General features: G+C 38.9%; 1 protein-coding gene and 1 long non-coding RNA gene across 2 annotated transcripts; one reads left to right on the plus strand and one right to left on the minus strand.

The window, feature by feature from the left end:
* Nucleotides 1-12,125: 12,125 nt before the first annotated feature.
* LOC117410967 (heparan sulfate glucosamine 3-O-sulfotransferase 5-like) lies at nucleotides 12,126-89,550 on the minus strand. The gene is made up of 3 exons (XM_034017944.3): nucleotides 89,032-89,550; nucleotides 16,210-16,351; nucleotides 12,126-14,839 (listed from the first exon to the last, which is right to left on the minus strand). The coding sequence occupies exons 2-3, from the start codon at nucleotides 16,314-16,316 to the stop codon at nucleotides 13,909-13,911; spliced, it is 1,038 nt and encodes a 345-aa protein (XP_033873835.3). The 5' UTR covers nucleotides 16,317-16,351; nucleotides 89,032-89,550; the 3' UTR covers nucleotides 12,126-13,908.
* A 39,094-nt stretch (nucleotides 89,551-128,644) lies between these two features.
* LOC131737395 (uncharacterized) lies at nucleotides 128,645-134,260 on the plus strand. Its single transcript, XR_009329007.1, has 3 exons — nucleotides 128,645-128,792; nucleotides 133,536-133,609; nucleotides 134,115-134,260. It is a non-coding gene; the product is annotated as an uncharacterized LOC131737395 (long non-coding RNA).
* Nucleotides 134,261-144,179: the final 9,919 nt, after the last annotated feature.

Genomic DNA, 144,179 nt, shown 5'->3' on the forward strand with positions numbered 1-144,179 from the left:
AAAACATTCTGGAGAGTGTAACCTTGCTACTCATTTTCATGATGCTTTAACCCTAACAATATTCTCAAAAATTAAATTATGTTTTAATTAATTAATCTGCAAATGCAATGCTTCTTGGATTTCACCTTCTGCAGAGAAAAGGTCCACATCAATAATGTATGCTAAATAATGTTAATATACCAGATTCCAAGCAATTGGAGAAGCAGGTTTCCAGATGTGCAGAAATGAAAGTGTGATGCACAAATTTGACAAACGTCAGGGCAGACAAACACATAGCCCCAGAATCGAATACTTTAAAAAAATTGTATGCTCCCATAATTAACAGTTGGAGAAACTGTTCCCTTTGAATTTGGAGATGACCACCAACCAATACTTTTGGGATATGCCTGCCATAGGTAGATATTCACTGAGCAATTTATGTCAGAGCTGTCGCGGAGCTCACTTCCTCTTTTGCCTCTTACCTACTGTAAGGTACGATTCTGTGTCACTAACCTAATCTTTACAGCCTGCTTCGCCTTGCGTCACAGGCTGTCTTTGGTATGCGAGTGACTTTCAACCTACACCTGCCGTTGAATGACTCAGGTGGGCATAGCGCCTCGGTGCACACGGTGCTCGGTGCACACAATATTCTGTGCACTCAGTGCACACTGTACTCGGTGCACTCGGCGCACACAGTGCTTGGTACGCTCGGTGCGCAAGGTGCTTAGGTGCTCCCGTGCCTTGCACTCCTTGCAAGACGCTGTGCAGCGCCCAGGGTTTATACCCCAGCTAGCATGTCCTGGTTTCATGCTTGCATGTCCTGCAGGGCGAACATGCCCCGGGAGGATGGCCATACATTGTGTGCGCGATGCTTGGGTGTACAGCACGCCACTTCAGGCCTAGGGGACGAGACATTTTGCAAAATCTGTACGGCTTTTCAGCCCCGGGTGCTTTGCAAAAGGCTTGCCAGGGCCACGTGGACAGAATGTCCACCCCCTGTGACTGACCTGTCAGAGGTCCTAGGGGACCTAGGGGACCTTCCCTCCTCCAACTGTCCCAGAGCCCCTCACAGGGTATTCCCTGCATACAGGCTCAGCCACCACTCCCCATCTCCACAGACGGCGAAGCGGGTCAAACGCTCGAGGCAGGCGAGGGACATAATGGACCAGTACCAGCCCCTGTCTTCCCAGGGGAGCTCAGAGTGAGCTGGAATCGCCTGCACGGATGGCAGAGCAGGAGGATGCGCTCTCGATAGCGGCCTCCTGGGACAAGGACTCCTTCCCCACTGAGATGGAGGAAGGAGAGGAGCCTGCACTCTCTACCGAGGCAGAGCCCAGCTCTGAGGCTGCCTCAGAGGCTAGTGCACCCCTGTTTTCGAGCTCCATGTCAGCCCTGATGGGATGTGCTGCAAACTTCTTGCAGGTCCCTTGCTCGACAGCGACAGCGCCATGCCGGTCCGTGTTCAGGATGCAGACTGCGGCTTCCCACCCTCAGCCCTTCCCAGCATTCCAGGATTTGATGGAGGAGGTACGCTCCTCCTGGGATCGTCTGGCCTCAGTGGCGAGTTTGCTGAAGCCAACGGCCCCACTCGCTTCCTTGGAATGCACGGAGAAGCTGGGCTCGATGGGCTTTCCCCCAGTGGCCTCTACCATTGCAGCCTTGGTCAATACAGCGAGTATCCTGACCACCTGTATGCATGGCATACTACGAGAAGCCCCACTCCCTGAGCCGGTGGCTTCTGAGTTACGCCTCCTTTCAGGCACGCTGCTGCAGATCTCTGGCCTTCAAGGGCAAGCCCTAGGCCAGAGCCTGGCAAGCCTGGTGGTGGCTCACAGATAGCTATGGCTGTCACAGGCAAGGGTCCCCAATGCAGATAAGACGGCGCTGTTGGATGCGCCAATATCCCCGGGGCATACCTTTGGGCTAGCAGTAGAGGAGAACGTGAGGCGTCTTGGAAAGTGGCCGCACTATTCCCTCCCCATGCTGCGGCGCTGGGCAGGTCGAGCCACTGGCAATCTCCCCAGGCATGCATGATAATCCGGACGGTCCCAGGTCCCCATGGCTCCGCTGGGTGACCTGAGGCACCCTCCCGCAAGGAAAAGGAAAAGCAGGGCGTGGTGCACCCATGCAGCAGTGCTCCAGAAGGCAGTTCCAGGGCCGTCGCCCTAGGCAGCCACCTCAGCAGTCCCAGCAGGGGCCCTGAAGGTTTGCGGCCTCAGGCACCTCGGACTCCTGGGTGCTCGCCACCATACACACCGGTTATGCACTGCAGTTCCGCGCAGGACCTCCTCCCTTTTGAGGGATCACGGTTAAATCCGTGAATGACCCACTCCAGGTTCTGGCCCTAAGCCATGTAGTAGAGAAACAACTTCTCAAACAAGCAGCAGTGTGGAGTAGTGGTTAGGGCTCTGGACTCTTGACCGGAGGGTTGTGGGTTCAATCCCTGGTAGGGGACACTGCTGCTGTACCCTTGAGCAAGGTACTTTACCTAGATTCTCCAGTAAAAACCCAACTGTATAAATGGGTAACTGTATGTAAAAATAATGTGATATTTTGTAACAATTATAAGTCGCCCTAGATAAGGGCGTCTGCTAAGAAATAAATAATAATAATAATAATAATGTGCGGGGTCGCCGGTTTGCGCCCAACCTTAGAAGCCATCCATCTTGTAGAACGAACCTCTCGAGAAGTGCATGGATGCAATCTTAGCTCCCTTGCGGTTGCAAGGGATTAGGGTGCTGAATTACCTGGACGACTGGTTGATCTGTTCTCAATCGCAGGTCGACATGTGGGGCATGTTGTCTGTGTCCTCCTTTGTAAAAACCTGTGAAAAGTAATCATTTAATATATTCGCTATTTTTTTTCTTCATCTATGATTTTGCCATTTGTGTCTCTTAGACATTTAACCTCCTCTTTGAATGTTCTCTTGCTGTTATAATATTGGAAAAATATTTTGGAATTGGTTTTAGCCCCCTTAGCAATATTGATTTCTATCTCTCTCTTGGCCTTTCTAACTTCCTTTTTGACTTGTGTTTGCAGAGTACTCTTTCTATGTACTTTTTTTTTGGTATGTGTTTTTGGTCCCTTTTAAATGCTCTGAAAAGTGCCTTTTTTCGCTGAATATATATATATATATATATATATATATATATATATATATATATATATATATATATATATATATATACAGACGTGCTCAAATTTGTTAGTACCCCTCCACAAAAAACGAAGAATGCACAATTTTCTCTGAAATAACTTGAAACTGACAAAAGTAATTGGCATCCACCATTGTTTATTCCATATTTAATAGAAATCAGACTTTGCTTTTGATTTTTTATTCAACATAATATTGTAAATAATAAAACAAATGAAAATGGCATGGACAAAAAAGATGGGACCGCTAACCTAATATTTTGTTGCACAACCTTTAGAGGCAATCACTGCAATCAAACATTTTCTGTAGCTCTCAATGAGACTTCTGCACCTGTTAACAGGTAGTTTGGCCCACTCTTCCTGAGCAAACTGCTCCAGCTGTCTCAGGTTTGATGGGTGCCTTCTCCAGACTGCAAGTTTCAGCTCTTTCCATAGATGTTCGATAGGATTCAGATCAGGACTCATAGAAGGCCACTTCAGAATAGTCCAATGTTTTGTTCTTATCCATTCTTGGGTGCTTTTAGCTGTGTGTTTTGGGTCATTATCCTGTTGGAGGACCCATGACCTGCGACTGATACAGAGCTTTCTGACACTGGTCAGTACGTTTCGCTCCAGAATGCCTTGATAGTCTTGAGATTTCATTGTGCCCTGCACAGATTCAAGGCACCCTGTGCCAGGCGCAGCAAAGCAGCCCCAAAAGATAACTGAGCCTCCTCCATGTTTCACTGTAGGTATGGTGTTCTTTTCTTTGAAAGCTTCATTTTTTCGTCTGTGAACATAGAGCTGATGTGACTTGCCAAAAAGCTCCAGTTTTGACTCATCTGTCCAAAGGACATTCTCCCAGAAGGATTGTGGCTTGTCAATATGCATTTTAGCAAATTCCAGTCTGGCTTTTTTATGTTTTTCTTTCAAAAGTGGAGTCCTCCTGGGTCTTCTTCCATGGAGCCCACTTTCGCTCAAAAAGCGACGGATGGTGTGATCAGAAACTGACGTACCTTCACCTTGGAGTTCAGCTTGTATCTCTTTGGCAGTTATCCTTGGTTCTTTTTTTACCATTCGCACTATCCTTCTGTTCAATCTGGGGTCGATTTTCCTCTTGCGGCCACGCCCAGGGAGGTTGGCTACAGTTCCATGGACCTTAAACTTCTTAATAATATTTGCAACTGTTGTCACAGGAACATCAAGCTGCTTGGAGATGGTCTTGTAGCCTTTACCTTTACCATGCTTGTCTATTATTTTCTTTCTGATCTCAGACAACTCTCTCCTTTGCTTTCTCTGGTCCATGTTCAGTGTGGTGCACACAATGATACCAAACAGCACAGTGACATATATATATATATATATATATATATATATATATATATATATATATATATATATATATATATATATATTTGCTGAATATTATTTTATTTTTTTCGCTGAATTTTTTTTTTTTTTAATCTCTATGAGCTGTTCACCTCCCCAGAGTGGTGAACTGGGCGGTGGAACCTCCTCTCAAGGGAAGGTCCTCACCCGTCAGAATGGCGACTCCACCCTCAGGTGGTGCAGTGCATTTGGGATCGCTTCAGGGAAGCCCGTGGATCTCTTTGCCTTGGCAGAGATGACTCAGTAGAATCTGTTTTTTGAACCTTTGCCAGCTGCTGCGGGGCCATCCCTGGGAGATCCCACTGCTCATGGATCTCCTCAGTCAGGCGCAAGGCACCCTCTGGCACCCAGAACCGGGCAGACTCCAGCTGTGGGTCTGGCCTCTCAACGGGACCATCTGTCCATCTTAGGGCTCTCAGATGCGGTCGTTAGTACACGGCAGAACGCTAGGGCTTCCTCCACAAGAGCACTATATGCTTACAAGTGGAAGTATTTTCAAAAATGGTGTATGGCCAGAGGTCATCTACTGCCCCATAGCAATTATTTTACAGCTTCTACAACCTCTGCTAGAGGTGGGCAGGTCCCCCTCCACGCTGAAAGTGTCCCTGGCAGCTATATCTGCATGCCACGTCCCTATAGACTCAGTATCCCCGGGAGCCCATATTCTGGTGACCTGTTTTCTAAAGGGTGCTCAGCAGCTGCATCCCCCATCCTACCCGAGTGGAGTCTAGACGTTATTGGAGGCCCTCACTAAGGCCCTGTTTGAGCCTATACATTCCATACAGTTAAAATATCTCTCTATGAAGACAGCTTTTTATTGGCCATCACCTCCGCTAAGTGGGTCAGTGAGCTGCAGACTTTGTCTGTGCACAGTTCCTGTATAATTGGGATTATGGAAACAGGCTATCGTTGCGCACGAACCCTGCATTCCTACCTAAGGTGATTACGGCTTTCCACTTGAACCAATCAGTGGAACTAGAGGCCTTCCATCCCCCTCCCTTTGATTCGGAGGAGGATAGGAAACTGAATTCCCTCTGCCCTCAGTCTGACCAGCTCTTCATTTGTTATGGTGAAAGGACCCTGGGTCGATTGTGGATTGTGGACACAGTATCGACTGCATATAACGGGCCTATCCCCACCTGGGAGAGTGGCCCGCACTCTATCAGAGGTGTAGCTACGACTTAATGTGATAGATCCCTCTACGCCTTCATTAGGCACAAGGGTCCTTGAGGTTGTACCCACACACCACCAACACTAGTTGGCGGTAGCGAGGCGTCCCTCATATGCTGTCTGCTCGCACTCCCTCACGATGGCTTTGGTATACTTTTCCCAAAAGTATTGGTTGGTGGTCGTCTTCGAATTGAAAGGGAACGATAGGTGACGGATGTAACCCCGGTTCCCTGAAAGAGAAGACGACCACCAAACCTTGTGAGGTCGCATCACTCACATTCGCGGGTTCGATGCAAAAGAGGAAGTGACTACCAATTCCCTTGGCAGGCGGGACCAAGGATGTCACTCCATGGAGGGCCTATCGGCAGCTCTGACATAAAATGCTCAGTGAATACCTACTTATGGCAGGCATATCCCAAAAGTATTGTTTGTTGGTTGTCTTCTCTTTCTAGATATATGTGTTGGGGTTGGATTCCCCAGGTAATTTGAGACTACCATACTCCTTTGGTCAAACTCCAGGAATGATGGTCTTAAATAATTTCACACCCTGAATCTCACAACGTTCCACTGTATCCATGCCACCGAGGATAATAATCAATTAAACAAATACATAGATTCCAGCAGAAAGGACCATAGTCCAACCTCCAGTGTGCTGTAAGTTGGGAACATATGAGGTGTTGAGCTGATTAACCTCACTGTCCAAGGAGCTCAGTTTCCACAGCCCAATGCTGCAGTTCTTCAGTGCATGCTCATGCATGCTCAGATGGGTTCTTGTTGAGTACGGTGCTTGCAATCAGAAACCTGTGTGGAGAATTGGAAGTAACTTGTGATGCTTATGTGTCAAAATAAATTAGGTCATTTTGGATTGCTATTCAGTTTCTTATAATAATTTTTGAGTTTACAGAAACATATAACTCAATAAAAAATATTGATGATAAATAGTTAAGTCTTCTTTATAGTTTGGTAAAAACTGATTTCATTTTGGTTAATGAACTCTATGTAGTCTAGATATTACAATACTAAGCAACCCTAAGATAACAACATTAAGGAGGCTGTGTGGTCCAGTGGTTAAAGAAAAGGGCTTGTAATCAGGAGGTCCTTGGTTCAAATCCCACCTCAGCCATTGACATAGTGTGACCCTGAGCAAGTCACTTAACCCCCTTGTGCTCCGTCTTTCGGGTGAGACGTAGTTGTAAGTGACTCTGCAGCTGATGCATAGTTCACACACCCTAGTCTCTGTAAGTCACCTTGGATAAAGGCGTCTGCTAAATAAACAAATAATAACATTAAACCAACTTCAGTTACAGCGCATTGGTTTGCATCTGCAACTGGATTTCATAGATGACATTTAGATACTGCAGAGGTTTCAAAAAAGGGATTGTCTATACCATCTTCATTTCTGAATGTCTTACCTGTTTAATATCCTATTATTTGTTCTCTATCATTCCCTATTGTTGTTTTTGCTTCCATTATTATTTACCATGCCTGCAATGTCAACAAATATGACCTTCTTCGACCACTTCTAAAATATGACAGTTTGAAGTGAGTTGGTTTAAGAAATGACTCATGCCCTTCCAGAGTCTGTGAAGTTCATTGCGGTATTAGCTTTATATATTGTAGTACTGGATCATTTTAAATTATCGTCTGATGGGCATCAATCAGTCTGGCACCTGCGGAAACATTTAACTTAAGGGTTTGTTTTATATGCAGGAAAACAGATCCATTTACTGCATCCCCTTTTCCCAGTGCCAGGCCGTCCTTGTAGAGTTTAGAATCACTGTCTGTTTATCAGACTGCTTGCTTTTCATACTGCATCTGGGAAACTGTTGGCCTCCATGTGGCACTTTGACCCCTGCTGATGCCATCGATACTTATGAGATCTTGGCCATCAGTAGTAATACTGCTGCTAATTGTCAGATGAAACCTTAGATTGCTGCATATTTAACCGCAGCAGCCTTTACTGCAGGTGCCATCTATCAGCTTCTTAAGACTTGTTGACACTACAAAGTGGATTTTTCATTTACTCTGTGATTGAGAGGACCAACTGGGTGCTCAGAATTCAATTCAGATACCCCAGCTGGTCAAAACATTAGAGAGGGTACAGTAAGTAAAATAAGAAATTATCTTATTTGTAATGTATGCAAATGTATGTGGTCTCGTGTCATGTGATCCATTAGACCTATAAAAGATGTGTTACAGTTGAGTGCAACTGTTTAGCAGCACTAATAAGTAAGCAGAAGGATCTAAGTTAATTCACAAGGTTGCTTGTGCAACTATTCTGTCCCTTAAAGCAGTGGCTGCATTGACCAATGTGTCTATCAAGACTGTCTCCCAAATCACAGAAGCCTTTTACACTGGACAAGCCAAACAACTTGTGTTTCCAAATCAACAATGCACACATTGTGGGCAAATTAAGGATCATCTTTAATTGTGGTTGCATTGATAATTGTCGTCAGACCATGCCGTAAGCAGCAGAGCCTTTAATTGAGGTTAATCTAGTGTTTTGATATGCTGTTGGTCCAAGATGGTTCACTTTATGTTATACCTTCTGTATATTTTTAAGGAAAATCTAGCCATTTTATTTCCCGGGAAGGCCAAATTCAGTGTACCTGAATGCTGCTGCTGAAAAAGTCCACCCCACAATGCTGAATGTCTACCCTCACAATCAGTGCACATTTCAAGATGATAATAAATCAACCATGCACAGGGTTGGTACTGGTAATGACAGGTTTGAGATGCATGAGACAAACTTAAATTCCATGACCAGAAGGACTTATGAAGAATAACAATATAAGCCAGGAGTAGAAGACATTTGAAATGGAGACACCGTTTTACAGTGAGGCGGTTATTTTCAAAGGAATGTCATGCTGCTTACCATTGAGCAAGTGCGTTTTGAGTAATCTTTCTATTTTCAAAGGACAGATGATTTTCTGTGTAAATATATGCTACATTCTGATCACATGATCACCTGATCACATGACCAAAAATATATCCAACTATTGCCCCAGTGACGCTGCTTATGGTCAGTAGTTTTATTTTTACAAGCTCCCTCAAAATCACGCTGAGTGTCCTTCCTCTCTTACACACAGCAAAGCAAAATGGTGGACAACAGAAAATGAATGACAGAATATACTGCAAAACAAAGATGCTGCAAAAAGTAAAATCAGCATAAAGACTTTGCTTTCAGTGTTATCTGACTTCCTAAAAGAAATTCAACAATGTAAATAAATACAAACATTTATTAAATATTCTTCTACCTAAAACTGAGCTAAGAAAAAATAGTCCCATATACAGTTAATTAAAAAAAAGTAAAACCAAAAATGCAGTAATTAAAAAAAGCAATGCATAGATGTTGAATTGAACATTGCCGTTGAAAAAAGCAATGCATAGATGTTGAATTGAACACTGTCATTGAAAAAAGCAATGTATAGATGTTGAATTGAACATTGCCGTTGAAAAAAGAAATGTATAGATGTTGAATTGAACACTGTCATTGAAAAAAGCAATGTATAGATGTTGAATTGAACACTGTCATTGAAAAAAGCAATGCATAGATGTTGAATTGAACAGTGCCATTCAAAAAAAGCAATGTATAGATGTTGAATTGAACACTGTCATTGAAAAAAAGCAATGCATAGATGTTGAATTGAACACTGTCATTGAAAAAAGCAATGTATAGATGTTGAATTGAACACTGCCATTGAAAAAAAGCAATGTATAGATGTTGAATTGAACACTGCCATTGAAAAAAAGCAATGTATAGATGTTGAATTGAACACTGCCATTGAAAAAAAGCAATGTATAGATGTTGAATTGAACACTGTCATTGAAAAAAGCAATGTATAGATGTTGAATTGAACACTGTCATTGAAAAAAGCAATGTATAGATGTTGAATTGAACATTGTCATTGAAAAAAGCAATGTATAGATGTTGAATTGAACAGTGCCATTCAAAAACAGCAATGCATAGATGTTGAATTGAACATTGTCATTGAAAGTGCAGTTTTTCTGTCTTTGATTCGTTATACTTCTTGTAATTCTTGGTTTGTTCATCACATTTTAAAGTAAAATATTACTGCCCATTTTCATCATGACACAGCATAAATGAGTCTGTGACAGTATCAGGTGACAGTGGTGTTTTGTTGTTGTTGTTTTTTTAATCATCCTTTGTTATCCAGGGTAGTGACAGGAGGTATCCATACCAGATTAGCTCTACCGCTTCACAGTGGCGAGAAAGACGTTTGCATTATGAATACCCGGTCACTTATCAAACTAACTTTGTGGTTTATGGCTGAACAATGTGGAGATCTACTGGGTCTGTGTTAAGAAACCATTTAGGAGGCTGTGTGGTCCAGTGGTTAAAGAAAAGGGCTTGTAACCAGGAGGTCCCCGGTTTAAATCCCACCTCAGCCACTGACTCATTGTGTGACCCTGATCAAGTCACTTAACCCCCTTGTGCTCCGTCTTTCAGGTGAGACGTAGTTGTAAGTGACTCTGCAGCTGATGCATAGTTCACACACCTTAGTCTCTGTAAGTCGCCTTGGATAAAGGCGTCTGCTAAATAAACTAATAATAATAATATAACAATGCAGGGCACAGCAGAAGAGATGATACCATCAAGATGCTTTTTGTAAATACACAGATCACACAGCTGTGCAAGTGATGCAACCGACCGAAGGAGGAGTTCAGACGGCAACAAAACACCCCTTTAACCACAAGAGGCACTTTTAAGAGCCACCCAAGCCTTTTTTTAAAAAAGCTGAAAGTTTAAGATATTTTTTTTAAACTCTGCATTTTCACAATGGGATAGGGACACGCTGCAGTTCTGAGAGAAGGGGCAAAACAATCCCAATGGCAAGTGTTGAATTCATTTGAATGCTTACTTTTTTTTTCACTACTTAAATTAGAGTCAATGGTGTAATAGGGCAGCAGTGTGGAGTAGTGGTTAGGGCTCTGGACTCTTGACCGGAGGATTGTGGGTTCAATTCCCAGTGGGGACACTGCTGCTGTACCCTTGAGCAAGGTACTTTACCTAGATTGCTCCAGTAAAAACCCAACTGTATAAATGGGTAATTGTATGTAAAAATAATGTGATATCTTGTAACAATTGTAAGTCGCCCTGGATAAGGGCGTCTGCTAATACATAAATAATAATAATAATATAACACCCCCATGTGACGCGTTTTGACCAATCAGGATAGAGCATTTAAAAGACCTATTGATCTGATGGCCCCCAAACAGGGCGAAACATGTCTGTGAATGTAGAAACCTTTTGACGACTTTCATGTGATTTGATTGGCTCTTGTGGTATCAATGAGGGATTTTTTAAAATCCATTCCCATATTAAATACCACAATAAATGACTTTTCTTTTCACAATAAATTGACAGTAATGTACAATTTACAAAATAAAATGTCTTTGTGTGAAACTGATATTTACAAGCATTTCCAATATGCACAATAAGATTTTTCTTTCATCTTTTTCTTGCTCTGTAGCTGAGCAGGTGTGAAAGCAATTTTAAATTCAGAATAACTATTATCATGATATGAACGACTATGTTAAAACAAAAGAGCAGAATTGACAGAGAAACTTTGGAACAGCATTATTTTTCCTTGCATGACAAAAACTCCAGAAAATAACATTCTTGGACAGGGTGCTTGTACAACAAGTGCATAGGCACTTGAATGGAATAAAATCACTTTAACACCAGCAGCAAAGAAATGAGCAGGAATGTTTCTTTTGTCTGTGCCAAATAACACTATAAATCTCTAATGCTACACTTTTATAGATTTAAAGAGACAGTACACTCCTTTAACATCAATGGTCGAGTTTACAATGACTGTGGGAATGGGTGCATGGGTGTGTGTGTGAGTTTGGTGGCTGGTGGCCATCTTGGTGAAGGAGGCTGGAACCAAGATGGCCACCCTTTGCACAGCCACATGATATTTGAATGGAAAAGTGTGGAATGTGGCTAGGTGGTGATTGGATGATTGATTCAAACAATTAATCAAATACAATGACACCAACCTGCTATGTTGTAAACGGAAAATGATATCATATCGTTCGCAAACAGTGTCCCAGATTTTCTGTTGTAAATGAGCCAACATCTGAAATTTCAAGCTATTTACAAAAATGAACTGCCGTACTACTAGCAGCAGAAAGGCCCCTTTTTGGGCAACCACATTAGAGATGCAATGGGCTAGTTTTCTCACTGCTTTAAGTTGCAGCGTCCCACATTTATTCATATACTGATAATAACATTTACAATGAAAAACTTATAGAGCTGATATATATATATATATATATATATATATATATATATATATATATATATATATATATATATATACAGTACTTAATATATTTATATATATTAACATGGGTTTATAAATTTAAAAAAACGTATGGGGCACTGCACGTTTTTCCTTAGAAACCAGAAGGTCTTGAAATGAAGCAAAAAAAGAAGCAGTTTTGGTAAATACATTTATAATTAACATTGATGATAAATGTGTGGGTGCGCGTTAGTTTCCGTTTCCATATCCTTGAAATGACTAATTTTCACAGACATGAAGAATATTTACACCACATTATACATACAATTTAGTTCACAAATAAGTGTTGAAACAAACACACATACAGTACACACTCTTGCAAAAGTCTCTATAATTTATTTTATCAGTAATGGACTTTTTCTGTCTTTGATATAAACCAAATTACTTATCAATAAGTATATCAATGTATATTTACATTGATATATGTAAATATATCAATGTAAATTATAGTGCTTTATAAAGATCTTTATAAAGCACTATAATGCAAGTTTATTGGCATGTTAATGCTTTAAAAATACAGCCTATATTTTTTTAATAAAAGGGGTCAACGTCTCTTTAAACAGCTGCCCATAGACTTATTTATGAAAGCTTGAATGGAGCTAAAACACAGCTAAATGGAGCTCAAACTAAATCAAGTTGTTTTTTTTTGGTTCGCTTTGGAAATGTGTTGCTGTAACATGTCAAAAACTTCCATATGACTTCCTGGTGGTGCTCTGAATGCCAGTTACCAACAAAACAAACTGTAGTTGCAATAGCTGGCCATAATACACAGTGTTTCTGCACATGCTGGAAAAAACCAGTAAAAATGCTTTAGCAACCAACCCCAGTGTCATTTCCACACAATGTAGTATGATTTACAGGGGATGCATGAATATTATTTATGAGGCCATGTGTTAATTGGTGTTAATACCCATCGTTGATTGCTCCTAATGACTGGTAGCGTTTCAGGGATTTTATAAATAGTATAGTGTATACAGTTCCTTGTGTGTAATAGAAAGTATATGGAAATAAAAGAGACATAATACTATAAAATACTATAAAAGAAAAAAATTAAGGATTAAGATAAAATAATATAAATAGAAGAATGTAGATGAATGGAAAATAAATCAGGTTTTTTAAAACATCTGTATTGTTCCCAGTATTGTGTCATGCCCCCCCCCCCCCCCCCCCGATGGAACTCATATGTCAACCATCAAACAAATGGTTTTAAAAATAACAGCTGTGAATTACTATTTAACATGGCTTTTTCTTTAAAAAAAACAAACCCATAAAAACAAAATAAAACAGAAAACTGTAAAATTGTTATACAGACCCATATTTAAAAAAAAAAAACAACAACAAAAAACAAAGCAGCTTGCCTTGAAGCAAAAGCGTGTTTGATTTTCTCTATTTTAGTACAAAGACAATGTTTCAAATGTTATGGCGGTTATCTCTTTTATGCAAATGACTTTAAGTTTGTGCAGATCAGACAAAATTATTGTTTTTAAAAGGGTAATTGTGCAATGTAATATGAGCAGCATTTCTATCTTCTGCTACAAATTGTTAATTTTGAAAATCTGGGCTGATTTTTTTTTTTAATGTTTCTTTTACAAAATAAACACTTAATTTTAATTATATTCATGTACAGACACAAACGGAAATCTACAAATCTGTCATTTAAAACAGTAAATATGTGTTATATGGTTAGAATGGTCACCTAAAATAAAGTGTTAATGAACTTAGACCTTTAAACTGCCAATATATTTCATATATAAATAAATAAAACAAACGTTGATTCCATTTCATATTTGGTCGCATCATAATTTGCTTGTCTTTATTTTATAATAGAAGTGCTTTTTTGTAGTTTGTAACAGACATTTTTTTAAAAGGTCTGTTAGTTTAACGTAGATGTTGTAAACATTTAGCTTCATGGCCAGTTAAATGTTCTTCCAATGATCTGGTAAAACTTCTGATTAAAAGGGTGAAAAAACTTGCGCAGTTTGGTAACAACAGAGGGATCCACGTCTGGGTGTATTCGCCCTTTGCTACCTGCCAGGCACTTGTTAAAGACAATGTTAAATCGCAAGCAGTAAAACCCTCTGGTGGCATTGAAGTACAAGTTAAACTGACTAATCCTTGGAGGGAGATTTAAGAATTGTTCCACAAGCTGAAGCTCTGGCAAGGGATCCGTTATGAGCCGGTCTCCATCCACGATATGAAACTGTTCGACGGGAAAGTATTTGAGCCACTTCTCTAAATGTTTTGTGTAAATGCTGGTGCGCACGGCCTTGTACTTCGTGTTGACCTCACAGGTGTTGGGGTCGATTGCTAACTTCTCAAATTTGTAGTAGGTCTTATTCTTCCTTTCCTTACCTTCCAGCACTTGAGTGTAATCAGAAACGGCTCTGGTCGTGGGCTCCCTCACGATAAGTAGCAGTTTGATGGACGAGTTCATTTTAAAGATTCGTTCTGGGACTTCCTCAGTGATGAAGTAGGCAGGGCTTTTCTCTATGGTGATTTGATGCGGGTGAGAAAAGGGCATCTTCCCTCTATACCATTCGATGCCCTTGGCGTAGTTGGGGTCGTTATCAAAGAAGTGGACCTCCTGGGAGGCTTTGACCATGGCTGGGTGCAGGTTCAGCATCTCCAGCAGGGCTCTGGTGCCCCCTTTCCGCACTCCAATGATGATCGCTTGTGGGAGCTGCTGGACCAGGTTGTGAAGTCGAATCTGTTCTGTCGTGGCGTTGCCTTTCCTAAGCTCGTGCAGCAGGCCACGCTTGAACTGTAGGGTGCGCAGGGGGATTTGCTCAGGGAGGTTGGAGCCTGATCGACCTTCTATGGGGCAAATAGGCTGGGGCCTGTCAAGCAAAAGGAAATAAATAAGTGAAAGAACTGGAAAGCATGCTTCTTCAGTCATTGTTAGAGAGCTTGGACTCAGATTCCAAATTTATTTCACCATCCCTCTGTCTCTCTCTTTGAAAACTGATAGAACTGAGCTGTGTTTTTACACAATTCTACCTGATTAACTTTTGAGTTACCCATAACTACAGTATTAAACACTCAATATTTGCTGAATTTATGATTACTAAAAGAAACAAATATTCAATGAGAAATGTTTTGACTGGAAGCCGTCTTCAAGAAACATTGTCGAGGCATTTGTCATTCAATATTAGTTTCTTTTGGTATCCATTTTTTTTTAGCTAAACAGAGGTTATCTTGAGGGTGCAGGGTGTTTTTTGGCAAGATGACTGTTGCATGTCCTTGAGACAAATTACTAAATATGCATTTAGTTCTCATCAAGCTGAAAGTCAAGGTCTATAGATCGGCTGTGAACCATCAGGACTGAGGTTGAGCAACTCATTATCACCATGTGTAGACACAATGTTTAAGAATAGGAATTAATTGAGGCTATTTTATTCCCACAAAAGTATACCAGGGAGTGCCAAGGGAAGGTTCTTGGAGCAGGACCTCCTTTATAGCGGGAGCAGCGCCCGGCCGCTGTGTTGGTCAGCTTTTGTTATTTTAGCTGTGTTTTCTCCACTGTGTTCTGTTTTGTATTTTTGCATTTATTATTTCTGTTACACTTTGTTTGTGTACTTTGGCCGCGTGCTACACCACTGTTGGTATAACCACGTGGTTTCAACAACCCCATCCCAGGTCTTATCACTGCTGGTACCCTAGCGGCGGTACCTAGTAATTACATCAATAAATAACTGTAAATTGTAAATAAAACCAGGATGTCTGGGCCATCATTTCGACTGCAATTTCTCCACCTTTCTCTCTCTGTCTTTTGCAGCAGATTCCCACACCCCTGTTACAAATGCTTTATAATTGATATGCCCTTAAATGTAGTATTTCTTTATGATACAATTTAGATGCCCAAGAACAGAAATATCTAGTTAAAACATTTCCTTACAGTAGTGCAGTATTTCTATAACAGCTGTTGCTTTCAGAATTCAATGTGGATGCTTTGATGCGCATTCAATTCAGTTTCTATTTGAGGTGCAGTGATGCCTTCAGAACAGAGACCATTCCTCAAGGTCTGTGACTCATCCAGGTTCTCGCTCTACACTGGTGGGTTTGGAAGAGTGAAAACCAGGCCCAGACCCAACAGCACTTCAGATGTATTTTGCACCTGTACTGTATTGGAATCGCTTCCATGTTAAACAGACTGTAAAGGAGAGGTCATTTACAAACATGTCAATCTGAATAAAAGATTTGTACTGACCTATCCAAGCTCCCAACTCTGGTAGCTAGATACAGGAGACTTCCAATAGCAAGGCTGCCTAGCACAAAGAGCTTCTGTCTCAGCAACACCTGCTGTTTGAATAGCATGGCCCTCCATCAATCTTCAGGACTGCGTCTTCAGCCTGCAGGGAGCAGAGCACATAAACCACTGATCACCAAGTGGGAAAGACAGGCTAATGTTTATTAACAGACAGTCAATCAATTCCTACAAGTGATTAAGCCACACTTGCAAAATCTTTTAAGGCACTCTCTTGCTATTAACCAAGATGCTTTTAGTAAGCTCGGTGATTTAATGTAATGAAATATATGGCAACTAGTCCCACACGAGTCCTGTTGATATAAATGTAGTTTTCCCCCCTATTGCTATAAATCTACAGTGTAATATACTGTTTCTGTTTTACATCAACCTAATACACAGTGAACATAATATGATCCACGTCTCTGCAAACAAACAAAACAGATTGTTCTAGTAGAGCCTGTAGAATTAACCAAATACAGTAACCCTTGGTGCTTTTAGAAGATCTTTCTGTTTTATTTAGGGTCAGGTGTTTGAGCTGCTAAAGTTGGTAACACCGCAAGATTCCCCAATTAACCTGTGGGGTTAATATTTAAATGGCAGAGATATATTCCAGCTCTACAATGCAATCAAAGGGGTTATTGTTATTTAAGGGTAAAACCATGTGATGAGATGACACATTGGCAATACTGTAGCTATAAACACTAGGAGTGTGCTGATACTCGTCTTCCCCTTTAAGAAGTATTTATTGGCAGGTATTAAATAAATCAATTAATTACTGCCATATGGCAGCATGACAGGAAAATGTCAGCAACCCGGATCAGAGGAAAATGTGGAAGGTAATTGCCATTGAGTGGTGCTCAATTGTAAATGTGAGGGAAGGACAGATTTTCTTGCTTTGAAACCAACACATTAATAAATGGATTAATTTAATACCAGATGAAAAGAGTAAAAGATAAAACCTGAAATACAGATTCCCTCATCATATGCAAGTTAAAAATAGGCCTATAGTGTATAGTTAGAATGAATAATTCTATATATCACAAAATCAAAGCTTAAGTCTGTATAATGTATATGCCAAAATGTATATGCCAAAATGCACACTCATCTAGAGCTGCAAATGAAGTATTTTGATTTGTGGTGAGTCTACGCAAACAAAGGAGGTGATGTCTTGGAAATGTTACATTTTTATTCCATTTGCATTGACATATTCAATAGTGTGATGAAATGTGTTTTAACTACTGTAGCTAAAGAGATACAAAAAAAACCCATAAATACCACTCCAGCACTTTATTCCATTAAGGCACAGATTTATTTGATTAATTGGAAGGATGTGCCACGATACATATTATTGGTATGTTTTTCTGATCTGTTTTATTGTGATCGTTTGAACGTCATGAATTACATTAAAGCATCATGAACATTTCATTCAACTGCGTGTACCCTCTATAACCAGCAGGGGGCGTTAGATCACTATTTATCCACAGTGTGATCCCCCTTGCCAATGAATGACATGCATGATTAAATGTATATATGAACCAGGATAGGATAAAGGGCTATTTGAAGTTTTTTTTTCTTCTTTCTGCTAGTATGCAAAGAGAACACTAGGGCATTCCTGCTCTCATTAGTGTCACATTATAAACAAACATGCAAAAGAATAACTTATTTCTTAAGTTAAAATTAGTGTGTTTAGTGGAGAAAAGTCACTTTTTGTTTTTGTTGTTTAAAAATGTCAGTTCTGATTCTTGCTTAACCAGTCAGAGGCCTCAGCTCACCCAACCATTTTACCAAGGACCCTATTCTCAAAGCAATTTACTGCTATGTTCTGAGACGAGAAAAACACCTGTTTATTTAACAAAACAAGGAACAACCAGCTTAATATAAGGTCTCTTAAATGAGCGCTAAACAGTGCTATGCAAATATTTAAAATACACTACACAGCAGATACACTTCTTCACACAACCTATTTATCGTGACACAAGTTGTTTATTTTTCATACAGTAAAATGTACATGGATTATTGTTTAAAAATTACAGACCAGAGTAATTGTGAAAATTAAATACACCAGCATTTTTTTCCAATAATATTTCCCTGCATACAAACAAGAACACCTTCTCAATACACTCTGTTCTACAAAGCCTCATGCAGGCTCATTTAAAATGTGTATAAATCACATTTTTCAACGTATGCAGTTATCAAACAGAAGCAATGTTGTCTTAAGAAATGCAATACTAATGCAATTACTACTTTATCACTTAGAATTCACAGAAATAAACATTTTCTCCCTAGGCCTGTACCTTATTTTGTGGACTGTCGGTTTGAATTGAAATGATTTTCATTATTTTGTAGTGCCTGTGACAGGTCAGGGATTTATAGACCTCACAACCCGAAGTGTCTATCAATTTATAGACCATCACAGGCCAGCTTAGCAGCTAATAAGACATCTGAAATACTACAACCGCTTTGTACTTCTAACTTACTGCAGCTCTCAAACCGCTGCTTTCCCTTATTCCTTCCAATCGTGAGGGTTCTAGACAACAGCTTTCCATAAACGTTGATATAATATGCATGTAATAAGGTGTGCTGTTGTCATACAGTTTACTGAATCACTGTGTACTGAAGCCTGCAATAAACGGAGCAGGCATTGTTCTAGGAGGGATGGGAGACTGAGAGGGAAGGTGTTGGTTTGGGATTTTGTTAGGCTCATCGGTATTTCTACACTTCAGGTTTAGTAACTCAGCAAACAGACTGCAATATGGGTGAGTAAGCCCTTGGGAGTGATGTACTATATAAGCAACTCAACACTACTGAGAAAACACATTTTGTATTGCTTTTCAGGAATGTGCTGTTTACTATATATATATATATATATATATATATATATATATATATATATATATATATATATATATATGGTTTTCTATGTGACCTAACAATATAATAATGTCATATCAAACAGACGTTTCTTTAAACTGTTTTCTTTAAACTCACAAACCAGCTCTAATATGGACCTCTTTGCAGTTTGATTGTTATTGTCTTTAGTAATGTTTGTGATGCTTAGTGAAGCAGATCAATAACTCGCCCCTGGGGAGAAGCACTGGCAGTATCAATATATAGATAAGGATGGCTGTATTTATATCAGCCAAGATCTGATCATTAAAAAAGGCTCAATAGGGTTCAATACCTCAGCTAATGAAGGTGTCAGTACTTGATTACACAGACCTGTATGTCTTTAATTAGAGTACCATTTCACCTCTAATGATGAAGGTCTGAACAGTGTAAGCCATCAGCGCTCAAGAATGATTGCACACTAGTGTTCCTTAAAAACACTTTCCTATGAAGTGCAGTGTTGAGACTGGAAGTGTAAATTCCTTGTGACTAGGTATATACATTACTATATTTCAAACCAGTTTTGACAGCTTATTTCAAAGTAATTCAAAAAATAATACCATCCGTATTTGTCTCGGGACTCCATTCTGCTTTTGGGGACTTGATGTATTTACGATATGTTGTAATTGCTTCGTGCATTTTTAAATGTTACACAGTATATCGAATCTGCCAGAAAACTGGTTACAAACACACAAGCACATCATTGTTTTTTCTATCTATTCAGATGATGACATAAGTCACACCAGACATGTAAACAAACATTTGCATTTAGGTAAAGACAGATATATAGAAAAGTCATAATAACTCAAATAGTGAAACAACAGAACCCAGAGCTTCTTAGAATGATTGAAAACAAAAAGACAAGACAAGGTGAACAGACTAACAAAATGACATTTAAAATGAACACGTGCGTTTGCCCTGAAACAATGAGACATTCTGACAAAGCTTTAACATGATACAGTTAGATAACGATAGCATGATATTAAGAAACTGCTGTTAAAAAAAAAACAAAAACATATCAATATCAAACTGTTAACATAATCAAAATAGACTTAAATGAGTTTAAAGCTTAGTGAATGTCAGGAGTCTAGAGCAGACAGCCAGGTCCCAAGTTATACAGTGGCTTTGACTGCACACTGAAGATTCTCACTGAATGTCATTAAATTCTTGGCAGTCTGCATGGCAGAAATCTAAATTTTGAGGCAAAATGAATAAAAAATATTGAACCCTGTTGTTCTGCAGTGGTAATAATTAGCTAAAATTTAGCACTTGTGGGAGGTTTTGCTTATTAAACTGTTATCACTATTTTTGCAGACAGCACCATTATCCTATCAGGGCTACCATTAGGCATTAGGGTTAAATTGGCAGTACTGTAAATGCCCTCGTCATTCCTACAAAATGTATACATTTTGGAGAACCACTGCACATCCAAATACTGGCTGGCTCATTAAAATAATTTTCATATAAGCAATATATAAACTAATAAGCTAAGTTTGTTCTTCTTATTTGCAGATTTGTCATGCTTTCAGTTCACATGGCTGCACCCTTTGTTGAAGAAAAAGCTAAAAATAAATGACCTTGACCAAGTCGGAACTTAAAAAAGAAAACTGTTCTTTAATTAATGAGTCTATCAAACAGATGCTTTGTTCTTGTTCTACTCCGTTGTTGCTAATTATTCCCTGTCAGTCTTTCTCTTTCTTTATTCAGTAAACATTACTCTTAAAACAATACTACATGAATACTTCCCCACTTCTTCGGATTACCCTTAACAGTAAAACCATAATATCAAGAATGTACAGAGACGTGTGACTTGTCCATATTGCAGCTGAAACTTTAGCATCACTCAAGAACAAGCAGATGCCACTCTGACAGAAATACTGTACATGGTCTGGTACGATGAGTATGAGTATCCATGTTTTCTATGTTTTTAGTTTTCAGCATAAGTTACTATAAAGAGCTTTTGGTACTGTAGAATGGTACCAGTGGGAACATATCAATGCTCTCACAATGATATTAACCAATACATAATGGCAAGCCACAGTCTCATGGAACCATATCAGTACCAGTGTACTACCTATTCAGAGCCACTGTGAATTACTTTTCCTAATGCACTGCGTTGCACTGGTAATTCTGTTGTTTGCTGCAAGGCAATTATATTGACAGTTTATAACGATATCCCACTGGTATTTTTCAAAAGGGATTACTGATTATTCTCTAGCTTATTAGAATGTTTGCACACTTAACATAAAAAAAAAAAAAAAACTTTGTATGTTTTTTTGCATTTATTATTTTGGATCTCAATCTATTTAACCTATAAAAGAACCAATTACTGAGTTATGTGCTTCTATTGAATGTACACAGACCCCTAGAATTCTGAATTGCTTTTATCTCCTGCATAATTCAGGTTTTATAGTGTGCTTTAGAACAATCGTGTTAACATGTTTGTCACTTAGGGGAAATGTACAAAGCCTTTATCTCCAAAGTGTAATTAGCACCATTGCCTTTTTCCAGAGAAATATGGTAATGTTACACAAAACTACTTAAAGAGGCCTTGAAATTAATTCAGCATTTCTAGTTTCTACGCGTGTGCTACAAAAGGTTTTGTGAATTTCCCCCTATGTTTCTTTTTCAACACAGTTACAATTTTAAAAAAATGCAATGGGTTTGTTCTGAACACTGACTTTGAAGAATCAGTCCTGTCAGAGAAAAAAATAACTTGTCTTGTTATCCAAAACCACATCATCTGAGTGCCCTGAGCAAAAAAAAAAAGTGTCTGAATAATTCAGCACTATTCAGTTTATTATTATTGATCTGCACTGTTTTACTTGGGTCTCTGCTTTGAGCCAATTACTCATATGAGTTCTTCACTTTAGCCCGTCTGTCTTGTGATATTATACATACATTATTTATTGCATCTTCTGCTCTGCCATTGTGTTGGACTGTCCTCTGGTACCAGCATGTCTGTAGCAGAGCCTTATTCATTTGTGCATTAGTGGACCTCATGCTTTAGAGAAATCACTTTAAATTGAATTTTTCCTTCATGTAGCAATACCATTAAATGGATTGATGTTTTATAGTACTTAACACTGAATCAGACTTCGATTAGAATGTTATGTACAGTCTTTTATTTAGTATAGCCTCTACTCTTTATTCAAACCACTGTAAAGGGGGTCTTTATAATAAAACTTGTACATGCAATATGATAATGGGTTTAATACCTTGTATTATTATTATTATTATTATTATTATTATTTTTAATGGCTAAATTTAAATTATTATAAATAGTGGTATGACCATTTCAATGTATTTTAATGGTGTTTGTAATAAAAACAGCCACTATCACTTCTCTGTATAGCGGTAAGTGCTTTTTTTTCACAGTCAGAAAACTGTTCCCAGTTCACAGTATGGTAACGTGATAATTTGATTATTTTGATAGTGTTTACATGCATTCCAATCCAACACTTCTAATCTGCTTGAATCCAACTACAGAAGGTAGCTAAATTGGCTTTGGTTATACTCAAGGGATAGCAGCATAATCCTTTCTTCCCCTACCTGAAGTTGGTTCCTAGCCTACTCACTAATGAAAGGAAATTGCGTTGTCTTCTTTACAGTCAACAGCTTTCCAGAAACAGTCCAGCCTTTCTATAGTATTTTTTATTACTTCAGTCAGAATGCAACCTGTATAGTGTCAGTCACTTTATACCAAAGGTTCCAAGAAAAATAAAAAATAAGGTCAGGTCCTGAAGCTTTTATTACTATTTTCACATATACTGTCTTTTATAAACACAATTTAAAACATGCCCTCTCCTATATAAAACATACCCAGTAATGGAATTGTTTTGTTATTGAATTTTTTTTTTCTTTACGAACATCTAAACAAAAATACTCCTACAGCAAAAGAAACCTGCATGCACACAGTATATATTTATAAATGATAATATTGTATTCCTTATTGATAGCCTTGCCATAGCAATATAAAGCATCCTGACTCTCTGACTCTCTCCAAACACAGAATACTGTATTTATTGTATGGATTTACCTTCCAATAATTCATTTGCCAGAGAGGTAAATTGGTAGGTTAGGTTGAGGTGGACTAAGACGGAGCAGAGGATCTAGAATCCAGTCACTTATTCACCAGCCACAAACACGCATTGTTTTTTAAAAACTTGACTTATTGGTCACATGTTTCTGGAAATTCCCAGGCAGGCTACAATTGGCTGTAGCTGTCCTGGCATTCATTCTCTAGCTACTGCATGCAGTATAATCACAAATGACTATTGAGATGCCGGGAACCAATGAAGTACAAGAAGCTTGATAACATGTGAACTCAAGCTGTGCAGAAAATTGCTATGTGTGTCTTTACGTATTAAATTCAAATATCATGCATAATTCCTATTTTTTCAATGTGTAAAACACCCAGTATGCAGCTTATCTGGAGCGCTGGTAATTTGATAAGTGGTATTTAAGACGTAGATGTAATTACATAAGCAAAAGGTGTAGTAACATGGTAAAGGATATCAAAATGTTTTACAGTATGTGAAATAACTTATTGTGTTCTGAAGATACATGTAAAAATCTAAGTGTGACAGAGATGTATTGAAAAAATATAGATACATAGATATATAACATACCCTGAGATACTGGGGAACAAAAATAACAACTCTATTGTGGATGAATCAAACATTTATTTCTAGTAACTGTTTTTATTATGTGCTCATATTGGGCAGAATTATAATTTTGCTACAGAAGTAGAAGAAAAACTAGAGGAAGAAAAATAGTTGTTCTTCTAATTTCACATTGACACCAGCAGAATCAATGTTCTTTGTTACATCACAATGCTGTACACACTTTATACTTGGCAGTGAAACAGGCCATATTTTATTATGGAATGACACAGGTCTGTCTCAGTATAATCAGCCATATGCATTGCAGAGTCATTGCTCACTATCATTTTCCAGACTTGACTAATCAAGAGTCTGACTGTCTGGAACCTCTACCAGCTAGACATAAATACTAGATATAAAACGCATCTTAACATTTGTTTTCTTAGTGTGTTTTTTATTTTTTTTAGTATAATGACTATTTCTGCTGTATTCTTCAAAGTACATGTGCCAAACAAACCATTGCATTTTATGCAGTGAGAAGTTAAATCATATACAGGAAATATTAGTGTGCATAATCAGCTAAAACAACAAAAACAGCCGATAGCCGATTGTGTCATTTTACTTTATATTGGTGCTGATTCCGATATGCTACTGATTATCGGTACACCCCTAATATATATGCTATTTGTGTTGTGCTTGGAAATTATGGCCTGTGATTGGTTAAAACCTCATCATAGGTGCAAAAATAGATTTAACTATTTCCCACACATCCTTACACCACCAGGCAATAGTTTCAATCTGTCGTGTGATTGGTTCACAACACTGTCAGTCCCGCCCCTTTTCAAAGGAACGCCCTCCACCTCCTAAACAACAAGATAAAATGGCTGAATGAAAAAACTGCTGAACGGCGATTCTGCGACCTAACAGAAAATGAATTATAAAACATACTACAAAAGTAAAAAAAAAAAATTGCAATATAAACTTCAAAAACATTTATTTTTGTTATTTAGTTATTTACTTACGCTATATCATCTATATTTAAACAAAATACTGTAAAGCCATAAATATTTGCAACCAAAATATTTGGTGAATCACACCCATAAAACCTATTTTGTCCCAGAAATGTTGGCGACCTGTTGCACTGGTAGTTGTATGTTTATTTTATTATAGATTCTCATTTTTTGAAGTAGTGTTTTATAGGTGGTAAGTTAGAAAATAAATCCTTTTATGTTTAATTGTTCATTTAAATACAGCGTTTCGGCTGTGCAGATGTTTGACATGAAGTGCTTGAATAAAACTTTTGAGTTGTATCCGATAGCTTGTCTTTCATTTTTATATTGAGGTTGTTTAAAATGTAACCATCATAATGACTGCCTGCTGCGGTTTAAGTATGAGTATAACCGTGGTGGTTCTAGTGTTAAATCTTTGTTTCATTATTAAAACTCTTCCATACCTAGGGTTGCCACCCGTTCTGGTTTTGCCTGGATTGTTCTCTTTTTGAGGTAGCTGTCCTGGGAAATCTGTAAGACTTCCCGGGACATTAAATGTCAAAGTATATGATTTATTGATTTATTTATTTATTTTTGTACGAAATGATTCTGGTGTCCCGGTTTTTTGTAAGTCAGAGGTGGGAACCCTATCCATACCCTGGTACTGAGTCTGTCTCCTCCCTCCTCTGACGTCACCCGCAATATATATACACACACACCACATATATATATATATATATATATATATATATATATATATATATATATATATATATATATATATATATATATATCACAGGTGTTGGTGTCCAATATAAATCTGCTCTATATCGAGGGCTGCGCTATAGCGAGAGACCCACAGAAAAACAAATAGGCTAACAAATACTGTACAACCACTCCCTCGTTTTATCGGGGGCGTCAGGGTCCAGTATAAATCCTCTGCGCAACCTGCTTTTTCTCATTTTTCTTATAAAAAACAGCACACCGTTTTAATTCGTACTGCAGAGGGTAATTGCTTCTCATCAACTTCAGTCTCCAATTAATTTCATGAGTCTTCCTCTCCTTTCTCAAATGCACAAACCCGCTGCATTGAAATAATCCATTCCCAACATAGGAGGCTTGTTGCTAGGGAGCTGACGTCACTGCCTTGTGACTTTTGCTATTGCATTGCTGCCACAAGTGAACACCTCGTTGGCTAAAATAAAAACCGCTTCAGCAAGTAGATATTTAATTTGCTTTGTGTTATTGTGCAATATGTGTGTATATGATAACAGTACGATATTAATGCTTTGTTTTTAATTGTTTTGTATATTGTTGTTTGTGATGTGCAGTATGAAATAAAACAAGCAGTAATTCAGTAAGTGAGTGTGTATAATTGCAGCTAAGGCACACACAGTCAGACAGTAAAAATGGGGAGCCAACTCCAGGCCTGCGATATATCCGAATCTGCAGTATAGTGAGGGGCGATATAACGAGGGGGGTGAGTGTGTGTGTGTGTGTGTGTGTGTGTGTGTGTGTGTGTGTGTGTGTGTGTGTGTGTGTGTGTGTATAGATAGATAGATAGATAGATAGATAGATAGATAGATAGATAGATAGATAGATAGATAGATAGATAGATACTGTATATTATCATTTAAAAAATAATCTTCATAAATGACCCCCATGCAAGACCTAAACGTGATTGTATTGATGAAATACCCTTAATTTAAAGTAATTATTTTCGAACAGTACATTTTCTAACTGCACACTGTAATAGTGCATAGGCTCATTAACTATTATGAGATCTGCTGTGGTCCCTTAAATATAGCACAAGGCCTCGGAAGTCATACCATGCGGTTGTCATGTGACTATAAACAGTGTGTCTATCTCACACTACTTACAAGATGTCATCAAACTGCAACAAAAAAAGGAGTAAACAATTTAATATAAACGCCCCCTTTATAAATACAAAGACCTTATGTAGAAAAACACATTGCTTGGAAATGAACAGTGAATAGCTGCCTATATTACAATGTCTTGACAAATAAAGAGAGGTAAAAGACATGTATGCATGCAAATAATACATCATTAAAACTGAATCAACAAAAAGTCATGCTAGAACCTAGAATATGTAAAACTACCTTCTATGATTTACCATGAAAATCCTATTTTCCATTGAAATGCATACATGCAGTGAATAGGTTGTTTTGAGCAGTCATGGGTTGCCTCCATTGCAGGGTTGATTTATTTTTAGTCTGTTAATAGGCTTTCTGTCAGTTTCGATGGTAGGAAAATTGTGCTGTATATGGTTGGAAAAACAATCACCATAACCCATATCAGAGAGATCACAACCAATTGTTTGAGCGCAGCACACTTATCATGCTAAATAACCCATTTTCCAAAGAATTGTATGAAAGCCTGGAAGACCCCCAGAAGTCCACATAGCATTTAGACACACTAGGATACCAATAAAACCAATGTCAAGCTACTGTTTCCAAACCATTTCCCTACAACGAGGCTCTTGATATCACTGCATCCCTATGATGGCAGCTTTTAACAACCCCTAATTAACAGCTCCTCTTGGCTTTGGAAAACAGCCCCTGGTAATGGCTTCTGCCATAATGACACTGCTGACAGCAAAAATTAGCCCTTTCTGTTAAAGTGATTTTTAAGGAAACGTTTTCAAGATGTTTTTTGCTAAACCTGTCCTTTTAAAAAAAAAAAAAAAAGCAAAAAAAAAAATATATATATTTTTAACTATATTACAACTAGACCACTTTGGCTCCCAGTACAACAAGAGTTAAAGTGTCACTGAGTAAACAATGCTGCTAAATAATTAAATGGAAAGCCACATTTTCCAGGAGGACATGCTCATTACCTGTATGGGTGCCTAATTGCACAAGAGCCTCTCCCCAGCTCTCTTCATCGACTCTCCAATTCCAACAGGGATTGGCAGCGTTTAACAATGGAGCAACGAGAGCTCCCATATCCAATTAAAGTTTTCTTTGAGGATTAATAAGTCGTATTCCATCAGCCGTGCAAACCCCCCTCCACCCCTGCCCCCAGGCACTAACCTCCACGTTGTCGCTCTAATCTTACAACACGCTTCCCAGAGATCAGAGCTGATCAGAGTTAATTGTTCCATTAGTGCTAATGAGCAGGCAGTCGTAGGTCTGACAAGCAGCACTATTCCCTTGTGATACCTCAAATCCTTTTTATATTTACATGTAATTAATCCATACTATCATGCAATATCTGATTTTTTCTTCTTCACCTTTAAAGACTGAGGATGAACATTTTCAGTAGTACTTTTTGTAGCTGCACATGTATTTTCACGTGTACTTTTCTTAGTTTGAGCTACATGTCAATGTTTATTCAAGAATGCAATATTCCTGGCCAGTTTCTCCCCCAAGTTTATTGTCTACTCCATGGAATCAAGAGGAAACACCTGCTGGAGAGTCATCACTGGAGCAGCTGTGGTACCCCAACAGCTGGGCTTGTTAGCGTGTGCCCTTGGCTCAGCGGTTGTGCTGATGTCTTAACCAGCGCGAGAGAAGGGTTTGGTTTTTAACCCCCCTCCTCCCTTTGGGGCAGCCATCACCCCCATCGCAGCTGAGCTCTGGAAACCTGCCACATTCTCATCATGAGTTAAAGAGCACTGCTGGGATACACTGTCTGAAAATCAGAGCACAGGTCAACTAAACCATGGAAGATTTGTTCACCGAGACAACATGTTGACTTCTGTATGTAAACAGTAACAGTAAACTATATTTTTTAATATCCATGTTCTTTCTTAAAATCCTTCAGAAATGCTGTTTTTGTATGGGTTTTTTTTTTCAATTGTATCCCTCTGTGACAGGATGGCTCGCAGTGGTGAGGTGTGGTGACGTCACGGACCAGGAAGTAACTGAAACCAAAACAATGGATGGGTGGGTGAAGCTGAATGCAACTGCATTCAGCGTATTTAATAAATAAACAAACAAAAGATTTAAACAAAAACAGAAAACAGAAACCAAAGGGCACGAGGGCCAAACAAATAAACAGACAAACAAGTAAGTGTCATGCTGGCTAATCCAGCACGTTTTAGCAATTGTATTGTCTCCTTGCTCTCTCCTCTCTCCGCTCTCTGTACTCTCCTCTGTACACTCAACCCCCGCAAAACGGACAGCTGCAGCTTCTTATACTCTGGCCGAGGGGTTAACTAGTTGTTAATTATCTTATTACCTTGGCCAGAGTCTGCACGCGTTTGGTAAGGATGCATGACTGTCAGCTACTTAAATAATCATTAGCTGATCAGTCATGCATCCTCACTGGGTTTTTAAATATAAATAATAAAAAGCAATAAGACGCTGCGCTTTTATCCGCGCCGCAAACAAAAATACAAATAATAATACATAGGGGCGGGACACTCCGCCACACATGCCCCCCCTTGTGCGCAGCACACATGGCCGGCCACCTCCCCCCTTATTCCCTAAAGTCCCGGCTAGCAGTCCCGGCGCAGGAACAGGGGCAGCAACGGGCCAAAGGTGGCGGCCACGGTGGGATGTCCTCCTCTCACCCAAACAGCCGTAGCGTTCCGATGGCCCATGAACAGGCTGACTCCTCTGGCCAAAAAAATTTTGGGGGTGGTCTCCAGACCTGCCCCCCCTTCTTCATGGCCGGCAGCTCCCCTCCGTGGGGCTCCGGCCACCCTTTCTCCTGCAGCGAAATTGCTGCGGGGGGAGCTGGTCTTCTGACCTCCCCCCTGTCTTCGTGGCTGGCAGCTGCCCTTTATGGGGCTCCAGCCACAGTATTTCCTGCCGCGAAAGTGCGGCTGGGGGAGCTGATCTCCTGACCTCCCCCCCCTTTTCCGTGGCCGGCAGCTCCCCTTCATGGGGCTCCAGCCACAGTATTTCCTGCCGCATGGCAGGACTGGTAGCAACCCCAGGCAAAACAGGACCCTCGGGAGGCGATGGCAGCAGCTGCAGACCCTTGGCAGGCAACGGCAGCAGCAGCGGACCCTCGGGAGGCGACGGCAGCAGCAGCGGACCCTCGGGAGCCGACGGCAGCAGCAGCGGACCCTCGGGAGGCAACGGCAGCAGCAGCAGACCCTCGGGAGGCGACGGCAGCAGCAGCGGACCCTCGGGAGGCGAACTCGGGAGGGGAGCTCCTGGCCATGGAGGCGGCAGCGGGAGCTCCACTTCTCCCTTGTTCCCTGTAACTGGTGGCTCTCAGGCGATGCGGAGCAACAGGCAGCTCCAGGCGATGCGAAACAGGCCTTCTTGGGCGAAGCGAGGCAGGCATCCTTGGGCGAAGCGAGGCAGGTATCCTTGGGCAAAGCGAGGCAGGCATCCTTGGGCAAAGCGAGGCAGGCATCCTTGGGCGAAGCGAGGCAGGCATCCTTGGGCGAAGCGAGGCAGACATCCTTGGGCGGTGCAAAGCAGGCATCCTTGGGCGGTGCGAGGCAGGGCAGGAGCAGTCCTTCCCATGATGGTGGATGTGGAACCAACAGGCACTCACCCTCTGCTGGTGGAGGTGGCGGAGGCAGAGGCAGCTCCTGCTGCTCTGCTCCTGGTGGTGGAGGCAGAGGCAGCAGGCATTCTTTCTCTGCTGCTGGAGGCCTGGGCGCTGGATGCACGGGCTCCCCCCCTCCGGGCGCTGGATGCATGGGCTCCCCCCCTCCGGGCGCTGGATGCACGGGCTCCCCCCCTCCGGGCGCTGGATGCACAGGCTCCCCCCCTCCGGGCGCTGGATGCACGGGCTCCCCCCCTCCGGGCGCTGGATGCACGGGCTCCCCCCCTCCGGGCGCTGGATGCACGGGCTCCCCCCTCCGGGCGCTGGATGCACGGGCTCCCCCCCTCCGGGCGCTGGATGCACGGGCTCCCCCTCTCCGGGCGCTGGATGCACGGGCTCCCCCCCTCCGGGCGCTGGATGCACGGGCTCCCCCCCTCCGGGCGCTGGATGCACGGGCTCCCCCCCTCCGGGCGCTGGATGCACGGGCTCCCCCCTCCGGGCGCTGGATGCACGGGCTCCCCCCCTCCGGGCGCTGGATGCACGGGCTCCCCCCCTCCGGGCGCTGGATGCACGGGCTCCACCCCTCCGGGCGCTGGATGCACGGGCTCCCCCCCTCCGGGCGCTGGATGCACGGGCTCCCCCCCTCCGGGCGCTGGATGCTCGCGCTCCCCCCCTCTGGGCGCTCGATGCTCGCACTCCCCCTTCTGGGCGCTGGATGCTTGCGCTCCCCCCTTCTGGGCGCTGGATGCTTGCGCTCCCCCCTTCTGGGCACTGGATGCTCGCACTCCCCCCTTCTGGGTGCTGGATGCTCGCACTCCCCCTCTTTGTATTGCATGGGGCATATGGCCAACGTGTGCCCATATGCCCCACAGCCAGGGCACAACTCCGCCACGAGGTTCACAATATAAACCTACCAGCCATTATCATCCTCCTGCTGTTGCTGCGGTTGCTGTTGCTGTTGCAGCTTACCTCTCTCCCTTCTCTTCCTGCTCCTTCCCCCTGCCTTCCTCTCCTGGGCCGGTTTCTCCTCCTCGTCCTGGAAGGGGCAGATTGCTACGGTATGCCCGTACACCCCTCAAGCAAGGCACCAGCCTTGGTCTTCCAGACCACTGAGGAGGTCCTCCAGTTCCCCGCAGCCGTTTCTCCAGCCTTCCATTTTATTTATATTATTTTATTTATTTTTTTTAATTTTTTTCCCAAAAACACAAAAAAACACTTTTTGAAAAAAACAAAAAAAAAACGTCCTTTTCCTGGTCCGGCTCCTGGAGGAGTTGTTTGTCCCACGCAGGACACCATATGTGACAGGATGGCTCGCAGTGGTGAGGTGTGGTGACGTCACGGACCAGGAAGTAACTGAAACCAAAACAATGGATGGGCGGGTGAAGCTGAATGCATCTGCATTCAGCGTATTTAATAAATAAACAAACAAAAGATTTAAACAAAACAGAAAACAGAAACCAAAGGGCATGAGGGCCAAACAAATAAACAGACAAACAAGTAAGTGTCGTGCTGGCTAATCCAGCACGTTTTAGCAATTGTATTGTCTCCTTGCTCTCTCCTCTCTCCGCTCGCCGTACTCTCCTCTGTACACTCAACCCCCGCAGAACGGACAGTTGCAGCTTCTTATACTCTGGCCGAGGGGTTAACTAGTTGTTAATTATCTTATTACCCCTCGGCCAGAGTCTGCACACGTTTGGTAAGGATGCATAAATAATCAGTAGCTGATCAGTCATGCATCCTCACGGGGTTTTTAAATATAAATAATAAAAAGCAATAACAAAAGACGCGGCGCTTTTATCCGCGCCGCAAACAAAAATACAAATAATAATACATAGGGGCGGGACACTCCGCCACACCCTCTTTTATAATTGTTGAATCCCCAATTTGGATGTCTTCCTCCTCGTTGGTAGCGACCTATCCATCCGGAGGACTGAAGATCAACAAACAAGCTCAGTTCCCTGTCAAGTCAATCACCTCCTTTCACCTGCTGAACCTAAGCAATGGATGTTACCAAGGGAGTGCCATGGACAATGCAGCACTATGCTGATATACAACCAAGATCTGCAACAAAAGCTCAAGTCATTGTTGTCAAAAGTCAATACAACAGACAGACATAAGCCTATTATTACCTGACAAATATAATAAAATTAAAAAAAAAACAGCAGGCACATTGCAGGGTGAGTGATACAGAAAACACACAGAAAAAAAGCTAAGAAAATGTTGTTATCCCATTCTCCACAGGGGCAAACTATTCACAACTACAGAAACCTACAACTCACCACATTTTACTCCAGGATGTCAGTGTTGAACCTGTGGCACCAGAGCACAGAGAGTTAACAGGGCATACTTATGTGTGTTTAACATTGCATCAAGCACTGTATGTGCTTAAACTTTTAAAGCTGAGTGTAATTCTCCTTGGGTAGTATATCATCTTGGACTTTTGACATATTTTTATGCTTGGCTGGAGCCTGGATAGATACCAGAAGAGAAAAAGTATATTTCCTTGTATTATGTTTAGAGAAAAGCTGTTTGAAATGTTCCATTTTGAAAGCCTGAATTAAAAATGTACCAGATTTCTATAGATCCCTATTGCTAATGCACCCCAACAGAATACAGCATTACATTCTATTTATGCAGATTTGAGTAATAAGGTTGTTTTAAATCTATGCTGCTTGCAGGGAAATTAAAGTGGCTTTGTCAAATATCACATACAAACAAATTTCACCCGCATTAACCCAACTTGAAATTCATAATTCGTCTGTCACAGGTACAACCCGCTTACCAATCAGCAGGGCTGAAGATCAAGTGGGAAGCTCAATGATTGTTTCGAAGCTACTGAATCTTTGACATTTCTGCCCGGACCCGTAGAGCACCTGACTAGTAGGGACTGCTGAAGAGAGTGGACCAAGACCAGGCCCAATCCATAACAAAAGGATCAGCAACTCAGCACGGCCAGGATTTGAAGCAACAAGCTCCTGCTTGTGTAGCTCACCGTGCACTCACACAGTAGAGCCTTTACTGGAAATATAAACAAAAAAGCCATTCTTATTTAGTAGGATCTTGCCTCCAATATTTGAGGAACTTGTGGATAATATATGACATTGCACAGCAACTTGAAAAAGGTGACTTTGAAATGTACAATTTCTAAAATGGATTAACCTCAAATCAAAAGAGAAAAGGATTAATAAATAAATGTTGCTTTTTCGACAAAAGCAGGAGGCAAAAATAAGTAATATCACGCCATCAGCAATATTGGATTTTGCTTGCAGTGCAATTGGAGCTGCTTTGCATGTAGGTACGTACTGTATACACTTTAAAAATCGAAAGCATTTGAATATTTCCTGAGAATATGGATAACGGAGCACTGCCAGACTGCAGAGCTCAGCTGTTAGTATTAATCTGATTAAACCTGCAGAGAAACTCACTCTCCATGCTGTAAAACAGCTTTCACTGCTCTAATTGTTTTAGACTGTCTGCATACAGGGAGAAGACTGCAGAATATCTGTAGCATTTGTAGTGTGTGGATTTATTTTGATTTCAAGTGACAGGCTTTATGCTCTGCCTAGCATAAGGAATCCTGACTGTTTCAATGTTATCCTCCACCTCCATAGAGGCCATTTGTTGAGTTTGGTGCACTACAGCCCGTTGGCAATCAATGCAACTCAGCAGGCATCCCATATTAACATTGCCTTCCACCCCAAAACCAAAAAGGTCATTTGATGTCTGGACATGTGTAGCTTTGTAGAAAGGGGTCTTATTTCCCTCACTGACGTGCAGTAATATGGCTAAGAATTTCCCTTGGGCCATTTATGCCCCCTCCAGCCACCACAACACCCCCCCCCCCTCCTTCCCCCCAAATAAAATCAATACAGGCTCTTGACACTTTTTCATTTACTTTAGAGTATGACTTTCAATCTAAGTACTAATCAATAGTCTGCCTTCAATGTTTTGTCAGCTTGCTCTTTGAAAAACAAACTTTCAAACCCTGAGATCTTATCCACTGAGGCCCTAACCTGAGATCTGTCTTGGGTGGTTATGGAAGAAACTGGACTGTGCATTAAAAACTCAAAAGTAAGACACCGGCATGGCAGTGTGTTCATTGCAGTTTACCGCCAATTGACTTCCTGTTAGGTTGAACAGCTCCGCTTTGCGGAGTCAATGTTTTGTAAGGGGAAAAAATCAATGGGGAAAAAAAACAGATAATAATCTCAATAACAGACTGTGTCTTGAGATTTGCTGGTAACTTATCTCTTCATGCTTTGATCATGCCACATGGGGTTACTGCTAATTTGATTTAAAGTTTAAGAATTAGCATTGGGTCAGGGCACAAGTCCTATACAGTAGCATTATTAGTCATTAGAAGAGCAGTAAAGGTAGTGGTTAGGGCTCTGGACTCTTGACCGGAGGGTTGTTGGTTCAATCCCAGGTGGGGGATACTGCTGCTGTACCCTTGAGCACGGTACTTTACCTAAACTGTATAAATGGGTAATTGTATGTAAAAATAATGTAATATCTTGTAACAATTGTAAGTTGCCCTGGATAAGGGCATCTGCTAAGAAATTAATAATAATATTTGATGTTGCATTTGTATGTGGTTTTAAAAGGAAATAGTGAATCTGCAAATACAGGCCAACCTTCTTTCCATAAACCTGCCTTAAAAGAGTATTATTTTAAACAATCCAAATCAAAACAGTATCATATATTTCCATAGACCCAGGGCAATCATTATCATCACTATTGAAAAATCCACTTGAGGAAATGGATGGGATTTTATTTTATTCTCACAACCAGATATGGTCCACTACAGGGATAAAAAGGATGCAGCTTTTAGATAATTAATGATTTATCCTAGGGACAAGTGCCATCAGTATAAACCATGTGTTTGATCCCATTGCATTAAAAAAGGTAGTGCATATATTTAAACATTTTCCGCAGAAGTGCTCTGCATAGCGGTCAGTGTCACTGGTAGGACAGAGTGAACTGTGAAGCTCAACAGCAGCATAAGCAGCAGTAGTGCTAGTATAAGTATGTGCTTTATATCATTTGACAGACCTGATCATTGCATTCATTGTCAGAAAACGCTGTGGATACAGTTCGAATAAGTTTGACTGTTGTTTAAATATTCCAAGGGAGATGGAAGAGGGGATAGAAATCTGCAGATAGATTGCAAAATGAAAAAGGAAGTTAATTTACCATACCCACTTCCGATGATGTCTTACGAGTACAGATACGAGCAGAAGTAAAAGCAATAGGTCCTGTTCACGCCCCTAGTCAACATCACAGCAATGTATACAGATATGTGAAGTATATGAAAGAACCAGTAATGGTGTCTGTGCTGCTTGTGTTACTAAGAAATCAACAGTACCAGACCCAGCCTCATGGCTTTGACAGTTACACACCCGCAGTTATATACCAGAGGCCTCCTAAACTGATTAGATGAGACAATCCATGAGATTTACAAAATGTATTATTTATGTTATTCTATTTTGTAAGGACTATGGGGCATGAAGACATTATAAAGGATTATGTTACCTTGCCCCATGCATTTCTATAAAAGGACAGTCTGTGGTGCATGCCATTTCCTTGAGAAACTTTTATAATATCATAAGTGAATTTTAGAATAGCTCAGATACACATGCTATGTATCTCACTATTTTTTTTTTTTTTTTTTTAATCTATTGTCTTATATTACTTTCTAATTTGTGCATAACACAATGCAATAGAAGGATATTATGACTTTAGCTGACAGGTCTGCCCATTAAAAAGGTCATTAACCCCAAAAATGTCTGAAATATAACACCTGTGAATCATTTACTGGACACATTAGAGAACAAAATGTAGCTAATATCATGCTTTTAATGTGTTTGTTTACACTTTCTTTGTCTAAGCATGGCTGTGTTTTAAATAAAACTGTGCACAAAACCGTGAAATGTGTGTTGATATGCACTGTTGCACAATGTTAAACATGAATGTGGATGTTTTGACAGTAAAAGCCAGTGGTCCCACTGTGAGAAAAGGACTCCCTCCCAGAGAGAAAACCTACATTCGCAAAATAGGTCGACAGCATTTTCACCTGCACTGAAACGGCATGTTGTATTTGGTTTAGCTCATATTACATTGATTATAAGTACTGATACCATCTATATAGACAATTTGTGGTTGTTCAGACATTCCTGGGCTATTCTTTTTCTGAGACAGAAGTCTCTGCAGACATAATTACTGTCAGGAACTCATATGCCAGTCTCTCAGTGGTCATCCTAGCTATTAATGCTTCTCTGGAAAAGACCATTTTTAGTTAGTCTTAAACAAGGGTGGAAAGTAACAAAGCAGAAATACGTTGTTACACTACTTAAGTATGTGTTTTTAGGATCTGTACTTTACTTAAGTACTTTATTTTTGGGATACTTGTACTTTTACTCAAGTACGTTTGTTTAGAAAATATTGTACTTTTTACTCCACTACATTTCCCAGAAGCATCTTGTTATTCTTTCAGCACACGGACTCTTGTGCTGGACAGGATTCTGATTGGGTAAAGCAGAGCTGCATGAGCAAAGTGTCTTCTTGCTTTGATGACACAGTACAGGGACGCCAAGTCAGCAGCTGTTTGCTTGTTGTTGTTTGTTTGTTTTTTTCCCACAAATACGCTGGATTACATTTTTTGAGACTTATCTAATCGCCATGGCCCTTGACATGGTGGAAGACGCTCAGAAGCAGGCGATCCTCACACACTGCCTAGAAATGGAGGGTCAAAGGATCTTTGCAACACTCGGCACGGTAGTCACTTAAGCTGAAGCTACGGCGGCTCACTTTGGATCTACTCACAGCATCCTCCTTAAGCAGTTCCAGTTTAGACAGCGCTCGCAACAGCCGGGTGAGTCTGTTTCACAGTATATTTCCTTGTTACATGAACTCGCAGCCTCATGTGAATTTGGTACTTTGTATGAAGAAATGATCCGTGACTAATTGACTGGAAAGACCTCTAGTGCTCAGCTAAGAGAACGGTTACTATTAGAATCAGACAATCTGACTCTGACTAAAGCGCTTCAGATTGGTCAGCATTTTGAGGCTGCTGTTAAAGGAGTACAACTGTTATCTGCTGCAGTCAAAACTGAAACTATAATCGAACAACCTGTGCACAAAGTGCAGCAGCAGCAGCTCACACAGCCTAAGAGATGTGGGAATTGTGGGTCAACCCGACATGAGTCCAGAGCGCCTGACTGCCTCGCCCGTGATCAACAGTGCAGAAAATGGCATCCGCGCTCACCTAGCACAAGGCTGTAAGTTCGTCACAGCTCCGCTGAAGACACTCCTACTCTACAGAGCCACTAAACATACCACCAACAGGGGCGTCTCCTGCATTTCTTATGTTGGGCCGTGAGCTACAGCTGCCACTAGATCGGCTTCACCCTCCCAGTTCTCCTCCTACACCTCCTCTGACCAGGACTACAGTGACAAAATGTCAACTGGCAATGAAATAAAGGTTTTACAAAGTGCACAGAGTGAAACCTCCACTGCTACAGGACCTGGGTTGGGTTAGAATAAAGAAGCCTCGCCGCACCAACAAACTGCAACCCTGGTGGTCTTCACCGATGTGCATCACCTCCTTCTGCTTCTGAGGAGGGACCAGCCCTAACTCTCAGTAGTTTCCCTACCAGTGACCATAACAGAGAAGAACCACGTGAGGCGGCGTTTCCCTCTCCAGCCAGGCCCCACATACAGCGTCCGAGTAGGCTGCGCCACAGACCTACCCATTATCAGGACTTTGACACTTCCTTTCACACTTGAACTGGGGAAGGGGGGTGGGAGTGGGAGTGTTATGTCTGTGTTTTGATGTTTAGTGCTGACTGCATTCTAGCCAGCCACAGTTTAATCTGTTTTGGTTTCACAGCAGTTGCTGTTGAGCTGCTGCTTTACGGCTGTTGTATTGCACTGTATGTTTGAACACTGAGTCTAACTGCCGTGAGTGGAGTGAATGAGTGAGTCAGGGCGAGTGTAATAAATACGTTGTTGTTGAAAGAAGCATCGTCTGTGCGTGTTTATGTACATAACACCCTGCCTCCACCCTGTTACATCAGCTCAGTAGTTTTTCTTTGCCCCTGAATCTGTATACCAGTGGCTGCCGTGTCTCCTGATACAGAATTGAGAAATGCTGGAAACACTATATGACACATTTAACTTACATAATGTGTGACACACCATAATAACACTTCAGCTTCATAGTTAATTAGAAATTGAGAGGTAAAAAGCTGCAGTTGAACACTGGTGGCTTCTAAACCAAATGTTCATGATCTTAATGGCTTCCATGTTGTTAGGTCTATCTGCTATGTACATAAAAGCCGAATTCATTCTTTCATTCACTCACCCTTTCATTAAAAAAAGACCTTGACATTTTTATTTCATTTTTAAGGACATCCTGGAAATGTAACAGCATCTGAATCAAACATAATTTGAAGAATACAATTTAAAAAAAAAATGCAATTTAACAAATTTTCTAAAAATGTAATTTATTGAAAGCATTTTTTTCAATAAATTGACATACTGGATGAAGGATGCCAGACAGACTGTTCTACAGAGCTATAAGACTCAGAAATGGGAAAAAAGCAATTACAATGAAAAGCAAAGCAGCAGTGTATGATTAAATATGTATACTGTGTGCTCTCCTCAGCAATGCTTCAAACCCAGTATATACTTTAGAACCACTCAATTATACCAGCCTATATATTTCACTATGTATACATGCAAACTGACTTTTTTAGTCTGATATTTGTAGACCTGTTCTAAACAACATGTTACTACCAATGCAAAAGCAGCACATACTAAAGGCACACACAATCACGCGTATGCAGGTATTTATTTGCTATGACAATCACCACCTTTTAAAATATGTTTTTCAGTGTTCTTTATGGTGACAAGGCACAATATACAGAATGCCATTTCATCTGTCATTCAGCCCTTTGATATAAAACTAATGAAAATGCGTAATGAAAAAGCAATCAAATCCCAGCTGGGTAAATAATTTCTCTGGTCAAGAAATATAGTGCCTCAGCAAACCATTATTATTCCTTGGCAGTCACTTTTTCTCTATACAGTGTCCTGGCATTTATAGTAGGACATACATAGAGCCGTTCAGTGGAACAAGAAATAGAAGATTTATTATAAAAAGACAACTTTTATTGATCAGATTTGTTCATGTTAGACAGCATTAAACATAATGTTACATCATGTGTCTATGGATTCATTTGATTAAACTGGTTGGCCCGAATTCATTTTTTTTTACACAGGAGGGGTCTCCTAAATGAAACCCCTCATTCAAAGATGCAATCTGTCAGTTATCTTCTGGGAAGTTGCCTAAAGTGGTCATTCTAAATATTCAAAGACACCCCTGGGATTCAATGGCGCTCTCTGTGAGTTCAGTCTTGTCAACCCTTTGAAAAAATAAATAAATGTCAACACTGAGTAATGTATGGGGAAAACATTCCATTCCAACTCAACCCATTGTCTTCCTATTGGCATTTATAAATAGTACCAAACAAAAAATAAAATAAACTAATGACTATTTTGGACAGTCTGCAAGCTTGCCAGATTCAGGTGACTCTTGGCCAACTTTTTGTTTCATTTTGCGTAGACTATAACATCGATAGCCTTTCCAAACCAAACCATGTCAATGAAACACAAAATCTTTTGAGATTATATATATATACAGTACTGTGCAAAAGTTTTAGGCAGGTGTGTATATCAAGAGAAATACAAAAGTGGAGACACAAGGCATTTATAGTTGTTATCAGCTTGCAGGTAACATTATGTGTCTCTTACTACATTGTAATTACTTGTGTAATTACTGTGTTATTGTAGTGTAATTACAGTGCAGTTTGAGACACAATGCAATCTTGCATGCTTAGCTTATAAATTTCAAAAAGCACACACTGAACATTAATTTGCTTTTGTGCAAGACAAATAATGAGGGGCAAATGGGATTTAATAAATAGTATCAGATCAGCTCTTATCGATATATCAGACTATAATGTAATTGGATACAAAAACTAGCAAGGGGCTCTGAACAGAATGAGGACTCTTATGAATGTCATATAACAAGCCTTAAAATGAGTTACAATTAGAAGAAGAAAAGTGAACCCTGTGTTTTTAAGTTTAATGCACTGGTATATAATTCATTTGGTTTTTCCTTTCATTCACCTTTTGCCCACAGATAATTTATTTATCTGATCGGGTTACAATTTTTATTCATGTGGAAAAATCCTATTTAGGCTTTTAGTGCATTAGAGAGGGAGAAAAACATGTATTCCTGATTTAATCACAGATCACAATCCAATTGCTTGTAATAAATAATCAAACTCTCTAATAAAAACATAAAAATGATTGTGCCCTAAAGAATGAGTTAGCGGCAACATTCACACTAACGTTTGAAGCTCTGAAGGATACCCTGAGGCTGTGATGAGTTCAAGTCATGAAGCAGATGGGGAACAGCACTTTCAAACACCAGGATTGGAGTAAAACAAACCACAGATCCATGAGGCTTTATCAGAAAAGGGTTCAACTGCATTATCACTTCAGTTGTGCATTTTGCAAGGACTTCGATATAATGTATGATAAAAGTGGAGCCGCGTATGTCCTGTAAATGGATGAAACAGTAACACAAACAAGAATACAGACACTCTTGCCGCCTTCCCTTTGTTTACAACCTGTATTAACGGATATGCTGTAAAAATGGAGGCTGTGTGGTCCAGTGGTTAAAGAAAAGGACTTGTAACCAGAAGGTCCCACCTCAGCCACTGACTCATTGTGTGACCCTGAGCAAGTCACTTAACCTCCTTGTGCTCCGTCTTTCGGGTGAGACGTAATTGTAAGTGACTCTGCAGCTGATGCATAGTTCACACACCCTAGTCTCTGTAAGTCGCCTTGGATAAAGGCGTCTGCTAAATAAACAAATAATAAATAATAATACTGAATACTATACAATTTAACACACTAAAACTGCTACTATTAAATGATTGAATGATACCCGCAGATAGTGATGTCTGATCTGAATTACAGAAGCAGATGGGACTGGCTGTGGGTGGCACATTATCTGCACTCGCTGGTCGATAATTGTCAGATAGTGCATCTCAAGTTACCTACTCTATCTACAATAGTTTTTCGCAAGCGTGATTAACATAATAGAGTGTTGGCTTGTTTACAAATGTGCAATAATTGAATGATTTGTTCTGGAGAGCATTGTTCTAATAGGTTACCATAAGATCAAATATCTGTTAAGTCACCAGTTCAGATCCAGCCACTGATGGAAAGTGGTGGTGGGTGATGGTTGGGTATGGAAACTGAACTGCAATACAAGATCGTTTTACATGCCAGGTCCTAAAGGGATCTATGGATTGCCTAAATGAGGGTTGGATTTTATTAAGCCTAGTCTTGTGACTATACCAACTCATCTCCACCATTGATAACTGACCAGGGATCCATAGCAATTAAACATGTATCAATGTGGGATTTATGGGGGAAGGTGAGAAAGACCACCTTCATGAAAGCACCAGCTGGCAACTATTTTTTATAACACTTACTGGTTTGTACAGTTGAAGAATGTGGTGGATGCATGTGCCTCTTCTGGAGTGTCAGAGAAGGATAAGGAAGACAAACACTGTGGCTCTCTACTTATTAGTATTAATTATTGATATAAGCACATTAGCAAAGCAAAAATCCAGGAATTTTACTGGAAGAAATGTTGCAACTGAAGCATAGACAGATTAAATCAGAAAGCCTTGTTCCAAGGGATGAAAAAAGTAGCTATATATAAGGTTCATGAATAATGGATTTCATGTGTCGCTGGCAGCTTCCCTTTCAGCTCCTCAATAAAGGGTATCTTTTTCTAATATACTGTATGAGCTATTAATATTACTACACCTTAATAGTAACAATTATCTGTATTTCTGTAATTAAAAATGTTAACATACAACTGAAACACCATTTAAATCACCCAACAATCTTTTTTTTATCTCTGTCACTAAGAATTACAGAAAAAATAGCAAATATACTGTGGTATTTAGTCAAGAGAACAGAACAAAGAAAACTCTGAGGCAAGCAGTAGCAGTAACACTATTCAAAAGCCATCTGAGAAATCAGCACGCAGGTCTTACAGCATGTAATATACATGCAGCAGCAGCACCTACTTATTAAACTAAATATCTCCTTATAAAACTGACTAGCGAGTATGCAATGTTTAAATTAGACACAACAGATACATCTCACCACTACCCTCCGATTTCAGAAACATATTTAAAACAAAATTAAAATCTCTCCTGCTCTCTTCTGACACAACCATTGGACTTTTAAACAAGGTCGGGTTTGGCATAGAATTCTATTGTGCTCACTGTGGACGGGAAGACTGCGGCACTGCGCAAACTGACACGGAAGTCGTTTAGTCCACATATCATCTAGTGCTGGTTTACAATCCAGGGAAATTATGCTGGTTACCGGCCATCGATGTGAAAACAGCCTCTGAAATTATTGGTCAGCTTCTCTTGAAGACCGCAAAACCTGAGTAGGATCATTTCCTACACCAAAAAAATAAATAAATAAAAACACTCGGAAGCTCCTCTCTTGATGTCAAGTGCCAGTGCAGTGTTTAGCTGTTCCGTGAATCCTCCCTCAGATGCAGGAAATCAGTCTGCTTTCAATTCCCAAATGCCATTTTATCTTGAAAATGTTACTATAAATGAGAATGTTCAATGTAATGTTTATGGTAAATAAAAAAGTACAAAATACATGTATTCAGGGACTATTTTTTTCAGTGGAAGGATACATAATACATTTCTCAAAAATGGGATTCCTTTCAGTTCAATCTTTTTTTAAATGAGGAGTTTTTTTAACATGATGAAAAAATTAAGTTATTAATCAGATACTGTAGTAGAGATTTCATTCCAAATAGGAGAATTCTGTATAGATTTCTATAGTCCACTTAAAGGTTCTATAAGAAAGTTGAAAAAAAAGTAAAATGTCAAACGATGATCAGTTATTGCAGTAAAGTAGCTACTGGTATGTTCTGGTTTTATTACTCCACTTAACCCCTGTTGAATGCCCATGAACCCTCTTTTTAAAGGGCACCTGGTCTGGGCCTCCAGTGTGTTGTCTGCTGCACTGCAGCTCAGTGATCAAACCCCTTGTGCCACTCATCCGTTTTAATTCAACTCAAATGTAATTACATCCTGCTGTTAAAGTATAGATATTTTCCCTCTTCATTGTAAAGCTCTTGAGATCTACTTCGGCAGGAATAAAATAACGAGCATCATTTAATTTTTGCCCTTTCTGTAACAGATTTTTTTTTTATCAATACAGTTGTACAAATTAATTTAATTTCTTGTAAAGTAATTAGTATTTGTGAATATTAACAATGTCACACACACACACACATATATATATAATACATGAATGAAGGCTATATTTGCATCCTGAGCCATTTGACAAAAAAGGCATAATACGACAGTAGTGACGTCAAAAAGTGATAATTCCTCTAGAGGAAAATATACTTGAGCTTTGACCCATTCAACTCCTCAAGACCATCACTTTAAATTCAAACACAAAATGTCTCGGTTTTTAATCACTCGACAACACCCACAGTACAGAAATGTTCATTGATGAGCAACAAAATAAGAATACTTTAAAAAAAAAAAATGATGTACTGCTGAACCTCGTCTTCTTTAATATTCGGCCTTGTAATTTATGATGTCACAGAAACCCTAGATGGAATTATTTTCCTGTAACTCACTGAAGCCCATCTATTATATATATATATATATATATATATATACACACACACACACACACACACACACACACACACACACACACACACACACACACACACACACACACACACATATATATATACACATCGTGAATCTAGTCAGATTACAACAATGTTGTGTATGCTGGTACCGTGTAAGACACTGATACAGTGTCGTGAGCAAACCTAAAATGCCCTGGTCACTGCCTCTGACTTTTTATGCCTCGATATTTGCTAAAAAATAACCAGTTTCATTTCAGTGTTGTTTTAATTGTAATGTATGTTTTCAGCTTTCATTACTGTATTATAATTAGATGAGAATCCTGTTGAAGCAAACACATTTTCAACTAAATCATGGCTTTCATTAATGTAATACCAGAATATAATTATGTAACAATAAATATCAATTCTACAAAATTGTGCTTAACATAAAAGCAGATGTTGTTTCAAAATATCATGATACTATAAATATATAAGTTAATATGCTGTATATTCCGCTTCCAAAATAAACAGTACACTTCCATTACTGGACTGTATAGCAAGACTGAAGGGAGGTCAAGCTTCCTTTCACTGTCCTACTTTCCAACAGTGAATCTGCCTGCAAACAACATCTGCTTTTATGTTAAGCACAATTTTGTAGAATTGATTTTTATTGTTACATAATTATATTCTGGTATTACATTAATGAAAGTTTGCTTAGCAATGATTTAGTTGAAAATGTGTTTGCTTCAACAGGATTCTCATCTAATTATAATACAGTAATGAAAGCTGAAAACATACATTACAATGTAAGAAGCCACACTGTAACAATAAAAACTATACTGATCTATTAAATTGGTAATGCTTTATATAAATGTGACCACATTCTGCGTTGCACTGTCATAATTCCTCATCTTCAAATGCACCCTGTACCCAGCATACTGTATTTTTACATGATTTTAAGTATTCATAAACTAAAGCATTCCTGTTATGAATAGTTAAAAGCATACTAAGTCTATTGGAATAGTATTTCTGGAGGATCATGCATGTGGCTCTGAAATGTTATGACAGTTTAATACAGTTTTATCAGGTGCCCTGCACACTTTATAATGATCTGATGATTCTTTTTGCCTTGTGTACCAAGGTTATGAAAAACAACTTATCTAAGTGCACATGTCTTGTCTATTTATGTTGGAAAAAGCATTTTAATCACTGTAATTAAAGTAGACATTTAAAATTGTGGGAAATATATCAGCTTCAAAGAAAGCATTTCTGGAATCTTTTTACAAACAGACCCCCATATTTTATGTTACCGTTCAACAATATAAAACAGGAGAAGGAGAAAAAGAAATTTTGCAGTGTCATTCTGAAACAACGACTAGGGTTCTGGAATAAAGGGCTGAAATAAAAGGCTTAAAGGACAAGTGTTTTTTCACCTCACTGCGATGTGACCCTGTGGCTATCTCCGGCAGTTTATCATTTGGTACAGCTAAGACTTGGCTATGCTAGAAACTTACAACCCAGTTGACCTGTTCCCATTTCTCTCATGACTTACACGTTATGACTGTCTTTCGAAGTCATCTTAAATTATGGTGTGTCAAATTGTATTTGCTGAGCAACATTTTAAAGCTGCATTACCTGTTCATGTGCCCAGGTCAGGTGGTATAAGTCCCTGCAATGCGTTTTGTGGGATCATAGTGTCAGAAGTTTAATTCTATTTCTTCCTTCAAACCTTTACCCGTGAGCTTCAAAAACAGTGTATTTGTAAACTTGAATCAATTTTTTAATATTGGATATGTCTGGAACATGTGCTCCTTTACAGGCAGAGACTAGCTATTGACTCCAGCTTGCCTGCAGCTGGGCAGCAGGGCCTCATCAAAGTGTTTTAAGGGAAGAGAGTCGATCCAGAAATAAAGTGGCTCTGAATCACTGCACTGGTATGAAATATCACCATGCCTGAAGTTAGTATCAAATGCCAGGACTTTTCTTTTGCAAAAGTCATTCAATGTCACATTCAGGTCTACACCCTCCTGTTGGCTCTTGTAATGCTAATCGGGAAATATGCAAATTTCAGCATTACAAGAGCCAATCAAATCGCGTGAAAGCAAAAAGCTGGCGGGGCTCATTTGCATACAAACTCCAGATTTAGCCTGCCAGTTAAATATTTAGCTAAATGTTAAATCTTGTTAAGAGATTTAAGATTTAGTTAAATATTTAGCTAAATGTCAAATCTTGTCAAGAGATTTGATTTAAATATTTAGCTAAATGTTAAATCTAGTTAAGAGATTTAAGATTTAAGATTTTCTAGGGCAGCAGTGTGGAGTAGTGGTTAGGACTCTTGACCAGAGGGTCATGGGTTCAATCCCAGGTGGGGGTACTTTACCTAGATTGCTCCAGTAAAAACCCAACTGTATAAATGGGGAATTGTATGTACAAATCATGTGATATCTTGTAATAATTGTTAGTAGCCCTGGATAAGGGCATCTGCTAAGAAATAAATAATAATAACAATTTAGCTAAATATTAAATCTTGTTAAGAGATTTAATATTTAGTTAAATATTTAGCTAAATGTACAATTCTTCGATCTACTGATGTTGAGGTTTAAAAAGTTTTAAACTGAGATGAGGCAAAACATACATGATGATAATTGGCCAGTTAAAAGCTGACAATTCCCTTTGAATCGAAATAACATCTTAAGAGCGTCTCCATGTTCAAATAAAATGTCAGTTCTGTTTTTTTTTTTTTTTTTTTTGAAACCCTACATAGATCCACGGGCAGGAGATGTCAGGCCGTCATCGATGACAATGGTCGGCAGGCATACCCGTTACTGATTTCTGTTGACCTTGAACTTTGTTTGACCTTTGAAAGTGACTTTATTGAATGTCTTAATGATTTCTGTAAAGGTCAAGGTTCTTTGGAACTGTCTATTGTACTATGCAAACTGCCATACTAATGCTATAAAAAAATACATTCAAAACACCTATACGTTTCTTTTTTTTAAGAGTATATATATATATATATATATATATATATATATATATATATATATATATAATGTATTATAGTTTTATTACTGTTTTTATGGTTTTTGCTTGATGTTTTGAACTGTTGTTTTCTGTTATGCACCTTCAGATGGCTCTGCCATGAAAAACACTATAAAAATAAGTTTGATTTTATTTTATTTAATGGAGAAAATGCATTTAGCAGCCAAATTAGGGTAAAATGTTAAGATATGAAAAGTGTTGTCAATCAGAATACAATAATAAGATTCTGCTGCTGCCACCCCCTGCATGTTTTTCTACCTTCCCAATTTTTTGGCCACCAGCTGCCACTGGTCTGTAGGTATGTGTGGCAGGGCTGAGGCCTGCCCCTGTAAAATAATATATTTGTATTGGGTTTATAAATCAAATGAGTGCTGTGTAACAGTTTTAGAAAATTATCTGTGCAGGAGAAGCCAGCTCAGTACAATTGTTTTTGTTTTGACAGGTGCCAGGTGATAAACAGCTGTATTGAAACTACAAGGCTGTAATTATCTCACTGTCCTTGATCCAGGCTTCTTTCATTGCCTGTTTACATAGACAAGGTCAATGATGTTTTTTCAGCTTTTTTCTACAATCTGCTTCTGAGTGTCTCCCTCTCTCTCTGACACACACAAACCCAAATTTCTGTCCCAATTTTAATTGATGTAGACATAACAATACGTACAATTAAAACAATGGGATGGAATATCTTTCTTTTTTTAGAAAAACTAGTAGAATGCTAGTAGAAAAATCAAAACTCTTATCACAAGAATAAATTGCTTCTGTAAAACTTCTTTGACAAAACAAAATGTAGGACCCAGACAAAATGGTACTTCACAATCAGCGGTGTTTGGATGAGCTTTACACCTCTGAAAACCTCAGCATCTCCAATACACAAAGAACCAATGATTTTTTTTCCTGAGTCCAGGCTTTACATCCCAGATCTATTAAACTTCCCCAAGCTGTCTTCAAGCACAGCAGGTGTTCTGTGTTGTAACAATAAATTAAGTATATAAACTAAAGTTTGGGAGGAGGGACCTATCAAAAACTTATAAATACCCATGTAACTCATCCCTCGATTGCGTTTGATTCATTCGCATCCCTCCATCTCCCCCATCTACCCCCAGTAGCTTCTCTAGGTACAATCTGTCATGGAGGTCTCCAGCCTCGTCCAGACGGCCTGATGGTTTGCCCTGAACTACTGAAAGGAGATTCCTGTGGGGCAATATTCTAACCAGCCAACAAATAACATGCTTGCTTCCCCAGGCCTTGTTTTCATCATCTTGCTCATATCATTTCAGGTGCTGAAACCATGTAATTCTGAGACTGCATATTGAATCCATGCCCATATGTTCTTCTAAGACTGCATATTGAATCCATGCCCATATTGAGGAAACATTTACAGGGTTACTCGAGTATACTTTGCATTACGTGTTTTGCTTTTACATCTGCATGTAAATGAAGCACAGTGTTCATATTAAAAGTTGCTTAAATGAAATCTGCGACCTATAGCCTCTATTATAAAGCTGTCAGAGTTAGGAGACGTTAAGGACAATCCCCATGATCTCAATCTAATCTTAATTTAAAAATATAAGTCTACCTACACTTACCTTTAGTGTAAACTCACTGCAGTGCATAACCACCCCCCCCCCCCCCCCCACACACACACACACACTCCCCCACCTCCCCCGAAGGATCATCACATCTCATCCTAATTTCTAATATGCAACTTTACTAATATTTTACAGAACACTGTTGTTTTGTTTTTTAAAACAAGCTTGTAAAGCACCAATTTTGCTGACACATCACACGAAATATGACTACCAAATGAAATAAACAGGGACATTTCTCACTCTCCCTCAGGGAAGGAGAAACTGGAAAGACGATGAATGCCTTCTGGTGAGAATTAGTGCATAACCACCACAGCTATATCACCAGTCTGCATTACAGTCGGTACACTCGGCACATTACTCTAGCAGGCGGAATCTGTGAAAGGTAAAGAGACAAAGGCACATACTTCCCCCAAGGACAGGTAAGAAACAGGGTTATTTGCTGCTCAGAGGGATAATAGCTCACTCTGGCAGCATGTTAGATCACCTGGCCTTTACCATTGTACACTAGGTAGGCTTATTGCAGACTATGCAATATACAACACAATATTTAACTATTAATAATAATTAACACCTTGTTGAATTATAAACAGTGGAAAGACCTAATGACTGACTGCCGTTTTGGGAGAGCTCTTCTGAAATTCTTTAAAAATCTATTTACATACTGTGGTAAAGTGCTACAAAATCAATATGTCAGTCTAAGAATGACTAGGTCATTTTTCCCTGCAGTGTTACATTGTGACCAGTAGAGGTCTCTAGTTCTCACCAAGTCAGAGCAGTGGGGTTGGATTGAATAATTAAAGTCATGATTAATGAAGTGATGGTAACTGGTTAACCAATTACGAACACCTGGATAAAAAGGCTTTGACTGATAGCCTCATGTGGGTTGTGTAGGAGAGCTTTGGAAACAAAAGAAGAACAAAAATAAGATCAAGGCCGGGTCGAGGGTGTGGAGAAAGGCCTGACCGAAGGTGGTGCGGTGTAGGGGAGACAAGCACTACACTCTAATACGGGGAAACATATTTGTTTGGTTACAGGGAAACAGATTAGCCGTCCTGACTTTAGAGAGGGAAAAGGAACCAGTATAGATAGTACTCTGAAACAGGGTTAGGTTATTTTTTGTTTCTTTGTTTGTATGTTTTGCTTTCCTGTATTTGTGAAAATAACCTTACGCAGTGGAAATAATTAAACACCTGTGGGTTTGAAGTTCAACTTCACGACTCCAGTCATTTATTATACCAGATATAGCTATAAGACATATTTTTCTTTTGGTAATGCCATGATTTATATCCAAAGTTCAGGTTTACAGGAAGCACCACAGTTGACTTCCTGGTGATTAGAGTGACCCAAGAATTGTCTTTACCACTGTTTAAAATCACTTCTGTTAAAGTCCCCCTGCACTTCTCATAGATTCAGGAGTGAAAATAAAACTCAAGTGTAATACTGGGGAATTCAAAACTGGTTGCAGGAAAGTATTCATATTCACGATCCTGCAGGTATCCATTGTTACAGGGTTTGGGGCAGAAAACCAGGCGAATTTCCTACCTTCCAGTTTCCAGGTTATGTCCAGACATTGTCTGTCAGGGGGAGGGGTAAACCTGAGTCCATATTTACCAAATTGTCTTTCACTCCATCACAGGCTTGACAGTACATTTAAAAAATGCATACTTTATATACCTCCAGAGTTCGACTGTAAGAAACCATTAGACCAGCAGAGCTTATGTGACATCATTCTGTCAAACACTTTCTCTATCTAATAACCACATCATGTCAGCAAAAGCTATTGCCTCTGCCTTGGCGGCATACTTGAAAAGTACTATTTATATCCAATAATTATTTAAAGCCGAACTGCACAATTAAAATGTACAAAGATCCATAGTATTAACTAGTGAATGCTATACATAAAGGCTGAAGTTTATTCTCTAATACTTTAAAACATTTTGTTCCCTATAAAGGATTGCAATTTTAAACAAACTGCTATGTCTGCTATGTTTTCATTCTAAATCTAATTATATTCTCTTAGCACCACAGCACTGTGACAAATTAATGTGCTTGAATGGTAATTATTTTAATTTGAAATTATTTCTCTGGGGAAACAAAAACACTGAGGTGGCTCATCTGTTAGTAAATGTTTGCAAAGTAACGTCTCTTTGCAGCGAGCAAGCATCTGAAATATCAATAATGTACATTTGGCAGATGTACAGAGGAATATTGAGCTTTTCTAGCGTATAAAAGTTCCACTGGGGTTATTTATTGAACTTCAAACAGAAACCTATTTTGAAACTGAATTAATATGTACCTCGAATATAATACCTACATTTGGGGCTGTCCTTACAAAGGTACCACGAAATGTTCCTGTCAGGAAAGCTGAGGAAGTCAGCACCCTCCGGTAACATTTTTTTAAAGTAACAAAAACGCTAATTCACTGCCAAACATGAACTACTTAGATGTGTAATGACTGTGATATAGGATACTGACCTTAAGGTTTAGGGTTTCGGTGTAGAGAGAGGATTATTCATTGTTTTAGTAACAATAATATGATAGCCAATCAGAGTGCAATGTCCTGACAGGAGACTTTTGTGTTACCTTTGTAAGGACAGCCCCAAATGCAGGTATTAAATTCGAGGTACATTGTGATGCAAGCGATGCCGGACTGAAATTGTTGAGAAAACAGAAAATAATTCACAGACTCCCCAGTTCCTATTATTATGTATTGATCCGTCACTTTAAACGAGTCATAATTCATTACAGTCCACTGATGTAAAGGTGCACTGTTCTATCACAGGAATGCCAGAAGATCAATCCTAAAATGGCAAAATATTACAGTCGATGGAACTATATATGCTTACGCTTCATTTCCTTAGTGTTCTGCAGCACATGCTAAAATCCTCCCTGTACAGCACATACGTGATGGATTGTATACACAGCTGTAGACAGAATATAGAAAGTATATTACTACAAATGTAGTCCATTCCCTTCCTTATGCCCTGTCCAAATGTCAAAAAACATATAACAATAATGGTTACAAAGTAACAGGCAAAGGAACACAGAATTTTACAAATGAAGACAGAATTGTCAGACTAAACAATAACGTTATCCTACAAAGCCCTATCTGAAGACATACCCGAAGAAAAATAATGTCATATCATATTTTTGCTGTGTAGTGTTTGCCACTTGTACAAGGTGCGAGCACCATTTAAAAGTGAAAGGGGTATGTGGCAGAGATGCATGGCTCTTTGATAGAATCAGCTTAATTTCTTTGAAGTTTCTCCACTGATGATGGGAATGAGAATGCAAAGATGGGAGCCGAGAATCACGTTCGAGAGAATAAAGTCTCGTGGCACTTAAAATATCCAGCACTACTTTTATTTATTTATTTATTTTAACCAGAACTACTCAGAATGCGGCTCATAGTGCTTTCGTCACTGACACCCACTTCCTTATAGATTGTTGTAGCGTTTCAGGCATTCTAAATTGGGTGAAAAATACAGTAGCTTGGTGTCTTGAAATATCTCTGCAGGATTTTCCCGCACTGAAAGTTGCAGATACGCGGGAGCAACTTGGAAAATGTGCATTTCCCGCGCTGAAATTCAAGCCCTGTTTTATTACAGGAAAACTGTTACGTTTAAAAGTGAGACAATTTATTGCAAAGCTGTGACCAGATTGAATAACTTAGGCACATGCATGAAGCTACAAGCCCTTATCAATAGATGTATTGCGGGGAACCCCTCGGCTCTGCTTGCCTGAGTAAAGCAGTATTCGACATTCAAAGTTGGTTTGCTGGTCGGCCATGTCTCCTATTCAAGACCCTTGGCTATGTATAAACTGTTATATTTTACTAACAAGAAGCATGAGTGAATTGAGGCATCCAAAGTGGGACTTGGATGGTTAGACGCTGTTTCCAATTCAAGGTTCCTTCGCTGTGTATAATCTTTTATATTAACTAACGGAAGATACTTTATGGTACAAGAAAACAAAGTTAATGGTCTTATTCTCATTGCCTATCTATACAATTAATGAGAGCTTAATTGCTTTAAATTAGGATGCAAGCATGTCTTATCTGTAGAGATACTGGTATGAGCAGTCTCTTGATACTGGTGTAAGCAGTTTCTTAAAGTCCAGCCAAGGTATGATTTCATGCAATGAATTGGGGAAAGTGCTAACTGTTGAGTTTTCTATTAATTAAAAAAGACAAAACTCTGGCTGGATGGCAAGGCTTCTCGAGTTCTTATCTATTGTCAAGGACTACTGAAGCGAGGGAAAATTTTAGTTAGAGAGAGAAGCCAAGTCTGTTGACCACACAATTATAAATGAAAAGAGACAAGTTTATTAAAACACACTGAAAAGTATGATTTTACTGTTGAGAAGGAAATATATTTTAGACCAATGTGGTAATAATAATTCAACAGAGCTGGTGTTATATAATTTAATAAAAATCTCTCTCTCGCTTTCGCTCTCTCTCTCTCTCTCTCTCTCTCTCTCTCTCTCTCTCTCTCTCTCTCTCTATATATATATATATATATATATACTTGTATTTTCATAAGTAATAAGAACTTTGTGGTACCAAGAAATATGTTATCAGTCTGAAGATTACCTCACATATTTTAGAGATTAGAAAAGTAGAGAACACAAGGTAATATACAATTAATTTTAAAGGAGTTACTGGGACTTTTAAAATATATTATTCACTTAATAGACCAAATGTTTAGATTTAACTAAGTCTTCTGATGCACGAAGAGGAGGATACGTTCTATAAAAGTCGAGGCAAGACCCCAGTCAAGTATCATTCAGCTTGCTAACACAAGCTGTTTGATCCATTCTCTGAAGATCTCTGAAAAAGCTGGTTGCTGTTTGGTCGTAATTCAGAAGCCTCTGCCTTCGAAGATAGCTCTTATCTTTACTTATATTCTACACTACACTTCCATATATTAGGAGGTAAGCATAATCTTGAATGTGTAACTCCCTTATATTGAAGCACTGCTATGGCGTTGGGAATTATATTTTAGCTTTAGAGTGTGACATATTGGCTGCTTTAGGATTTAGCGGTGGGCGCTTTAGCGTTTTGTATGTCTGGCCTTAGGGCGAAACATGTGATAACCATAATTGTATTGAAGTGTTAACGCTGTTAAATTTGTAATGGCACTGGATCTCCCAGATTGCCTGTTAGCTGGGATCCGACATGGTCTGTAACCACTCATCCATTTTTAACATTTAATAAACCAAAGGAGTACGAATACTGCTCTGATTCGTTAAAAATTCAAACCTGAATGGGTCTGTGTGATTTTCTTGACTACTTAAAAGTTGTCTGGATATATTGTAAGCCAGTGCATGAACAATCCACTTACAGCACTCCAAAACATCTCTGTGTCCTCCTTCAATGTCTCCCCTGAGTTTAAGAGTGTGCTCAGAGCATAAAAGAAGTACGTGGAATCTGACACTGTGAATTAATGAACAGAGGAAGTGCTATTCTTTCAGTTTTAGGAATTCTCATTTATCAGTATCATACAGTAAATGGTTGTGTAAAAAAAAAAAAAAAAGCATAACTTCAGGACTGCCACAAAGAAAATCTTATTAACACCTGAAATAATATAGAGAAACACAACACATTAAAAACAAATGACAGGAAGTAAACCTTTATTGCAATTCAATTGTGGCAACAATACTGTATTATTTCTGTCACTTGTTCCTGGTATGGCATATTATTTTAGTAACTGTAGTTATTATTTTGATGCTCACTAAAAATAATACTACACTACAGTGTAGCAATAAAATATGCCAGACACAGCGGTAAATAAAGCTGAATGGTTCTGTAGTAAAACAGGTTTCTGCAAAAATACCATCATAAATTACTGTGGTTTTGCTGTTTTGTTTATTTTCTGGCTATAACAGAAAACGGGGAACCAGATTACTATGCATTCCATCACAATTCATGAACTGTAAGAGTAACATTCAATGAAACATATTGGTGAGGTCCTACACAATACACATTAAAACAGCAGGGTGTATTTGTGAGATCTAAATGCCAGCAGATCTAAACACTTCCATCCTTTAAATCATGATTTTAATACTGGATTCTGCTGAGTCCAATTCTGACATTGTGACATGCTCAGGCATATATACAGATGTTAATTAACATGATATGCAGCTATGGCCAAAAGTTTTGCATCAACCTATAGAAGAAACTCATTTTGCTTCATAAAGTCGAATGAAACCTGCTGAATAATGTTACATTAACATATTGAATTACATACCGCTTTGTAGTTTTCCATATACTTAACGAAAAAATGACAAAAATTGAAAAATATGACATTTCGAAATCTAACATGAAATACTGTACTACTATTATAGCTTTGATGTTGAATAAAATATCTAAATTATGTTCATATGTTTGTTTGTTTTTTAAACTATGTCTCAATCCTAAAATTCTAGGTGATGCAAAACGTTTGGCCATGGCCGTAGACAGGAAAACATACAAATCAGCAGCAAAGCATTTGGGTATTTTCAAATTAAACACTGCTTCTGAATTTCCTGCTAGCATAGAGCTAATTAAAAACAAAGTCAAAACAAAGCAGTAATACCAATTAAGAAGGACAAAAACAGGATTAAAAGGCACAAATTATGTATTGCTGGAGACTGCAATGCAAAGTCAAGTATTTAAATAAAGACTTAATGGACCTTACTGTAAGTCCCTCAGCTACACCGTAATTAATTTATCCAAGCAGCAATAAGCAATGTCTTAGCACATTATCTGGTTAGTACACACCCCTAATGTATTTCATCACAATCCAACCTAGCTTGAAAAACCATAAAGGGATGTTTGTTAAAATAATGAATTTGCAAACAAGTAAGGTGCAGTGCAGTACTATCCACTCTTTTGATTTCCCGTCAACAAGATTAAACCAGGGAAACACACAATAAGAATTTTACTCCAGCCAAATCTAATGTAGGTGAATTGGGCTCTATTTAGATTTAGCCAAAGAAATAAAGCTGTGATAAATCTCAAAAAGGTCATACCTAATGTTAATGAAGATACACAGAATGGCTGTCGGTATTTACTAAATTAATTATTTTTTATTTTAATTTTATGATGAACCTGAAAAGGGCCAAGGCAGATTCATATTAATTGAAAGTTAAATTTCCATTTGTAAAATGCCCCTGATTGCATCAGCATTTGGAATTCATCTGTTTTACTGACATGTTTTTATGCTGCAGTCTTAGGTTTAACACCAGCTTCGAGTGCCATTTGAATTGGATGCACATTAGGTTGAAGAGGCTCAATTTGGCTGGCCCTGGGACTGACAGAATCTTAATTCAAGCCCAGCTGATCTGTGTCTGCTGCCGATGGAAATGTGAAAATATCATGTTTCCATTTGCCTCTGGGATAATGAGTTTTTAAATTAGAGATTATCTCGCCAATTAGTTTGACTTGGCATCACCAAAATGGTAAAATGTGAATGACCAATCTGGGAAATTAGCTCAAAACATTGGGTCTGTGGTCCTCTATCACCCGGCCTTGATGACCTCTGACCGACGTTGGAGGTCACACCTCAAACGAGGACGGCTCCTATTGGTCCAGAAGGCGAGATCCTGGGCTAAACAGTCAATCCCATGCTACACTTTACATCTTACAACGCTGAGCTTCGATCTTTGAATTTCTCATCCAGTTTTGATACCACTATGTAACACAATTTTTGTTCCTGGTAGTAAGTGTTATTTCCTAATTGCTTATGCCTCAAAAGTATAAAAAATGGCTATTATTCCCCACAAACTTTGCTTTTGTGACCAGGACAGTGATATTTTGAAATGTACCTATTTCCAATGAGAAAACAGGCGAATTTGTGTCTTTTCGTTCACATAAAGTCAGAAAAAAACAACATATGAATCCAAATTAACATGTATTTATACTAAAGTAATACAAAAATGACTACAAAAGATTTAGAAGTGAGTAGTTTTTCGAGATTTACGATTATACTGTAAATCACTTTCACGAATCAGCCCCCAAATGTAGTCTCCCATCATGTTCTCGTTATACTGTCCTTGGTAGCGGCGTTCAAAGTCCAGTATATCCTGGTGGAAGCGCTCGTCTTGCTCCTCCGAGTACGCTCCCATGTTCTCCTTGAGTTTATCAAGATGAGCATCAAGGATATGGACTTTGAGGGACATCCTACAGCCCATTGTGCCGTAGTTCTTCACCAGAGTCTCAACCAGCTCCACATAGTTTTCGGCCTTGTGATTGCCCAGGAACCACTGCGACAAAGCTGTTCCAAGCTGCTTTCTCCTTACTAGTGAGCTTCTTGGGGAATTCATTGCACTCCAGGATCTTCTTTATCTGTGGTCCGATGAAGACACCGGCTTTGACCTTTGCCTCAGACAGCTTAGGGAAGAAGTCTTGAAGGTACTTGAAGGCAGCCGACTCCTTATCTAGAGCTCTAACAAATTGTTTCATAAGGCCCAATTTGATGTGCAGTGGTGGCATCAGCACCTTCCAGGGGTCCACCAGTGGCTCCCACTTGACGTTGTTCCTCCCCACAGAGAACTCGGTCCGCTGTGGCCAGTCCCGCCTGCGGTAGTGCGCCTTGGTGTCCCTGCTGTCCCAAAGGCAAAGATAGCAGGGAAACTTGGTAAAACCGCCTTGGAGACCCATCAGGAATGCCACCATTTTGAAGTCTCCTATGACCTTGATGCCATCTCAGAAAAATGCAGATATGTATCCACTTAGGCAGCTGGAACTAAACTGAACTGGTGGGCTTAAGGCCCCTGTATTTATACTACTATTTATATTACTGGAAAGTTCTAGAAAGTTCTAGAAGTTACTCCAAGTTTACTCAGCACTGAATCTATCTGGAATGTTCTGGAAAATTAGGTAAGTTTCAAAATATCACTGTCCTGGTCACAAAAGCAAAGTTTGTGGGGAATAATAGCCATTTTTTATACTTTTGAGGCATAAGCAATTAGGAAATAACACTTACTACCCAGGAACAAAAAAAAAAAAAAAAATTGTTACACGGTGTACTTTGTCATCTTCAGTTGGAATCTATTTCATCTATTATACATTAACTTGTATATCCAGTGTGCACAAAGTTTTTCATACTGTGGAAAGATTTTTGAATATTCAGTTACTGTATGGAACTGGAAAGATGATAACAGTATTACAGGCAATTGTGGCCCCCTTTAAAATAATCTGGATACCATTTACTTCAGTGACTCAACATTATAGTTCAATCTTTTTAAAAGCTGACACAGAAACTAATGATGTCATAAACCAATACATCACTATGTTCAAAGGAAACTGCTAGACTAAATTGCAACAACCTTTCAAAAACTAGCAGCTTTTAACAGTATTCATTTCTACTCCTGATAATTGCAAAGGACACCTGGGTGGCCAGGCAGTATTTTTTTTATGGAATTGTCCTGTCAGGAACGTAGATTGTCTTTCAAGGCAGAGCGATCGTTACATGCTAAATGACAGTGAATCTTGGAAATGGGACTGCTTAGAACAGTATTTGCCATAAATTACCAAACAGAACTCTCTTCAAGGTCAGCCATAAACGAATGACAGGTTTCAAACTGCCTGTACTGAGGCTGGAGGCTTACCATAGGACTCACATTAAACAGGCACTAGCTGTGAAGGGTGCTTCTGTGAAACCTAGCTAGCTGACTGGATACATTACTTTTTTTAAAACAACATTTTCATTTATCATTTTTATTGAACAATTAATGATACACTATATGTACAAAACAAGGACACATTAAATCTAGAATAAATGCAATTTATAAACACAAAATGTCATCAATTTAAAGATCAATAATTGAATACTTGGCTAGTTTCTTATATATAATAGACTTCTACAAGCAATTAATTTTAATGTTAACAATACAAATGGAATGGTAAAACATATCCAAAACAATATTTCATGTAATAATTTAAAGAAGTTAAAAAATGGATATTTATTAGGCAGTAGATACATGTGTTACAACATGTGCAGCATTGGTCCATTCTTCCTGTAAATCCAGTTCACCTTCCATTTTGAATGTAGATTTCTCCAAACTGAGATTATCTAATATTGCCTTAATCCGGAGAGCAAATAAAGGAGGATCTGTCTCTTTCCAATTTACCATGATCATTTTGGCAGCCACTCAAAAAGATAAGATTCATTTTAATTGAATTCTGGTCAATTTAAAATCAGTAAAGTTACCAATTAGGATAATTTTGTGGGATAATTGTAACAGAAAGTTTATTATTATTTATATGATCTTAGCCATTTCTTTCCAAAAAGATTTGACCTTGGGGCAAGTGACAAACATGTGTGTGAGGTTACCTTCTGCTCCATTACATCTCCAGCAAGTATCTTTTTTTTAATTTAATGTCTTCTGGGTGTGAAATAAATTCTATGTATTAGTTTGAATTGGATTGAACATAATTTTGCATTTGGTGAACACTTCCTAAAATTCCTACAGTTGTGAGTCCAGACTCCATTATTAATTGTATAATGAAGTTCAGAACTCCATTATCTTATTGTTCATTTAACAGCTTTATTTGAGTAGGACTGTCTGATTAATTTGTAAAGTAAAGTTAAATTTAAAAGCTTGGGAAAGAATTAGGTTTTCAAGAAGAGTGTATTTTAAATTTTAAATACACTTCTTTGTTTGGGAGTTTGAGTAGAGAGCATTTATAAGTTTGGTGTACACTGGATACATTACTGTAACTTTGGAGCTGGTAGCCATGAGATATTCAATTTGTGTGCTTTTCCTTGATTGCTCCAGTAAACACCCAACTGTATAAATGGTTAATTGTATGTAAAAATAATGTGTAAAAAATAATGTAATTGCATGTAAAAATAATGTGATATCTTGTAACAATTGTAAGTCGCCCTGGATAAGGATGACTCCTAAGAAAAAATAATAATAATATTATTTTTCAAAGAGGCACACAGGCACACACGCACACACACACTCGAACACACACACGCACACAGATTTGATTCCCTGCAGATACAGACTATGAACTATACAGTACCTTCTGTCTCAGAGGCTATCGAAAGAGCTTCTAACACTCATATTAAGATTCCACCACATCCACACACATTCATACTTGCAGCACCTGGTGAACCACTTTATCTATTTCAAAATGAAGACATTCTGAGTGACACTAAACTCTGGAGGACCAGATCAATATCAGTGTACGATGTGACTGATAATGCCTCCCAGGCACTGGACCAATGTCACTCAGCTAATTACTGGTAAATGCCCTAAATGTTCTCTTATCATCCTAAAAAAATACTTAAAACTGACCCCTGTCCATGAGATGAGGTTAAACACTCTGTAAACACACATGCAGACAAGCCTGGCTCATAAGATGCTCACCTGCAGTATGCGTTGTTCCCAGGTTTGCTCAGATTCCTCCTTGTTATACACGTTTTTAAAAAAATACTCTAAAATCAAATGAAATACTGTCTTACATTTTCTATTTAAAGATAAGGTCGATTTTTGCAGCACTTAACATTACATATAAGAGGATATCATTTAAGTGTATAGATTATCAGCATAGCTACCATTACATATCTAATAAAGCCATGTATCAATGCACAACAAAAACAACAAGTGAAAATGACATAAACAATCAAACTTATGTAAAATAGCAGTAATTACCTATTTCTTTATAAAAAAAAATACCATTGGACCAATTGCAGTGGAGGCAGATCTTATAAAGGAGGTGTGTGTAACTATTTATTAGTATTTAAATCCATTGTGTATCTATTGGTCTTCAGGCTCATGGCGCAGTGGGCTTCAGCAAAGTTAATGGTCGTGACCCTCTACAGGCTTTCAAAATGACAATTTTTGCAAAATGCTGTTACCTTCAAAGCAAAACAATTTAACTGTTTTATAGTACAGTGTTTAATGCTGCAGTAAGTAGCCATAGACAAATATAGCTTCTCATTGTACTAAGAGGAACAACTGCATTAACTGAGACTGCAGACTGTGAACACAACCACAATGGGATTGAGAGTGTTCCAGTTTGTCTGTGGCAGATGCAAATGTTTTTAATGTAATGCTCATTACAGATAAGGGAGTTGTTTCTGCCCACATAATTATGCTGTTTTAGCTGCAAAGTCTACTTGCACGAGTCAGAAGTGCCCATATTATGACAGTGTCAGGGCACATAAACCTCTAATGGGATTCTTGTTTTAGATGTTTATGACTATGTGTACTGCATAGAAAGCTTCAGCGGGGATTGCTACTTGGGTCACATTAGGAGTCCCAGCCTTTCCCAGACTCAACTGAACACGAAAATGGGCTGATATGCATGATACTGTACCAAGCACCAAGTTTGTACGTGTCCCTTGTCTCCAACTCAATACCTAATTGAAATGAGACCGTGGTGACAGGGAATGTAAATGCAGTTGATGCTTCTCAATGATGTTTCTGTAATACATCTCTCTCTCTGAATTTTCAAAATAGATTCAAGATTTTGTTAGGTCAACTACTTTAACAGTTCTGACACAACAGGCTGCAAATGGCATTTAACAGCGTATCATGAAGCCAAGCAGTTTTGTGGTATGCTAGAAACAGTCAGACCAAAAGAATGTGTAAAAGAATGGTCAAGTTTTCTTGGATATCAGCCAAGCTTCACTGTCACATTGGAAGCACCGGAGAAAGCTTCCTTTGAGAACAAGAAAAAGATAAAAAATAGCGGATATGTCAATACAAAATGAGACACATTTGCCACACTAGCAGTAGGATAATTCAAAACAAACAGAGCTCTGGCTAATTGTATGGTACACATATACAGTTTCCCTATTTATGTGAATAACCTACATCCACTCTTGTCTGATAAAACAGTTACAAGGTTACCTAACCCTGTCGGAATTATTAGATATATCACTAAAGGCTCCAAAAGCATTAGTAAATATATCTATATCAGGGGTGCAATTTTGGCCCTATGGCGCTAGATTCTATATACCTTATATAGCCAGCAACAGTAAATTCTGGACTATTCACATGACCTACACACACTCATCCACATACACAAGAGAGAAGGTTTGTGATGTGTGGGAAGTTGTGAGGCTGGCTTGTTTAGGGTGGGGTTTGATAATTTAGCATCAGTAGGCAAAACAGTTTAGCACCAATTTTCGAAACGATTTGCACCTCTGTATATCGAGTTAACCAAAAAACAACAAAAACATTATTGCACTGCAGATGCTACAGTGAAAGGCAGCTGTATAATGTAACTGTTCATGTTGGAACGTCATGAAATCCCAACTGGTGGAGATAAGATCAACCCATGATACTATTTATTTAAAAGCTTGTCAAAAAGAATCCTTACAAAAATGTGTCTTTTTATGTGGTGTTTTTGGTGAAATCAGGGCAGTTATTGTATTTTGCTTCATAATATTTTATTTAAAGTGCATAATACATAAAGTACAAACAGAAATAATGGAAAAACACCACAGTGTTAGATTTAAGGTTCAATATAATACAAATTACACAGAAACTGTAAGGCTCTGCAATGTTCTCCCTTGTTCTTGTGTATTTTGCTGCCATCAAGAGACAACAACTACTGTAAGTGCAAGATTCCATTATAATGTTCGAGAGAATTAAAAAAAATATGTTTAAAACAATGCTAGTATTTAAAATGTTTTGTTCACATATATTTCATGTTTTACAGTGTGTGTCTTGCAGCTCTCGGCCGTATGAAAATTCTGGTATGTGGCTTGTAGTGTCAGGAAGTTTGGCCACCCCTGGTATATACTGAAGCTTTAAAGCTTTGTCTAATGGGGACCATGTAAGATTGTCTTCTCTATACATTAGCAGGTCAATAATCAAACTGCATGTGACTCCATCACTGTCACCACATTTTCCGTAGCATAATAAAAACATCAGAGCTTTCAATTAAATTTAAAAATTAAAAATGATGATCATCTGGATTGAGCACCAATATGTATTTATTTATGGTACACTTATTTATTTAGAAGTGTTACATTTTGGACAAACCTGCCATTCATTAAAATAAACAGCTCACTGACTGCCATTTAAAAGAACACTGTTTAGCAAATCTGTTGGTTACCAGATAATACATTTGAAACAATGGCCTATAAAAGACATGCCATTGATTATATTAATTGACACTAAAAGTAATTTAGCATTTTTCTTCTGTTACAACATACTGTGCCTCTTATACTGAATGAACGATAGCCACAACCGCTTCACTAGCATGAGCTTCACACTCATTAATAAGCAAGCTGAATAATGAAGACAAAAGAATAATCAGTAAAAATTGATTTTGCTTAATATTTAATTCACTGGGATCAAATCTTTAATAAAATGTGTGTTTTAAATAATAAATGTGTAATTCCTCCTGTTCAAAGCATTAACTTGCCAAAGTAATTTATGAGGTAATCTAAAAATCAGTGCCCCTTGCCCCATGAGATATTCAATTTGTGTGCTTTTCCTTGATGACATTAAGCATGACATAACAACGCAAGTTAATTCCGTATCTGAAACATCTTTCCATCTTGTTGAACTGCAAAGACCTCAGGGGGAAACCCAACAACCCTAGCCTCTTTAATCTCATGGCTGTTTTCCATCCATTGTCTTGAATTATTCCTTAAAATGTCTAGCCTCTGTAGGCACTACCCATGATTTTCAGATACAGGGTTCGCCTTAAGTAATTTATATATTAGATTTATCAAAGTGTACACCTCATCAGCAACAGCATAGTCACACTATTAAAAATGATTCAGCCAATCAGCTTCTAGCTCTAGTGAGTTTCTATCAGATGTCACAGCAGCGACTGTGAATCAAATTTAAAATCAATCCGCGCAGGTGCCAGATTTTTCATTTTAACTTGCCATAACGAAAGCTCAGTTCACATCCATTGGACAGCAAATACTAAACAAAGACACAATTGGCCAAATGTATTTAATAATCCATCAAAACTAGCCAATCAATACCTTGCAACAAGTCCTGGACCCGCCACTGCCGCACCAGCCAATCCACAGCCTGTGAGCTCGACTGGAGCTCAGCATCATTCAACAACAAACTGAGACACGGACAGTTCAGTAATACTGCTCAATTCAGATATCTGTCACTGTCCCGATAAACTATGAACAACTCTCACAAGTAAAAAGCTATTTGTTTAAAAATCGCTTAATTAGTAATATGTTCCCCTTTTTCCTCCACCAGATAAACCCCTTTGGTAATTTTCCGTTTAATAATTGACAAACATGTCTAACTTCATGCCTAGCAATTACACATAAATGCTGTGTGGTCCAGTGGTTAAAGAAAAGGGCTTGTAACCAGGAAGTCCCCAGTTCAAATCCCACCTCAACCACTGACTCATTGTGTGACCTTGAGCAATTCATTTAACCTCCTTGTGCTCTGTCTTTTGGGTGAGGCGTAATTGTAAGTGACTCTGCAGCTGATGCATAGTTCACACACCCTAGTCTCTGTAAGTCGCCTTGGATAAAGGCGTCTGCTAAATAAACAAATAATAATAATAATGAGGGTAAACTACACAAGATCACATAAAGGAAATACCATTGTATCTCACTGCAGTTTAGCCAGCTAATTTCCATATTCTTTCAGTTCTTGTTTTTCTGGTAGTGAGAGAAGAGAACTTGCTTAAAATCCCCACAGAAGTGTCTTGACATTTGGTTAATAAACCATGAAGAACTCATTAATAAGTAATGTTCTGCTGTGTTGACAAATAATGCAGAATGTAGCAACTAAACCCAGGAGCAAATCAAATGATATACTCACCCATGCAACTTGTTAATGACTGCCAAGGTCTTTGTGGCATGGTGCAATATATCACAAATAGAAAGAACAGCACGTTACAGACTGTCAACTGTCATTTGTTTTCTGATGCCTAGAAATGTTGTTGCACCTTTGTTGGACATTTAATCGCAACAAATCTGCATCAAGTTTAAAGCTAATAATAAACCTTATACCAATATAACGTGATCACTAAATTCTGCATGCTATAAAACTATGCATGTTTAAATAGGTAATCCTGTTTCCACCATTAAACCAATGAGTGCTAGCAAGAGAGGGTATTGCAACAAACAAATATCTTAAAAGCATGTTAAAAAAAATAAAAAAATCACTAAGGTAAACATGTTATGCTGCAGGTCAAGGTCACAAATGCATCGGGGTTTATACTGTATAATCTTGCACATATGAAGTCTGTATCTGAAATGGTTTCAATGATGTTTGCTGTTGAGAGCGGCTGGATTTGGCATTACTTCTCAGGTACTGGTAATATCACAGATATAACTGGACTGCTTATTGTTTTGCAAAGGGTTATGAGCTTGCACAGAATTCCTACAGGAGTTTGGCATAAAACGTCACAGCATTATCAATCTGTGGCTTTTCATTGAACTCAGAACAAATCCTAAAATTGATTTACTGTGAAAGCCCATAAAATAAACTTTAAAAGGAGAACTAACTGTATGAACCACCATTGAAATGTAATAAAATCCAGGCAGGTCACACTTGAAAATGACCTTTACAGGTAAAGCCAACAGAGATCATTTAAATGCTGACCATGTGTTATATTAGCCCTGTCTGATTGGATTATATCAATGCTTTAGGTTATAAAACATCCTGGCCAACTTTGGAACTCATATACGTTGGGCTTTGCTTTGATGAAATCTCAGTGTGTGCCCTCTTTAATAATAATAATATTACACAATGTGATTGCAGTGTTATTGGTTCTTATTTTATGAAAGCTATTGTAACACTGGTGACCAGCTCATAACCCTGGTGATGACCTCTGCATAATGTTAAAATAGCTGACATCTGTTGTGCCCTTTCCTTAAAAACTGTAATAAAAAGGTCTAAATATGGTTGACAGTGCTTATATCCCTCTTACAAATGTAAAAACTATGCATTGGTTTGTACAGCACTAAACTAAATAAACTGTAGTATGATGAGCATAGTATTTACTACATCATTTACTATAGTATCCCTCACAAAAATACCCTACAGGATGATCTCACAGCAAAGTTGTAACCTTTTTTTTATGTATGAACATATCTCGAACATTATTTTGATCATCATTCATTCATTGTTCCTTCTCATTAGGGCTACAGTATGGTATCAGTTGTTCCGCTCCACATAAGAAAGTCTCTATTGAAATATAAAGTATACCACCTTTTTACAATGTGGTACCATTATTGTGATCATTTGTATCACTTAAATTGTGAAATAGTATATTGTCAGAATATGCAAATTTGAAAGCTGTTACAATCACCAGCTGAATGAGGCAGTATCACCATCTTGCAGTACTTAAAGCCCAGAAGTATAATTCTGCTGTAACATTCATAATTATATAACCACCTTGCAATACTGTAGTTTGCTGCATTTTACCACAGAAAGTTGTATTATTTTTATTGTACAATAGGGCAGCATTTTTATACTCTACAAGATGTCTTTCATAAATACTTTATTACCACTTTAAAGACATGTCCAAATATATTAATAAGGAATTATATTGAGCAATAATTTGGGATTCAACATTTTATTGACGTACTAAAACACACCAGATCTGCAGTTTTAAAACTGGAAATGAGGAATTTTGGGGTCACTTTTGATTCAAATTTACCATTTGTCTCATATTAAAAACATTATAATAAGTATCTTTTTTATCATTTGAGGAATATAGCCAAACTTAGACCCGTTCTCTCTGTACCTACTCTGAAAAGCTAATGCATGCCTTTGTTTCATCCAGAATAGATTATTGTGATGCTCTGTTTACTGGTATTCCTAAAGGTGTGGCGTCTCGTTTACAGCTAGTTTTAAACACTGCTGCCAGAATTCTATCTAAAACCAAAAAAAATGAGCATATATTACCCCTAGCTTAGCTTCTTTGCACTGGCTCCCTGTGCATTTTAGAATTGACTATGAGATGTTGCTTTTAACTTATAAATCCCTAAATGGATTGGCACCAAGTTATTTACAGGAATTGTTGACCTCTTACAATCCAAGTCGTACTCTAAGATTGCAGGATGTGGGGCTGTTGGTTGTTCTAAGAGTGAATAAAGTTGCTGCGGGAGGGAGGGCCTTCTCTTGTAAAGCCCCAGTGTTGTGGAATGCGCCACCATCTTCAGTCAAAAAAGCAGGCTATTTTAAAAACAGCATTGACAAACTATTTTTATAAAATGGCTTTTTTTGCCATAATTTTATCACTGACTATATATAGTTTTAGACTGTCATTTTAACTGTTTTATAGCAATTATCTTTGCCTTTTAAATTTTGTGTTATACTGTATTGTAGAGTGTTGTAAAGCGCCTGGAGGTCCTTGTGATGAAAGGCGTTAGATAAATGTAAATAAATAAACTGTATTTGTAGATGGTATAGGCCTATTAAAATGTATTTGTAGATGGTATATGCCTATTGAAATGTATGTGTAGATGGTATATGCCTATTAAAATGTATTTGTAGATGGTATAGGCCTATTAAAATGTATTTGTAGATGGTATATGCCTATTGAAATGTATGTGTAGATGGTATATGCCTATTAAAATGTATTATAGATGGTATTTGCCTATTAAAATGTATTGTAGATGGTATATGCCTATTAAAATGTATTTGTAGATGGTATATGCCTATTAAAATGCATTTGTAGATGGTATATGCCTATTAAAATCTATTGTATGCCTATTCAAATGTATTTGTAGATAGTATAGGCCTATTAAAATGTATTTGTAGATGGTATAGGCCTATTAAAATGTATTATAGATGGTATTTGCCTATTAAAATGTATTTGTAGATGGTATAGGCCTATTAAAATGTATTATAGATGGTATTTGCCTATTAAAATGTATTATAGATGGTATTTGCCTATTAAAATGTATTTGTAGATGGTATTTGCCTATTAAAATGTATTGTAGATGGTATAGGCCTATTAAAATGTATTTGTAGATGGTATATGCCTATTAAAATGCATTTGTAGATGGTATATGCCTATTAAAATCTATTGTATGCCTATTCAAATGTATTTGTAGATAGTATAGGCCTATTAAAATGTATTTGTAGATGGTATAGGCCTATTAAAATGTATTATAGATGGTATTTGCCTATTAAAATGTATTGTAGATGGTATATGCCTATTAAAATGTATTATAGATGGTATTTGTCTATTAAAATGTATTGTAGATGGTATATGCCTATTAAAATGTATTGTAGATGGTATATATAGGGGCAGCAGTGTGGAGTAGTGGTTAGGGCTCTGGACTCTTGACTGGAGGGTTGTGGGTTCAATCCCCAGTGGGGGACACTGCTGCTGTACCCTTGAGCAAGGTACTTTACCTAGATTGCTCCAGTAAAAACACAACTGTATAAATGGGTAATTATGTGTAAAAAATAATGTAATTGTATGTAAAAAATAATGTGATATCTTGTAACAATTGTAAGTCGCTCTGGATAAGGGCATCTGCTAAGAAATGAATAATAATAATAATATATGTGCATATTAAAATAGAGGTGATGGTCTCCTGTAATGTGATTGTTCTAAAATCAGTGTCAGAAACTACAACTTGGTAAATATATTTTCCAAACAAAAGTATATTTGGTATTGAATTAATTGAGAGCACAAATAGGAAAATTACATTTCTAACTATTCTAAATGCTTTTTTAGATTAGAGGCAGCTACTGAAATTGTGTATCACTACCAGCAAATCTTGATTTGTAAATATTCTGAAATGCTGTCAGAGACACAATGTACTTAAAGAAGCCACAGTGGGCTTCCAAACGAACAATGAACAAACAAATTCCTATCAGGATTTGCAAGCTTGGGTGAGCAAGCATGACAAAGCTCCTCAAAGACTGGAGACTTTGGATTAAATTAATTGAAACAGACAAACAAAAAAAAAAAGCCTATGCTTTTTGCAAAGGACCATTTGCAGTAAAAATGTGTTTCCTTTTATAACAAAAAAATAAATTCTCTGCACAAGTTGAAAGTGAAAGCAAGACATACATTATGGTGTAGATTAGTATAGATTTTAATCAAGAGAAAGAAGTGTTTGCCTAATTTATCTTGCTCTTTCTTATTGCATTACAACATGTTATCTTCCACCAACAGCAGGTGGAATGCTATCAGAGACTGTATCTGTGACTGCTTTATTCTGACTTCAGCTTTTGTTTTTTTGAACAATTATTTGTATTTATGTTCCAATTTTTCTCCCAATTTTGGAATGTCCAATTATTATTCAACCCGGCTCGCCTAATTGTGCCCCTGGTGGGTTCATTATACCTGCAGGTTGATAGGTGTTTGTGCCATTGTGACATGAACCTGCATGGATGATCAATTAATTGTTAAATGAAGATTCATTAGGGACTCAATATTTATATTGGTCCTGGTGACGGGGTACACCCCACCCCTGTGTGCATTTGTATTATTTTGTATTTGTGTTGTACTGTTATTTAAAACGTATTGTTTAGTTATTATTTATTGATGTTTTGTTTGGTAGGGAAGGAGTTAAAAACCTTTCCTGCTAGAAATACTAGTGTATAATGTGGCTGTTTTTACACTGACTAAATGATTGCCAGTTTTGAGGACAGCCACAACAATATAGAAATCAGCAGCTTTGGCTGATCGAGGAGAGTGTGTTCAGAGGCGGAACGAGACATGAGTGAAAGAAAGAGAAACTAAAAGCTTAAACATAACAATTGCTACGCATGCTGATCATACACCAGCACGATACTTGTTTTGTTTCGTTCCGTGTCTGTTTTGTTTATCTATTTGTTTTGGTCCCGTGCCGTTTATTGTGTGTTTTGTTTTGTACAAACCTTGTTTATTTGTAAGTAAAACGCGCTGCAGCGCTTTCATACCCTGGTGCTGGCTCTGTGTGTCTATTCTCTTCCAGGTCTAACATCACCACAAAACCAGCTGATCACAGTCCTATAATAGAGCTCACTAGAGCTCATAGTCCAAGATGACATATATATTTACTTAATGGAGCAAAGTATTTAAAATTTAAGAAACAGTCTGGACTTTTAAAAGAGAACAGAAAAATGATCGAAGAAATCTTAGAAATCTGCTTTATACAACACAAGACATTGGTTCTCTGACACATTTCTAGACAGGCTTTTCATTTTACTCAAATCAATACGACTCCAGCACCTGTACGGAGGAGCTCCCTGAGGTTAAACAACTCATACACTTCATAAAGTATTTTTCTTGCTCTATCAATTCATATTTTGCTGCTGTTCAACTTGTGACAATACGCACTGTCAATCTGAAGAAAAGCAATAAGACAATATGTACAGGTAGGTCTTTTATTTCTTCCTTTTACTGTAAGAAGAATGTTCAATCAACAAACACAGTAACTGTGTTGTTTCTTGTATGGCTACATTCAATAACAATCTAAAACTTTACTTTTGTAAATATGTATTAAATTAGGCCTTATATACATACCGTCAACACATTTTTGGAAAATGCTGTGGTGTGTTTGTGGGGTGGGGGGTGTCATCCTATGTATGTAAAGTTTAATTCAATAACGCCATTAGTCACGGAAACAACACCAGTCATGAAGTTGTACCACAATACTGAATCGATGCCTTTTCAGTCTCAAAGCTGAAGCGCTGCATGGAAACTGAAAGCATTCTTTAACCTAGTATGGTACCAGATGGTGAAATACAGCAAATGAAAGTGCATGACAGGTAAGATTATCTATAACCCCCTTAATGAAAGGAGGAATATTGGAGATAGTATCTATGCTGATTATGCAAGCTGTGCTCTGTGCAAGATATTCAAATACAGGCATAAAGGGTATATACTGCTCACAACAAATGCCTCTAGAGTTAGAATATACAATAGCAAATACATATATTGTTTAGCTTATTTGAGTCAAGATTCATCTATTTGAAGGTGAGATACAATTTTAAGCAGTCTTTGAAGGTAACCATAACCATTTTTTACAGAATGTAGCATTTCTCTATTATTATTATTTATTTCTTAGCAGACGCCCTTATCCAGGGCGACATACAATTGTTAGAAGATATCACTTTTTTTTTTTTTTTTTTACATACAATTACCCATTTATACAGCTGGGTTTTTACTGGAGCAAACTAGGTAAAGTACCTTGCTCAAGGGTACAGCAGAAGTATCCCCCACCTGGGAGTGAACCCACAACCCTCTGGTCAAGAGTCCAAAGCCCTAACCACTACTCCACACTGCTGCCCCGAGGTACTGACATTTACACCTTTCACTAGTAAACACCTAAGGAAAACAGGTTGTGTAAGGTACTGTAGGTAGGTATTTTGCTTCAGCTTTATGGCAGTGTGGCAGGGCGATTGCCCTGCACAGGTGGAAATTAGTGTTGGTATAATTTGTATGTGGAAATGGGTTTATTGTGTGTCTTTTTGGAGTTGATTTGTGTGATTAAATTATTGTTTACAGACAGGCATTCGATTGAGACTTGCTGCCTGCTAGGCTTGGTTGAGAGGAAAGGCAGCAAGTGATTGGCTGTGCTGGTCCTGAATCAGCAAGTGGGCAGGTCTTGACTGAGTGCCCGTCAGTTTAAAAACATCCGCTGAAGATCACTTTGGGCGACTGCAATACCATGCTATAGAGGGGAGCTGCGTACACTCAGGAGGAGAGAGTCCACTCTGCAGGAACTACAGCTACGCAACCCTGAAACTGCAAGTGATGCTTGTGAAGGCAATGCCCAGCCAAAGCCATATGAAGCAGCAGGAGTCGCTTATAAGTAGGTTAGTTCAGGGGATAGTGATCCCAAGTAATGTATAGCGAGGGTTACGTAGTGTAGCCGATTCCTGGAGCTGGACGTTATAAGGCTAGCGCTTGCCCTCTGTGGCACCTTTTATTAGTAGTTTTTGTACTGTGTTTTATTTTGCCTTTTGTACAGCTTGCTGTATGTGTCATCTGTGCATAACCATTGCTGGTAACAGCACATGACCCCTTTGTTTACTTTCTTTTGTATTAATCAATCCTGCGCGCCTCTACTGGCATTTCAACTCCAACTCCCATGTCGCTCTGTATTGCTTAAGCAGCGGCTACCCACACACATGACACGAGCACCATGTCACAGGCAGATTAACCCTTTCTATTACCTTGCAGCTCTACATCTCTATGCCCAAAAATATAAATTCAGCATGGAAAAATATAAATTCAGCATGGAAAGAGTGAGGTACAGAGCAAACATTTCAGTCGCAGGCCCTGATCCTGAAAGCCCAACCGGATTGTAACAGTCATAATGTGTGGGAAGTGAGGGGTTTAGGCACAGGCGGCATGCATACGAGGCTTGGGGAGGCTAAGCCTCCCCAAAATAAATTGCCCAAACCCTCACAAGAAATTATTCTGACCAATTTTTTTTTTTCCCAGCAAGCGCACAAAGCAGGTCTAATGAACATATTTCTCCTTTTCTTACTGCGCAACCGCCAGACCACTAGGGCAGCTGGGATATCAAATCAACACTGTAGTACAGTTTCCCCGCGTCCTTTAATGCAGGGAGCCTAGCAGCTTGCTTCGACACACTCGGCGCTGACGCGTACATCCTACATGAAGTCAGGAAACTGTGGGAATGGATGCACTGAAAGAGCTGCTGCCTGTGTCCAAGCTCAGTGCCGGCATAGAGCTGGGCAACGGTGGCAAACTAGACTCAGAGGCAACCTCTAAGCTAGGTTCTGTCATGGTCAATGACACTGGTTACCCTTCTTCCTCCATCTCAGTGTGGAAGGAGCCATCCCAGGAGGCCACTAACGTTTTCTGTGTCCTCCTCCGCCATTAATGGCTGCAGTTCAGGCTCGGCTTGGGCTCCCGTGGGAGGCTCAGTGGCCAGAGCTGGTGCAGGAACTTGCTGCCTACACAGAAGCTCAAGGACCTGTGTCATCTGCTCCTTCAAGTGAATAATGTCCCTCGCTTGTTTTGAACGCTTCACCCTTCTCTTCTGGGGGAAGGGGGAGTGGCTGTGAGGTCTAAGCGCAGGAGCCTGAGCACAGGGAATCTCCTGTGAGGGGCTCTATGAGAACTGAAGGAGCAGGGGTGGGGCCCCGAGTGCTGCTGACAGCTCGGCCATGGGAGACTCAGCATCTAACCCCATGGCCCTGTTAAGCATATGGGGACGTATTTTGGGCTGAAGAGCCGCACACAGGTCGCAAAAATCCTCTCTGTCCATAGCTCCTGGGCATGTTGGACTCCCAAGCACTGCAAGCAGAGCAAATGCTTGTCCTGGAGTGGCAGGTTCACACCGCAGTGGATCCAGTGGATGCTCAATATGGTGCTTGTTAATGTTGTGCGTGCACCGGAGCAATGCTCGCCAAGTGCACTGAGCAGTATGCATCCCAAGCGCAGCAAGCACTGGAGTGCTGTGCGCAATTGGCTCTGTGCGCAGGACTAGCTCGCTGGAGCTGTGAGCACTGACGGTACCGGGCACCAAGTGCACCGGGAACCCTAGCATAACACTGTGCACACGGGTGTATTAAACACCTGGTGTACTCACAAGTGAGCAAAGCTCTGTGGGCACCAGGTGCACCTAGCATTATGTGCATGGAAGCACCGGGGCACTACGCACCTAGTCAGCTGCACACCGAGTGCACTAAGCACCAGGTTGTCCCAGTCACTGAAGCACCGAGCACCATGCGCACCACGTGCACCGACCACCAGTTGTACTGAGCACTGTGCGTATCATGCACCGTGCGCACCGAGTACTGTGAGCACTACGTGCATCATGTACCGTGCGGCACCGTACATTCGTGCACTAGCGCTGTAGCGGTGGGCACCGAGCACCATGTGCACTCTGTAGGCAGAGGTTTGGAGCGTAGATGGAGAGCCACTGGACTGTCAGTTCACTATCAAATATGGAAGGATCACCAGCTAACATACAGAGATGCACTTTCATCAGCAAAATCTCAGTACTATTCTAAACAGACTGAAAACCTAAAATATATTTTCTCTGTATTGGATAGGCTGCTTCAGCCTCAATGTAATTCTCTTCCCCACTTTGAGCCATCTTTTGAACACTGTAACATGTTTTAATTTATTTCAAAATAAGGTAACAAATATTAGACATCAGTTTTCTGCATCTCCATTAGATGTTATCTCATTAAGATCTGACCAGGTCTTCTTGGGAGCTCCTATAATGGGTTTCCAGGAGGTTTCTGTGTCACTATTCTTATTTCAAAATTGAAGCTCTCTACATCTTTTCAAGATCCTGTTCCTTCTTCAATAATTTATTCAAGTTATTACTACTATTATTAACTCCTCTCTGAATTCTGGGGTGGTTCCTGCACTTTTAAGACCAAGTAGTACTTAAACTGTTACTCAAGAAGCCCACTCTTGAGTCTAGTCAGCTGAGCAATTACAGGCCCATTTCTAATTTGCCTTTTCTGGCCAATGTTTTAGAACATGTGGTTGTTTCTCAATCACAACATCATCTAGCTCAATATAACCTCTTTGAGCCCTTTCAGTCTGGTTTCCGTAAACAGTATAGTTTAGAAACAGCTCTTGTCAGGGTTGTAAATGATCTACGAATGGCTGCTGTTATTCCATTCTAGTTTTACTTGATCTTAGTGCAGCATTTGACACGGTTGACCACAATATTTTACTATGAAGGTTAGAGGAGGCAGTTGGAATTTCAGGCATTGCTCTCGATTGGTTTAGATCATATTTGTCCAATAGATGTCACTCAGTTACTCTTCGTACTTTCACATCTGATTCTGAATTATTTCTGGCGTGCCACAGGGCTCTGTGTTGGGCCCTCTACTATTTAATATTCACATGCTGCTTTAGGTCAGCTTTTCATACGTTTTGGTGTAAACTTTCATTTTTATGCCAATGACACCCAGGTTTATTTTTCTTTTAAAACAAATTTTGACATAGCAGTTTCTCTTCTGTTGGACTGTATTGCTGATATAAAAAGTTGGATGCATGATAATTTCCTTCAGTTAAATTCTGACAAATCTGAAATTGTGCTACTGGGATCTGTGAATCATTTGCACAGAGTTACTTCCCCTCACTGTCATTAGATGGTTCTGATATTGAAGTCAGTTCTAGTATTAGGAACTTGGGTGTTATTATGGATTCCTCCTTAACCTTTGAACTTCATGTACGCAGTATTGTTAGGACAGCCTTTTTTCACCTCTGCAATATTGCCTGTTTATGTCCTTTTTTATCATCAGTAGGTGCAGAAAGGTTAGTTCATGCACTCATCAGCTCAAGATTGGATTACTGCAACGCTTTGGTCTGTGGCCTTCCTAATAATACTCTTAGAAGGCTCCAATATGTCCAGAATGCTGCTGCTTATATCCTAACAAGATAAAAATCTCGTGATCATATTTCACCTGTACTATGTCAACTCCACTGGTTGCCTGGTAACTTTAGGATTGATTTTAAAATTGCAATGCTAATCTATAAAGCACAGCTCCTTCATATATTGCTGACCTGCTTACTCCCTGTGTCCCTGCTCACAACCTGCGTTCCTCTGAGGCTGGTCTGTTGGTTGTCCCCAACTCCAGGCTGCGCACTCAGGGTGACGGGGCTTTTTCTGTTTATGCACCCAGACTTTGGAACTCCTTGCCAAATTATATTAAAAGTTCAGACTCTCTGGAGTTTTTTCAAACTTCTTTAAAAGACCTATTATTTAAAATAGGCTTTTAATTGTATTCAACTGTACTTTTAACTGGCTTTTATCTGTACTTAATTGTACTTATTCTTTGTTTGTTTGTTTGTTTAAATCTTGTAAAGTGGGATACTTGCTATGAAAGGCGCTATATAAATAAAATGTTGTTGTTGTTGTTGTATGTGCACCGTGTACTATGCAGCACCGTGTGCTCGTACATTGCGTACCGAACATCGCGCGTACCAAGTACTGAGAGCTGTAGGCCTGGGCATCGTGTGCCGTATGCAATGATCACCTTGCGCACCGAAATACCGAAGTACCAAAGGCTATGCATGCACCGTGGTACCGAAGCACCGGTGGGCAGTTATGCAACTGTGCCTACCCTAACCTCGCGGTCACACACCTGGTCAGCGCGTAGCATGCACCAGGGGGACACAAGGGCCGAAGCCGCAGTGAGTGACTTGAAGCAGACAGCAAATAAACCACGGTAGAATAGATAGATATGGGAGAGCACACTGTTTGTTTACAAGGCCCGACTCACAGAGGTGGGCGGGCCTACGCAGCTGCCGAGGTCTACTCGACAGCGAGGATGCGGCAAGGTCTAGCCCTGTGGAGGAGAGCACGGCTGGAAAAGTCACTCAACAGCAGGGATGCGGCAAGGCCTAGCCCCGAGGAAGAACTGTGTACTCTCAAGAAAGAAATAGACAACCACTCGTGGGTAACTGCACAGGCAGTCGCTCACACACGACAGACAGATAACAAAGAGCAGCCTACCACGCAAGCAAGGAGGCCACTGAAAGACAGGAAGGCGAAAGGCTTGGTCTTTTCAAAGTCGTTGATTCCGGGAAAGCGGCGAGCCAGCTTTCAGCACGAATGCAAGGGAAATACAATCGACTTGATTCGACTCGAGAAGCTCTTTTTTATCAACACGCTCAGCTCAACACAGAGGTCTTACCGTACCATCTTGAGAAGGAAAAAGAGAAATGGCTTCCTCAGGATGACAGTTTTAAGTATGGAATAGCCTCCCCAAATGAAAGATTCACGTGCAGCCTATGGGTTTAGGGCTTGAGATCAGAAAGTGGCTTTAATTTTTTATGGGTGAAAAAAGACATCATATTTTAAACAAGCTTATGAGTTTAACATACCAGCCACTCCAATAGCTTTAGGCAGAATCCGAGCTGACTAGGATTCAATTCCAAGCTTTAGGCAATGAGAATCATGACTGCACACAGCAGGAGGGCCACTAGGCTAGACATTTCCCTCTGATTAGAAGGTAAGCCAGGTGATTATCACAAACTGTTCCACACCAACCACATGGACAATTGCAAATATGACGTGTTTAGACTGAAGCTATGTGTTCTTTTTAGCAGGGATCTCTGGGGGATGAAGGGAGTCATTTCAAATAAATAAACATGCAGTAGAAAACTTCAGAGGTTTTTAATCTCCATTTATGCTCCAAAATGTAGGTAAAATATTCATCTCATCCTATTTCTTGTGTTCCCAATATTTATTTAACACAGTAATTTGTATATTTATCACCAAGACTATGACCTTGTTCCCAGGTTGTACAGAGTGAAACTTAATGTTTCAACTAATGCCTTTGTCGATGTTGTGAGATATTGCACGTACTGTATTTGCTTCTTTGTGCACCGAGTAGCAGAAAGGTCTGCTTTCTGCTGAAGTAGAGTGGAAATGATAAACTTTGAGGAAACAGTCACACAGGAATTATGTTTTCTTTCCCTCCTCCTCCCCCTCCTCTGATCTCTCTATCTCTGTTCCTCTGGAATCTACCACACTCTCTCCCTCTTCCTCCGCTAAGAACCTCAGAGTCACCCTGGACCCCTGCCTCTCTTATTCCCAGTACATCTCCGCTCTGGCACGCACTTGCCGATTCTTCCTGAGCAACATCCGAAGAATCCGACCCTTCCTCACCAACTACGCTACCCAGCTCCTGGTCCAGGCCCTGGTACTCTCCCGCCTAGACTACTGCAACTCCCTCCTGGCTGGCCTCCCTGCGTCCGCCACCCGTCCGCTCCAGCTCATCCAGAACTCTGCTGCCTGCCTGGTGTTCTCTCTGCCTCGCTTCGCCCATGCTACTCCACTACTCCGCTCATTCCACTGGCTCCCGATCACCGCTCGCATCCAGTTCAAGACTCTTGTACTAGCCTACAGATGCCTTGACCAGACTGCACCCAGTTACCTCCAGACCCTGATCTCTCCCTACACCCCCACTCGACCTCTCTGCTCCGCCTGCACTAGAAGACTGGCTCTACCTCCGCTACGCTCCCCTGCCTCCAGAGCCCGCTCCTTCTCCACCCTTGCTCCGCAGTGGTGGAATGACCTTCCTACAGATGTCATGACTGCCCAGTCCCTGACCACATTCCGGTGCCTCCTTAAGACTCTTCAAACAGCACCTGTAGAACTCCTCTGTTTGTATCCTGGGACACTATCACCCTTCATTTAAATGTGCTTTATTTTGCTCTTATTTGCCCCCTTTTTACTGCATTTAATCCTGTACTTCAGAATACTGTAATCTGCCAAGTGTTTAACCTGTAGTACTTTGTATTTAATCATATCCTGATGTAACTATCACTATTTAATCATATCCTGATGTAACTATCACTATTATCTGCTGTATTATTGAATTGTGGTTTGCCACTTTGCTTGAACAAAAGTTATTGTATTTCTTGCTCTTATTGTATTACTTGTATTGTAACACTTGAAATGTATTTGCTTACGATTGTAAATCGCCCTGGATATTATTATTATTAATAATAATAATAATAATAATAATAATAATAATAATAATAATAATAATAATAATAATAATAACTATGAAACTGTATATGATTATGGGACCGGGGCTTTAAAACTGTAATGGGGTCACATCTCTACACCATGTGGTTGCAGGTTCATTAAATGTTTCAAAGGTTTACTATCAATTACATGTTAATCTATAGTGGGATCTGTGGCTGAATGTAACACTTGGCCTAGTAATGAGTCTCTGTCTGTCCACAGTTCTGTTCACCAGATTCTGTGACTGTATCTTGTGCTACCGGGTGCTGTGATGATTACTAATTGTTGATTCTGCTGCACAGCTGTGTGAATGCTGATGTGGAGAGGTCATGGAGTCATAGGTCTATAATAACCCACAAATGCATTTTTTGACCCCAAGGTCTTCACCCGCTCACTTGCTTCACCACTAGTTTTTATGGTCTTGGTATTTTATCTTTCGCATTCAGCAAGAACTGGAATAAAAGAGTCATGATTTTATTGCTACATTGTAGATTTTAGCGTTTTGAAATTAATTATTGATCAGGAAAAGCAAAATCTGACAAAGTGTATTAATCTTTCTTATACTAATTAATACATATCAAATAATACATATCCCTTTGAATTCAATTTTAAGAAAACACACCAATACTGTATGTTTTGAACTGGTAAACCTGTTTCAATAGATATCCCTGCTGTTAAATAAGAACAAATGAAAAGTATGGGTGCATCAAGTAAATGAGCTCTATTTGTTACATTGGATAAGCCTTTGATAAGCTACTAGCAAGCCCCAGACCTTTTGATGACTTTTCTGTGTATTACAATCCTATCAATCCTATCACCAAAAACAATATTGGGCTTGTTATTAGTCTGGAGTTGATGAGTTGAATAAATGTTTAGGATCCCTACTATGGGATGCAGGTATCACAAGCCACTCCTTCAGGTTGATTGGATTTATTTAAAATGATTTAACTGCCCATCACCCAACCGCACCACCAAATCAACACTTATTTACTGGCTCAGCGATCGCTCACCCTGGTCAATACCAATGAGACAATACAAATGCAAATAGAGCTAATGGCAATTGGTTATGGCTGAGTACTGAGATCTATGGAAAACACAACTTTCTCGAAGTTACAAACAACAAAAGTACATTTTAATTACTGAACATTTGTCTCCATTCTGTTTTAAATTTTAACCTTACGTGGACAAAATGCAGAAATGCAGTGTTGACTGATGAAATACTGCTGAGCTACACTGAGCACACTAAACAAGACCTGCACAGCAGGTAAGTGCTGAATAGCAAATACTATAAATAATGGTATCATATCCTTTGTTTTAGCTAGATAATTGAGACCACTGAGATTTTGAACATTCAGTGAGGAATATGTGACAAAACACTGTTAAGAGCACTGAAAGCCCCTGCACGAGGAAGCTCTGGGGGCAATGTTGTTGGTAAACCTTATTATTGAATCCACAAGGGAATAACAGGGGCATTGCAGTTTGACTTCCAGTCCTATTGCAATTAATGGCATAGCCAAATGACTATTGAGTCATCAACCTGAAAAGACAAGGTGAAGCGATATACAGTAATTGGCGTAATGAGTAGGTGGTGCAGTAGACACTGCCATGCTATCCTCAACACTGCACTGATATGCACTCATCTTTATTGCTCACGGAGAGAAACATTTTGATCCCAAGGGGCATGGAGGCAGTCTATCTACCAGAATCTTAATGCACCTGAGCTCCATTAGAAGCATGACTGCAGGTGCAAGGTGCTCCTAAATAATGCTTAAATAAACAGATTTATATATATATATAATTACTAAAAGCAATAACTTACTAAAAATACAGCACTGTAGCATTAAGCTTACATGTTAGCAGGGCTTTTCAAAGCCGAAGTGACAGTTTGTGCTTTCAGGATAATTTTAATATTTAAAAAAATATGACATGATGTCAAGGCTGTTTAGAAAGAAGTAAAAAAAAAAAAACGTAATAATTTACTAAATAATTATACTCCTTTTTATTTGTTAATGCAGGGAGATTTTTTTTTCTGGGTGGGGTGGGGGAGATTATTACAAGAGTTGTAAATACATTTGAGATTTTGGGAGTGTAAAGGGCTGAAATAAAATAAACCTTATTTAACTCTTTCAGTACCAAGGGGTTCATTTTATCAACCTATACCCCGTCAGGATAAGGCACTGCTGGGTATATTTAGAACATTTGACAGCTCTGGGGAGTTGCTCTGGATTACATCATTAAATTATATGAGGTTATCCCGACATTACAGAACTTATTTGCAAGGATTCATTGCAATATTACAAACATATGCATGCAGGAAGTGGGTTCTTTATGGGCACACATTATCTTTATAATGCTATGCTGCAATACAGGTCTGCAGTTTTAGATGGAGACATATTTAATACATATCTACTGGGTTGAAATAGTTATTCCAGTTGGATTGTATTTTAACATTGTTAACCATGATTCTGAGTTTACACACACTGAACCTTTAGATGTACATATTTTTATTTTATTTTATTATTTATCAGAGATTTGTACATTGCTGTTGTTCTTCTTGGAAGCTATTCCACCAAAACAGATGTTGTCACTTGTGGAAAGGAAACAATATGAAAAGGGTTTCTTATTTTGGCTGCTATAATTTGTCAACCCCCCACCCCCCAAGGGCTCTGATGCATTCCTTATTGCATGTCTTAAGGCTATATAACAGGTGACGTGCACATGGAAACAGTGTAATGCACTACCCAGATGTGAAAGTATGAAATCTAACCAGCTACCAAAATATCTTACTGCTCCCTGAAGGCAAAATAATTCATAAAAAACAAATTAAGCTTTTTCATTGTCATATCTCCATCAGTCCTGTTTGAATACACATTGTTACAGGACTTTCAAATGGTTATTTATGAAGTCAGTGGTTGACTTTAAAATACCCCACAATATCTCAGCTCTACACTTATAAAACATACATGACAATAATACATCTGCATTGCAGGACATTTGCCACAGGGCTTTTCAACAATATCTTATTATTTATTCCTTAAGGAAATTATTCTTTTCCTACGCTTCATCGGGTTCTTGGAATAGTTTATCCACTGTAGGCATATATATATATATATATATATATATATATTGGGTCATTTAACAGTGATCAGGGAGCTGCTCCTTACATGCTTGCCTTGTATAACATCTCCTTTTTCATACTGCTTGTACAGTATTGATTTGTAGAGCTGTTGTGTAACTGTTTAACCCAAGAATAACACAATGTTTTTGTTTCTGCTTCGTCTTAGATTCAGATTTACGCACGTAAGTATCATAAATATAAAATAAAGATTTAAATATTTGAATTGAGTTTTATTTTTCACAATCATTCCTGATGATCGGCATCTAATGGGTTTTCTTGAAGAAATGAAATATTTTAAATGAATGAAAATACAGGGTCCTCTGCTTGAGTGCTGACAATGGCGATGGTTCAGTTAATCCTAAAAACAATCTGAACCTACTGGCTTTAAATATGTGTTGCCTATGGTGCTACTTATACAAGTCTGTCTATACCCTTTCAACTCTAACCTAACTCCATAAAACTATGCCATGTGTGATCAAATGCACAATCGTAAGGGTGAAAAGGAAAACCACAGCAGTGTCAGTACAAAAAGTGGGTGCATTTCAAACCCTTCTTTATTTGCACTTGTCATGTGAATTGCTCAATCCCCTGTGCCATGTTGCCTGTTGTGCCTGGCTGGCTGGCTGCTGCCTCTCGCCTGGGCTCACAGCACACACACGGGCAGGTGTGGAAGGGGCTTCTCTGGAGACACAGCCCACTCTTTTCACAGGCCGAGCTGTCACTGGAAGAATCAAGCTGATTCTGTCACAAGCCCCCAGTGGGACTGCAAAGACAAATCAAATACAACATGCAACTGTCAATGAGCTGCATCCTGTTGATTAGAGTCCCTCTCTATATAACAGCTATGGGTCCTAATAATATGGCAGATTGGTATTAAAGTACACTAACATTGTTACGATAGATGCAATATGCACTGGGTTTGCATGTACACAGTTATCTGTTTGATGATTTTGCTTAAGGTATTTTTTTCAGTAATTGACAGGATTTGATTTGAATCGCATGTGGAAGAAGAAAAGGACCCGGTGATTGCTCGTAAGAAGCTGCTCAGAGTCACTTCTATCATCTCCATCTCTCCTCAAAGGTGCTTGGTGCAAATTAAAGTGTTGGCATTGATCTTGGTTCAGAAAGGTTCTAAGCTACTACCCCTGCACCACTGTTGGGTATTTGCTATTTTTGTGTTTTAAAATTGCCCTAATATTGTATGAGGCAGAATGTCTTGTATCTTTTTTTTTTCTAATTACAAACTAAAAAAATAAATAAATCCCAGAGGGCAGCGGTATAAAGAATCAGTTTAACAACAATAATAAATTTCAATAGTGAATGTATTTCCGGTGAATTTATTGCTCAGGATTGAAGTATATTACTGAATTTAAAATGAAGGCAAACACACACTGAGCTAATAAGAACAAGAAACTGGAACATGCAGGACAGACACCACTTACAAGGGAGAGTATTAATATTAGTCAGAAATGTAATGGTAGTTTTGTGAAAAGGCCAGCATACTGTACGTCAGTCGTCCTTTGGTACACAAAAGTTGTAAGTAGCCAACATTTATGAGGCAACTTTTGGAACAGTCAAGGCAATTCTAATGGAACACTGCAGTACTGTACATATTGTACTGTGTGTCCCTTCATCAGGTGAATGGGTGTTTATTTAGTATACAGTACATTTAAATCAGAATTTGATGATGTAGAAAAACATTACAATATTTTTAATTATAGAACTAAATATAAGTGTGAACATACAAATATTATAAAATATTTTTGAATTTCAATTGGCTTTGCTAAAACTAGTCCCACTGCTAGGGAAATATATGTAAGGAATTAAGCAACATTGCCATTTATATACCCCACAAAGCCCTTTGATATGGCAGAGCCAACCATTTCAAACCTGATTCGCTTTTAAACTGCTTTTTCAGATCAGTATTTTTAGTTGCTTTATGTTTTATGCTTTCTGACACATGAAGGATCCCAAAGATTCTTATACTGCAAGATAGAATCTTAGAAATGGAATACTTATGGGTTTAAACACCAGAACTAATGCATAAAATATTTATTTGAACAGAAGATGCAACAGTCATCTCTTAAAGCTCAATGGATGGGTGGAACAAGAGATAAAACACAGTTCCCGACCTAAGAATAAGCATGTTTTACAGCATGTTTATGTTACAGCAAGACAAGACTACAGAATTAAGACCATAGTGCTTGGTAATTCATTTAGCATTGTGTTTACAGTTGTAGGCTCTAGTTGCTATAGCGATAGTCCCTACACCTCCTATAAACCATAAATTAATGGTAGTTAATAGCAGAGTGAAATGAAACCCATAGTTCTTCCATTAAATCCTGTCAATGCTGGCATCAAGTGATCTGGTGCAGTACTGGCATGCAGCACTGTCCTGCACGAGCCCTGGGGAATTGTAGAGTAATCACACAATATCAGCTTCTGCACTGAACCGGATCCAAAAACAAAAAAAAACTGCAATAGATCTGATTAGGGGCCTGTCAAGGTGGAATTAATTAATATTCCAAACCTCTGCTTCAAGATTATTTTAAACTTACCAAAACACAATTCATAGCACCTAAGTTCTGATACACTCAAAAACCTTCTGATACTCTTAATAACTAAAAGAATATCCTCTCCAAGTTTCATCACAGCTGGGTAAGTGCTGGATATACAGTATGTAAAACGCTAGTGTGGCATTTAGGAATGTCTGTATGTATGGGCACCTACACCAGAAAGGGATAATTAAACTTCATTAGATTAGTCTAAAGAAAAACTTAAAGCAAAATATGAATGTGTTTCCTCATCCACATGACAATAACATGCCTTCAGGTTGCAATCAAAATACCTTTTGCCTTGAAAAAGAGGAATTCATGACACTTTTGTTTTCATACACAGTTCTAACCATGATCACATTTACTCAGGTGCTTTAGTTTGTCTTTCTTTTTGGAGAGGCAGAGTGGGGTTAATACCCTTGTCTGTCACTAAGTTATATCTGCCATTACTGTGCTTAAAAGTAAAGCAAAATGATTTAAATGAATCAGCTTGATGTCCACAACATAATTAGAAATTATTTTTGGATTTAGTACAATGGCATGGAATCTAGTGCATCAGTAGTGTGCCGACAGTATATCTCGTTTATGGCTGATTTCAGCGGCAGTGATGGAAAATGCTATGAACAGTGTGTGCCAGTTTTGAAAATCCTGGAGCATATCAATTGCTGATTCAATGTTTTTATTTATTTTTTTATGTATATAAATTACTTGTAAAATAGACTTGTATTTCATGTTTAAATGTGGCATTGACTACAAACAATTCTATGACAGGTAGAGACTATGACAGTAAAACATACCGTATAGTCACCAGATTTTTTTGGCAGAAATGTGCCACTGGGGTCACTATTCAGAGTCTTGGAAAACCATCCTTGGCCTAATTTTGTGGGTTTTATAGGGTTACATTTGTTTGTTTTTACATTACTCTTCCTTTTGCACAGCCCCTTGTGCCTTCTTCATGGATGACAACAGCAGCATCAAAATATTCTGCAGTGCAGTGCAAATCATCATTCTATGCCCAGAAACTCTCCTCGTAGTTTATCTGCAAAGCAAATTTAAAGTGTTCTAAAAAAAAATGAACAGTCACAGGAGTGTGTAGGGGGAGATCCCCCCACCAAAGCTATGAAGGCAAGTTCATTATTTATGCATTTCAAAATCAATTACTCAAGGAAACGGTGCATTTGATCTCTGGATAAAACTGAGGCCTCTAGCAAGTAACTCAGCCAAGCCAATAATAGAGCTCCCCAAAACATCATATGTAACTGTCTGAACAAATATATACATATATAAAGACTATGCAATGCTGTAGCATTGCATAATTGACAGATAGCACAGTAAATAAATGAATAACTACTAGTACATGCTTACCTAATTCCAAGTCCATTATCACCCAGACTCTGCTATTTAATCAATGAAGTCTGAAAGTTATGAGGGATAATGTAGAGTAGTGCAACAATGGATTTTTCTACACCAGTGCAGATGGGAATCAAATGTATCCATTGCTTTTTAGTCCAGGCCAAATAGCATAACATTTGGGCTGTAGTATCTCCATAACAACAACTTGGCTTCTCTGTGGTCAAGTAGCAAAGCCAGCCTGGTGCATAACAGTGTATTGGATAACCAATAACCCCCTACTATTTCACGATACAATAAGGCACAAATTCTAAACACCACTATTCCTTTTGCTTCATTTTTTGCTCTAGTAAAACAAAACTGGTGTTCTTGTAAAACTAGTTGTAGACGACCCATAAGAAGAATTTAGGAAGCCAATGGTGTGCTTGTGTTGTTTGTTTCTTTCTGTGTAACTTTAGCAGTTTTCATTTTTCCTTCACACACAATTGTGCATTTTGGTGCAAATACCTTGATAGATCTGGCCCTTAATGTACTTCAGTGTTTATGGACCATTTCATAATTTGTTGCCCTAAATATTTCATACATTTTGAATGTGTCATTAAGGTAGTGGAATAAAAAGGAAGCAACATTCAGACAGATAAAACAATTAGAATCAGACTAGCTGCCAAACTGATAAACATCTCTACTTGAAATGCAGTGTGAAAAATTGGTATTAATAACAGTCCAACTACAGTTGGCTGCACTGTAACTACATTAACTGGAATAACTGCAATCAAATTGTATTTTCAATGCCAGTTAAACTGTGGTTTGAATCAGTTTCCTGCACTTTATAAGCCGTTGTAATACATATGGGTAATCACATGAAAAGCAGTCAGAGATGGTTTGATTTATTGTGATACTGGACTCAGTGTCATTTCCTGTGCAATTGCATTCATCTTTAACCTGGTAATAGAGCCGGAAGCTGTCTTGTTAGGAAAATGGATCACTGAATTAATACCATGTCACCTACATGAAATTCCATGGCTGGTTACCAATGCTGTCTAGATTTGATACAGGACAGAAGAAGACTATGACAAACGCAATACAGAGCATTCAGCACTGTAGTCATATACTGGTTGCTGTTTTTTTACTGTGCTATTTTAAAAGTACTATACTGTACAGATAAACAACAGATGATTCCCACAAAAGTAATGGCGCAGAGCCTACATGTTGGTCTAGACACTTTTCTTGATCAAATGGAATTCCAAATGATACAATGAAGTTTTTGAAGCCTGAACATACAATTTTGATCAATAGGAAAAGTCTGCCAAGGGATTCAGAATGGAGTATGCCTTTTATTCTATACACATGAATTCAACTTGTGATTACAACGGTACAGTACAGCATCTGAGACCCTTTTACTCCCTTCATCAATTATGCTGCTTTATTTATTGTTTACAGAAGATAGCATGGGACTTAAAGGGCAACTTGTTATGGGCATGTCAGTTACATGTCTTACATCTGGTACACCAGACTATAACCATCAACCTGTCTCCCTGCAACACTGCCTGCGCTAATATCACAATGAACAAAAAAGTGATATTTCTTACATCTGTTAGGGGCAGGGTGTTTCAGGAGGGCTGGTAAATGGTTACACTGAGAATACACATGCTTCTGAGAGTTCCATTGAGTTTCCTCCAGGATCTGATGACTGAAACAGAAAAGGATTACTGGTAGTTATGATAGCTCTAATGTATGGTACCAATGCCACATTGCTGTTTAAAGAAGTGCTATCCATTTTCTTTCATCTTATTCATTTTATTAACATTATTACTCTCATCCCTTTTATTCTGCCTAGAATATTTTGGTTCTATTTTTAAAGACAAGCTGCATCCTGATAAGTTTGCTACTGGTCAAATTGCTGCTAAATGATTGGAGTGAGTGCACTTAACAGTTACATTTATACCTACAGTGCTGTATTAGAAAGATCTGCATATTCCATGTTCAGAAAGCAAAAAAATAAATAAATAAAAAATATTCAAGATGAGAAATGAAGAAAACTGATTTTTTTTAAGTCGCTCCTTAACACTCCTTTATGAAGTTGCTGTCAGACAGCTGAGATCTGGGAATCAGCCTCTGAGAGTGTACTGTGCTTTGCAGCTCATTCGTTTCATCATTGTTCTGAAGGTCACTGCAGGCTGGCTTGCTTTGGGAACGCACAGCCCTTGCAATCTAACCCTGCAGTGTCATTAAGATAAATGCAACAATACATGAGTGTGCATTGCTATTAGCAATGACTACATTTCTAATCATAACAACTTAAATCAGGTCATCAACAAATCTTCAGTCTGGAAACAATGTACAGATTACCAGGTGTGCATTGCATTCTACTTCTAAACTACTTTTTTATTTAATTTATTTTTGTGAAGTACAATATATAGATAATATAGGAAGTAAACATCGGCAAAATAAAGACAGGCAACTTCCATCTTCATCAAGATGAGAGCATTTAATATGTTATGTAATTAATAAATAAATCCTTTAGTAATTTGATAAATGTATTTGCTAAATAATATATATGGGGCTAATTTACAAAAAATAAATAAAAACCAAACTATTTCCTCATTGTTAATAGATGTGGCAGAACTATTTTTTCTCAAATTCCTTATCCCTCTTCATGACATTGACCACTTTGATTGAAAAAGCATTCGCATGATATGGAAACTGGCATGCATAATGTATTGTGATGAATAACCAGGAAACCACAGCGGCTTAACAAATATACATTTTAAACCTTTACAGAGAACATGCACATCACCACATCACTGTAAGAAAATAATAAAAAAATATAATAAAATAACAGTTTCTACAACTGGTCAATTGCTTCTCAATCTCCCTGGTGAGAAATTCCTTCCTGTTCCTTATGTTAGTAAAGGAAAACCTGAGATTCAGAGATCGGACACAAACACAATGCCAAATGATCCACAGAACCATGTTAAACAGCATGGATTCATATCATAGCTGCGTTTCATTCTATTGATTCTCTCATCTAGGATTCTAATAAATGCCATGCATCATATGAACGCTTCTACATTACCAGTACTGGTCTTGTATTAGTCTTCATAATGTCAACAGAATCAATCTCATTGGAAAATTCTTCAGGGGTATTTGGTGCTGCGTGACTTGGGAAAGTGGCACTACAGTAAATATCAGCCTGCACTGTTGCATTCAAATCTGGGCATTCACTTATTTGCAAACATATAGCAACGACATATTATAAAGTATGGTAAATACTATTTTAAAAATGATGATGGCAATAATTCAAATATTAAAAGTACACCTGAACTACCTAGCAAAATACGACCTCTAAATGTATGAAATATAAAATATACTCAGAGTTGTCAACTGTCCATGATTCATTTATACGGTGAACTTTTAGTTACAATTATTTAACAAAATGTAACAATGACAACATAACGTAGCAACACCTATATGTCCCCAGTAAAACTGTACAAAACCCTTAACATCCCAGAGCATTCTCATCTAAAACAGCAAATGGTTAACTGGTTGCCAGTTCCAACGGTCACTTTTTATACCAAGGTATTTTGTCTGCAAAGATAGAGCGCATTTCCTTCGAGATGATTAGTATCACAAGTCCAGTTTTCTTCAGTAGCATTCACATAACTCCCAGTCAATGAAGAGCATCGAGTATTTACACAAAGGGATAACATGCATTGACTGCTATATAGGTAGACAGGGTTTCATGCACCAGGCGTATCTTGCGAATGAAAGTCAACGCTCTGATAGTTTCAGAACCGGGACAGCGAATTCTTTATCCGCTTTTCTTGACACAGACCAACAGATCAGCCTGAATACATTGATCCATCTGTCATACTGTAACCGTTTTTTTGTCAAAGTAGGTTTCCCCTTCAAAAAAGAAAATCTCTTTATCAGCTTTAGAAAGTCCTGCAATTATTCAATATTTTCTCTTGAACGGCGACTACAGGCTCCAAACGACATCCCCCAAAAGAATGTTGTAACAAATTGTGCTCTTACCTGTTAGGCATCCTCCACAGGAGAAAGCTCTCCTCTTGCAGGCTCTATGCACAATAACAGGAGGGAGGTAGTTGAGTTCAGAATGCGTTTCCAAATATCCCTATAGAGACTGGCACCAGGTGCTTCACACACACACACGCACACACGCACGCACGCACGCACACACACACACACAAGCAAACGCAGAAGCACTCAGACGCGCTGTAAAAGCAGTCTCCTTTTTCCGGCTACCTCTGACTAGAATGTTCATTATAGTTTATCACCTTATAAATGGGTTCGCAGGCCAGGTAACTCTTTTTAGTCAATGCAGCGGTCGTATCACATGTATGTACAAGAGCGAGAGAATAAAATAGAGGCTATAGCTGATATCTCTGTCCCAGACGAATAATGCTTTCCCCTAAACATTAAAACCTCTAACACTAACAATCTTAGAACTAGCTGCACTCCCGCTGAGCGGAGCACAGAGTGTCTCAGATCTTACAGCAGAGATAACTGCGTAGGGGCCGCTAGCTGCAGACTTTCTGCAGTGCAGTGCGCGCCTGCTGCTCCGGTTAATCTGTGTTGTTTCTAGAGTAGAGGGAAAGGGAGAGAGGGGTGGCAAACGTTATATAGTGTACTTAACCACATCCTCAGGCACCGACGAGAAACAAAGACGTTTTTTTCTGTTTGCTTTACAGGGCGTTCTTGAAAATTAACAAATTGAAGAATAATTAATCAACCACCATTCTGAGACGTAATTAACACTTGTCTTAGGAAAAGGTAGAGCAGAATACACTTCTAAACAACGTTACAGCTATGGCCACCACCTAATAGAATTAACTAATTTTGCATCATAAAGTCGAATGAAACCTGATGAAAAATGTTAAGTCAATTTATTGATTTACATACCGCTACAGCTGGCTGCACTAAAGTGACATTTTACCACTATTATGCCTTCCTGTAGACTTTTGCAAAATCCGTTTGTAGTTTTTTTGAGTGCACGGTGTTAAATAAAATATCTAAATTATGTTCGTGTAGTTTTTATTTTAAATTATGACTCAATCCTAAAATTATAAGTGATGCAAAACTTTTGGCCATATCGCTACTATATTCATTAATCAGGATTTATGCAAACTAATACGTTACTTTTGGATTATAGCTATTGCCGATTGTGTAGCGATAACAAACAAATGTCATCATTTAAGCAAACATTGTTTAAATATATAGTATACATTCTGTAATCATGTCAAACATGTATAATGGATGTTTATCATATGCAAAATTAATGTTTACGTAATGTTTGTGCATATAGAGTATATTTATTGTTGCATCATTTTCATACACATGCGGAATATTGTAACGACCCGAGAGTCTGCTTTACGATAACGGGAAATTAATCTCAGGTCACAAATGTGACAGGAAGGCAATGCTACACCCTGCCTCACTGCACAAAGGACCGGATTGCCACGTGAAAATCCCAAGAATGCGGTTTTGTAAATTGGCTGCCAAGCCCTTAAACTGAGTATAAAAGTTTACTGTTCATTCAGTCAACCGGGAGGACGTGAGGATTGCTGTCTGGGCAAGATCGTGTGGAACACGATGCTGAAATCGATGCAGAGCTGTCCAGGTGCTGAGAGCAGGTGCCGTCTCCCACAGAGAAAAGACCGTGAGCTGGAAGGACAAGATCGATTGATTGATTGATTGATTGATTGATTGATTGATTTACCTTTGTGGATATTTTATTTTTGAACTTGCTCTTGTTTTTTTCTGTTTGTTGGAAAAGGAAACAATAAAGCTCCAAGAGTTATTGATACTTACCTTGGTCAACTCAGTTACTCCCACAACACGCTGTGATAGGTGGTGGCAGCATTGAGATTTGAAGTTGCCCCAAGAAACCCATGGGCAACGGCCAAGAAGATCTTTTTTGCACAAAACTGGAGTTGAATCGAGAAACAATGTCTGTCGGGGAGCGTGTGTGGCAGGCAGTTTTGGAACTGCAACAACAGCAGTCAGGCTCTGGCCCTGATAAAATCCTCCTAAAATGAGGATTGAGATGTCCTAAAGCAGCTCCTATAACAAGGGTCATGGACAAAGGTCAAGATACCAAAGATGACCATGGACAATGACCTGGAGGGCGTTCCTTACCATCTTTGAGTGGGCAATCTGCCTTGTACCCCTGCTAACCAGGGAGTCTCAAGCAGCATGTCAGGCACTGAGCTATGAGGAGGCCCTAAATTACTGGAAGGTCAAGGACTGAATAGGCCTCTCCAACGCCTGGTCTTCCAAGAAGGTCACCATCCCCGGTCATACTCCCAGAAGGGCAGAGATGCCTGTCGGTGTTGGTTACATCCTGAGGAATGGAGTACAGAGCAGGTGGCTGAGCAGGTGGCCCTGAAACAATTCATCCAGGGTCTACCAAAACCAACAGCCATCGGGATCCAATGTCACTGGCCTCTTACCCTTGCTGACACCAGTTGCCTGGCTGAAGACCACCTGGAAGCATCGGTCTCAGAGCATTGGAACCTAATGAGGGCCAAGGTTCGTCTGGAAGATCCACCAGCCACTCCAAAGGCATCATTCCCCTTCCTACTGTCCTGTTCTCTGAGGCAAGCAGTCAGGCCGGCTGGGAGGGGAGTCCAGGATGCAACAACCCACAAAACTGGCTCCTGATTTCTCTTGCTCCGTCCACCAGAAACTTCGGTCTCCTGTAAAAGCTCCTGGGGTCTGTGGACAACCAGAACACTGGCAGGCAGACTGCCCTGTGATGTAGGTGGAGTTTGCGGGATCCAGTATGCTGCCACTGTAATTTTAGGATTGGCAACAGTTTTGGTCCTTGTTGACACCAATTGAGGCCGGTCCCGGGGATGAGGTTAGCAGGAATAAAACAATTAGTGAGCTGTTTCCTATCTCGGAGCCTTTATTGTTTGAAACACACTTGAGACCTAGGAAAAGCAAGCACGAGAAGAGGCTTGCTAAGATTGAGGGTAAGCGAGTGGGCACACACGATTGGCAGGAACTGGGGAGGAAGGGGGCCAGTTGTTTGGGGCTCCTCTCTGATGATGATGGCTCCACCGGTGGGGGTGCTCCTCAGCCCTAGGGCTGGAGGGGGTTATGGTCGAGCCAATATTCGGATAGAATGGTTCAGATCTGCAACCTTGTCCTAGCTGTACAACCAATTGGTGGTTGTGGGCGGCCGTACAGTCGATGGACAACATGCAAGGACATATCCCCAATTTCACCTTATAGGTGATCTCCTTTATCAAGTGGATAAAATTTCCAAAACAGAGGAAGTCAGGGAACAATTGTTGGTGCCACAACCATTCAGGTTCCAACTATTTGAATTAGCTCATGCAATCCCCATGGCAGCGCATCTAGGACCGGACAAAACTTGAGCGGTTGGTGGCCCAATTCTACTGGCCAGGCATCTGGGGAGAGGTCCCTCACTGGTGTGAGTGATGCCCTGGGTGTCAACTGGCAAGTAGCAGGGTCTTCCCAAAGTCTCCACTGGTGCCATTGCCACAAGTATAGGCTCCTTTCAAGCACATCGGGTTGGACTTGATGTGGCTTGATTTATTTTATTTACCTCTGTGGACAATTTATTTTTGAACAGCACTCTTGTTTTTTTTTCTGTTTGTTGGAAAAGGAAACTATAAAGCCCCAAGTGTTATTGATACTTACCTTGGTCAACTCGGTTACTCACACACAGCACTGTGACAACAGGGTTCTGCAATGTTCTTTGGCCCAGAGCCAAGTTAGTTGCTACTGCAGGTGTTCAGTGATGCCAGAAGTGAGAGAATTTCCAATCAATAGCTCAGCTTGCAGAATGGAGGGGGCCCCATTGCAAGGAAAAAGAGATAGACACTTTGCAAAATGAGGGATGGGAGGTGGGGCAGATCATGCATGCTTGGGATTGGTGGGTGATGTGCTGTGGGATGTGGATTGTACGAGGGCATATAAGAGACTGAGGGCATTGGCGCGAAGGAGATCAGGGAGTAAAGCACTAGGGAATATTCTGTTCAATTTGATGGCACTTAGTTTGGCATAGCACACAGCCTACAGTGTGATTTACTTTTGTTTCTACAGTCTGTGTAACACCACGTTGGTCAGCCTTTCTGTACTGCTTGCTTGAAAGCAGCATGCTTTATTTGCTCAGTATAGAATCCCTGCCTGCAATAAACCATTGAATATGAGAACCTGCAATACCTGTGTGAGCCTGCTTCATTTCACACCCACCCACCACTAAAATATATTTACATGCAAATTGTGTGGCGAATACATGTTTTTTTTGTAGTATACACAACACATGTAAAGTTCACTACATAAAAACAGTTACCAAAAAAATTACAGTTACAAATGTAAACACTGTAAGCTGCCAAATGTAATACATATAATCCTCTCTCTTTCCCATCACATCCTGCACTTGAATCAGAAAAAAATAAGATCTCCATTAATTACGTGTGTTGGTTGCTGACAGGAATGTGTCTGCTTGTTCAAAATCCAGACCTAATTACAGATGCTTCATGTTGGCATATTAATATGGTTTTGTTTTCACATCCTGAATAATGCACATGCAGTTTAGAAAGAATGCCAATAATGTACTGCCCTACAAAAGATTATTGGGGGGGGGGGGGGGATGTGTGCTCCTGAGCCTTCACAGCTGCCATATGGTCTGAAAATATACCTATATCTTTGAAGTATTCAGGGATCCAGATAACAGATTACATTTATCATGCATGAGACATCTTCAGTGACTTGTTCTCAAACACAAGATGTTATATTTGCAGTAAAATGGTCCATTGTCAGTGATTAGTAAATACTACATAATGTATTAACTTTATTCTGAAACTATACAATAGATTCTCACCATTGGCATGTAGGGCATTTTCACAATTTGTACTCATCGCTGTTCTTTATCTTAGTGTCATTTCAATGTAGCAATGCATAGCAAGGGAAAAGTTACATGCTCTAGTTACAGCTGTAATCTGATAAATTCTTCAATCTTGGATTTGAATAAAAATGCAGTTATGTGCCACTTCTGCTCTGAAACTGTACAGTGTCCTGTTATCCTAGGGGGTTCAACCTGTCATATAATAGATAATAATTCCTTTACCTGAATGTTGCATTTCCACAGGCATCCAGTTACAGTTACGGTATGTTCCCTGAATAAAATACATCTTAGATCACATTTATTTTGTTCCTAATCATAAATTTTAGAAAACCAGTAGATAAGTGCATCAAAATAAAACTGGATTAGTGACTGGATTACAACGACCAGTACTCATCTGTTTATATGCCGGGATTCAAACTATTGGCACCAAAATACAGATGCTGAACATACCTGGTACCACTATAATGCCAGTTCAGGTTTTTATGCATATTTAATGTGAAATATGTTTTTTAAAATTTTCTAATGCATCTATTTTTTTTTGGTTTGTTTACTGCACAGCAAGGTGAAAGTGGTTATGGAAATTAATAAACATTGAAAAAAGCAGTATAAAATGGTAAAAAGGAATGCAAAAATCAATGTCCTTAAAAATATCCAAGTCATGTAAAAGTGCTACAATAAGGTCTGCATGTAATTATTATTATTATTTATTTCTTAGCAGACGCCCTTATCCAGGGCGACTTATAACTGTTACAAGATATCAACTGTATAAATTACCCATTTATACAGTTGGGTTTTTACTGGAGCAATCTAGGTAAAGTACCTTGCTCAAGGGTACAACAGCAGTGTCCCCGACCAGGGATTGAACCCACACCACTACTCCACAGTGTCACGATACACAAGCCATGATACTTATAAAAAACTCATCTCTGCTTGACGGACTATATAGATCTGAAATATTTTGAGTATCATGATACGAATCGTATCATGGCTTGTGTATCGTGACACTGTACATATCGTATTGTGACCTTGGTGTATCGTCTCATCCCTACTGACGAGGTATATTTATTTCTTAGCAGACGCCCTTATCCAGGGCAACTTACAATTGTTACAAGATATCACATTATTTTATTTTTTTTGTTTACATACAATTACATTATTTTTTTTACATATTATTTTTACATACAATTACCCATTTATACAGTTGGATTTTTACTGGAGCAATCTAGGTAAAGTACCTTGCTCAAGGGTACAGCAGCAGTGTCCCGCAGCTGGGATTGAACCCACGACCCTCCAGTCAAGAGTCCAGTGCCCTAACCACTACGCCACACTGCTACCGCTGTGATAAATACAGCGAACAAGGGCTGGAGATGCAGTTCTGAGTGTCATGTTGATATGCAGTGCCTTTTAAACCTGTTTTACTGTGAATAAAATTACTTTTAAGCAGCACATGTAAAATAAACAGCTTGTGTGAAAATAAATTAGACCTGAAGCACCTGACAGGCACTGAATAAATGGACTGCAAAGGGTGAAGTGGTTAATTAGAGTTTTGATCACAATGTCAGTGCAACAAACACTAACAAATATGTTCAAATGTAAAGCACAGGATGGTGGAGAAAGCGGGCCCTCTAAAAACACAAGCTACAGAAATTCTAGCAACAGCTAAGAAAGACATTCTGTTAAACCTCAATGCAAAATGTGAAGAAGCAGCATTGCTCATGTGTTCAAGACGGCTTACTACATCGCGAAAATGAATCGTCCATTTACTGACCATGAGAGCCTGATTGACCTGCAACAAATGAATGGGGTTGAGATGGGGCGATTGCTTCAAAGCAAAACTGTCTGCAGTGATATCATAGAGCATGTCTCCTCAGAAACGAAGAAAAAAAATTGTATTGCAGATAATTGACAACAAATCCAAAATCACCATACTAGTTGACAAATCTACCACGAAAACGAAAATCGACGCTCATATTTTTTTTTAAAAGCCAGCGTAGACAATGTTATGAATCCTGTAGCATTTCCTTTGGATTTGATTGAGTTAGAAACCATAAAGGGGGACATAATAAAATGTTCGCTGCTCTATGTATTCACTATGGAATTACTGACCAAGGTCAGTTTTTGCAGTGATGGTGCAAATGTCATGTTCGGAGTCAAAGCTGGGGTAGGAGAACTCCTACAAAAAGAATTCCCCAAACCATAGGCTTGAACTGGCCGTTGATCAAGCTCTGGATGTTACTGGGGATACAAATGATTTCAGGGCAGTTTTAGACAGCTTGTACTTGCTGTACAGTCAGTCACCAAAAAACGCCCATGAGCTCAGTGCACATGCCAACGAGTTGCATGTTGTACTTAAAAGATTCAAAGTTTTCAATGTACAATGGGTAGCATCAACATGGAGGGCTGTCTATGCAGTCTGGCAGACTTACCCAGCATTAGCTAAACATTTTGAGGAGCTCAAGAATTTGTCTGAACTCTTACAAGAACAAGAACTGATGATCCCAAAAGCAGACAACCTAATTAAAATGTATGTGCAGAGAATCGAGAGCCTACACAGACTCCTTGGATTGCACACTGAACAGTACTTATTTTTTAGCTATTTTCGAGTTTTATGTCAATCTTTTTTTTTCGGGGCTTTCGTTTGTGATATACTATGAAATGAGTGTTTTCGGTTACTTTCCAAAATGCTTGAGCGTTTTTTGGTTTTTTTTTGTGTGTCAAAATATGTATAGTAGTAACTCTACAGTACTTGCACACTTAAGTTGTACCTTCTTTCCATTGCTGTCTTCCACAACGAAATCCCTATGGTCACGGGCACATTCTTCTGGGGTTTTTGTGTGTAGGCATTTTTGTACATTTCGCCACAATTCTGTTTTAAATTCTCTGTATCTTAACTGTAATACAGTTTGAAATCCCACTAACAAGCCTCCATCCTGATTGTAATCTCATTTTAAATCTCGCAAGCGGAGTCTCCAATAGAAATGTAGGAATGTGCTGTCATTCAGTAGTTGGGGTGGGTTTAAAGTATTGAGAAGGAATCAATGATAGATGCAAGTCAGGAAGGCGGGACACTGCCCAGCAGCGCTGGGAAATGTATTTATTATTATTTTTGTAGTAGGTTTTATTTTTTAATGGGAAAAGGGTAAAGTCAATGTGAATTGATTAACCATTTCCACAGTTTTCCCATTGTTTTCCAGTGTTTATTGGCTAGCCACCGATTTCATTTTTTGTGGGGTGTTTTATTGGGTTTTATTGGTTAAAACCGAAAGTCATGCTATGCCAGCGCACTGAAGGAGCAGTGAAAAGGATATTCATTATTTGTGGATATACATATAGGGACTACAGTATAAGGAAGAACATGCCTCTATTTGATGTAACAATTACATATTTTATTTATTATTTCAGCTTCAAAACTGAATGAGTTGCCTTTCACTGTTAAATATATCCAGATATAAAAAGGTTGTTATAGATAAATACTAGTCGATGGTGTCATCAAAATGCTCACTGAGTTGCACCACTCACATCACCACATCATAAAGAGGGCATTATACCCTCTATCATCTTCATCGGCTTCTGCTATCTGCACTGCATGCACTGCATGCAAATGGGGTGAGACCAGTATTGGCACACAACGCATATACCAAAAAGGAGAGCAGGCTGCATTTATTACTTATCATATTGTAAGAGATAATGCAATGCAGGCTGTGTTGAAATTGGAAGAGTACACATTAGTGATTAAATAATAATTCCTAACAAGCAAGTTATGTTTTATATATATATATAGTAAATGAACCTTGCCGCTCATATTCGTTTTGCCCTTTTAAATACAGACCCAGGCATAATGTTGATGATTTTAGTGCATATACACACTTTTATTATTTACAATAATAAAATAAAACAGAAACAAAAACCTAGCACACACAAAAACGCTAACCCTAAACTAACAAACTGGACAGTTAAAAACACCCAACATACATACATGTCATATCAGATATTTATAAAAAATGACCTTTATTTGAAATAGAAAATAATATAGATATAACCCTTTTTTTAAATAACCAGACCCACTGTATTCTTACATAACTTCATAAAAAATTGAATCGGATCTCTTTCTGCCCTGATCCAGTATCACTGATTAACCTAAGGCAATTTGAATTCTGGTCCCGAGGCTGTTAAAGGAAACTATCGTATGGGCCCTGTTATTATTAAATCAAGTTTGCTGTTTACTAAACATTTCTCAACTGTTTTCTAAAGCACTGTTTAACCTAAGGTACTGTTTATGAACACTCTTTAAAACCATTCCTTAAAAAACATCCCTTTTTGTGAATATAGTCCTTTAATTGTCTATCAGTAGAGACCTTCTCCCGCAACACATTTTAAAGTGTACACTTGGAAAATAACTAGTACATGTCACAAATGACCAAAGTTTTAATTGTTTTTATTCACTGGTGGTTTTACTGTATACTGCTTTAGTTGCACTATTTATTGTATTTTTTACACTGTGTGTTTTATTTATTTTGATACCCAAAGGGAGACCCCAATAAGGGATTAAATGTATATGTTTTAGTACCCAAAGGGACACCCCCAATAAGGAGTTTTATATATGTGTTTTTACCCTTTTAATTATTTTATCACGGACATGGTCACAAGTGATTGGGACCTTGTGAACGTGTGGTTTGCAGTGCTCGGGTGTACAGGTGCTCCAAACAAGGACAGATACAAAGTTCACAGTTCAAGCTTTTTATTTGCTTTCCTGTTTCTGGTCGGCTGACTGGGTTAAATAATAAAGCTGGCTCTACCCAACTATGGGTATTGCCAGTGCCAAAACCAAGGGGTTGCAGTCCCGAAATAATAATACAAAATATAGACACACAACACAGACACAGACACGTCTCCAGACAGTGCGTGCTCTAAGTTCAGGTGCGGTGCTGGAAACAGTGGTGCTTATAAGTGTACAGGTGCCGTGCAGTCCGGGTTTGTTGCTGGCATAAAGCTGCAGCTCCCAGATTCGTATTTAGCCATCTGGCAAAGATAAACACATTGTTAGTACCCAAAACAAGACTTTCACTCACGTCTTAACAGTCTTCGTTTCCTCCCATTAACCACAACAAATGAACCGATTATGGCGTCACATCCCCCTAAAGTACCCTCAGCCCCGCCCCCTCCGATAGCTAGTTCAATCATGACTGAAACTTCGCTCACCGTACTAGGGCGGTGACTCCTGGTACCGTGACTCCGCCCCCTTCCTGAATGGCCGGCTTCCAACTGCCCCTGAAATGAACTGCCCAACCATTCAGTACGAGGCACACAGTTCCTGTTGTACAGTGCTCTCACAGGTCGAGAGAGAGATTGTTGATTCAGATTCATTCGCTCTCTGTCACAGACCTTAATTGTAGTCAAGTGCAAGTCATCAGCACCCCTTGATTGGTTCCTCTGTATAACTGGGAATAAAAGGACAGGAAGACAGGACCGAGGGGGAACACATTGGCACCGGAGCGTGGCCATTTTGGACATGGAAGGAAAAGAAGCAACACTGGAGCCTAAACAATAAATACATTGAAGAGAAGAAGAAGGAAACAAAATGGCACAACTAAATGCAGTGAAGACTCATCTGTGTGGTCCAGTGGTTAAAGAAACAGGCTTGTAACCAGGAGGTCCCAGGTTCAAATCCCACGTCAGCCACTGACTCATTGTGTGACCCTGAGCAAGTCACTTAACCTCCTTGTGCTCCGTCTTTCGGGTGAGATGTAGTTGTAAGTGACTCTGCAGCTGTTGCATAGTTCACACACCCTAGTCTCTGTAAGTCACCTTGGATAAAGGCGTCTGCTATATAAACTAATAACAATAATTAAGAGAATGTAAATCCAGTGTCTGATGGCAAAACAAACAGTAAACAATAAATGATGCTAAGTAATACAGTGGCGTGTATTACTTAGATTGTAATCCCCGGGTCCCATAATAATAGTCCCATTCTTTATACACCCACATGAAACACAAAACACATACACAACTCTGTTAGTGAGTGAATTAGTGCTCGTGGTGCAAATACAGTTTATTTGTGATACAACTGCAGTGCTGTTCCAGGTTTGTGCTGGACCTTGGCGACAGCTCCGGAACATGTTAGCCGTCTACTAATAACAAGACACAATTAGAGACAAACAAGCAAACACTCATGATACATTTACACAAATCCTCAGGTCCTTCCAGGTTCTTTTCTCTAACCAAAACAAAGGAAAAGATTACATCGCTTCGTCCCCTACTTAGACCGTCACTCATGACCCCTTGGTAAACGATTGCAGCCGCTCCTCCAGTATGCGGCTGCCACATAATTTCCATTCTGGGTCGATGAGTTAATGCACCGAAGATCTGCCCCCTTTCTAAATGACCGACTTCCTTTTAACCCTAGGAATGACATGTCAGGCCAAACAGTCCAGGGTACTCTGTTCCCATTACTTAGCACCCTCACAGGTCAGGGGGGAGATTTACCACCAAGAATCATTGGTTTTCTGTCACAGGGACATTTTGAAATCCTCCGGTGGGACTGAACTATATTGTTTACTTACCTGAATACTTACTGCTTGGATATTATATTATAGCATCCCTGGGGAAACCATTGTTATTTTAGGAGGTATGTGTTCTTATTGACATTTCTTTGGAGAAACCATTTTATTTACATGTCAGTGGTTCTTGTGTGCTCCTGAGGTGGTCCTGTGGTCAGTCTGAGATCCAAACAACCTGGGGGGTATAGAAGAGAAGGTTATTACAAAAAATATACTTACCTGTCACACAAACATAACCCCTGACATATATATTTGGGTTTATTAAAAAATAGACACATTTAAAAGGCAGATGATACTTAATAACTAAAGGTTCTATTTCGAATCCAGCCAGCATGATGAATCAGTTGATAAGCGACCCTCATTTTTAATGTTGTTTTTTTTTATTTAAGACATGTCTGTTTTTGTATTCTGCACCATTGGTTTCAGAAGCACATTACTGTTTTAAATGTAAATTAAACAATGACAGGAACATCAATATTCAAAGGACACCAAGTGCCTGCTGACAAAATAAGTAATGTAAAAATAAATAATTTACCTTCGTATCCTGTTTATTTTCTAGATTTAATCTCTGTCCCTTTCTCCAGGCAACAGAAACATCTTGCTAGCAGTGAATCATAATGATTTCAATTGATATGTGAGTACAACCAAGAACTTTGCAGTTTACATAAAGACCATTGGTTATTTTACAAGCAGAGGACTTTTCCAATATGCAATAGCATTAGTTATTTATTCATCTGCATTGCGCCACATGAAGAACAAGACTTTCACGGATTTGTATTGACTGTATTTCTTTGAACAGATCTTGCTGAAAGGAAACAGTTGCTAGTGCTGCATAGTCTTTTTAATATATTTTATAGCTGTGTATTACCACCTAAGAATTAATTTCATCATATTTATTTTATATGTAGCACATTAAGAAATCAACAAGCATCATTAAAACAGAATGCTTTATTATAATAAATGGCCAGCAAGCATCAATGAATAATTGAAATTCTAGGTGAACGTTGGGGAAGTTTTAGTGGAACATGGCATCTGAGTGACCAGCATACAAGACATGTTGTGTTCTGTGGAGAGATATTCTGCCATTGACTTCAGCTTGTCATCAGGATGGACCATACAAACTTGACAGGAATGCCATAGGATGGCTGGAGATGCTTCAATAGAATTATTTTAGTTTCAGAACAACAGACCCCAATGGAGTAACATGAAAACACTGTTAATAAAACTAGCCACCAGTTGCAGAATCTGCTGGATAAGATCACCAGAATCACCTGCAGCTACTTCAAGTCCCACCTGAAGAAAGCCTCAGGTTAAGCAAATCAAATCATCAGTTCAGTTAAGGGTCTAGTTAAGTAATTGAGAGCTCAGTTGGAATGAAAACCAGCAGACACAGGGATCCCCAGGGAAACCCTGGTCCAATGGACATCCAAATAAAACAATTCTGTTCTTGGTCCAGACAACAGACAGATTTCATAAATAGTTTCATTATTTTATAAAATAGCATATATACCAGTACACATATCAATTCACATGTGTGCTGTTCTAAGCAGACTATATTTCCAAACACACAAAAAAAGGACATACAAGAATCCCATACTTTTAGTACATACTTGATGTTAACTAATGTTGCATAAAACAAGATGAGGACACATGAAGAGTGCCAATTTGTACAATTGAATTTTGTGTGCAATCATGTTGACAGCTTTTCATTCTGCACTCGTGGAAGCCAAGGCTGACTGGCTCCTCGCTTCAGTGATTTCCAATTTTGAAAAGCACCCCTAATTTGTATTTATCTGGACTATAACAGTGCAATTATGAAGATAACAATGTGGACAAGGATTGAACCACAGACATCTCTGGTAACTAAATTTTAGGACAAATGGTAACAAGTGTACTATTTCAACACACATTTAAGTATTTTATTTACATTTAGACCACAAGAAGTTTGTGTTAGATTGTGAGAAACAAAAACAACATTAAATTTCTTATCATTTCTGAACGGTGGCGCATGTGTCTTTTTATGTTTTTTTATATAAACAGTTCAGAGTCTCGTAAAAAGATGTCTATACTGTAATGGTCTCAGGGCCTTTTTTTCTTTTTGATCTTAAATATTAGTTTATTAGCTAGTTTAATCCTATTAGTCGGTCTGTCAGGAAAAAAAGAAAGTCAATGTCCAGACAGTGATATATTTACAAATAACTGTCACGGTTTAATTTGACAAAACAATCCCCTCCAACAGCAATGGTATTGGGGATTAACGGTGGGCTTACAGTCCCAAACAAAAAGGTTGTACAAATAATAAACAATACAGTATTTCCACAAATGCATGGGTTGAAGGGATGTGCAAGGGAAGGTGCTCCAGGTGAAGGTACAGCTTGCAGTGGTGTAGCAGTGTAGGTGTTCCTGGTGAAAGTGCTGGCTTGATAGTCTCAGCTCCCTGTGGAAAAGTGTGTAAGTGCAGAAGAAATATACAGACAACGATATCCAGGTGCAATGGTGTTTATTGATTGTATTTTGTCCAGAGCCTGACAGCAAACAACAGTAAACAATAATGATGTAAAGTGATACAGCAGCGTGTATCACTTATCTGTAATCCCCGGCTTTGACCGGTAACTAAAATTCCCATCCTTTATACACCCACACGTAACACAAAACACATACACAAGTTCTTAATGAGTGAATTAGTGCTTGTGGTGCAAATACAGTTCTCCGTGAAACAAGGGAAGTCCTGGTGTCCGGTTTGGTGCTGTTCTTCGGCTACAGCTCTGGATCATGTTAGTAGTCTAAATAACAAACAAACAGTTTTTACGTAAGACAGTACAAACAAACACAACACTCACATTTTCACCTGTTCTCCTTTTAGGTTTTCTCTAACCATTTACAAACGAACAAATCACTTTACTACGTCCCCTTTTTATACCCTCACTCATGACCCCTTGGTTAACGAGCGCATCCGCTCCTCCAATCCACGGATGCCACTCCGTTTCCTGTCCGGGTCATTGAGTTTGTGTACCGTAGCTCCGCCCCCTTTCTAGATGGCCGACTTACACTTAACCCTGGGAATAATTTAGTCCAGGGTACTCTATTCCCTTTACACAGTGCCCTCGCAGGTTGGGAGGGAGATCTAACACCAAGAATCATTCGATTTCTGTCACACCCCCGAACATACATCTGCTGCGAACCTATTCACTTGTATCAGCGCCAAGCTCCATACCTCTCATTTCAGTATCTATAACGTGGTCCGGAACTCTGCTGCGAGCCTATTCACTTGTATCAGCTCCAAGCTCCATACATCTCATTTCCTCACTATTGAAACTTCAACATTGAGGCCCTTCTCACAGTATCTGTTTGACCTGCTGTCTCCCTGTTCCTGCCTGTCAGCTCTTGTCTTGGGAAACCAACCTCTTTTGTAATTCCTCTGCACAACTACAATGCAGCTTCTTTCCCTCTTGAATCATCTTGCTGTCGTTCCCTGACAGCATTCAAATCCCGGTTAAAGGCTAATTTGTTCATGCTTGACACTAATAAAGCTACTGTATGGTGAATTTTTCTATATTCCTATAAACCACAGACGGAAGTCTGCACATTTTCAGTTGTCTGATGACAGCTTTATCAAATTCCGTAACCAAAATCAATAATAGGCCTCTAGATTTCAAGTTCATAAAGACAGTGAGAAATTCCTAACGCTAAACCTGCCCAAAACTTCATTACACTTGACTAGAAATTAACATCATGTCCATTTCTGTGCATTCAAAACAAACAACAGGGAAGGGGAATGAGAAATACTAAATTCTGATGCACTGGGATGTGTTTTACCAATGCATTACAAGGCAAAACTGTGATTAAAACAATTCTATAACACAATAATGGCTAATTAAACTTAGTTAATTTATTGAAAATATTTAAAATATATTCTGACATGCTAACACCTGAACTAGTGTTCAAGGATGAGTTTATAGTTTATTAAACATGTTTGATGGTTTTGTACTCAGAGGCGTTAAAGGTTGACTTAATACATTGCGAAATACATTCAGTTAATCTTTAATTGACCAAAAAAAAAAAAGTTCTGGGGCAGCCCAGTCCCAAGAGGATTTGATGCAGTACATCATATTTCTTCCACTTCAAAGTGGACAATTGTGGTGGAAAAAATACTTCAGATAGCTTTTACAGCACGCTGCTCAAAACCCTCCTGTCTAATTCTATAATTGAATTCTGTGTCTGAAAAGTTTTTTAGACTTTTTTTTGGGGCATATTGTACATAAGTATAACCTTTTGTAAGGAAAAAACTGATTTGAGGGCCAATGCAGTTCAAGCTTCATCTGGGCTTTTTCCAAATTACAATAATACCAATGTATCCATTTAAACAGTGATGACAAACAGCAGCAAAATAAATAAGAAAAAGACACAGTTATATTCAATTATTCTGGAAACCCTTCTGTAAATTAGAAAATAATCGACTTAATTCTTTAAACATGCAATCAAACATGTCATGCCAGTGATGTAGGAAAATGAGAAATATTGATATTAATAAAGTGTATGGGCAGGTAAGTGGTGGGTGTTAAATGAAGATAACACAGATAACTGGGTTAAGTTACTATAGGTTAAATGAGAGAGTGCCTTGTCACATATTGGGGGGTGTCCCTCATCCTACACTTCAAAACTTTTTCAGAATTCCAGGACATCCACAACTTGGGTGAATGAGAAATGGATGTGTTCAATTGACTGTGCATGTATTTTAGTGTCAGATCTACTTGGCTGCAGGTCCCTGAGTGGCTCACCTGGTAAAAGCACAGTCACGCGGTGTGCAGCTCCGGTTTGAGTCCTGGCTGTGCGAAGTCGTCGGTCTTCGCTAGTGATTCCGAAGGGAGCATCACATTGACTCTGGCACTCCCATGGGTTAGGAAGGGGAAAATCAACAGGGAGTGCCTTTCCTCAAGGCATTAGAGTGAACCCTGCTGGCCAGGCACGCAGTGAGCTCAAAAGTGGCACCTGCAGAGCTGGCCTTTGTCTCTCAAGTTCCTGGGTGAAAAAGAGGAAGCTGGCTCAGTTGTAGGATCGGAGGATGCCCACTGAACCTTCAGGTCTCCTGAGCTGTGTGGGGGGATTATTGAACATTCCAAATTAGGGAGAAAATCAGGGGTAAAATAATTGGGCACACTGGATGAGGACCTCAGTACTGCCAAGTCCAGATGGACTGAATGAGCAATGATTGTGGATGAAAGCAGTACAGTATAGTTATGGCAAGATAAAAGCATCTGCATAGTGCCATATGTGGCACTGAAGTATATAAGAACTGGTCATGTGTGTTTTTTCAAGTGTTTTTTAGCAAAAATACACTTCAACTGCAGTCCTAGCAGAATATAATTGCTGCAGAGGAACAGACTGAAAAGCATCTCACTAGAAGCATCAGAAACCACACTTTAGTATCATAATCCTTTGATCTTTATGTTTTATTCAAAGTGCTAATTCTGATTATTGAAAAAATATGAGTATCAAACACAAGACAAAAACTAGACAAGGCATGGTACAGTTAGTGATCAGCACTTACTAATCTTCACATTGATATAGAGTAGTTTTCTTGTTATCGTTCTTGTTGTTTGATTTCCTATTCTGTATTAATCAAGTTTTTTCATCACATTCTGACAACTTCATAGGTTCTGTACTAAGGCCAGCTAAAATGGTATGAGCCTCTGGTAGAATGGGACCATAGTGGTAACTTATTTCGACATGTCACTGGTATTACAATATAAACCAACACAATGGTAATCCATTGCACAATAATGGTCACATTTCAGTACTAGTGTGCTATCATATCAGAACCATTGTTCACATTTGTTAAAAATCCATTCTCTGGCCATTTCTGGTAATGAGTTGTCTGTTTTTTTTCTACTCACATACCTTTATTTCCTGTCAATGCCACCTGCAGTGAATAATGACAAATTCACTACTTTTGCTATACTGCAGCTGAAAGCTTTTATTTTTAAAAGACAACTGAAGTATTGACCAATCTTCTGTGCTCCAAGCGAAACTGCTGTTTGAAAACAGTATATTTAATTATCGCATACAGTAAACCACAGGGAACATAATAAACCCTGTTTTCCTTGACGAAAATCACAATTGGATTCAATTCACTGTAATACAAATGTTTCTTACCAACCCAAATATGGCACCACATTAGATTACACATTTTTATTTAACCTTTATATAACCAGGAAAGTCATGTTGAGATAAAAAAAAAAAAAATCTCTTTTACTTTAATGACTCAGATGTGATTATATGTTTTTATCTCATGAGATAAACCTTACTTTACAAATGTGAATACAACATATCTTAAAATCAATATATTTATGTTTATATTTGATGTGTTTTTGCATCTAAATCATGTGAGTTAACATCACTACTGATTATCGTTCTTTTGAAGAGATATGAAATCTCAGCGGACTTGCCCTATATATGAATAAATACATCTCTAAGGTTTCTGAAGACATAGCCTCTTGCAGTATCCAGACAGCTGGCTACACAGTCTATGGTTTCCAATGATAATGCTCATGCAAGTTTTAAAGGGGCATGTCTTGTACACTATCAGATATTTCCTTAACTCTTTATTCACTTTCTTTCAATTCATATATTAAAGAGCAAGTATACTCACATGTTTTTTTAAGGCTAGATCAGCCAAAGTGGCACAATCTAGTGTACGACAGGGCATTCCCAGCAAAACTAAAGGGATTTGTTTAAAAACTGGCAGATCACTAGATGGCACTGTCTTTTATTTCTACAAAGACACTTTGGGTGAACTAGTACAGGTTACTGTATATCTATGGCATGCTACAACTAAAGTGCAGTTCGTGAACACAGGTGAAAGCACTCACACAGACTTAGGTTAATTGCAATTCTAACCACTCAGAATGATTACAAACACCATACAAAGAAAAAAAAATAAAAGAGAATTCAATTTGGAGCTAGTTGCTCTTTATTTCTGTACCTGGGTATCCTTCTCAGCATTTAGGACCGTCAAACAAGTCCATGACCCACTGACATCTTGGTAGTGCATAATATCACTGACCACAATAAACTGATACATGCATCGGCCATTATATACAACTTTCATGTTACCTTGACCAGCATTGCTGCTGGATCTCCATCCGAATGAGACCCAGTGGAAGGAACTTGACCAGCAATTCTGGTCAATGCAAACCCCATCTGGAAGATAATCAGGAGACCTTATACTTGTAGCTGGTGATGGCCATCTATTTACACATCTATTTCATTTCATGCAGCACTGTCAAGCAATGCTGCACTTCATTTCTGTGAATCTCTTAACATGATACAAAGTAGTGGAATAATTTTATATAATTCATGAGCAATATACAAGAAAGGATTTTATCAAGCATTTAAAAATTCTCTTCATGCCACTTACATTTTAAAGTATTTAATAACAGAAACAATGTCACATATCTCTTGTAAAATGAACAGTAAATGCATTTCTTTAGAGGCTTAGTTAAGCTATTTTTGATGTTTGGTTTAGAAGTTTATAGGTGTGCCCATCTTTCTGGAACAGGTGCTCTCTGTCAATCTGTCCTTTAAACTCTGTATCTTCCAAACAAAAGTGAATGGAGGTCAATGTCACATAGGTAAACTAGGATGGTGGTAATCATTTGACCTTTGACCTCCTGGTCAAGCCTCTGTTTTCAATGTTCTGGCAACAGGAGTAGAACCATCTTGTGTGAATGAACCATTTGCAAATCAATAGAAACCATGGTTGCACCTGACTCAAATTATACAAATGTTTATCCATACTGGATCATCATCATGTTGAAAACAGAGGATTGGCCTGGTATTATGTGCAATGATCTGGAGAAAGGTCACAAGTTTACCACAAACCATGTGACAATGATCTCAATGACCTACTTACGGAACTTGAAGTATGGAAAGCATAGTTTTAGTATTCTGCCATGTTTCACATGGCTGCAGTTAATTTATTTATTAGCAGACGTACTTATCCAAGGCGTCTTACAATTGTTACAAAATATCGCAGTACAAACTATCACATTACAGAATATCACATTACAGATAAGAGTAGTTGTAAAGTATAATAAAATCAGTAGTACATGTAAATAATTACACGTAAGAGCAGGTTCGACTAAGAGCAGTTAACATATTAGAAATATTTGCTTATACAAGTAAAGTCCATTATGAGCATGTAGTAAGTACAATGAATGGATCAGAATGATTTCATGTAAGAGCAATTACAAAAAACATGAATACGGATACCTATAAGAGTAAAGTCAAATACAAGATACAGGAAGTAGTTATAATTAAGAGCAGTAGTAGAATACGGCAAGGTATGGAGCAGTTCAGTGCAAGTTCAAGCTGATGCAAGCACTGGTACAGTTGGGTGCCATATAGTCCAGTATAGTCGAGAGTTGTGAGGTTGACAGATGCTGTCTGAACAGGTGTGTCTTGAGGAGGCGCCGGAAGGTAGTCAGGTACTGAGTAGTCCTGATATCCATGGGTAGGTTGTTCCACCACTGAGGGGCAAGGGTGGAGAAGGAGCAGGCTCTGGCAGCGGGGGAGCGGAGGGGGGGTACAGTTATTCTACCAGTGGTGGAAGAGCGGAGGGGGTGAAAGAGGGTGTAGGGAGAAATGATAGTCTGGAGATAGGGAGCAGAAAGGTCAAGACAGCGATAGGCGAGTAGAAGAATTTTGAATTGGATGCGAGCAGCGATAGGGAGCCAGTGGAGGGAGCAGAGCAGTGGTGTAGCGTGGGATAAACGAGGAAGGGAAAAGACAAAGCGAGCAGCAGAGTTTTGGATGAGCTGGAGTGGACAGATGGCAGAGGCAGGGAGGCCGGCCAGGAGGGAGTTACAGTACTCAAGGCGGGACAGTACCAGGGCCTGAACTTAAATCTGTGTGAAGTAGTCAGTGAGGAAGGGCCAAATTCTGTGTATGTTGCTGAGGAAGAAGCGACAGGAGCGTGCCAGAGTAGAGATGTGCTGAGAGTAAGAATTGGAGGGGTCAAGGGTGACACAGAGGTTCTTGGTGGATGAAGAGGGAGACAGGGTTGTGGATTCAAGAGGAATAGAGATAGAGAGATCAGCAGTGGGGGAGGAAGAGGGGCAGGAGAACTAGAGGTCTGACTTGGAGAAGTTGAGTTTGAGATGATGCGAGTGCATCCAGGAGGAGATGGAAGAGGAGCAGGTCGAGATACGGGAGGAAACGTCGGGGTCGGAGGGGGGAAAGGAAGATCTGGGCATCATCAGCATAGAAATGATACGAGAAGCCATGGGAAGAGATGAGGGGACCCAGGGAGCGGGTGTAGAGAGAAAACAGGAGGGGTCCCAGGACTGAGCCTTGGGGGACAACTGTCGAAAGAGAACAAGAGGCAGAGGGTGAGCCACGCCAGGACACCCGGCACGTGCGATCTGCAAGGCAGGAGGAGAACCAGCCAAGAGTAGTACCGGGGAAGGGGAGAGAAAGGCGGCATGGGCAGAGTTAGTGACAGAGAGAAGAGCAGTTTCAGTGGAGTGTGCTGGGTGAAAACCGGATTGGAGGGGGTCGAGCAGAGAATGTATTTGTATTTGCTTGCGATTGTAAGTCGCCCTGGATAAGGGCGTCTGCTAAGAAATAAATAATAATAATAATGTGTTGACAGGAAAGCAGACAGCTGGCGGTGTACTGCTCACTCAAGGGTTTTAGAGTGGAACAGGAGAAGGGAGACAGGACAGTAGTTCTGGAGGGATGAGGGATCCAGGGAGGGCTTTTATTAAGATGGGGGTGATGCAGGCCTGTTTGAAGGCAGAGAGGAAACAGCCAGAGAGGTGTTGAGAAGAGAGGAGATGAAAGGGAGTAGAGCAGGGGCAGCAGCCTGGAAGAGGCGTGTGGGGAAGGGGTCCAGAGCACACATAGTGGATTTATGGGTCTGGAGCAGGGAGCAAAGATCAGAGTCTGAGAGGGACAAGAGGGAGGAGAAGGAGGGTAGAATAGTAGGGGTTGCAGAGGGTGATGGGGAGTGAGTGAGCAGAGGAAATGAGGTGGGTGGGGAAGGAGGCAAGGTAGAGAAGATTTTGCAGATGTCTCTGATTTTGGAGGAGAAGAAGGAGGCAAAGGCATGAGCAGAGATGGAGGGTGGAAGAGAAAAGTTTACGGGGATTGTTAGTGGAAGACTGAATGATAGAGTGGAAGTAGGAGCATTTGGCAGAGGTGAAGGTAGAAGAGAAGGAAGCGAGGAGCAAGTGATAGAGATCCAAGGCAGCAGTGAGAAGTTTGTTATGAGTCGAGCGGAGCACAGAGGAGAGCCAGGGCTGGAGCAGGGAGAGGCGGACAGGTTGAGAGGTGAGAGGGCAAAGGGAGTCTAGGCAGGAGGTGAGGGACGAGAAAAGGGTGGAGGTAGCCGAGTCAACAGACAGTTGGGAGAAGGAGTTGATAGAGGGGAGGTGCAAGAGAGCAGCAGAGGAGGGGGAGAGGGAACGGAATGGAGGGGGAGAGGGAATGGAACGGAGGGGGAGAGGGAATGGAACAGAGATTTCGACGGAAGGTGAGAGGGGGGCGGCAGAGCAGGAAGCGTTGGGAGCAACAGAGAGAAGGAGATAAAGTGGTGATCAGAGATATCGAGAAGAATGACCAAGAGGGCGGGGGAAGCAGTCCCTGACGAAGACGTGGTCCAGTTGACGACTCGCTGTGTCAGTGGTGGTGGGGCAGGGGGGAACGAAGAGAGGCAGAAGGCGAAGGAGTGAAGGGGAAGAAATCCAGCAGAGTGGAGTTAGGGTTGGAGAGGTGGATATTGAAGTCACCTAATAGAACAACAGGGGTGGAGGGAGAGGGGAGGGAGGAGAGGAGGAAATCAAGCTCATCACAATGAGGAGGAGGCGACAAGGGGAAACTCAAAGGTGCTAACAGAGAGAAAGAGGAGGGGGACAGAAAAGAACAGGGAGGGAGAGAGCAGAAGTCCTGTTCCCCCACACCATCCAGAGGGGCAAGGAGAGTGGGACAGGACATAGAGAGAAGAAAGGGTGGCCGGAGTGGTAGTGTTATCAGGGGAACTAGGAAGTCAAGAGAGAGGCAAAGGCAGAGATGAAGTCAGCTTTGTTGGAAGCCGAGCAACAATTCTAGATGGTGCCTGAGAGGAGTGGGGGGGTGGAGGGGGGGGGGGGGGTGAGCAGAGGAAAGGGGTAGAGGCAGGGAGAAGAGATCAGAGGAGTTAGATTTGCAGCAGTAGGGAGAGACCAGAGGACAGGAACAAGAGGAAAGAATTACAGGGATATTAATGTTAGTCATGGTAGGGAGCAGTAGAGGAAAGGAAGTAGAAATGGCTATGGCAGAGGGTGCTGTCGAGAAGGAGAAAAAACAGACAGGTATAGGAGAACTGAAAGCATTAAATAAAAAGAAAAGAAAGAAATGTATGCAAACCTGGTCTGGAGTTGGAGCCTTCAATTCAAAGCTTGGATAGAAAATTTTGCAGCTGGTCCACGTTGGCCTGTCCTCATGTGGACTACCACACTGTAGACTACCAGCCCTTTGGTAATAAGGCCCTTGAGGACTACCACAGTGTAGACTACCGGCCCTTTGGTGATAAGGCCCTTCGGTGAGCTGGCACTGAGTGCTGGAGCACTAGGTTAGCATCAGTGCTTATATAATGCCCTACAAGTTGAGAGCTGGCTTGACAGTCAGATGCGTCCTGTGCGAGTTGGTCGGTTGTTACACCAACACAACTCGCTGATGTTACAACCTTAACTGGTAATCAGTCACTTAAAAAATTTAAGGGAATTCCAGGGTAGGTGAGGCCCAGAAACTCAGCCTGCAAGGAGCCACCCTCCTGAAGCATAGACCCTTGATCAAGGCCGGGTCAGAGGCCTCACGGCTGGGTGAGTGGACCCATTAACACCAGAAACAGGAGGGGGAAAGAAACTTAAAACAAAGCTTCTAAAAGGTTTGGATAAATCAATGAGGGAAGAAGAGGGTGTGTCCTCTCACCTCGAGAAAAGCAGCAAGCCTTTAAAACATATGTTTTATTTGGTAAAAAGTTATTTTTAGGCCAGAATTAGGTGATGTTGTCCCTAGCAGGTAAGATGAGTTTAAAAGCTTTGTACTATATATATACAAACACACATTTTTTAAGTATAGTACCACCGTGTGAGGAAGTTGAAAAAAAACAAACAAACAGATAACACTTTTATCTCTGCTTGCTTGACATGTAATTCCTGCACAGTCGGAGCTGAAAAGATAGCTTCAATTAAAAAGCAGAGCTGAATTCCCTCTTTCCCCTGCCAGCTCTCTATCTCCACTGGCTAGTCACGCTTCACAGATTCCCTGACTCGAGTGTTTTCACTGTACAGCGTTTGGATCGGTGAAGAAATATATTTGCAGAGAAGATGAGAAATAAAACTGATCTCCTCATCCCCTCAGCAGTGCGCCTAACATGGTTTGCCAATGGCATTGACAATGACTTTAAGGAAAAGACAAATAAAAACACACACACACACACACATCTCTCTCTTAATGGAGCCTCAAGCTCTCTTTTTATAGCATGTGGCTGTTCCCAATTATTCTATTTGGGAACAGTCACATTCTCACATGTTTTTGGCAGGGACAGGAATTAACTAAGCCCATCCCTGCCAACCACCACCAAAACACATAAACACCACACTATTTACAGGCAGGGCTCTTGTTCTGTCACTATATATATATATGCTGCTGGATGAAGGCCTCCCCAATCTAGTCTCTCCTCGGTCCAGCGATGGTCTGTTGTTCTTGCTACATGTCCGGGCCACTGCCATTTCAGTTTTTTCACTCTTATAATAACATTGCATACTTTTGTTTGCACTCTAATCCATTCCTTCCTTTTCTTGTCTCTTCTTGTTATTCCCAGCATGCATCTTTCCATGCTCTGTTGAGTCGTTTGTAATTATTGAGACATTTTTGCACTGAGGGTAAAACTTTCATAAAACATTACATTTGTACTTGCCAAAGTAATTGTAATTTGAAGACAATGTTGATTCTCCTTTCCTTTTTCTGGGTAGCCCAGAGCTCCAGTGGCCATGACGTGGTGGTAGCCAGCCACTCAAACTTGACCAGGTATGCTTCCGGGTCATCCTCAACTGTCATATTTTGTGCCCGCGCCTTTGGGGACGTCATCACGTCATGCATTGGGCATCATAGAAATACCGACCCTCTCAATTAGAGCCGTGTACCTCTCCTCTCTCCTTTTCTCCCATCTGCTATCCAGAGTCTCCAACAGCACCGCCAGTGTAGTGCGATCCATCCCATGTTCTGACACCACATGTGGCAAAGTGGTTTGCAGTGCGCAGGTGTAGAGGTGATGCAGTGTTCAAGAGAATGACAAACAACAAAGTTACTGGTGAAATAATGGGTTTAATTGTAATCCAAAGTCACTTGACAACAGTAAATAATAATTAGAACTGGGTTTCATTTTTACATCTGGAGTTGAAGTGGTTAACCATAACAAAAAGGAACAGATCACCAGCCACGACCCCTTTTGTACCGTCAGTCACGCCCCCTTGGTTAGTGAGTGCAACCGTTTCTCCTCCAATCTGCGTTTGCCACATCGCTTCCCTTCCGGGTTGATGACTTGGTGTGCCATAGCTTTGTAGCTGTATGCCTTGCAGGATATTGTAAGCATCCTGTTCACACACCATATAAACGAACCGAGTTCAGTTGAAAACTGCTTTGTGAACACAAACGGACTCGGTCCTGAAAAAAAAATGGATAAAGACCAAAAAAGACGAACCGAATGGTTCATCTGGTAAAAGCACTACAGAGCGTCGTGCAGAGTGAGTCATACAACCAGAGATCACAAGTTGGAATCCTGGTTGTGCAAGGCAGCCGGTCTTCGCTGGAGACTCCTGGGGGCACCGCATTGGCTTTGGCGCTCCTGGATTGGGGAGGTGGGGTCTGGCTTTGAATGTTTCTTCTCACCGCTCTGCGGCGATCCATACAGGCCGTGAGCTTGGGGGGGCGGAGATTTGCTGGGCTGGTCTGTATCCTCCAGAGGCCGGTAGCCTGCAGATATCCACTCTCGAGTTCCTGGGTGTAAAAAGACGCCAATTGGCTCGCGGGATTGGAGGACGCCCACTGAGCCTCGGGTTCCTGAGCTGTGTGGGAAATCACCGCGGAGAAGGAGAAAAATAATAATAATTGGTCATTGCAAATTGGGAGAAAATCGGGGTTAAAAATTAAATAAATAAATAAATAAATAAATAAAAAAGAAAAGGACCAACAAATGAATAAGTGTGAACAGCAAGCACACTGATACATTGTTTCAAACTAAACAAACCAGACCGAGTTCGTTTAAAATGGACCCAATGTGAATGCAGCCTTAGTGTGTAGTTCAAAGTTATAAATGGAACTACTGTTTGACCTGGATTATAAAAGCAATAAGGCCCTATCGGGGGTTGGAGGCACTCGGCTTTACCACGTGCAGCACACGCCACGAGCCGTCAGTATGTTGTTTGTATATGGACACCCTGTCAGGCCTTATTGCATACATATAGTACTACATCTTTGAACATAAATATGAATTTCCCATTGAACTGTTTATAAAACCTGCATCCATCTACAGCATTTAAATGATAAATGATCTGTTAAACATTCTGACTAATCACACTGGTAAAGTAATAAATGTGGTATGTTAACTTTAAATCCCAGATAAGGTAAAGATTAAATTGTTATTATCCCATTTATATCACTTATCATCCTACTGGGGCTTTCAGTCCAGTAGTTTTAATAGCATGCATGCATGAAGATGCTCTTTTTAACTGAAATAGTTTTTTTCCTCCATAAAATTGGCAGGCAATCAGTGCCTAATTGCCTTTTTGATGCCTTACTATGAAATCTATTTGAAGGCAAATACACTTCAAGGTATCTGCCTAAACTTCTTCATTGGTTACAAAAAATGCAGCTAATGTTTGCAGGGTAATGATTTCCAATTTTCACTTGTCTCATACACTGTTATTAGCGAGATCAGCATGGCAGAGAACATTAATTCCCATTTCACTTCGGGAGAACACTACCATGATCCAGACAGCCTAGGAGTAGTGGGAATTGTTTAGTGCATTTCTAGAGAACCTGAGGAATAAAATCAATTTGTTCTTATTACTGTGCAATGGAGGTGCAAAAAGATCAACAGAATGTGTAATACAGGGAAGTATGAAATTACCTCATGCGTGGGCTCAAGTGATACAAACTCTTAGTGTCTGTGCATTTAGACTAGAGCATATCATTTCCCTCTGAAAGTGCCTGCCCTTTTGACCTGAGTAATGTATCAAAAGCATTGGGAAAGGGAAACAGTATTTATCATCTTTTGAAAAGGAGAAATAAAATAATAAAAATGCAATATTCTCTTTAAATAAATTCAATTACACAGACAGCCATTTCTAAAGAGCAAGATGGTGAAATATACTACTTGTCATGTAATCACTCTGTCAGAGCACTTACTTGTTTTGTACAAATATTGTCTCCCTCATGTTAACAAAAACATGCTGTGCTGCTTTTGTTTTTTAACCTAAAATAATGAATGCAAATACATGTAATGGCTTTCTATACTGCAAAAGTACCATTTACTTTTTGACATTGTTTTTATGATGTTTATATGCTGAGTTAGGTGAAAAATTCATACCTGTATGTCTTATCAGTGTGGAAAGTCCACCAAATATCCTGGGATCAATTTTTTAATGTACCTATTTTATTCATGCGCTACATTGACACTGAGTGCCTCTTGCTGTAGGTGTAGTATGGCAGTCGTGTAGCGTGACAGTATAGACTTCAGAGAAGGGTGCTGTTTGTGAACGTGCAGCTGAAACTACTTACACATGGAATGCAAACAAACTAAAAAGCCAACAAGTTTGGGTTTCTGATGAGGCATTGTGCACAGAAGGCTAAACTATGGAATGCTGCAAACAGTAACTTACTGTAGGAATCATTTTGAGCTTGAGTGTGGGGCACTGCAGATTTAATTGTTAAATTATAATATTTCCTTGTTGAATTATTGGACGAGGTGTGACAGGCTCCTTTGAATACCATGGCTACCAGTCAGGTTAACTGCTATGTGGCTGATGGGAAGGTATCAATATGAGTTTGTTTAACTGTTACTTCATTACAGGAGAGGGAGGTGGGGATTTTAATCACAATGCAAAGTTGAATCATATCCCTAGGTTGAGAGCAATGATTTTGTCACCGTGCCATCTAGAGAATAGCTTTGAGACAATCGTGATATCTCTGTTGAGTATGTTTTATTATTCAACGTTTAATTTTTAGCTATATGGTACTGTATTTGAGATTGTTGTTATATGATAATATTAGGCTATTGGCCTTGCAGTGATTCTCAGGGCCAAATTAAAGCCTTTGGAAAAACAGATACAGTTTTTGATATAAAACATGCATCCGTTGGTTCTTATAGAAACTATATACTATATACTACTTATGCTCTTCGATCGTACATTATCAATAATCAATGGTGGTGGCAGCAAATTCACTCTATAGACTCTCAATACAGTAAGGGTCAAAACTGTTTTGTTACACTACAATGTGTTTGCTGTTGTTTACTATACCATAGTGCAGCATACCTAAATAAACTATTATTTGTTTATTTTTAGCAAACGCCTTTATCCAAGGCGACTTACAGAGACTAGGGTGTGTGAACTATGCATCAGCTGCAGTCACTTAAAATTACGTCTCACCCAAAAGACAGAGCACAAGGAGGTTAAGTGACTTGCTCAGGGTCACACAATGGGTCAGTGGCTTAGGTGGGATTTGAACCGGGGACCTCCTAGTTACAAGCCCTTTTCTTTAACCACTGGACCACACAGCCTCCTATAAACTATTAAATGTATGATGCCTAGCTTGTGGGCCTAAAAAAATATTACTGGGAAAAGAAACGTGCTCACAAGTTGCAACATTAGCCTAACCTTATCATAATTAGCTGAATGCAAGCAGTCAGGTACTGATAGTAGATTAGAGAAATACTAATCACAGATAGGGTCATGGCCTCTCCAGCAGGTACCTATCAAATTTTCATATTGAGGAAGATATGTGTTCAAGATATTTTTCCAAAACTCAGCAAGCTACAGTAATTGCGCTTGACAGTGAAATAATATGAAATGTGAAATTTAGGGCTGTAATTAAATCCATAATGTAATGTCAACTGTCAGGAGCCCCTGTCTTTAAACAAAATGAAATAAACAAGTAAAACTAACACAATATGTGGTGGGTCTTTAGGGGAAATTCCCAAGAGCTTGTCAGGGTTCTTTGTCCAAGTACTGAAGGACAGTGGGTCATTCTGCTCCAGCATCAGTAACTTAATTATTATTTTTTTTAATTCAGCACTCCTATTGTAAGTGCTTTTCAGAAAATATATTACTTGTAAAGGATAATTTCATAAATGATTACATTCTTAAGGCTTCAGAAAACTGTACCCCATTGATGGCTCCTTCCTCTATTTCCTTAATAATGTGATCGTGGGGACACATATCTCCTATAATCAAATCACAAGGTCTCTTCTTCCTCGCAGCCCTCGATTATGACCAGGGAACAGTCCGTCCAACTATATGATTTGAACCATACTGTGGCGTAGCTTCCTACTGTTTCAGACATTCATGTTTTTAGGCCCATTTCTGTGCAGTATCTGTTTTAATTTCACCGCTTCAGAAATGTAACTTTCTGATATTGATTTAGACATAGTGCCAGCGTAACATTCGTAACACATACTGCATGGATCGTAACACATACTGCATGGATCATAACACATACTGCATGGATCATAACACTGTATGGACACTCATTGGTCATTACAAAAAAAGCTTGTAGTGTGTGTAATTCTCAAATTTTTTTTTTTTTTTTTTGCATGGAATTTTAGAATTTTTTATATTTTCTTTATTGCTTAATGACTTTTTGAAATAAAGTCAATACAAACAAACAGTTTCCAAGAAAGACAAAATAGTTTTGTATGACCATATTGATAACAGTGGGTAAGTGAATGCATGCCCTTAAATTCTCCATAATGTTGTTACATTCCATATGCTACTATCTGCATGCATTACATTTAACTACTAAGAGACTTAACATGCCAGACATAATATACCGTGTTGTACAGACTGTAAGAATGTGAAACCAAATGATCCTATTATATGCAGCCAATTGGATTCCATCTAAACCTTAACTTCAATGCAAAGATCCTAGTGTGAGGTAATGAAATGGCAATACAGTACATTTAACTCCACCTGTACACTGAGAACCCCACACTGACAGCTGACCCATTTGCATTAGAAACCACCGGCGCCAGCAGAAATGCTTCAGAATACACTGCCACTAAACAAAACCATTTTGAAAATGTTATGTACTTGCAGGTTAAAAGCAGGTTTTGTGCATTCAGAATCAATTAATAGTTACTGCACAGTCAAAGCCCTAGGCATTTCTACAATTAAGTGTTCAATAATTCAAACCTGGCAATCAGTGTACACTAAGAGATTCTAAACCTTATTTCTTAAAAAGCTGAGTAGTGGTAAACACGGAAATAAAACATGTAGTGCACGGCACAATCTTGGAAGTTGTCCCAAGGAAGTGTCGGGACATCTACTTAAAATGCACTTAATGCTGTTGTATCTGTTTACAGAGAACAAAGCAACAGAATACAAGCTCCAGGGATTGATGAAATGCGGGAGTGCTAAAACCAATGCAATGACAATAATGGCTCTTCTTGTGAACCAAACAAAGCAACACCTGATTTAACAGTAGTTTAAGAAGTTTCACTACCACCACTGCTTACTTTCATCAGTCTGAAAACAACAACCGTTTAACCAAATGCAATATGTAATGTATGAGCATTTTAAAGGCTGCAAATAAAATAAGCAGCCATTTGCCTACTATTGAAAAATAATCTTTTGATTTTATGAGTTTTCTTTTCAAGTAAACACTTTATATGTACCTGAAGTCCAAAGGGTAACTACTCCAGTAATTCATAAATAACAAGTCCTGCAGATTTATTTTCTTTTCTGACTGATCTCATCATACCTCATTGGGGTCTGTATATAAGCACCTCACCATTACAGTAAATTCCTGCAGTCCTCAAATAAATAATAAATCTTGTTGATTTGCAATCTACTCAAAGCAGTCTCATCACACCTGCTGCGTACATTAATCACCACCCCAATCACAATACACAACGGAAATCCCATATAACTAGTGATATAATAATACAAGAATTAAAATGACTTCAAAACTATCAAAATCCTGCAGTAATGCAAAAAGATGAACACCCTTAAGTACATTGTAACTATGCCTAATAACATTGTGACTATGTATAAGTACACATGTATTTACTAAGTAACTACACAGTAATTAGAGATACTTAATTTAAGTGTTACTGAAAAATCTTTTGTGGCAATTAATTTCTAGTTACTTTAAAGGTAAAAGTTCAAAAAATAAACAACCCATTCCTCAACAAATATATCACAGATATTCTTTACTTATCAGTCCTTTCTTGTCTAGCCCCAAACTGTTCTTGTCTAGCCCTCAAAATCTGTTAAAAAAGTTAAAATACAAGGGGCCCTATTTAGCAACATTCGCAACCCCCTAAGGCAATCGCAAAACACTTTTGTGAACAGTTAGCACACTAAACAGACTTTGCCCACATATGTGACTACTCGGCAAATCTGCGTTAGCGCTGGATATGGGCTGAACTTCAGGGGAGTGTCCTCATTTACATACAAATGTAGCGATTTAGCAAACCATCAGCAGTGTTAGCGTTTGCGTTTCAGTTGACATGTGAAAACTGTGCGCAAATTACATGGTCGATTATAAATACTGTTGAGACTACCAGGGAAGCAAGCAAAGGAGAGAGAGAGAGAGAGAGAGAGAGAGAGAGAGAGAGAGAGAGAGAGAGAGAGAGAGAGAAATAAAAGAAACATGGAGTGCACAGAGGATTAATGTGATACTTTGTACTGTGATTTTGTAACAATTGTAAGGGTGTCTGCTAGTAAATAAATAAATATATAAGAAGAAGAAGAAGAAGAAGAAGAAGAAGAAGAAGAAGAAGAAGAAGAAGAAGAATTTCTACGTGGCCAGACAAAGAGAGGCAGAGGAGACATCTCCAAATATTTAAAGTCATCTGTCTTTTCTGAGCCTGTCTGACACACAATGTATGCAGCAATTTTGCCTCAACAGACAAACAGTCACTGACATCTGCCAACTGCTTGAGGCTGACCTGGAAGGAGACATGCAGAGAGCACACTGTTTGCTTGTAGCACTAAGGTACGCACACCAACACAGAATAGGCACTTCTACCTAAATCGTAAGGGGACCTATTCTGTCAACATGCAAGTAGTGTGTGATCTCTGATGCAAACAACTACATCACAAATGTGTATGCAAACTATCGTTGCTCTGCTCATGACTTGTTTATCTTGCTAATTCACAGGTGGCAGCTGCGTTTCAGCGGGATGACAGTCTGAGAGGCTGGCTGATAGGGGACAACAGGTATCCACTGAAGCAGTGGCTACTGACTGCTGCTCAACCCATTTATGTTTGATGTTCGGAAATGCTGCCTTTCACAATTACAGATGGATTTAGGTCTTGTTATTGTTCACATTGGGTTTGTTACAAATTCAGTTCAGTTCCTTTTGTTTAAAACAACAACTCAATTTGCTTGTTGTTCACACTTACCTGGAAACAAATGTACTTTGTTGGGTGTGAAATGGAGTTAGTTTTTTTGGTTAATTTCCGGGTTTCTTCAGGTCTGAGGTAATTTGTGTTCAAATTTTTTTTTGTATTAGATGTCTGCACGCTCTGCAATGCATCGTGGTTTTTTTTTTTTTTAAAGATGGCAGTGATTGGGAAGTGTTTTGTTTTTTTGTCAGCATGTGTTTCAATTTTTTTTTTGCTTTGTATCACTATTGAAGCGAGCACTAGAGGAAAGTGCAGGAGCTGGAGGGAGAACATTATTTTTTTTGTCCATATTGCTCTCCTTGATATTTTTTTGACCAACCTTCATACTTTTAATTTTTGCAGAATACCAGACTCAGAATGCATAAGGCAGGGTGCTGAACATGTTCACCAACTCTGAAATAAAAAAAAACAATAATTTGAGACATTAAAGAAAAACAATATTGCTTCACTCTGCAGACATTGTTCCGCCCTGGACACTGTTCTCAACTTAGCCCACAAACAATTTGACACAAATAAGGGACAACTGCCAGTCCCTGTTTGAGATAATCCAACTTTACTAAAGAAAATACAAAAAAAAAAAACACACTTACGTCTTCAACTCATAAAGGCATAGACCTAATTAATCCAGAAGTCAGCATCTGTTTAATTGACACATTTAGTTATTTTAAATTTTACTTTACTACTTTATTTAATTAAATTGGCTCTACACACATCCAGAAATTAAACAAATCAAGTAAATATGTTACACTTCAGGGCAGACTTTGCCTACAGGAGAAAGACTGAAGCAACAAAGTATCATCGTGTCTGAATTGCTCAGTAATGTTTACCTTTAGGGGTTTTAAATGGATGATGCCATCTGTAAAATTAAATATGATTATGTGAGAGATATTAAACTTACGCAGCTGCACTCAACAGTCTCTCAAAAGGTGAGCTTTAATTGAAACTATTTATTTACTTCTTAGTGCATATTTTTTGCGGATTTTTTTTTTTTCATTTTACAAATCACTAAATTAATGAAAGCTTAACATCTACTGAATCCTGGCCCAGTTCACAGCCATATTTGCCAACATGACAAGCACCTAACTTAGTGGGGAAGTCGAATTCAGTTAATTTGATTTGTCATTGAGGTGGCAGAATAAAGACAACAGCTGTTATTCTCTTTAACACAGTATATGATAATTACATATTATATTATGCTGTATCTACTTATTTGAATAATCTTTATACTGTGTTTGCAAGGAGTTATTTTAGCTCATCATTGCAGGGATGGTACAGGTAACCAGAGTTAAAATTACACATTAGGACTTAAAAACGATTAAACTCATTGTCAGAGTTGGGGGTAACGTGTTACTGTAATAATAGTCATTTTGTCAATAACGAGGTTGTATAACACTTTAGATTTTTAATGGGAATAATATTAGTTACTTTTCTCTGTTGTACACATTAGTGGTCTTTTCTTTTTTAAAGCCAAAGTAAAATTCAGTTTCTAAAGCCTAAACAAATATAATATCTAAATGATGTGTCAAATGTGATTTTCCTTTCAATAACTGCCGAGATCAATTTCAGAAAGCAGCTCACAAAATGGCTTTCATACAAGCTTTATTGGCATCAGGTCTTCATTTGTTTTGATCTGCCTAATTGCGTGCGTGCGCTCTGTGCAAAGAGGTTAACTGGCTTCCGTACAAAGCTTAATAAAGGCATAACAGAGATCCCGACAGGTACATAAACAGCCTCTTTTTCAGGAACCGAAGCACCTTCTGATGCGATACAACAAGATTTATAAACAAAAAGTTTAAAATAATTTGACTGAATGTACACTTTGAAGAACTCAAATTGCAATTATAGTACAGTATAATTGACAGTTCTAAGGGTCATAGGGGGTACACAGGATGACTCAGGAATGCAAAAATACAAATGAAAGCAAAAGAAAATAATGATCTGTAATTTTACAGTGTTATATATTATCTGTAAACCACTATGCATACATGTTTAATTTTTGTTCAGCAGCTCAAAGGGTAGCATCCACCTGTACGCGTGTGTGATTTCGACTGAGTGGATATCCACTCTGATATTATTAGGGTGGGTGAAGCAGGCATCTGGCGATTCAGCTATGGAGAGCTCTGCTCAGATGCTCTCTGCTGCTCATGAACTTTTTATTTGTTCTCATTGTATAACTGAATATTAATCAGACAGGGAAGCACAATCTTCGGTAATGCTCCGGTAAACAAAGAATAATCACAATACTCATACTTTGATGGTTTTTGTATTTATTTATTAGGCACGGCTGCATTTTAGTAACAGCAATAGCAGCTGGTTGAATTGTCTTAGGTGTTTGATAAAGTGCATCCAGATTATCCTGTTTATCATTCCGAGTAAAAAGTGGATATATTTCTTATTTGCAAAAGAAGAACAAAGGCAGAAAACACAAACAAGTCTACAGAAAGTGCAGTGACAGAAAGATCTGTGTTGTCCTCCGGGCAAAAAAAGAAATCAGTGTACATCCAATCCAAAAACACTGGAAATTCACGTTAACTTGACCCCTTTTCCCATGAAAAAAATTAATTAAATACCTAAAAAAAAACAAAAAAAACTTCATTAGTAGTAGTTGGGCAATGTCACCTCCTTCCTGACTTGTATTTCGCATTGATTCGTTCTGCATACTTTAACCTCCCCCCCAATTCGTACATTTCTATTGGAGGATTGTAACACGCTTTAGAGATTTAAAGCTATATTACAGTATGATAGGGATCATTTAGACGCTCGTGGAATTTAAAACAGAATTGCAAATTGTGGCAAAATGTAAAAAAATGCATAAACACACAAAAACCCCCGAAGAATATTCCCGTGACCATACAATAGAACAGCTGCACAGTGTTTCTTTTTAATTTGCAGAAAAATAACGTCTGATAGGTTGGTACAAATGTAAAGTAATTCGACCCTGTGGTATGTTGTATGCCATGTGTATGTCATACCCACAGAGCTTTTCATTTTCATGCTTCTTTGATAAAATATTCAGCTGGACTAGATTGAATTGCTACATGTTTCAAAGAAAGTTTGAAAATACTGTAAGGATTAGGGCACTCTGTTGGGTTAATTCCTCGCCAAAATTTCCCAGTTTTAATTATTTCTTGCAAGATGTGACCTCCTTTGATTATGCTTTGCACTGCACTAAAACCTGTGGAATGGAAAATGCAGCCACGGCCAGTTCTGCCACCTTGTCAGCTTCATGCAGCGAAATGCTATTGATAGGAATTTAAAGATAGAAATTAATTACAGGCTTGAGTTGTTTCAGTATTGTGTGCTGCCATGTTTGTCACATCACTTTCCGCTCCAGCGCCTTCTGTCACTTGTCCCTCATGAATTATTGGCTCCTAACAATATTAAAAAGAAATACTGTTTCGTAAATTGGAACTGGGACAGATTGACTATGACCATCAAGATCCATTTCCTTTTAATATGGCCTTGTATACAATACACACTAGACACACTATAGCTTTGGATCACCATTAAATACTTAGCATTATAAAAAGGTAGGGGAGGGGTTTAGAAATTACAATTGTTACAAGATATCACATTAGTTTTACATATAATTACCCATTTATACAGTTAGGTTTTTACTGGAGCAATCTAGGTAAAGTACCTTGCACAAGGGTACAGCAGCAGTGTCCTCCACCTGGGATTGAACCCATGACCCTCCAGTCCAGAGCCCTAACCACTACTCCACACTGCTGCCCATGAGTTATGTGCTTGTTGGGAACAACATAATACTTTAACCTGTCCTACACTCCCATTCTCTGCATACGTCAAGTGTGCAGTTTTGAAAGAAAATAATGTTTTAGCAAAGATGAGTTTGCCTTTTTAAAAATATATCTAGTACTATACTAGTTAACTCAAGTTCTCAATTCCCTTGCTTTGCTTTCAGGCTGTTTTATTTTCTAGGTCATTTCAACTCAGTAGTGTCTTCAGGGTCAACCATGTCACTGGCTTAAGCCATGTCAGGCATTAGGGGAAGCAGGTGGTTAAATAAGGTGACAATTTCACTCTCCAGGTGAAATGACTAAGGCTACTGTAATTGAAAGAGCATTTTCCTTAATATATTACTGTATATAATCTTTATAAACACGTTTTCTTCAACACTGTACATTTGAGACTTTACTGACTCTATAGAGCAAAAAGGAAATGCATGTCGAGTGAGATTTATAGAATTATTTAATCAATTGCTACTACTTTTTCCATCCATCTGTGTGATGTATGGTGATGAATACAGAGAAACTACCTTTTTGAGCATCCACATGTCTCCCTTTTATGAGACATGAAACTACAATGTCAAGAACAACAAAATAAGGTTGTGGCCTTAATACAATTAAATTACTGTATGACAGCAGTGAACAAAATGTTATTTTCATACAGCCTGTGGGCAGTCCATTACTAAATTGCAAATCCAATGTAACCCTAAAATTACCTGCAGAATAACGTATTTTATTTCTTTCAAGTTTATTTTATTGCACGGATAAAGTGGTAATCACTACAGTTCATATCTATTCCATTTCATTACTACTTTATGATAAACTACTGTTACCCAAACTACCTCAACTCACAAGCCAGTGGTAGAAAAAGTTTCATTTGAAAGACGAAAAGTAATTTACCAAGGACTGTTAATTCAGATCATTAAAAAAATGAACTATGTTTATAAAATTAAGACATCTAATGCTTTCACTGTTAAGATGCAAGGTAAGATTTTATATAGCTGTCTGATAAAAGAGCAATCACTTGTGAACAAACTATTCAAGGTTATGCTCTTGTCATGAATGATGGCACAGCATGTTATCCCAAAGCCAGCTTCTCTTCTCCAACTTATGAATATGAATCCACCTTAATTTAACACATGGGAACAACCTGACCTTACACTACATATTGATTATTAATGTGTGTGATATTTAAAAATGAAGGCAACAAAGCTCATGTGTTTCAGAAAGACTGGTCTGTCTTTGACAAATTTGTTTTTCAGAAGAAATGCATATGCATCATATTGGAAGTTATATATCACTCAACAACACTCCCATATTACAAGGGGCATCCTTTATTTACATAAGCATGTCCTTAGTCCCTTACTAAATCGATAAGATTAGCCATTCGTCCTGTATGTCAAATGATGCAATTTTGTTATGCAAAATAATATATAGTGCATGCCAGTTTTTACATTCCATGGATATATGGCTTTAGAAATCAGATGCATAGTAGAATCAGTTTGGTGATGCTTTTGTTCACCCAACAGTCTAGCAACAGCAGCTTGACAAATACATGTATACCCCTCTCTGTGAATCTGGCCCAATGATGGCCCCCAAGTCACAGGGTCTGTCTGAATCAGGAAAAGTACAGTAGAAAGCTTTATTGCAGCTAACAATGCACAAGCATGGGTCAGGAGAGCTTCTTTTAAGAGACTATCAAGAAATCAGCAAGTCATTAATACTGCATCTCAACAGAGGTGACTGTACAGGATGTGTGCACAAGTCATAATGATTCATAGCCAAGTCCAGGTTTGTCTGTATATTTAGTTTGGACTTGGTGTAATGAAATTGGCCAGCTGGAATTGGAAATGGCAAAGTATAGAAGCAGATGGAGTCAACAGAACTGAAAGCATTCCTCGAGAGGTGGAACTTACAATATTTATCAAAAGCACACTAGCCAGCAAACAAGATGTCTGTGAGCCTGTGAGCAATGAAGAACTCGAGTTAGATGGGTGATCAGTCCAAGTGTTTGTTTGATTGTAAGTTTCACCCACTTAGAAACTTGCTATCCAACTGCTTTTTTAATAGAATTCACATTTTTGTGTAAAAATGTAACTATATGAAAACTCACTGGTTGCAAACATAAAAGGTACAGGATGGGTACACAAATATTTAGACAACATTTGTAGATGAAAGGTTTTTTTTGTATTAAAGGCTTCCTGAAATTGAATTACACTTTGACAGATTTGATTAATTCATAAGAATGCAATCAATTAAAGATACGTGTGGAAATAATATTTTAATTGTTTAACACCCTTAAAGGAGCTTTTAACTAGGTGATGGTGACAACGAAAATAGTTTTGGTCTAAATAAAATGCATTTTATTACTCTGTGCTATAGTAAAGCCGAGCTGTCTGGGGGGGTGTAACTCCTGTATGTCAGAAAGCACAGTGTGAATGAAATATGGTGTTTCTGAAAGTAATGCATCCTCTCCTCACCAAGCATAATACTGTATTTATCACCTTTATTGCCTCGTGAATATCAGGGCCACTGGGACATTAATTATGACTTGTATACCTGAGGCCAGTGTGAATTCTGTTTTTGAATTCATAATGCTTTTCTCTCTGAGTTCTTTGTCATATCTTTATTCATCTCATCCACAAGGATAATTTAGCAAATGCTATAACACATTTCTCAAGCTGTGCTTTGTCTAAAGAAATATATCTAGCTTGCATCTGAAAATCATGAGCTTATACAGTCCAAGGAAGCTTGTAACCAAGAGAGACAGTAAGTAAAAAAAAATAAATAAATAAATAAATAAATAAATAAATAATAATAATAATAATAATAATAATAATAATAATAATAATAATAATAATAATAATAATAATAATAGTGCCTCAAAGAGACCCTGGTTGTTTGGTTATAATATAAAAAAAAAAAAACATTATAAAAAATAAATAGTTTTTCTCGAATAGTAAAATACATAAATCAAAACCCTTGACACAAATACTAAAACATGTAAGATACATACCTAAACTGCAACACATTTTCAAAACTGGTAACATATTTCACTCATAAGCACACACAAAGCAAAACTTGAGCACACCCTCTGTTTCTGTGAACACAATTTCATTCCTAACATGTCTGTTTCTTATCTGAGTGATTCCTCCTCAAAATGCAGGTATCTTATTCAACTGCCAACAATCAACACTCATTTATTTAAACAAACGTTCCACACCTGAAAACTCAATCAGCACTACTTAAAAAAACAATTCTCATATGGTAATCATGCGTAAGAGCCCTATATAAAGGGAAAAGCTAAGGTTTTTATTGACACAGGATAGCTAGGGCAGCAGTGTGGAGTAGTGGTTAGGGCTCTGGACTTTTGACCGGAGGGTTGTGGGTTCAATCCCCAGTGGGGGACACTGCTGCTGTACCCTTGAGTAAGGTACTTTACCTAGATTGTCCAAGTGAAAAACCCAACTGTATAAATGAGTAATTGAGCCAAGACTAGTAAGACCTCAACATACCTCTGTCTCAGATTGGTGACCATGTCATCAACAGGGGTATGACAATGAGTGAAGCTGGGAAAATGGTCCAGCCAAACGTGACACACTCAGCGGTTGCATCTATTATATGTACATTTCGTACTGAGAAGAGGTAAGTGCAAATCCTGGTACTTGTATACATTTACCTAACTTCTATTTTACATTATGTAACCTACTGCATTACTGCATTACTGTGGTAAGTGTTTGCATTTTTTTTGCAATGTTTAGAATTGAAAGAAAAGTTCCAAGTGGGGGCTGTGGTTGCCACTTGACAGATGACCAAGAGATGGCTATAATAGATGTGGTCCAGGCCAAACATGACATTCCCCATAGAGATCCAGAGCAACATCTATGAAGATGAGGACATGTTTCAAGGAGTACAGAATGTGAGTTTGCAGACCATTGCCAGAATTATCAAGAAACGTGGCATTCGAATTAAACAAATCTACCAAGTCCCTTTTGAGAGGAATAGCGTAAGGGTACAGGAATTGTGTTACCAGTACGTTCAAGTAAGTTGAAATAGATGGAGAGCGAATTAATGGGTCTCAAAAGGTTTTTTTTTTTTTATTTTCTATAAGGTAACATATTTTCATGTGGCTGTTTTATATGAGTAACAAATCTTTAGTAACGTGAAGTTAATAAGCCTGGGTTATGTAAAGAAGCTTTGCTTTTGATACGTGTGTTTACATGGCGTAGTTTCTATTTTTTGTTTTTCATAATATCTGAAATTTCTTTTTCTCAAAACGGTTTACCAGACTTGGATATCAGAATTACTTCTGTTATGTTCATATAAATGTACTGTGTGTTTCTTGCTTGCTTGAACATATATACTTTTGTATTTCTTACAGTTTTCCACAATCATTTACACACTGAAACTGGTTCTATGAACAAAATATCCCAAACCATTAGTTTAGGTACCAAAAGAAAGATTATTTCAACAAAACTATAAGCATTATTCACCTATTTTCACACAAATTGCAGATTCATTAAACCTTTTTTGCTAAACCCTACACACAATTCTCTTCATAAAGCACAACCTTCAAAAATGAAACCTCATGTTTTCATGTAGAAAGCACTGCCATTCAATATAACAAACTCCAATCATTAAAACTCAACACTATTAACACACAGTCCTCAAGGTGCAAACACTATTAAGCTTAATTGTTCAACGAGCAATCAGAACCTTGGCAGGAATAAAAGGGCCACAGGTGAGCTCACCTGTGTTTAGGAACAATGGATGCCAACAACAGAGAGATGTAATGGGAGAGGAAGGGTGCAAATGAGAGGAGGTGGAAGAGGAAGAGCAAGAAGAACAATTATCTCTGATGAGATTCGTGTGACTTTGGTCGACCATGTTTTTGTCCATGGTATGGCAATGAGGGAAGCTGGGCAGAGAGTGCAGCCAAATTTGAAAAATGTTTAAATGCAAACAAATTGGGAATTGGGAGCTAAAATCAAAGTACATATTGCCAGATAGCTAAATCAAGTATTTCAAGTATATCAGCTGAGAATTGTATTTTTTCAAGAAGGCCTTAAGCTATATTCAAGATGGCCAGACAATTGTTTTAATAATAGTTTTAAAACATGTTCTGACATCCATTATAAACTTATGGATCACTCCCCCTGTAAAATGCCAGTAGAGGTATCCTTTGCCTTGTGGTTTTTTAATCTGTCAAAAGTCATACAGTAGTTGAAAACCGATTCCTACCTTGTAAAATGCAATCATTATGGTTGCTACTTTATAGCAGTAAAGTGTCAATGAAGGGTAGAGGAAATATGCCAATCCTAAAATGATTACTTCATGCAGTGCTTGGTATAATTGGAATTAAACCAGAGCACATATGAGTGACAGCATGTAGCGGGAGCAGGTTATACTGAATCACTTTCAATTATCAAGTCCTTGTAAAATCAAGGATTTCTTAATTGCATGCCACTTAACTAAATTGCCAAGCTTTTACATAATGCATGGCTGTATTTGCATGCTTTTAAAAGGGGTAGAGACATGTCAGGTTTTAATTGGCTCTGGGGGCTGTAGGTCAATGAAGACAAGAGCGTGCATGCACATGCTTCTCCCCAAAGAGAGACGAGTTGAAATGGCACCACTAATAGTTTTAAGATGCTTTTTGTCTGCTTTCAGACTTTTAAAACCTGATGACATCTATTATGGAAGTTTCCCTAAAGAAAGTAGTTACTTTGAGTCCCCATTATCACACCTTTTTTATTTCATAAATAACATTTAAGAGGTAATAAAAACCTGTTTATTTGGTTGACTCATTAAAAAAAATCTAAAGAGAACCTTTGGCAATCAAATAAAAAAACAAAAGTAGAAGGATTTCCTAACAATTCACGGCAATGTGCACTTACACATGCTCATAGCTACTGATAGTCAGCAAGCAAGTGCTTTGGCGGAGCACTTTGTTATAATAATCTGCAGCTCTGCATGTTTTTCGAAAGTTACTTCCAATCATATTTGTCATTTTTTTTCTTTACTTCTCCTTTTTAAATTAGGGAGATTCATTTGTTTTTTAATCACTATCTAAAGCAGCATATGAGATGCAAGCATACTGTCAATAGATTAAACGGGAAACTCATTAGAATGTCAATAAGTATACAGTGAGGAGCAATCGATGGAGGGAAGAGTGGTGGGGATTAAACATTAGCATTCACATTTTCACTGAGACTGGCATAGCATAATGAACTAATGGATTATAATTTTCACTCAATGGAAGTAGCACAATTATTAACAGAATTGTATGCCACCATTAAATAACTTTAAATGATTATTGAATAGCCCAGTGCATCCCTACAGTGTCAGCAGACTATGCTAGTGTATATTTTATTCTGTGTAATGATATACTTTCACAGCGTCACTTGCATTGAATAATAAACACATGAAATGCACTAGCCTTTTTGAGAGAATGTGCTGTACCAGCCAGAGTACAGCCCTTTCTTCTCTTTAAGGAATGTCGCAGGACACCTAGTAAACCAGATTGATACAGTACTAGAGTTCTCCCCAGGCCTTTTTAGCTGGGTGGGTCGCCCGGCAAAGTGGTCGCCAGGCTGAAAAAACCCGATCCACCCGTCTGGTAGATGCTAAAAAAATAACCAATTATTTTCAAAGCAAGTATACAACATTAATGCAGGGTTTTCAAAATAAGCCAGTGATCAGTGCAATCCACCACCTAATACTATATTTGCGCCGGCTACTCTATTAAAAAATATTAAGATTGTTTTCTGGTATTATCATTCAGTCAATTTTTTGTCGTATTATTTTACTGTAAGGTGATATATAGTACATAACATTTATACATCTGCACGAAAAAAAAAAAAAAAACTTTTGTTGTGATATCGTAAAAATATGTACCCAGGTGCTTGTGAGAGATATTGGGGGTTCATATATAGAACCCGTACACCTTTAAGAAGAAAGGTGTGATGGGATATCAGCTGAACACTTGCCAGCTGACATACAAATGCTTAAGTGCAGAGGTGCTGGATTACAGTTCCATGCAGTAGTTATGATGGTGACCAAATGTGTGTGAGTACTGTTGTGTAAAAAAAATGGTTAAAATGAACAGGTGCATTAAAAAAAATTTAAAACTGCAAAAAACTAAAATAGACATGCATTAACAAAATACCCTGAAAACTTAACATAAAGAAAACTATTTAAATGAAGCAATAAGCTCTATAATTAAGCTAAAAAGGAAGTGAAAAGGTTACTGTTATTTATTTATTTCCTTTTGGTAGCTAGCTTGGATTTAAGTTATGGCCCTAGAAATTATATATATATATATATATATATATATATATATATATATATATATATATATATATATATATATATATATATATTAAGCATGAGAACCAAATGGATGATGCATGTTATTGCCTTGAGCAAAATAAGCACATGCCTATTTAAATGCACATTAATATAACAATAATGAGGCCGGTAAATCCCTATACCCTGGAATGATAATACATGCATCCATGTACCCCAAAATAATGTATGGCAATGATAAAGTAGTAGTCTGTATGTGCCCCTGAGCCACAGAAATTGCAAATGACAGCATCATTTTTAATCCTAACTCAAAACTTCAGTGTATGAAGAGTGGTCTGTGGCTCTGAAATGACAGCCCAAGTTTTTCATTTATATGGATGAAACTGCCTTGAGTAAAAAAGAATGTAGGCTTTTTTGTAATACCTACAGTAAAAGGCTAACTGGAGGCTTAAGAATTTGTTTCTAAGAACAAAGAAAGAGCATCTATATTCTGTATTGAAAAGGTAGGTGGATAGGAGGGTTGGGCAACAAGAGAAAACAATATTAATATGCATATTCCTGTGATTTATGATGTGCGATTGCAAACCTGCAAATTATCTAGAGCATATAAGAGCCCATGTGTTCGACTGAAGAATGGATATTGCTGGAAGGCAAATGCAACACTTATTAGGTTCACTGTATTAGGTCATCCCACCCCAGTTTCCCCAGAGTGTAAAAACTGGCTGCATTACAGTCACCAATTCCTTAGCTTAATTTGTTTCGTGAGATGGATGTGATCTGTAGAAACACAGTTTTCATTAATGCTATCAATAATTTTAAAATGTACAAATATAGGGAGATTTTCAAATAAACTATTCATTTAAGCATGGGCATAGTAACTAAACATAGTTAATATTATTTATAATATCAGAATGGATATTGTTAGAACAGCAGTAATGAAGCATAATTCTAAACTGTATGGACTGACATTAATTGGTTACTGTCTTGTGTGAAAGCAAATAGATATGGCCCTATGCTCTAGCACTCTTCTGTGAATAAAGGGCCACACCTATCCTATAATTCCCAGAAACAAGTATTCTAACACTGAATACTGTCACCTGCATTACTGAATAACTAAGGTGAAACATTCTACTGTTTACTGTTTAAAGGAGTTCTGATCAGCGTTTTAAAATCACTTTAGCTTTCGTAACACTCTAATTGGTTTCCCTTTTGTTGTGCTGAGAATCTTGTAGCGCTTTACTTGTTTTTGTAATGTTAATTCAGAACATGTTTTTGGTGGATTGACATGGTTAGTTTGATGAAGAAGGAGGGTTTTTTTTACAATCACAATCTCTTAGTGAGTTTCTTGTGACAGGGACCTCTCCAAGAACCTCCCTACTGTGAGCATGTTATGGACAGATCCTTCCAGTATTGAGCAGCCGCGTAAAGGTAAGTAAGAGGATACAGGGAAGCTCCCACTTGGAGGTGAGAGGGATGATGGCTTCATTGCTGAACTTGAAGCAGTGATGATAGTAGTTGTGACATTAATGAGAGGTAGGGAAAATGGATTTCAAAACCATAGCAAGAACATTTTTAAAGGGAGTACACTTCAAGAATAATTTTGCATGCTAATGAATCTTTGACATTGTTCTCCGTCTTCTGGCTTAAACCAGAACTGTACGGCAATCAAGTTAAGTGCTTACAAATGTTAAAACAAAGATAAGGGATGCAATTTGGTATTTGATTGAATCACAATTGTAATGCACTGCAGGTGTTGCAGTACATACTTAAGACAACGACAGCAATTAGGAATTTGACTTTATCCAGTAGGGTAGTTTACATTAGATCAAGGAAATTGTTTAACTTGAAAGTAATAGATTTTGAGAAAATGAAAGTTATTTAAATCTTTACTATTATACTATGATTGGCTAAAAATTGTAATCTTTCATCTCAGTCCTCAACAGAAGATGGATGTGATCTACCCATGCTTGCAATATGCATCCAAGAAGATATTCTTCTACAATCAAAACTGTTCAGTGGTATGAGGACCCTTGAACTGCCTGTGCTTCAGGCTCCTCTTATGCATTCAAAGTGCTTGTTTTACCAGCATCTATTTACTACTTTTTAAGTCTTCATAACTTGTATTTTAGTTATATCTGTGTTTAAAAATTAGATAATTTGTGTATTAACTACAGTAGGTTACTAGCACAGTATCCTACACCACTTAGCTGCTTTGCAAATTGTCTAGCTAAAGTCTGTAATTGGTACACTGAAGTTCACATTTTCACTTAAGCTAGGTTATTTTATATAACATGCAAAGTATCCAGCAGCTCCTACTTAATTTGATGATTCCTTTAAATTAGGGCATTTTATAGAATGTGCGTATTGACTAAAATGCTTTAGCACGTGTAAAACAAAAGATTATCTGCACATACTGTACACAAACAATGTTGTATAATGTTGTATATTATTGTATACTGTTGTATAATGATGTATAATGCTGTATACTGATATATACTGTTGTACAATGTTGGATAATGTTGTATAATGCATCCTCTCTCACAAGAGGACTACTGAGGGGATTCTTCTTTCAATTGACTTATTTTGCAGGTACAGTAGTTTTGCAATTGGCCTACAGAAAGTAACTAAAGACTTTTTGAATCTAGCTAATTTGTAGATTAATTAAGAGACATAGGGTACTGAGCTACAAATAAATAAATATGTACACAAACATTTTACATGTACAAAAATGCCCAAGTTTGATTTGATTTGTTTTTTTGACTGCCTAATATATCCACAATATATATATTGATGTTAGAGTGTTAAGAGCTGCTCAGAAATGGCATAGAAGTAACTTGGATAGCTGTGACAATACTCTAGATTTCCCATAAAGTTTAGATACTCTACTCATGCTAGATTCCCTCCATCTTTCATTCTAACTTGCTAACTACTGTGAACCCCAATACTTCAATTACATTTTCTGAACTCTGATTTGCTGTGAAGCAGGTTCTTAATCCCTTCCTTAAATTCCTTTGCAGACTCTGTTTTATTGTCCACTTTATTCAAATACAATCATGAAATGCTTTAAACCCTCTTCGTATATTGTACAAACAAAACAGATGGTGGCTAGTTACAGGTTATCATTTTCAAACTCTTCAAACTACAACGAAGAGACTAAGCAATGCATTAGCATAAAGGGGGAGACTTGCACAAAACATATTGTGTTAAACTTCCTTATCCATCAGTAGAAGTCTTTGTATTTTTTTCCTACCCTTGCTTCTATGCCCATATTACATGCAATTTAAAGTCAGCCACTGCAACTTCTCAAAAGTGTGTGTATCGCTCAGAAATGCAACAGTAGACAATGTTCTATTTGGAGCAATACACTTCTGAAGATACCTGTGGGGATGTTGATGAGCTTTTGGAGCCATGACATAGACGAGATAAGACAGAGGCTGGTAAAACATGAAAAGCAGCATCCTGATTCTCTGTCCATTTGGCACCATATTTCTTTTTTTCAACCATTTCTCCTCCAGTACATTGTCATCACTGGTTTGTTATTATGTACAATAAACATACCATTCCTTTTGTAGTTATTCTTTTAAATAAATACATTTAAAAAATGATGTGTGCATACTACGAATCAATCCACAATCACTTCTATATAAAGTGACAGGGGGTGTTTATTTTAGTTAGGAGGGTAAAGGTTGCCTCCTCAGCTTTTTACATTGCATTTTCATTTAGGAGAGTAAAGGTTGCCTCCCCAGCTTTTTACATTACATTCTCATTTACCCATTGCTCTTCGCTCTTTATATTCCGCTTTGTTTCAGACTACCAGGATCGTGTTGCCTGTCAGTTGTGTTTTAGCAGTTCTGAGACAGAAATCCCATGGACCACACTGTCAAGTAGACTTGGCACACTCGTTTCACTAAGACGTCAGTCAATTCTGGTACCCTCAGAGGGTATTTCCAAGTTTTTAGGATTGCTTCATTCGCTGAGTGTCTGACTTTTGAATATTTTTAACCTGCATGTGAAAATCATGTCCTCTCCCACCCTGTGTCAATCCATGAGAGGTTTCAGTCTATCCATCATGCTTGTAATACAGGAGAGAAAGACACATGCTTTGTTAAAAAAATATATATATTTTTTTTTTTAACAATGTAACAACTTTCTTAAATGCTATTTTTAATGACAAGGGCTGTTTTTATATCAGTTCCATTTTTGGAGCTGTTCTTACCTAAACATAGAGAATAGAGGTTTTTGGTTTTGACCTGCAACAAGTTCAATGTGGGGGTTGTGGTATAGAAGTCTACAGTATATTCAATATATCATTGTTTTTAAATGAAAGACAATTGCTTCATATATCTCTGTCTATAGGATCAAACTTGGTCGTAGGAGCAATATATCAAATGTTTTGCAATTTGAGAAGGCTTTAATTCAGTTGGCTATATTCAACTCAATTTACTCTCAGATATTGGCAAATCAGATTTGAGCACCGCCAAGAAACTGACATTGTGGTAGGAAAAGCAGCTTAAATAGTTGCATACTCTCTTAAAATAACTAAAAACACGAACTGTGAAATACATACTGAAGCTCTACTGTATTTCTTCTTTAACCTCTGCAGCCAATATAAAATAATAATATATAAAAGCATGAAGCTCACACACTACATTGCAGGTAATGAAAGACATTGGTTGCTTGATATACAGGATTTAATGTCATGCAAAAAGGGCCCATGTTTGTGGCCAGTTTTAAAGCAAGATTGTCTGAGGCACAAGAATGACTTTGTAGAGGTCACACATATCAAGTAGCCTGTTTTTAATGATCCTATCAGACTAATGACGATCAGTGCGCTATGTGGTAATCCTTCAGCAATTGTATAGATTCAGCTGTACTAACAATACATTTATACCTACATTATAAAACAATTATTTCACACCCATTCAGACCGTTTTGATTCAGACTATAATCTGCAGAAAGCTTGTTGCAAGACATTGTGCACTTGTCTCTGGAAGGCAGTGGCTGCAGATACCAGAATATGTGATTTTAGTTTAATTTCTGATTGATTAAAAATTGATTAAATGATAATTGGGCTTCGTGATTTCACTGACTGTTACTATAGCAACATATTTGTCAAATGTTTCTCTTCTGTAGACCCGACTTGATTCAGAAGAACCTTAACTCTGCAGTCAAGTATGCTCATAGACCAGATGACATTGGTAAACCAGGCAATGAAGGATACAGCTGTGTTCATGCACATCAGAAACATGCTGTACTCATCAGAAATGTCAGAAGGAAAACTCAATAGAATTTGCACAGCGACACATATTAGCTGGTAGTTTGTAAACCAGCAGTTGCTATTTGCCGCCTCCCTCTCCTTGTCCTAATTCTCCTCGACCTCTCTGCAGCCTTTGACACGGTCGACCACTCTATTCTCCTGTCCTCCCTCGCTGACCTGGGACTCTCTGGCACTGCTCTTGCCTGGTTTTCCTTCTACCTCTCCGATCGCTCGTGCTGGGTGTCCTGGCATGGCTCACCCTGCCTTTTACTCTCTTTCTACAGGCGTCCCCCAAGGCACAGTCCTGGGACCCCTCCTGTTTTCTCTCTACACCCGCTCCCTGGGTCCCATCATCTCCTCCCATGGCTTCTCGTATAATTTCTATGCTGATGAAGCCCAGATCTTCATCTCCTTTCCCCCTTCTGACTCCCATATCACCTCCCGTATCTCCACCTCTTGGCCATCTCCTCCTGGATGCACTCACATCATCTTAAACTCAACCTCTCCAAATCAGACCTCCTTTTCTTCCCCCTCTTTCTCAGCCCATCTCTACTCTAGCACACTCCTCTCTCTTTAGCAACACACATAGAATTCGCCCCTTCCTCACCAACTACTTCATGCAGCTCCTAGTTCAGGCCCTGTAAGTCGCCCTGGATAAGGGTGTCTGCTAATAAATAAATAAGTAAATAAATAAATAAATAAATAAATAAATAATTGACTTGGCTGCTCCAAGCAGAGGAAAAACCTGTTCATTTTTTATCCAATCATAACATCCAAAACTTGAAGCACAGGCCACCAAGTACTTGTATTGATGGCTGTGATTGTGCTAGGGTTCACTGATGGTTTCTTCCATCCTATTCATAGCCTATTATTGGTCTATCAAGTTCTTATTATGCAGCTGTGACGAGGTACGCCCCGTCCCTATGTTTATTTGTACATTATTGTTATTTATATGTATTCTGTATTATTATTGTGTGGCAGTGGGTGAAAGCCCTGCCCGTGCACGGGTGTACATATGTGGGGAGTATTGAGAAGCAAGGAGGGTTCAAATCCTCCCTGCAAACACACATGGGTGTATAAAATAGGTGTTCACGGGTGGTAATGGAGAATTCGTTTTGAGGATTAATGTTGCTGATAGAGGTTCGTGTTTTGTGTGCTGCGCTGCGCTGTGCTATGGGGTTTAAATATATGAGGAATTATCATGCGTGTTCAGGGGAGTTTGTATTTGTGAAGCCATGTTTATGTTATGGAAGCGGCGGCTTGGCCTGAAACCACGCTAGTTCAAAGTGTTTTGTATTGTTTTGTTTAAACTGTTTATTTTGTTGCTGTGTTTTGTATTTATGATTAAAGTACTCGAAAGCACTTTCTTGTGTTTGAGTCTCATTTATTGATTTCTGATTTTGTATTGCGTGTTTAAAGTTGATGTAGTTATTTCTTGAAACACCCCATTCTACAGTATACGTACAGTGGATGTGTAGAAGTGCAGTGAAACCACATTTACACAAACTATCTGGGGCTGTATGTAAAGTTGTTAACATAAAATAAAGGGTTCAAAAAGACATTGTGCAAAAATACGTGACACATAAGCAATATTATGAAAGTCAGGGGTCGATGTTAGCCAATGTTTTAATACATATTTAGTAAAACAATTCATTTGGCCAGCCTTTTACACAGAACAAAACTAGCCTGGCTGACATAGCTACACGTATGTAATACAAGTTCTTTCGTTGTTTTGGTTCCCCATAAAACACTTAGGTATCACAACAGTCACTTGCCCAAACATATATGTCATTGTAGTGAACATTTATTTTATGCTGATAATGTGGAGAAGCAGACCTGATCATTTGAATATTACACCTTCCCAATTCCAATGCACATAACCATGAAATAGACACAAGGTGATTTATGCACAGCTGGTTTCTTATTATTATTATGGATTAAAAGGAGAAAAAAAAATCTGTGTGTGCAGATTTCAAGTGTTCCTAGATATAGATGAAGTGATGGATTACCCTCATTTAAATACAAGGTGGCTTGAATTCAATATGATCCTGTCTTAGAAAAATAGTTATGATTGTATTAAAAAAAATACTGCATCCAATAAAGGTGCTCCGCGTGGAGTACAGGATGCGCCTTATAGCCTGGAGATCGCAGATTCGAATGTCATTGCCAACCGTGACCAGAGGTTCCTAGGGGGCGGTACACAATTGGCAGAGCGCCGCCCGGGTAGGGAGGGATCAGGTCGGCAGGGGAATCCACAGTTCACCGCGCACCAGCGACCCCTGTGGCTGATAGGGTGCATGTGTATCTGCAGTGGAACCATTCAGATCTGTGTTGTCCTCCGGCACTATAGGTCTGGTGGCTTCACTGTGGATCCGCAGTGCGAAAAATGATGGATTGGCAGGAACACGTTTCGGAGGATGCGTGTTTCAGCCTCTGTTTCCAGAGTCGCCGGGGGGTTGCAGCGGTGAACCAGGATAAAAACAATAATTGGGCATTCCAAATTGGGGAGAAAAACCATTGCCGATGACTAAAATTAAAAAATAAATAAATAAATAAAAAATAATACTGATATATACGATAATACTGATGCTAAATATTAAAGTAGTTTCCTTTAGAGCACATGGTCGGGGACAACACCCAAGTACTGTATGTCTTATTTATTTATTGTACCATTGTGGCAAAGTGGCTGCTGAGATGAACAGGTGCAGAGGTAATGCAGTGCAGAAATAGTCACAAGTAAAAACTGTAATCCGATTTGGAAATGTTATTTTTATTTTTAACACAAATCCTGGTCTGGCGACCAAACAATAATCCTCCGGCAATACACCCCTGGTGTAAAGCTCGGCAGGAAAATGATAATAATGATTTGTAAACAAAACAAATAATAACATGGTATCCGCTCCCACAATACTACTAACACAAATCACAGGTCCGGGTGCGTGCAGTAGTGCTCAAGGTGGGTGATAACAATAAACAGTGACTGTGGTGTTGTTGTTCCGGGTAGTGCTGGCCCAAGGCGACAGCTCAGGAGACGTGTTAGACGTCTAGTGAATTTATAAACAAAAGACAATTACTAACGGTGCTACAAACAAACAAAACACTCACAAATACTTTTAATTATTTTTGGGAACTCTCCCGGTCCTTCCAGTTCCGTTCTTCTCTGAACCAAGCAAAGGAAAAGATTTACGATTCTCCGGCCCCTTTATGCCATTCCACATGACCCCTTGGTAAACGATTGCAGCTGCCTTTACTGTCTGCAGCTGCTACCTCGTTTCCCTTCTGGGTCAATACGTTCCTGCAACGGTCTCGCCTTCTTCCAGGCTGACCGACTTCCCGTACCAGGGAAAGAACTGTCAGGCCAGCCCATCCAAAGCCTTTCCCTTTCGCTGCTTAGCACCCTCACAGGTCAGGAGGGAGATTTACAACCAAAACTCATTATATTTCTGTCACAACCATTCTAGAACTTTGTGATCCAGTCAGTGTTTTGTACACTCAAGGTTAAAAGACTGCCAGCTCAAACGTTTCTCATCTGCTTCTGTGAGGTAATATATTAATTTTTGGAAATAAGTCCTGCCAAAATCAGAGCAGCATATCTAAATGATATATACCACTTTCTCAAAACATAAATAAGGTCAGTTTGCTACTCACAGGTCGAATACCTGATCTTACATTGTTCAAACTGAGGCATCAAAAGCTTATATCCTATTCATGATCATAGGCCAACTATTATTGGTCCATTGAGCCTAACTTCCTGAATGAGTTCATATTACAGAACTTTATCAGATTACCGCATAATTTGTTTTACTTAAAATGTTTAAAGTTATGGATGATGGTGTTCTACGAGTATATTAATCTGTGAAGCCTTCTAAAATGATTAACAATGGCCATTGAATTGAAATCATCTAAGGTTCAGAAATGTTCATCTGAAAATCACCATTGGGAAGGTCCAAGGGAACTTCAACATGGTACTAACTCTTCAGAAATGCCACACCAGAAGCTTTTAGAATATTAGGGTTTTATTTAAATCATAAATGTTCATTTTATCTGGATTATACAAAATGGACACAACCCTTTGCACCACCTGTCATGTATCATAGGGGTCCTATTATCGACATTTATTGTACAGTACTATAGTACGAGTATAGTATAGTATTCTTGCGGTGCCTATTAGTCAATACTCAGTGTGGAGGTGATTGTTTCTGGAATGTAGTGAAACCTCATTTATCCAAATGAATTGGTAGTGTTTATTTTTTAACAGGTGTGTTTTATTTTACATGTCACTAATTATTTAGACTGTTTGCAATCATTCTGAGTGGTCCTTGGTACTTTCTTTAATACTGAGTTGTTATTATTTTCCTCTCAATAGGGCTTTGAGCTTGTCTAGGGAATCACCAGGACTGAACAGCCTCTCACATTCCATTTCAAACATGTGACAATTTGAACTTTCAACTCTGTATTTATATGGAACTGGCAGAGCTGAACTTAGGATTCTTAAGCTCAAAGCCAGGTAAAGCCAGATTTAGAGAAATATGATAACAGAACACAGAACCAGTAATGTAAATGTAAAAAAGAAAAAGTAAGAAAATTAAATTTGAAGTACCACACTGAACAACACAGGACTTACAGGACATAAGGAGGGTAAGCGCCTTTTCTTTATTGGACAGAAGAACATTGAACACAGACTGACAGGTTAGCAGAAGACTGTTTGGATAACTGGGGGTGGGTCATAAAAATACATGTCTGGATAACAGTTTTATTAAAAAAATCAACCTCCCAGTACTGCTGATATTTCTCTATATATTAAGTATTGTTCTAACTGAAATGGTAAACATTGCATGAAGGTTAACATTTATGTCTTTAGCCCGAGTAATAAGGGTGTACCAGAGGTGCCATCTGTAGCAGGTGGCTTCCTGTAGCAATGGAATTGCCAAGCTTGTGTCAATATGAATTACATTTCTATAGTGGATGTGTTTGTTTTCTGTTATATATTATGGTGGTAAGAGATTTTCAGAACATGTCTGTCCCCCTTGCGTCATTACATCTTCACACTTTCTACTACCTCTTCTGAAGGTATTCTTATTTAGCTACAATTTCTTGCAAACAGGGGAAGCTGTTAATATTCTGCTGCATGAATTGAATGTTTTCTTTGTGTGGTTTTCTTTGGTATTTGAGACCTACTGACATTATCCAGCGGATTGACATTTCAAATATTTGCAGTGCTCAGTGGGTACTAATTCAGTGAAGGTGAACAGCAGGCTTCTCACACAGTGGCCCAGCAGTGATGTGTGTCCATTTAATCACAACCCCTGAAATGAGATCAAACAGCAATGCGTCTGCAGACTTTTAAATCTGCAGTATGGAGGGAGAGCAGATAACAAATTGAAACATACATAACCTAAAATTCACGGCAACAGAGATTTTTAAATGTTTTTCTCTGTACCATTTCAGTACTCTGTACTAGTACTTAACTTGTTTGCATCTTTATCTATTATTTCTGCTTGTATCTACTTTCAGCTTGGATAATATGGGCAGCAGTGTGGAGTAGTGGTTAGGGCTCTGGACTCTTGACCGGAGGGTTGTGGGTTCAATCCCCAGTGGGGGACACTGCTGTTGTACCCTTGAGCAAGGTACTTTACCTAGATTGCTCCAGTAAAAACCCAACTGTATAAATGGGTAATTGTATGTAAAAATAATGTGATATCTGTATAATGTGAAATAATGTATGATGTGATATCTATATAATGTGAAATAATGTATAATGTGATATCTTGTAACAATTGTAAGTCGCCCTGGATAAGGGCGTCTGCTAAGAAATAAATAATAATAATAATATGAGATATAGCTAGCAGCAATATTCACAAATAATACTAAAAAGTTGAAAAAACGCCTTTGTCATAAATTATGGGAAAACACATTGTTTAACTTCTGTCTGTCATCATAAGAGTTTATGTATAACATAGTCACAAATCTAGTGATGACGATATGAATTGAATCATTACATTCACAAAACTGTTCAGGGCTTGTTTGTAAAACATGGAATTAATTTCTAAATATTGATTCAGAGAGCTGACCGTTAGGGACCTTCCTCTTAGCTCAAGATATTCTCACATGTTTATTTCAACTTCTTCAAACTTGTTCCAAACTTTTCAGGATCCTTTAATTCCTTATGCTTTCTAAACATACACACAAATAAACCCCATCAGCACCATAAAGAATCGTATTATCAATTGACATTTTATCACTCACACCTTTATGTCACTCTTAAATTTTCACATCACACAAAGTTACGAACGCTAAGGTGGTCCTGGAGGCAATTTATTTCCATTATAACCTCTACTTTTCAACTCTTAAACATATAAATCAAGTCACTCATTGTCCCTTACTATGCTCGTCAGACAAATTATATCCTGTGTCAACTTGAAATACGTGTCTAAATCGAGGACTTGATTCAATAATTCATTCCATTGAACCTGCTTGGATGAAGCTGAAAACCTTTCAGCTTTTTGGGTGTCACAAATTGCTGAAGGACTTCAAGGTTTGTTCCTTATCAAACTACCATAAAAAGACCAAATCTCTCTCTCTGTCAGTAATTGCTGTTAAGCTTTCAGTGATCACATTATTACATTCCTGTTCCAGACTTCTGACCTGTGGAGGACTGCAGACATTTTTAATAGTCTTCAAGCAAAATAACGTCTAGTATTCTTTATAATAATAATAAAAAAAAAACATACTGGATGCGTA

Source organism: Acipenser ruthenus, chromosome 6 (genome assembly GCF_902713425.1).
Source record: "Acipenser ruthenus chromosome 6, fAciRut3.2 maternal haplotype, whole genome shotgun sequence".
Taxonomy (NCBI): Eukaryota; Metazoa; Chordata; class Actinopteri; order Acipenseriformes; family Acipenseridae; genus Acipenser; species Acipenser ruthenus.

Excerpts from the sequence above, each read along its gene's own strand:
- LOC117410967 (XM_034017944.3), bottom strand. The coding sequence starts at position 16,316 with ATGCTATTCAAACAGCAGGTGTTGCTGAGACAGAAGCTCTTTGTGCTA. Across the intron at positions 14,840-16,209 it reads AGAGTTGGGAGCTTGGATAG|GCCCCAGCCTATTTGCCCCA; the intron begins GTCAGTACAAAT and ends TTTGCTTGACAG.